The sequence below is a fragment of the Osmerus mordax genome, chromosome 6 (genome assembly GCF_038355195.1).
Source record: "Osmerus mordax isolate fOsmMor3 chromosome 6, fOsmMor3.pri, whole genome shotgun sequence".
Classification (NCBI taxonomy): domain Eukaryota; kingdom Metazoa; phylum Chordata; class Actinopteri; order Osmeriformes; family Osmeridae; genus Osmerus; species Osmerus mordax.
Window position 1 is genome coordinate 17,269,889 of NC_090055.1, and position 143,252 is coordinate 17,413,140.

Consider the following 143,252-nt stretch of genomic DNA (forward strand, 5'->3'; position numbering starts at 1 on the left):
GAGGCCATGCGATGCTTTACTGACCCGAGGAATCCCCTTTATTAGGGCCTCTTTGTGCTTCTCTCCCTCCGCTGCTCTGTCAGGCCCATTCAGAGCCTGTGGCAGCCACCTACATTATATCCTGGATGGGCAGGACATTCATGCCTTTTTAGCCCATTGTCCTTCCCCCCGGGGTGAGGGCCCAGAGAGGGATGTGAGAACCGCAGGCCGGGCATTGTGTCCCTACCGGGCTCTTCACACACCCGGCGGGGGACTTCCTTTCTGGTGTCACCGAAACCTGTGTGGTGTAATCCGCAGCTCCCCGCTGAGCAGGATGGGAAGGTTATTAAAAGTGCCCCTAATGTCTCGTTAATAAATCGCTTCCATTTTACGCTTCGTTTTTCAAAAGTAATCGCGTTGAGGGACCGGATAGGAGCGGAGGGGTGTGGGGGGGGGGGTGAATGTGTTACCGTTCCTGTATTCAGAGTTATCAAAGCAGGGAAAAACAGGAGCGTTATATTTTGTGCTGCACCCCCCCTTTCGGTCATCCACACGCATCACAAAGGTATAACTACAGATCCATTAGACATGTCAGTCGGTGACCCTCCTGTCACATATCTCGCTAGCATGTGGACTGCTGACCTACGCAGACGTCAGAGTGATATGGCGAGGTCAAGCTACAGGGTGTTGATGCAGGGGTGATTGCAGTAGGAGGGATTTTTAAACATATCGAGTCCAGACAGGGTTCGGGTTAATGGCTAGAGAACTATACGATGACCCACTGGGTGCTGTGTTTAGCTCTCCTCTGGGGCAGCGCTATAGTGCTCTCGGCAGAGGTCACTTCAGTTAAAGTGCTGCAGTTGGAGAGGTTAGAGAGCAGGGGTCCCTGCCGCGCGCTAACACAAGCACTCTCCAGGATGTGGTGGAGGTGGTGAGAGACTGGGCCTGATTGCCACAGTGGGACCTGGAGGGGAGGTTAGGGAAGGCCCAAGACTGCTAGGGTAATCCCATTAACTGTGACTCCTCTGGTCCCCTCTCTCCCTGTGTGTGTGTGTGGGAGTGTATGTGTGTGTGTTTGTGTGCGTGTGTGCTGACCCCAAAGACATTAGCCTGCCCCATAGGTCAAAGGGCTGGAGAGATTAAAACACACGTAAATCATTCATCAAATATGAGCGTCTCTCTCTCACAATGACCTGTTAGTATGAGTAATTACCTGTCACGACTTGAGGTCCAGTTTGGTCAGAGACGACAGCATACATGTCTGAGGTTCATTTAGAGGAGAAACTAGGTTGTTTCATTTGTTGAGCCTTCTTTCTACTTCTTTCTGCATTAAGAACGTTTTTAAAGAAAAGTCCAAAAGCGCAAGAAAAATTGGTTATATGTTTGGTAGATGGTATTATCTTTACAGCTTATTTCCTAATGACAATTTTTTGTTGTTTTTAGTATGAGCCAAGCATTCATGTTCAATGCTTGTTGTTTGACAGTTGGAAGTAAGTATGGCTGTGGCACAATTAGTGCGTAGGCAACTGATCCTGTTGACGAAATCAGGTTTGACAGGTTCATGAGTTGGTGCACAGCAAAGTCATTAGTTAAGAAACAAATGATCGCTGAGGATGCATAACACACTGAGTCCATCACCATCATACAAAATCTTGTTGTCAGCTGAGTGTTATTAATTATCATGTGTGTTTCATTTGGGTGTGAAAAAATTAGTTCAAATTGTCCTTTAAATTACACAAAATATGTATTGACATGTGCAAAGATTTCAGTGTGAGACTGATGCCGTAGTGTTAAATGTTCTCAGATTGTGCCTATTATGTGGGCATATGCCCTTGATCTATCTTTGCCGGTCTCAGTCAGTCAATCAATGCAGGACTGTATCTGCGGAGACATAAGTGGGGCAGTTATAGCAAACAAAAAGCTATCAGTGATTCTGAATAGAGAAAATAATACTGAGGGGGGTCAAACGTCAATGGCGCCGACTATCAGAGAAGCAGGGATTGTTATCAATAATGGGTCGTGTGATTGAGAGAGAGAGATTATGCTGCAGTGAAAGCTTTGGGCAGGAGATGAGGGTGGTGGTTCAGGGCTGAGGGATTTAAACTCATATGAATACAGCACACTTGTTTACATTTAAAGATTCACACGAGATTAAACGCAAAAGGATTTAACTAATTTAACCTGTGTCGCTGTTTACAAAATAAAATATTCATACAGCATCTATTGGGACACTATGATTTTTGTTGTACACACACACACATACATACAATATTGCCAAATCAAGTAATCTTGTGTGTTTCAATCAAGGGTCTCTACCCTGAATCAGCTGAAGGGTTTCCAAACCATGGTCCAATCATCCTTCCTCTAGCTCTCTCGGTAATTGACAATCCATACAGTTTCTTCAGGCTGCCTTCAGGGTGCTCTTGCAAACCTCCTTTACTAGTCTCACACGGAAAAAAAATTCACATTACAGAAACATTTACCAGGCTTTCATCCCAACGTGTCTGGAGACACAACAATCACAAGTAGGTAATTTTATTACACTGCTTCCAGTATTCATGCTGAGATGTGATACCATGACTACATGATGAGTCACACCACCGTTCCTGTTTCCCAGAACCTAATAAATTTGTTTTTTTCTGTCAATATCATGAGAACAAGTATGCTATATGTTGTGTGCGTATTGGCATGTAAGATTTACATATGCATGACGTACATTATACTGAATGTGAGGTCTCTGCGTGAATCAATGCCCCGTAAAAATGTGTACCCGTTCCACCAACTTCAGCAGAGGCTACCGCTGGGAGTTATTGGTATTTGAGACAATGTGGTCAGTGCGGTTATTGATCAGTCTGAGGTCTCCTCTTGTCTGTCAATAGCCGCGGATTCATCTAATTATGCTTCCTCTCGGTCTCCATGTTAACTGTCACCGCGGGAACCCTTAAGTTAACCACTTCCAATGGGAGCCGAGCAATCAAAACATTAAGACAGTCTGCTTAGACTCCCTCCTCCTGGTCAGCCTCCTGTCACACCCAGCCACCCATGGACATTCACCACAGTTTATGACAAAGTCAAATCACTGGGAGACACACGTGTGAAGTTGTATCTCAGCTGTCTGTCTGGGTTGTCAAACTCAGTCAGGCATGCAATTTCGTCTTTTTCACTGACATATTTTCCCATAATAATCCTCGACTATCTAATGGTGTCTCAAGTGTTTGATTCTCACCTTCCATCTGAAGCGCCCACGCAACGGCAATCCCTGTGATGATGTTATTCTCAATAATTCTCTGCTCTTCACTCTACCTACCTTTTTTTGGGGGGCTTTTTCAGCTTTATTCCTTGATAGGACAGGTTGGGAAAGACAGAAAAGCAGGGAGAGAGAGTGGGGAGGACGTGCAGGAAATGGAGAGGGATTCGAACCCAGGTCCCTGTGTTAGGCATTGACTTTAATGGTCTAGACCAGATCAGGCCCAGCTGGCTGCTGGGAGTCTCTCTGGGCCTCGCCTTGACAGGGCCCATTGAGTTGAACAAAGTGGGCCTGACACGGGAGAGCGAAGCGCGGAGGACAAATGGGTAACGTCCAAGCCGAGTTTTGAGGGGACTGACACGCCATCTAAACACTTGTGCCCCACGTTTTCAGCCGCCACCCCCCCCCCCCCCACACACACACACACAGTCAAGGGAGGAGTGAAAGCTGCTTGTTTGTTTAGCCTGTCAGTGTGCCCTGTAGTCTGTGACCGCTCAGGGACTCCCCCATCTCCTGGGAGAGGGGGACGGGGGGACGGGGGGGACGGGGGGTGGAGGGGTTCGTGGAAAGTCATTTGAGTTCGAAATCTTGCCTGGTGAGTGCAACACTTCATCAAGGTGAAGACTCCCGGGCTATCAGAGATGTATCAGTTGGTCTGATAAAGCCCTCACCCTGGTCCCCACACAGCAACACAGCCCATCATAAATAAAAAGAGGAGAAAAGAGGCCTTTGTCACGGTTTATCTGCTCTGCTTTTCTTTCCCAACCTTGATTTCCTCTTCAGAAAATGGATGCACCCTTAAATTGAAGCGGAGGGCTTGACAGGTAATGGTTAGTGTGATAACTGCTCAGATTTCATCAGCCGGGACTTTTTTTCTCTCCTCCATGTGCAATTGTTGGAACTTTCAGCTAGATTACCTGTCATCCAGTGCATCAGATAAAAATTCTGAGCTGTACAGATACAGCCGACACCAGAGCAGATAGTGAGAGGAAGGGGTCTGGTGTTAGACCTCTGGAAATGAAAGGAAGAGGGAAAGAGAGACAGATGTATGCAGCTTATCTGATAGCCGCGCACAAAAGAACAAATCAAGTCAATACCCATCACACATGTCGTTTTTTTTCTTTTCTGTATAGGGCAGTGATGATGTGATTTTATATGTTTAATGGGGCACATTTAGCCTGATAATAGCATGAGCTGGGAGGCCAAATGAGTGACTGGATGGTAGTAAAGGAGTCAAGGAGGCTGTTGCTGAAGTCTACCAGACTGAGAACGCAACAGGGTAGCAACTCATCTTACATAAGATTGTTACCTGTATTACGTGAAAAACCTCATCCCTCTCAAGAGTACAAAGGTTAGTCCAAGTAATTTTATTTCCAACAGAATTTTAACCATTTCTTTCGAATGTTTGTGGCGTGTATGTAAAACGGTGTCACGGACACTGTAGGCTATTGATAGAAATGTCACAGTTTCAGTGTCTTATTTTTTGTTTCAGACGGGAGGTTTTCTACTTTCTACTCTGAATGAAATTGCTCTGATTGTTTGTGTGAGACAACCTATGAAATTGTGTCTCAAACAAGCACAGCAAAAAAATCAGCATTCTGATCTATTACTCTGTCAATGTTAGGCTAACCGATAGAGCTGAAATCTTTGGCAGATGTGCAATAGCAATTTTTCTATGGCCATTAAAGCATTAGAAACACTTGGTTAGAGTTACATAAAACATGTATATTTTTGACTGGGAAATTTTCAGACGAGAGAAACAGCTGTGCTGGCCTTACAATGCATTAAGTATTTCATCCCTTTTAGATGGTTAAATTGTGCATGAAATGCTGCTGGCGCAGGGCTCTCCCGAGCTGGACTGATTAGGCAACATCTGTTAGATTGGGAGAAATCCGTGTCGTTTTCTAATTAGCTGTCAGGCTGCGGCTTCGTTGTGCCTGATGGCGTAGGGATCTGCCACAGGTTCCTCTCCTCGTCCTGTCACCTGCCTGTGCGCCCCCTCTTCCCCCCTCCCTCCCTCCCTCCTCCGTCTCCCCTCTCCTTCCCCGCACCTACCCCCCCCCCCCCCCTCTCTCTCTCTCTCTCTCACACACTCATCAGCTGTAATTAGAGAGCAGGGCCCACACAAAGGAGCATGCTGGGAGTCAGCCCCGAGCCCATCTGTGCAGCCCCGCCGTCAGCGAGCGCACGGCTCCTCCAACACTGGGGGCCGCTCCCGAGCTAGGCCCCCGCAGGCTGGGGCCGCGGCCAGACCGGACCACTCAAACTTTATCCCCTCCTCCCATCCCCTCCCCTCCCCCAACCCTCCTTCCCTCTCTCCCACCCTAAACCTCATTGCTCCCTTCCTCCCTCCCTCCCTACCTCTCTCTTCACCACTCCCTTCTCTCCCACCCTCAACTCTCCTTCCCTCTCTCCCACCCTCCACTCTCCCTCCGTCAACCCCTTTGCCCTCCCTCCCTCCCCCTCTTTTCCCCACTTCCCCCTCCACCCCCATTTGCGCAGAAAAGAGAATCCATCTAAACCGGCTGATTCATCTTGCCTTAATAAGGCCTGAACACTGCCACGTACTAAGTACACCGCAGACAGGAAGGATGGTCTCGAGGTAGCCTTAGGAGGTATTGACACAAGCAACATCAAGAGGAAATCTATAATTAGAACAGATTGTTTCCCAGAAACTTTTACTCATATACACGAATGCACTAAAGCTAACTACAGGCTGTTTGTATGATCTGACGCCCGGTCGTTGCCTTTTGCCAATGAGTTTCATCATTCAGTGTATTATCAACCACTGTACACACATCGTGTATCTTCCCTTAATAAACCATCCCGATATCTGTTATGGTCAATTGATTCATTTGAACAGTTCATCGATAGTTCTTGATTAAGGCTAACAAGGTCACAGACGTTGTTCTGACTGGTCGCTGGAACGTTCTGATTAGCCTGTCTCCATTTATTTCTAGAGCACAGCTGTGTTGTTGTCATAATGATGTGTGACAGTTGTTTTGCTGAAGCGCTTTGGTGTCTTTGGGAGGTAATGTATTCTCCAGTGTAAGACTGAAGACGCTACACCTTCAAAAGTTGAACGTTTTGAAGTTGCATCTGAGCCAAAGAGCGCCACAGCACAAACAAACTCGTCTTGCATTTTGTTCTTTAAATAAACCTTGTTTTTGTTCTGTCAATCTAGGAGAGTGTTGTAACGAACATTTTGCTCTTTGCTCTTTGTCTAAGTCTCCGTGCCGGAACATATCTCGGCGTGACACACAGGCTGACGCATCTTACACATCTGTCCCCTCGAGCCAGCTCCAGCAAGTTCAAATGAAGACCCAGAAGATGGAGTGGTACTGCCGGGTGAGGCCACAGGAAGTTCCGTTTCAGACAGGCCTTCAGGCCACAGATGAGACGAGTAGTTAAAGTAAGGAGAGGTAATCACCATGCAGGTAGTCTACTTGTTGAACTGTCCAGCCCAGGCTGGGGGGCCGGGGGAAGGCTTCTGTTAACGGTTGCTAGTTTGAATACCAAAACACGCAGGGTTAGATGTGAGGGGTGGATGACCGGCTTGTGAGGTCGCTAGCCTCAGTTTCCCCCAGGCACTAACCATCGTCTTCATGCCCTTGAGCAATTCACTTCTCACCGACACTGGGACCTGTGCATACGTCTCAAATCTATGGATTCGTGGATTTGTATTTGAGCTATGGCAAGCTGCCCTATCCAAAACGCAGTTGTATTGTGGCCAAAGAGTCATTCCATTCAATTGACTTTGTGGCACAAATTTATGAGAGCCTTTTCCTTAAAAAATAAATAAATAAAACCCCGAGGCGAAAGAAGAGGTGGTTGTAATATTGCCGAGGAGCAAATCAAGGCAGAGGGTAAAACAGTTTGTGACCAAGAATGACAGGCCTGGGAGAATGTCACAGCAATTGTAGGGCCATCACAGGCAAGGGATGATGGGTGATTGCTCGGCGTTCCAAGGCGAGTCCATCCACGGGCACACTGCTCACCCCGGCTCGTCTCTGGCCGAACCTTTGGCGCTGACATTTTAAAGTGTTGATTTTTGAGCACTTATGCTAATTGTTGTAATTTTCCTGATGAAGCGCCATTCTGATACCTTGATGTGGCCAAGATAGTTTTACATTTTCTATGCGGTACTCTTTGCCATTTGGTCGGTGTAGTGTCAGCTCAGAGTGCTACTGAAAGCAGACAAAATTGCAAGCAAATTGCATCAGATTGCCAACATTGTGAAAAGGTAAATTGCTTGCAAATCTATTTAAACCACTGGCCTATTTTCATCAGCTATGGTACTTGGTATTCATGATTGCTTAATTGGCGACCTTTTCTATTGTGTAGTGCTTTATGGGGCAATGGAAAGCGATCTTTACCAAACCAATTACCCTTTTTTCTCCACCTCACTACTACATTAGAGCTGTGATTGCGACAGCTAGTCCTTTTGTAAACGAACTTTCAGATTTCAATAATGTTTTGTTTTTTTACTGATAGAGAACAGCGTGTCATTTTTTTGGTATGATGTTGCGGAGCGAAGGTCTTTGTAGAGAATATTGCCGAAAGATAATGGACGCAGGAGTCAGGGTCTGCAACAGTTATTAGGCTAACTAATAGCCCTTTTCATCTAAGGAAGTCATTAAGGATGGCATGAAATATTTTGTCAGAATATTCAAAGCAAGCATGTAGGCCTACTACAAGTGTGTATGCTTGATATGAGACTTATGACCCTACTTACATTTTGAAGGCAATGTCACTACGGCACATTCATAACATATTCTTTAAAATGGCTGTCTTCTAAATTGTCAAGCAAGTTTTAATCACCAACAAAGTAACAAGATAACTCACATGTCTATTGTTAAGAAGTATTACTAATGCCAAACACCCTCAAAAAGGGTTCCCCAAAACATGTACTTGCTCCCTTTTCAACTTGTAAAAGTCTGCAGTAATTTATATTTCTTCACAGTCCTGTTCTTGTCAACTCTTGGATCATACAAATCCAACAGCCAAACGTCAACTTTTCTGAGGTAATGGATAGATTGTGAAGTGAAAACATGTGCCCCTAGGGTCTGATCTGTTTCCAAATACCATAAAAAACATTTAATAACTGTTCCCGATCTACATACATTCGATAAATTAAAACAGTCAACTACAAAATGTCAACTTCACCCCCTGCAGCTAAAATACATGAGGATGGCTGTTTTCCCCCTAGACATTCACACGCGCACACACACACACAGGATGTGAAACGTGCCGAGGTGCTGTCAGTCTGTTCCCGTCTCTCTCCAAGAGAGAGCCCAACAGAATTAACCCAGGGTTAACCCCACAGGCCCGGGTGCAAGGTAACGGCCTTGGCTAATGTAAATGTGTGCCCGCTGCCAGGTATTGCCAGCTCTCCCTGGCACAGTCAGTCCCATCTGAGGGGCAGCGTGACAGCATGACCATCTCTGGACAGCTGGAAGACACGTGCCGCTGCCAGGCAGGGTGTAATGGGCACCATGTCGTCTCTCCTGCCAGGCGGAGGGGTATAGCAGGCAGATATGTCATCCCTACTGGCTGGACCAGACTGCTTGGTTCTGTCCTTGTACAATACACAGAACCAGTCTCTGGGAACGTGAGGCCAGATGTTTCCTGCTGTACGGCTACAAGGAGAAACCAAGGTACTCAGAGGTGACATCGCACCACTTATAAGGTCATGGACGAGATAGTCATGGACAAAAGCATCTAATATCCGAAACGATGCGCAGGGTGCTAATGATTTCTGTGTGGAATAGCTGTCGGTTCCCTTATCACCACGTTTTATACAGATGGGTTCATTATGATGGAACTTACTAATCTGCTACTCAGTAACAGCTAAGAGCAGATAATCACCACTTACGAAAACCCTGACATGTTGTATTGTAGACTGTTGTCTTCTTATTGTTGATAGGCATGGCCCAGGGGGTAGGTGTGCTTCCCACAGACAGGCTCTCCGCCTCGGCCCTTGTGAGCTCATTAGCAGTGCCTGAGGCAGGGGATTGAAATGTGGGCTGGGGAGGTTGAGAGATGGGGCTAACCACAGTGTCAACAAGGAAGAGACTTCCCCCTCCCCTGGAGATTAGCTTATTTTGACTGCGGTCAGATGGCTCTGCAGAGAGAGGGGACGGGCCTGCTATGTTTTGTGTGTATGTGAGTGTGAGTCAGAGAGAGCAAGAGAGAGAGAGAGAGTCTGTGTGTGCGAGTGTGTATGAGTGGAGAAAGGCATGTGTGCGTGTGTGTGTGTGTGAGAAAGAGAGTCTGTTTGTGTGTATGACTGAAAAAGCATGTCTGTGTGTGTGCATGTGAGAGAAAGAGAGAGTGAGAGAAAGTATAAGTGTATGAGTGTGTATGAGTGAGAAAGGCGAGTGTGTGACTGTGTGTGTGTGAGAGAGAGAGAGCGAGAGAGATGAGGAGAGAGAGAGATGGGGAGAGAGAGAGAGAGAGAGAGAGAGAGAGAGAGAGAGAGAGAGAGAGAGAGAGAGAGAGAGAGAGAGAGAGAGAGAGATGGAGAGGGCATATATTACTTCCTCTAGGGCTCCACCAGCCTGGTACTCAGCGGCTGGGGCTGTGGCGGTCGGGGCGGACTGTAAATTTTCTCTGAGTCAGGGCAAAGCTGATTGATCTCTGAGTGTAAAATCGATAAGAAGACACTGTCATTTTTGTAAAGGATGAGCTGGAAAGGGAAAATAAATTAAGACTCCCCAGATCGGGGCAGACCGCGCGGCGGAGTAGAATCCCGAGGCCTCATTAATTCAGCGCAGTCTGTATTTTGGTAATATTGTGTCCACGGCTTCAATCTCACAGGTGCCTTGTCGTGGCAGAGTTTGCTGGCGACAGCAGGCGCTTTATTACGTTATGTATATTTCATCGCCGCCACAACGAGAAATCAGACACTTGCCCTTGCACCCGCTCTCTGTGTCTTGATTCCTGATTAATTTGTTTTATTATTTTCAGAAATACATCACGCCGGGGGGTTGATTAAATCAGAAATTGAAAGCCATTGTCTTTCTTGCATGTCCTTTATCAGAACTAATGCGCCGACTGTGGTCATTTGTCTTGAGTTGTTACAAGTAATAAAGATTGGTGCACTTTTCTCCTCTGCGAGATAGTGCAGGGAGATTAATTTACTGCTTTTCATCTCTTACCTCCTCCGTTTTGTGTCCGGCGAGTCTGCTTTGATATTTTTCATGCTTAGATATGCTGTTTTCTCGTATTCATTCCTATTTAACCTTGATCTTCTCATCTATTATATTGCACTTCTTCCGGGCACTGAGTGAATATAGTCTTCATGGCTCAGTTGGATTGATGGGTACAGAAACCATTGCATAATATCAACTTCCAGGACACCATTTTTCACCATGTGCCCTCCTGTGTTTCATTTGATCAGTGTTCACCATAGGTTCTCTTCTCAGCGGTGTGTATGTGTGCCTGTGTGTGTGTGTGTTATACCCTTGCATTGTGTCCACATGTAAGACATCATATATCTGAGGCACGCATGCATAAGCATGAGATTGGAGGTGTATGGATGAAAAAAGATTATACGTGTGCGTATGTCAGTGGGTGTGTGTGTATGTCAGCATGGATGTGTGTATATCAACGTGTGTGTGTGTTTGTCAGCTTGTGTGTGTGTGTGTATATGTCATTGTGGGTGTGTGTTTGTCTGTGTGTATGTATGTATGTATGCAAGTATGTGTGTGTGGGATTGTCAGCGAGAGTGTGTGTGCGTGTGTGTGATTCTCAGCATGTGTGTATGTGGGTGTGTGTGTGTGTGTATGTGCGTGTGTGTGTGTTTGTGGGTGTGTGTATATGTGTGTGTGTGCACCACTCTGCCGTCCTCATTTCCTCTCCCACCCAGCAGACTCTCACTGGTCTCCCCGTGTGTCCTGGGATGCTGAGGAGCCAGCCAGCCCAGTGGTGTCTGTCCTGCTACCTGGGCTCATCAGCCACCCAGCAGGCCCATCAGGGTGCAGTCTGCCTGGGTGGGAGCCCTGCCGGTCACCATACACATCCTGGAGGGTCGGTTCACACTGGGTGACTGGGGCTGCGAGAGGCTGTAGTCTACTGTTTAACTCCACGGGAAGTTCCAATGTTTCACTTCCTTATTATTACCCCTTTACTCAAAGATTTGCACTTCCATTACATTTGATTCCTTTAGGAGTCGCTTTTATCCAAAGCGACACACATAGTGCATGTCGAAAGCAGAATCTCAAGGATCAGAATAGATCCGACAGTGTTTTGCTGGTCAGAGTCCAGGGATGGTCAGTATTTATTTGCCACAGCACAAAGGATGGCTGTCTTCTTCCTATGTATTTGTTTTGAAGATGAGAGGGTACATTCATAACTCGTAGTGCAGTGGACTGTCTCCGCTCCACTACCAAATGGAGGCCTGCCTTCAAAAGATATAACAACTTTTCTTCTTCTTTTTTTTATTTGTACAGAGGATCACAGATTGTGTTTGGCAAAGCACTAGAGCCTTCTGCGGTAGTGCGAAGCAAAGAGATCATTTGTATGTGAAATACTCATTTAAATCCCATTCAATAAGCGGGTTATCAAATGAAATCAGGGCTCTGTCAGGCCTGCCACTCAGGCCTTTGGGCCAGACATCATGTGTAAAATTGGCCAACAAGAGATTTGGGGGAGCGCTCTGCACGCCCCTGTCACTTCATCCCTTAGGCCCCTTTTAGGAGGGGCCTGGCCCGGGGTCAGCACTCCTGGGGGGCTGCTTCTATGGACTGCCACAGGGCGACAGGGCCACAACATCACCTCCAGCTGGGAGACTTATTACAGCCCCTGGCCTCCCTATCTCTCTCTCTCTCTCTCTCTCTCTCTCTCCCTCTCTCTCTCTCCCTCTCTCTCTCTCTCTCTCTCTCCTCTCCTTTCCAATCCCCTCCCCCACCTCCCCCTCACCTGCCCCAGCCATTCACAACATCATCACGCCATCACATATTCATGAAGCTGCAGATCAGGAGACGGGGGGGTGGGGGTCCACAGTGGGGGTGGTGTGGTAGGAGGAGTGGGGGTTTGGAGGGGGTGGCGGTGGGGTGTAGTTGTTGGAGACGGTAGGGGGGTTCTTCTGCAGGTGGCTGTCACATCCGTAATTGCCCGATACTTCCCTCTGCAGCGTAAAATTGTTTTCATTATGTGTCATGCACACAGAGCCAGGCAAGGGGCCCTTGAGAGCGTTCCCAAGAGCCGGAGGGAGGAGGCGCACCACTTAAACAGCCGCTTAGCTCCAAACAAGAAAGGCGAAAAGGAGAGGAGAGAGAGGAGTTGGCGGACGAGGAGGAGGAAGACAGGAGAGAAAGGGGTGTGAGAAGAAGAAAGAAAAAACGTAGGAAGCTCATCATTAACTGTGTTCCAACAACAGCAGACAAGTGCGAGCTCATGCACACACACACACAAAAAAAAACCAGGCTGAGCTTCTCCTAAACATCTCAGTTACCGGAGGAGGGGGAAGGTGGGGGCGGGGGCGGGGGGGATGTAACCTCAGCCCCCCCTGTGAGCTCCTGGAGAGCTTCCGCGGTCAGAGGGGGGGAGAAGAACAGGGAGCGGGAAACAGAAAAGGGAAGAAAGTTTCCACCTGACTGGAGTTCCCATGGTTTGCCATGCAGGAGGGTAAGCAGGTCCCAGCAATAAACTCAGGCATTGTCAAGCGATAATGCCCGGTCAGGTCCCTCCTTTGGGATTCAAGGGTGTCTTTTTCTCTGCTCCCCGCGCTGCACTAATCACAGGCCTACTTTGTTTAATTGCGGCAAAAAGGGGGAAAATGTGTTCAAAAAGTCATCCTAATCCCTCCCTCTCACCCTCCAACTTTATCGCTCCCCTCCCGGATCCCCCTCCGCCGCCATAGTCTCTCTCTCTCCCGCTCTCCCTCTCTTTCACGTTCTTTCTGGGTTCCTCCATCTCCCCCTTTTTCCTATTTTAATGAATTGTGGAGCTATGCAGAGACAACAAACACTGCAGCTCTAATAAATAAGGGTCTTGTTTTCCAGAGAGGTTGGGAGGGAAGAGGTGTAGGTAAGGGCCCGAGGCGTTGGCTGGGTGTGTATAGAGAAACGTTTCCGCTGGGTTAAGGGGGGGCGGGGGGGGTGAGGCAACAAGTGAGATCACAGTGCCGTTTAGATGCTGCTGATACACTGGGAGGTGTGGTGGGGGGTGTGGTGGGGGGGGGATCAACTGGGGAATAAAAACCTCCATGCAGTTAGCTGCTGGTAGCCCGCTGAGCAGGCAGGCTCAGTATAATGACCCTAGCCGAGGAGCGTCAAAGCTCCCATAATGGACACAAATTCGCTCCTTCTATTTTTCAAACGGAGATTTAGAAACTTAAGGTGCAGCGCATTGTACTTGATGACTCCGGGGTCACAGGAGCCAAAGGGGGGGAGCAGGGGGGCTAGGGGGTTTATCAATCAGACCTCCTCGCCTTTCTTAAGCTGAATAAAAAGTGACCCATGAAGAGACAAACCAGTCTCCTTTTAACCAAGGCCTTTTCTTATTCATTAGATCTGGATTCTGGCTTCTCTCTTTGCTTCCCTTTGCTGGGGAATGAGGGAATCTTGGCCATAGAACCTTGGGGAAAGTGCACCACATTCAGACAGCTTCTCAGAAATCTAGTTTCAATTTATATGAAAAGTTCTCCTGTAATTAACTTATGGCCAAAAATAAGTTGGTTGATCAATTTACATAATACTTATGCAACATTGGATGTTGCAGTATAGGATTGTTTGAAATTCAAACTAAGAGAGTAAGATGATTATTTTAACCAAAATAATTTGTTGAATTTCATTTTTCAACATTTTTGCTTTATTTCATTATTTTGTTGCTCTCTTTGCTTATTTGACAGAATCTGCTTATTTGACAAACCGAGACAGACAAAAACATTCCGTGCCGATCCCTTTGCAGAAAAGATCAGAACATCTGTGTTTACTCTACTACAGTCAAGTGTCTAACACCAAATAACAAACATCTAATTCCAATCAGTCTGGCTCTTGATAAACACTTTACGACGCAATTCTAACAGCATGACTGCAAGTAGCATGAGCAGCAACAACGACAACACTGAATAAGAGCTGTCCTCTACTAAGAGTACAGGCCTGCTCCTATACTGAGAAGACAGTCTCACAGCGACCAAAACACCCCGATGCAGAGTGGATGGAAGTATGAGGGTTTAGGTGAGCAAATCCACCCCAAGTAAATGACTTCCCATGTGACCTGGGGCAAGTCACTTAACCCCTGTGTTCATGCCCACCACCCAAGTTTAAACAAGGGGCTCACTCACACCCATCCTCATACACTCCAGAGCTCCACTTGGAATCCTCTTGGACCAAATCATTTAGCTGAAAAGCCCTGATCTCCATGCCCCCTCTACAAATATTTACCATCTGTGCTTATTTGCAGGCCTCTTTAGTTCGGTGCCATCTGTATGTACAAAAACATGAATTGATCACACATACGGTTTGTGATTCACCAAACACACAAATGCATTGCTATGTCATGTGTCCATGTAAAAGGTTGGCTTTCTCAAAACAAGAGATGAATCAGTTGCAATTTCTTTTCGGGATATATATCTGAAATTGTCATTGTTCCACGGCAGGGTGTCCCTCCCCTAACTTCTGTGCGGCTCACTGGAGACTGTAGCAGGCCAATGAGGGCCACCATGGCCTGTGAATTGTAGTATTATGCTCCTCAATCTCTTTCTCACTCTCTGAAAGACTGTTTAAATGGTTTGGTTTATTATTGGCCAAGGGAGGCCAAAGGCTTCTGTCAGCGTTCGGGGCAAGGGGATCGCTGCCTCTTTACTGGACAGCTGTTCAGGACTTACTCCACTTTTCATATGGATATGTATGTTAATGACAGGCAATGGAGTGGAGATGAAGAGGCCTTAGCGCAGTGCCTTCTCTTCAGCGCACTTCTAAAGCCCCCACAAAAGGAGCAGTAAAAGAGGCCGCAATGGTGAAGCTCCCACTTTTGTGCCCCGAATTAGTTCTGCAAGCAATGAAAGTGATCTTTTCTGGGCGACAGGGGAAGTCTGCCGATGGCTGGACCAGCTCATTAGCACAAAAGTCTGTTGGGACAGATAATTGACTGATGCAGATCCCTCCCCTGTCTGTCAAAACACTGGCCAGACTGCAGAATGAAGAACACACACACCAAAAAATACTTTTCCTTAAAAACTTATCTCACATTTTCTTTGAGCATCACCTCCCCTTTTCTCGAGGTGTTGTGTTTATTCCTTGTATGGTAATGCTGCTTCCTGCACTTTGCTGACAGCTACGGAGCTGAGCTTCCTGTTTATGTTGTCACTCTTGATATCAGATCTGTTTACTTTAGTCCAGAGGAGGTATGAAAACAGACTTTATTCACCAGGAAGACTACAGTAGTGATGTACAGTGTGTGGCCATGCATAACATGTGGGTTTCAAATAAAGCCAAGATAAGTAAAAATCATTATCTCTTATTAAAGTGATTCTACAATCTAAGATGGAAAGAATGGCGAAAGTGGGAAACATGCCTGTAAAATATCATTCACTCTCCACTTTTGTCAAAGACGGTATACTGAATAGGACTGAAATTGGTATGTTGATGTGGCTCTTGGAGAAGGTCTGTATTTCAAAGCTTTTTTGTAGGGTTTTCAGATAAGGGAGTCTGTGTAGCAAATATGCTCAGCCCACCAGAAGTCCTTAATGGCTGCATCCTGGTTAAATTGACTGGAAAATGCTGTTTTAATTTTCATGTTAATTGAAATGGACTAATTGTTAATATATTCTGAGAGCAAAGGACCAAAAGGAAATGGGTTTCTCAAAATCAAAATCCATTTAGGATTTGGTGGTGATGAGAATTTGGGAAAATAAAGTGTATTGCTTTTAAAATGCCATGGACGACTTTAAGTCCTCAAATTCATAGCCTTGCTGGAATTCTAAAGTTATTTTGACACCTTGCATTTACCGAATCCCCAAAAAACGACAACATGTGAGTTGAAAAAAAGGACAGTGCAGAGAAGCGCTCCTGAAAACAATAGTTATCCATTTTATCGGCAAAAGAATTTTGTCAAGCAGCTAAACAGGGTATTCTTCTCAGTCCCCTTCTTCACGGGCAACTATAGAAATTAGCCCTACGTTTCTCGGCTCTCACACATGGATACACACGCTTGCATGGACACAAGAAAAATTTCTTTTCTTCTGTCAGCATTCCTGGCCAACAATGGCTAGATTAGTGGACGTGAGGGCCCCCTCGGGGGCACGTATTGTGGCACAGAATACCCTGGGCAGGAACAGCTGGTAGAGGTTAATGGCTACTGAACCTCTCAGCCGGAGCTCTTTCTCTATTGTGTGTTCTGCTCATGGGAAGGAAGGAGGCCGCTGACAGCTTCTGGGGTGTGGGGGACCCTCGGAACAGCACTCGGGTCACCCCCAAATGGGGCGCAGGGCAGAGGGGTGGGGGAAAGAGACGGGGGTTGGTGTTGAGGGTGGTAGGTTGGTGGCAATGGGGAATTCTCTGTGGACCGGCGAACCAAAATCTGTGCAGTGAGACAGCGGACAGCAGAATTAGCATCGGTGCATATTCAGCAGATAACAATGTAGGCCAGACAAAGGGAGGGGGCACACTGTACACTCGTGGAAGGGATAGCGTGAGGGAAGGGGGGATAGAGGGAGGTAGGGGGGATGGGGGGAGGTTTGGGGGCCAGGGGAGAGGGGTAGCAGAGGACAGAAAGGGAATCATGAGTTAGTGGGAGGAACGCTGTGACATCACTCCTGAAATGTGATCTCATGCAATGGAAATATTGATTCAAAGTGTCGAACAACAACAAATACTCTGCTTGTAAAATGTTTTACAGAAATATTTCCATAAAAACGCAAGTTCTTTTACAGAAATCTGTTTTTTTTTATTCAGTTTTAAAACCCAGAATCAAGTTTGTCATATATTTTTGACATGCCTCTGAATGAACTGTAAAAATAAGAATAATATTTGGACTTATTAAAGGTGTGAAAATGTGGAGTAAACAGAATGTAGAATAATCAGCTCTGCAGTCTCTGTATAAAGAGCCTATTGGCCATTACCGACATGGTGAATAATCCTTCACAAAGTATTGTCAGAGCCTCCCTTTCACACAAATGATGTCTCTCGCCCAGAATATCCCAGCGTCTTAATGATCCTGTTGCCTCATTTTAGCGATGGGGCCTGTTGTGATCCAGGACTGGGGTCATTCTAATGGGCCTCCTCTCCTGTAATGGCCCCCCGCATTAGTATTCAAAGCTGGTGACACACAGGAATACTCAGTCTTCAGATGTTGCTTCTTGGCTCTCCTTGTTTCAGCCACAAGGCCGGTTCCCCTGCTCGGCTCCCTCTCCGCGTGTGTGTGGCCCAGCCGGCTTCAGCTCACTCAGGCGTCGTAGGACCCCAGCAATGCCACCCAGAGGAGTCCCTTAGTCAGCGCTGCACCTCAGTCTTAATCCCCCCCCTCCCCCCCGGCCCCTTTCCCCCCACGCTAGCCGGCCACCCCCCGCTGGGAAGCGTGGAAAAGCCCCTCACCCTGATCCAGCACGCCGCTGGCCGCGCTCATTAGGCTGCTGATTATGATAGCGCTCCGGTGTGATGTTTAATCGAGTCTGACACCTGATTCGCCCTGTTGCAAATCCTGTCATGCAAATTGAGCCGTTTGTGTTGTTTGATATGGAGAGATGGGCTATGAAATGAAAGATCAGCCCAGGGATGAGGCGCTGGGGACATGTGCCCTCTGCTCCCGTCGCTGTGATTACAAAGATGAGAACACGCGTCTTCTTACGCACCAGTCTATCGTGTAGGGCCGGTGAAGATTAAATTAACATAGCGCTTTTCTCTCCGGTCGAGCCCCAGGAATCAGGAGAGAAGCCCATCTCTGAGTAAAGGTCTCATTTCCCCCCACAAACAAGGGCCAGGATAATAACACTCACTCCTCTGAAATCATACCAGCCTGTCACAAACAATGTAAATAATTCAAAAGGATAGATTGCTTTTTATCTGCTACATCGTGTGTCCTTACCCTTGCAGCTTTGGAGTCAATTTAGACTCCATCTTAAGTAAATACAAAATGTTTCTATTGAAAAACAAAGCCAACTTCATCCTCACGTATTTTTTCTAAACTACGCGTTTGGAAGTATGTATTTGGATGACATGGTGAAAAATATTCCATCCAACATAAATGCTGCAATGTATTAAAATAACAGTTGTAAAAAAAAACTGGGTAAATCAATTGGCCGAGGGCTCAGGGCTGTCCATTTTTCACTGCCTGGGGATGACACCTGTGTTGAGAATGACCACTTCTCATTTGTAACTTGTAGTGACAGTGAAGAGGAAGTCTCTCCTTTCGTCTTGTGTCCCCTCAGTTATCAATACCCCCTACTGTAAACATTTAATTTCCTCTCCCTGTCACCCCTTTCTTTGTTTAACACTTGCTGGTTAGCCCTTAATCTGAAACACAAACTCAGCCAGCCAGGCAGTCAGTCAGCTGCCTTGTTTTCCACATGCTATTCTCTTTCCTCTCCTTCTCTTGTGACAACATTTGCCTTCAGTGCCACGACACCCAACATTCAGGTATTTCTTCCTCTTAAATGTGATTACCTTTGAAGCACATTTCCTGTTAAGTGACTCCTTATTTGTTTTTGTCAATCTGAACATTGTCAGTGCTGATGTTTATCTACTATGCTACAATGGATTACCTCAAACATGGTCAGATACTGACAACTACATGGGACTTTTTATACCCTGCTATGCAAGGACATTTCCACACATCAAATTAAACGTGTTATGATTTCAGTCACTCTCCGGGCATAAGGCCAGGGCTATGTTCTGAGTTGTTACACCAGCAGGAACCTTTATATGAGTCAATCCCTGTCTGAGTGGAAATCTACCTGTTTTTACAAGTCATCCCTTCTCTGAAACACCTGTACTGAGCAACAGGCTCGTTGTTTCTCTCTTACCGGCATCGTAAAGCTTGAGAGACCTCTGAGACATCGTCAGCCGGCTTTGCTGAATCACTCACCCATCCTGGCGCCACTCGTCTGACTGAAGAGTTCCTGTCAGAAACATTAATGTCATGAGATTTGTTGGACCTGAGATACCAGATGCTAGTCGTTGCTACTAACATAACTTCTAGCTATTTTGCTAAAGGGCACACAATAGTTTATCTGAATGTGAAGTACCGTTCATCATTATATCAATACATGAATATACCATTTGATAAAACTGTTGTGTAGCACCATGGTACATCATATAGTAATTGGAATAGGGATCATTTATATTCATCAGTGGAATAGGGATGATTTATAATCTATCAAGATGATTATTTGGTTTAGTACAAAAAGTAAAGAACTTTAATTTGGTATTTTACACCAGGTTGTGTGATGTGCAACATTCTTCCAAAATGGTATTCTTTTTCAAGGCATTTGGATGACAAATTGACGTTGTCCGGCGAAAAATAGCACTGCGTGAGGGCAACAATTTCTCTTTTACAGACAGTACAAACATAATGTGACTGATTTTCATTCCAAGTTTCAGTCAGAATTCTTCAACCCATAATCCCTGGGACATCGAAGAGTGACTCACACCTTTCAGTTAAATATAAACGTTACTGTTTTCCTAAACTGCCCAGAATATTGTGAAGTTATTGATTACTTGTCATGTTTGGCGGTTCTTATTGATGGTGTGAGAATGTGAAAGTAGCTCGCGACCTGGATGTAAAGATCAGGATTTATTGCCCAGAATCTCTTGAACAATTTTATCAAAAGCCCATTCCACTGTAACATTTTTTTCTCCCATAAATCACAGAGGGGAGATCTATCAGTGGACAGTAGTGAGAGATAGATGAGCAGGGGGATGAAAGGGTCAGCAGAGATTTTTCACTGGCCCTTCCCGTCACTGCTGTGGATCCTACTTTTTCACCTTTATGAATTGGTCTTTTACCAACTGCCATGTGATTTTAATTTGTTTCACAAGTCTTCGAAGCAGGCCCTGAACATTTAGACTTTCCACGTAAGATAATGTATTGATTGTTAAAGCACTTGTGCATCGGCTTACTGGTTCATTTTCAGGCAAACTTTTGCGAAAAATAAATATTGGAAAATACATCCACCCCTCTACTAACTCAATATCGAAGACATTCTTCGATAGCAGCTAAAGGGGTCCTCGTGATTGACATGCACCGCGTTGTGTATTCAAGGGGCTTACTGGTAATAAAGACGAGTTTGTAAAATAAATTGTGTTATCTTGGGTCTATCCACATCCTTGTCCTCAGGCACATGCTACAAAGATAAATGGTCGTCCGGAAGAACACATCTTACACACAGGATCATTACTCTGAAAATAACTGTCAAATCATGGCCTTTACAGAGGGTAAGTCAGCTACTTGCATAAACACGTAGGATGCTGTATTTCTCCCTTGCAGGTTTTTTCTTTCTCCCTAAGAGAAATGCCAGGACTTGTCATCCCACATAAAGCCAGACACTAACACTACACAGAATGAGACAATATACTGCCTTGGTCGCATGTTTCAGTAATGTATGCATGTTGAAATTAGAGATGGAGACTCCACTGCTGTTTTCATTACTTTGTCAAATGAACTATGTAAAATAATCCTGATTTTGGGCACATGCACTGATATGTAGCCTCTCTCTTGAAACTCTCTCCCGAAACTGTATTGTTCTGACCATGAGACCAGCTTTATTTTCCTTACGTCTGATTGATTTATTTCTTTGTCATTACTCTCAGTGGTGTGTTGGTGTTCATACAGTCCAGCCACCCAATCCGGCTTGATTGAGGGCCTTCATTTCCTATGCGGCCATGTAAAGCAGAGGCTTGAAATAGCACAATGACCTTGGCGTTCCTCTCTGATTCATCTTTCCCCCGACATTTTCTCACAGATAGGATTTGTCACAGTTATACATCTGCTAGTAATACTTGGGATTACATCCTGGAAAATATCTATTTTGTTTCACAGATTTCCACACTTTGAAATGCACAGCTTTCACATCATTATCTTAAAACAAACTTTGATTTTGTTGGTGACAAAGATTTACATTTACATTTAGTCATTTAGCAGACGCTCTTATCCAGAGCGACTTACAGTAAGTACAGGGACATTCTCCCCGAGGCAAGTAGGGTGAAGTGCCTTGCCCAAGGACACAACGTCATTTGGCACGGCCGGGAATCGAACTGGCAACCTTCAGATTACTAGCCCGCTTCCCTCACCGCTCAGCCACCTGACCCCTGAAGATGTTGTCACAGGCCATTTTCACTCGTTTAAAATAATCGTAAGGGTACAATTTTCCTTGAGTGTATACACAAACAGACACACACAATCACACACCCTTCCAAACACACATCCTCACCCGTCCCGTAAAACGGTTAAGTGTTAAAAAGGCTCCACAGAGTTGTCAGGTGACATTTTTGGCATACCTGCTACCTGAGCCCAAGGGCCTAGAAGCGGTGCAGCTAAGGGATGAGACGCCTGGTGTCGTCTATCTGCCTGATTTACTGTCCCACCATGTTTGAAGTGGGACAGGCGGAATTCACTCCACTCCCGTCCCCTGTGATCAGTCCTCCCAGATTACAGCCCAGGTGAGGCCTGTTGCTGAGCGCCATCAACTACAGGATACACTACTAGGAAGTGACTGTCTGAGAAACCCTGACTCTCTCTCCATCTTTCTCTCTGTGCCCCCAGCTTGACCTGTGTACGGGTAAACAAAGCATTAGACCACAAAGGTCATGTCTTTTGAGATCGACAGTCAGAGAGCATACAGAATTGCACGATGGATATAGGACCTTTTTTTAATGTAAACGATTCTGATGAGAATGTTGCAGTGGTTCTTTCAGTTGAAACTGCAGTGGGAGAGAAGCCTGAGGCCGTAGTGGAGTTTTAACCTGTGTGGACCCAGACAGCATGGCGAGGACCTGGCGTCAGAGATATTTGTCTCTCAGACCTGCTCACCAATGTGAGACACATGCCAAAACTCGCAGCCAGAACTGTAGCTCTGTGCAACATTAGGATTTTTTAAGATTCTGTCACTAGAGCACATGCACAAAGCATCACTCAACATTGCAAGAGCACGGATGAATTTTTTGAAAAAGTAGGAAAATCTATTTATTTACTTAAATCTAGTGTACATTTAAAACAACGATTAGTGTTGCAAAGTATTTATGTTTGAAACCTGCCTCTATTAAAGTCACATCAAGTGTTGCATTTGATCACTGAGCATATTTTGCAGTGCTCAACACATCCAATCAAATCAATCAACAACAGACATTGGTTTCAGGACTGCCTGATAATGTACATTGGCATGGCTTGGTTGATTTCAGTCAATCATCCGTGGTCAAAGACTGTAATCTCCTCAGACTCACCCCTAAACAATCACAACAATCTCCCAAGATGTCCCCACAAAGGACATCAGCTAATGGCAAAGCCAAAAATGTTGTGGGCCTAGGCGAGGCCTGATTGCAGGAAGAGTTCTCATTTTTATTCCCAGCAGAGTTGGCATGCTGATTCAGTGCCATTAGAGTAGGTGCTGAGAGGGGAGGCAGAACCTAATCAACGGTGTAAAAACCTAGATAGAAAACAGATATCAAACAAACTGATTGGAGAGGATTTGTAACTGAGCCGAACTGTGATCAGCAGCATGCACTGTGTCCTTCTGGACTGCACAATCAAGAATGAATGGTAGGATCATTAGTATGTTTGCTTCTGAATGTCTAGAGTTTTTGCAGGTAGGAAGCCACTTCTTTGATGTGATAGCAGTCAGAGTTATTGAATTAATTGTATTCAGAGGACATCATTAATATGTTTTTTAATCTTTTTTTTATACCTATGGGAATGTGTAATATTGTATTTTTTACTCCACAAGATACCCCCTAAAGATGTACTAATACAAATAGCAAGGAGAGATGTTATCTGAGAACACAACATCAGTTGTGTCAGATGGAGGGTGTAGTAAGACAGAGTCAGAGTTGTTAGGAGATGACATTGCGAAAGGTAGAGGTAAAAAATGTGGGTTACAATGGTAGTTGGATTAATAAAGAAACCACTGACTCTTGTAAAGAATTACAAGGCAAGGTTGGTGGATTTTAGATAATACCTAGAGACCATGTTTTCAGAGATATGACTCTAGACAGTTGCCGGAAAGTATTTTCACCACAAGTGAAATATCTTGTTGCTAAGTAACCTATATCAAAAGGTTTTACATATTCTGTTCTACATACCTGCTATTACGATAATTAAAGTCAGACTCCTTTCAGAGTCTGAAAGGAATAGAGACTGTGATGTTATTGGTTGCTAGGCCCCAACACAGACTCCAACTCTACATCTTGTACAAGTCTGTCTGAAATGAGAAAATGAAGAGAAAAACCAGTTGTGTTCTATGTGTGTAACTTTGTTAAATTTGTGGAAGTTTATTCTTCCACACTGAATACTGTCCAGATGCACCAGAATTGGGATCTAAAACACGAACACAGGCTGGCAGGAGGACAACACCAAAGGGCACCAAAGGCACATTTCCTTTCTTCTTCTCTACTTTTTTTCATAGGGCAGTAAAGCAGATAACCGCTGTGAAATCAACAACACTACAGTGACTTGGCATTAACATGTGTCAGATAAGAGACTTTCAAGTGTCTTGTGAGAACTAAATAATTAGCTATTGCTGTTTTAGCATGTCAATGGCCACTTTAACTCTGAAAGCTCTCATTGTTTTGACTTGCGGCTCTGGCCCTATACCCTCCGTACTAGTTAAGTCTCCCATTGAAGAGGAAATCACAAGGCCAACATTTAAATTTAGGATAAGAGGCCCAGGGGCCTTTGTATGTCAAGGGGTAGAGGGACCTGTTTTGTTTCCCATCACTTTATTGTTATTTCAAATGATTACTTAAAGGGCAAACAGAGTAAGGCTGATAAGCACTCTCTGGTCATGAATAAGATCAAATGTCTGTCTATCTGTGCATGGGAGATCTTTACCCACCCAACATTCAGCTACTTATAATACCTCTAATATGTATCTAGTTTCAACGACACTCAAGCTAATGCTTAGCATGCTAACTAAATGATTAATGGATAGATTCCCTTGAAGGTACATTAGGTCAAATGTTTTCTCCCCTTTAAAGGGAGTCAGGTGGCTGAGCGGTTAGGGAATCGGGCTAGTAATCAGAAGGTCGCCGGTTCAATTCCCTGCCATACATAATTGCATTGTGTTCTTGGGCAAGGCATTTCACCCTACTTTCCTCGGGGGAATGTCCCTGTACTTACTGTAAGTCGCTCTGGATAAGAGCGTCTGCTAAATGTTAAACCAAATATGTAAGCTATTGACGTCCTCTGACTGTTGTTTAAGAACATGAACAGCTCAATGTCAGTGGAATTATTTTTTTTGGGAGCGGACCAGTACTTTCCAGCCAATTATGTTCCAGCAATCCTTTCCCAGGCGAGTCAGGCCTTCCACCTTGGCTTATTTTGTGAGACGACTGTCAATCAAACTTGAGCCGGAGGAACGCGCGGAAGTTCCGACACAAATTGAGTGCGTTTTTTCTCATCATTCGAATTCATTTTATAACGTTACCTGGCTTTAATTACACAATGCGTTCAGAGACAGACGTCTAAAGGGTGCCCTGAGAACTCCAAATGCCCGTCATGATAGCCAATCAAATCACACCGGCAGGGCAGCTTCAATGAACAGGTGGCCTGTTGATAACAAAGGAGGGTGGCCAGTGTGGTCCTGAGGAGAAGTATTAGGCTACAGTAAGTTGAACATAAGGCCCTCACAGCTCCAGCCGCTGTGACAGAAAGCTGTCAAATCTAGCATTCACTCTCAAGTAAAACACCCACATGGCTGACTGATCATATAACCTATAGTAGTGGAAAAAATACATGGTTCCATTTAGAAAATGATACCAGAATAGTGATTATACTAAGGTCACGTGTTTTCTCCTTCCATAAAGCATAACAAATGCAATTACCTTAAGTCTCATTCTTTAGGCCGTCTCAACCACTGTAAGTGTGCATGAACTTACATTGAATTGACAAATCTTCACTTGGGGTGTTTGGAACTCCAGGGAGCCCCAAATTGAATTACATGCACAAAGGGGAGCCATCACTAATTAAAACCATGTGATTGATGACACTGACGCGTCATGCCAGGAGAGAATAAATCACTCGATTCACGTTGTAGCCTTAGTTGCTATCTCCACAACCTGTGTGCTGCAAACCCCGTTTGGGAATGATTGAACTACACAATGATAGAACAGTGGATCTGTGTTGGAGAGAGATCATCTGTGTTAAGACGACCATTACGAAGCTCTGGTCACACCTCCTGACTGTGTGTGGAGGTGACTTGTTGATTGTTTTCCTCATCAGTACAATATCTCACATTTCATACATCGTGTTCAATTCCCGTGAATCGAATGAGGTGATTTGAGACGTCAACACAAACACTGAGACCAAATAAGATCTCACTTGAATTACATCATTAGAATGTGAATCTGTGGTCAGTGAATATAATTGTGACTTGGCTTATACATCCTTGCTCTTAATTATGTTAACCCTACAGGAACTCTGACCCATAAAAAAGGCTAGCTGTCAAGCCACCCATCAAGGGACAGCACTTAGTGGGTAATCACTGTCTAATGGCTTTTGAACTGTGCCAATGCAACACACAAATGCGCTTGTGTACGCGCATGCACACACATACACACACACACACGCTCACAAACACACACACACACACACACACACACAAAGGCTTCTGATTCTTTGTACCTGCAACTCTCTGATCAAAGCTTTGTTTTGGTTCAGTGTCCTTTATCTAACCTCACCAAAGCATGCTGGGAAATCTCTAATTGGGAACTGGAGACCTTAGTTGACAGAGAACAGTTAAAAGTGATTCACTATACCTAGTACATCAATAGATCCAATCTGATAGATAGTATCATCCGTAATTACAGTGCTACAACCTCTAGAACTTTTAGTTTTTGTATTATAACAATATGCGGAACCTGTGTGGCAGGTGAACTCATACAGTATCACAATAATCTTCAGGTTTGTGATGGACTTTTCAGTTCAATTATTCAAAACACTGTAAATTATACAAATTCTGACCGTCAATAATTTTTCACATGAATTGGGTCTTTATATTTTAAATTTGACTTTGCATAACAACAAAAGACCTCTATTAAGTCACCTTTCTACAATATTTTCATGTAGAGCGGAAGTTGTTTGGACCGATTTCTGAGGTGAAAAGACCAATGGTCCTACCCCACGTAGTGACCAGCCAGTAGGAGGTCCACTCCAACTCCCTCGCTCTCTCACTCTCTGGATGGACTATTACACTGGATGTCTCTGGCCCAGAACAATTTCACACTCTTTAAGCTGTGTGCAAGTCTTATCCTGTCAGTGGGTTAGTTTTGTTCCATGGACCAATTAGTGGGTCCTACCTTAGCCTGCAGCTAAAAGGCGTCTAATGGCGGGGACATCCACCTGAGGGGTACGGAGAACTCCCCGCTGAGCTTTAATTTGAGAGAAGGAGGGTGGCGGCTTCTGAGGCTTTTACCATTACACAGGACTTCATTGTGGCTGCTGCCCGTTTGATCTTAAAATAATTTACTTAATGATCTCACCGCGGGAGCAATTGGTCCTGCTCGATTAGTCTGCAAGGTCTAATGGACATGGGAAAAAATAGGGGGGGGGGGGGGGGAAGGAGCGAGGGAGGGAGGGAAGGAAGGAGGAAAAAGGACAGGAGAGGGATGGCACAGTAAGCTAAAAAGCTCCTGCTTTGTAACCTTGGGGAGCCACAGGTTCAAGCATAATGCCGACAAGGAGATTGACATGTTGTGGCCAGCAAGATTCCATACTATGTTTTAAAATTCATAATTTGAAACTGACTGAGGATCTCAAATATGTTAAAATACTTAAATGTTTTACATTAAAGGAACAGTTATGGGCCATGTTTATAGGAGTATTTTGGTTGCTCTGGGTTGATTTCTCCATCTTCCTGATCCTGGGTACGAACCCTAACCCTAACCCTAGGTACAGTCGTTAAAGGTTCCTGGTATGGGTTTGTCTAACTACAACTTGTGAGTCACTGTAAGGTGGGAGGGGGGGGGGGGGGGAACGGTACACCGGAGCCCCCGTTATTAAAATAATTACATTTATGATCAGAATTTCCCCAGACGCTTCCCCATTTTATGGAATTGAATGAGCAGCAATTAAGTTTAATGGGGAAGTTTAGAACTCATTTTAGTTCGCAGGGGCAAATTGAATTAAGGCAGGCACATAATTGCAATAACACTGATGCCTACTTAATTTAAATCACTGGTAAAGAAAATCTGGATGATTTAATAACAAATTGAAACACTGTAATTTTACCTCAGCCTATGTTGTACTATCTGTCTTACCTGTGCTGTTTTCAGTAGAAAAGCACAGAGCTGTGTCCTTAGAGCAACCTAGAGGACGTCAAGGGAGAGCAATACTATACCACACATTGGAACTTCGACATGCAGTGTGCTGGATAAGATATTACTGTGGAACGATTGAACATTTTGTGCAGATGAAGGCAAACATTTGTTGGAATTGAAAGAAAGAGAGAGAAACTCAGAGAGAGAGAGTGTGAGAGAGACAGATGGAGAGAGGGATGACCTATAGGGTGAGGCGTTTGGGGGCATGTTGTAAAAAGGAGTTGAGTTGGAAAGATTGTTTAGCTCAAACTAACCAATCAGGAGCCACAGAGCCAAACAGCCCAACTGCCCCCTCCTTTTCTAGTTGGACTCAGGTAAATTGGTGCAGTTTACGGTAATCCCTCTGGCAAAGAAAGAAAGAGAGGGTGGGGGAAAAAACGAACACAGATCACTGTTATTAAATCTCAGAGAAAGGTTGTGAGTGCACATGCAGTTGGTTGGGACACGTTATGACAAACACATTAAACACTTTTTACATGCTTCAGCTTTCAAGTAAAATTTCTGAATGAAATTTTGGAATATAGATAAAACCATGTGACATCACATTTGATACAAACAGCTGCCTGTTGACAGCTATTCAGAGTTACGAGGGACGGCTGAACTAGCTGTATTCTTTAAAAGCAGCAAATGCACTAAATACAATTTTATTTTATTTTAAACTTTATATTTGTAATGCTGTACATACAGTATACAATGTATTCATCAGGTAACAATGAATTGTCTTAGAACAATGTCTAAATTAATATTCCTTTTCAACATGTTTTTGAGAGTTTAGAGGGAGCATTCACATTCAAACTGCAATTGCAATTCTGCTTTTTTTTCGAGAGGAACTTCTTTCTTTTTACGTTTGTCAATAAAACGTACGCATGGTAAATAGTCGACAGTCTACTGCTGAAAAATCCATTCACAAAACCGTCGTAAATCTTAAAGCAGAGGTTGGGGGGGGGGGTTTCACTACAATGGGATCTTTATTTCTCAATGCAATTCTTAAGTTAAAACTCAGACTCCACTCTGCTTTGCATGAGAAAAAAGGATGAGCTCGTCAAGCTTCCATTGGGCTTTAAAAAGGCACTACTGGAGCACTGTAACACTGTTTGTGCTGGTGAGAGGGCAAACACCAGAGCGAGGGAAGAATACCTCTTCGTTTGCACTCTTGATTTTTATGTCACGAGTTTCAATACAACTTGGGCAAAGGTCAACCACTTTGCTTCGTATAGTGAGTGAGTAGGCCAGTGATTACGAACAACATTCAACTCACTCATAACAAAATACTCAAATAGGCTTTTATCTTGGAAACACTGCTGCTTTTATATTATGATTATCAATGAAGTGGTTACCATGCAAGACTATCAGAATAATCTTGACAGATATTGGTGCAACACATTTGCTCCTTTTCATTTTATGAAAAAATTCAAAATACATAAATACACATCATCACTGCCTTCTCTACAGTTTACCGTGTTTTTATCCCACTGTTGGCAAAAAACAACATACATACTGTTTGTATAATATCAATCCGACTGTAGGGTCTTACATGCATTTTAAAATGTTTATTGACCCGTCCCCTCGCCAGTCGTCCTACTGCCGGGCTCTGCCTCGGCCCATGAGGTGTGCATATTAAAACAAAAAAAAATTTTCTTCTTTTTTTTTACTGGAGCTCCACAACACCTGCGATCCCTACACCATTGAGCCCCCTTTGCACCGCAAGAACATAAATCACTGTTTGTGAGCGGAATATCTCATTGAGGGCCAGCATTCCACAGCTTGTGCCGGGATTAGAAAATCAAAAGGGCACACGCTCTGACAAATGTTACGCAAGGCCCCAAGGAAGCGGGAGTGTTGAGAGGCAGCCAAGGAGGCTCACTCAGCTCTGTCATTTATTACGGTGTGGGACTGACAGCAGCCCCAGGGACATCACCGCTACCATCCCCAAACCACCGGCTGCATGTGCCATCCAAACAAGTACAAATTATGGCCCAAACGCAGCGGAAGAGTCGCAGCTAATTGCAGGAAGCATTATCCGGTGTCTTCATTATCTTGTTGGTTTTGGAGATTAATGTTTTTTCTGTTTTATCGAGAAATTTAGGCAATGATATACCTTAGGAGCAATTTTTCTTTTACACTTCTTAGTTTAGGATGAATTCTCATTTGTAGAGTAAATATATCTGAGATTTCACATCATGAGGAGGATGAGGTTATGAAGAGTAATTTTCTTTCCTGGCAGTAATTGAAAATGATCTCATGGGATACTATTCTGTGCATTTGGCTTTACTGTGTATAAATATAAATAGCTATGAAGTAGGAACAACAATACTGTATACTGTAGCTGTGTCAATCCAGCAATCATGGTAATGCTAACGCATGCTTTTTCAAACACTTCTGGGGGTTTCCTGACATGTTAGTCAGAACATCGGAGGGATTCATTTGCATTTATGGAGTGAATAATTGCACAAGTACACTATATATGAGAAAATAAAGCAGCCAGCTCAAGTTAAGGCTGACTGACAGTGGCATTGTCTGCTAGGGTTTCACTTCATTTGGAGAAGCTCACAGTGACCCCAGGCATTATGACCACGGGGGCAGTGCCAGTCTCTCAGGATGCTGATTAAGTGGGATAAACCAGCCTCTCAGACACAAGTGGTCCGGCAGTCCTCAAGGGAGTCCCCACAGGTCTCCATGGTCTGCTCCCAGCCCCCTACCACACCCCTTAGTCTCTCCCTCTCTCTCACACACACACACAGACACATACATATGCACACACACCTATGCACACACACACACACACAGTCACTGTGCATGTTTGTCTCATATAGGCTAATCACTTAGGATTTTGAATGTACTACAAATACATTGATAAGTACAAGAGCCAAATAAGTAATGAGTGTGGTTTTAATAATTAATAATAATTTCATAATACTAATTGTTGAAACGTAGGCCTATAGGCTACAATATAAATTGTGATAAATATTTCTAAACAAAGCAGCCACCGAACACCAGGCAGCGACAATACATTTGGTTGAAATATGAGTTAAAAGCCAAATAAAATACAGGAAATTACATAACAATTGTAAAGTAATAGGTGTCCTTAAATCATTTGTGTTTCCACGCAGGAACACACAAAAAACAAGCCTTTCAAGATAAGCGCCTCGGAGGTTGTGCCGAGCTTACCGCGTCCCCCAGGACAACATATCCATCAACAGATGCCCTCGGGTGTGGGATAACAAATTTGTTCATTCTGGGGCTTACATAACTCCGCGGGAGCCTCACAAGAGACCTACATGGGGTCGGAGTTGGAATTCTGATATGCTGTACGAAATTCCAGTGGTCTCAACATGTTGTTTGTTTTCGCATGGAATATTGAGGTTCTTGCTAAACTATCCGACCTATGGTCATAATATTTTTGTAACCGATGCTTTTATTTGGTAAACTAGTAAAACAGGAATTGAATATAAATGCATAATAGGCAGGACTATCTTTAAAAAATGTCCTTATATTGTTAGGTAAAAATACACATAGGGATTACGTGTATTTAGGTGATTAACCCTAGCCCATATATGGCACCACTAGGCCTAGAGGCTAGAATAATTTTTTTTTATGGGAGAATAGTAGACTTTATTTACACGATGAACACACGTTTTAGGATACGATTTTGATACTCACCAACTTTATGTCTCAGCCAATGGAGTTGCCGATTTCATGTCCAGGTCCCAATTCAACCCTAGGGACGTCTTCTCGAGGCAAGCTTGATGCTAAGTCTTGTGATCTGGCTACAAAAGAGACAAGCCACTGCCCTCTGCAGGATGTCAGAGATAACCTTACCCGATGTCTATTTGTTTCTTGACAAGGCCAAAGCCAGTAGTCATTTCTGTGGTGTCTTCTTTTGAAAACTGTTGAAACGCTTCTATAAAAACACTCTTTAAGTCATTTTTGTCTCCCTATGTGAAACTTTTCACAGCTAAACAGTGAGGGATAGTTGTGGGAAAATAGTCTCTGTGATCAAGTAAGAAGTAGTCTAATGGGTTCCCAATAACCAATCCTGTAGAGGGCATCCTTGTAGCGCACACAGCCCCCCCCCCCCCCCCCCCCATTTAATTTCCCACTAACAGCACTGATTTTGATATCAGGCCTCCCTGTTCAGCCCTGATTAATTATCCTACTGTATCAGCAGGTCATGTATGCCATATGTGACATTTGGGCAGTTGCCAAGAATCGGCGACGTTATGACTGTAAACATGCATACAGAGTGGTTGGATGTCAAAATGGAATCGACTTTGTTTTGTCAAATTCGCTTTGGAATGCTCAAACTGACCACGCGACAGATAGTGCACCAAATCTCGAATCGGTCTGTGCACGCAAACAAAATATATCAGGACCATGTTCTTATAATGTAGTTAATTTACCTACACTTCTGTCTCCGAAGTTCAAGTTATATTTGAGCGTCGGATGGTTATCACCAAGGGAACGAACCGCAGTAACCGCCCACTAACATTTAGACACGAAGAAATCTTTTGAGCTTGTGCAGGGAAGTTTGGATATTTCTTAAAACACAAACGATTAATGTTACAAAATAATAACAGACGCTACGTTGATACTCAAAGTAACAGTCGGTAGTCGTGAAATAGCCTACCAAGATAGAATATGTCCAGAGAGGACATGTCCGACGAGGAAAATGAAACCTCTTTTTCTGAGGACGACAGAGTTAAGTTTGTGGGGGGTCAAGTTTGTCAAATATTACAAGTGAAACAGGAAATATGGGATAAATGTGTAGCAATTGAGAGAAACCAGAAAGTACTTGAAAGTTTTTTTGAAGTGCAAAATAATAATATAGTTTTTATAACAACATCGACTGGTGGTCTAATTGCTTCTAAGGAGGTAAGACTTGTAAATATTTCAATTTGCGTTATTATTTTTGAGTATTTAAATGTTCTTAAAAAACGCCTTAACATTTACAATTATTCTCTGTAGGTGTCCCAACCACCCAAAAATAATGCGTTCTACGTCCTCAAGAAGAAGCCTCTGCCAATTACTTCTGAAAACTGCAGGAAACAACTTATTTTTGGGCTGGTCTCTCAGTCACCTCTGCCACAGCTGTCAAACACGCTACAGCAGGTGATTTTTCCATGCATTGATTTTCTCAAACGGAAATACAATTTCATAGCCTACACAATATTAGAGCTTCATACCGAACATCACTTCAGCTGTGTATGAGCATTCTTTGCCGAATATTGTCTAGGTGTGTGTCCCACTTCTGTCAAATAAGAAGAACCATCATATGTGGCCTAATCTGATGTCTCAAGATATTAGTCGTCATGTCGAGCACATGAGGAACAAGACATCAGTGGTTCGGGGACACTTCCTGGGGAAAACTATCCTTCCCATTCCAACAGCAACAGCTGGGATAGAAGGTTCCCAGAGTAATGTCAAAATGTAAGAAACAACTTATTATAAACGCTTGCAACTACTGTTTTACAACACATGATGTCTCCATGGATACAATCTTAACATAGTACCCTTTCTAAGTCAACCTTTTTTAAATTAGGCCTGACAGCTTTGACAGGACAGTTGTCCATGCTATTGAGTCCATGGTCATCAGTTGGACACATCTGATCCAGAAGGTTCTGAAAGAGGATTCTTCAGAGCACCTTCTGCAGGGGTTGAACCCAGGCCCCAGTGCAGAGCTTAACTTCTGGATCACCAGGAATGCCAATATGCACAATATACATCAGCAGGTGTGTACTAGTACTGTACGTCGCATCATACAGCATTTCTCTCCCCAAAATATGAAGCCTATCTTTCTGAATAGAAGTTGTATTAAACCAGAATGTCTTCTGCCTCTTCAATCACAGCTTCAAAGTCCCATAGTCCAAAAGATGGTCAAGATTCTAGAAATGGCAGAGAGCAGCTATTACCCTTCAATCAAAACCCTGATTGGAGACGTGTTTGATGGTAAGAAACCTTCGAGTCAGACTGAAAGGTTTTTTAATGAACAAACGAAAGCTTTCCAGCCTGGCTACGAAAATAAAATGAATTGTTTGTGTTTTAACGGAACACTACCAGCCTTGCAAGAAGCCTGGAGCGTTGAGCTGCACCTGCGTCCACTGAGTGTCCACCTGTTTCAACTGGAAAAGGAAGAGTTTCCTCGTGTGGAGACTCTCCTCCCGCCGCTCTTCCACCTGCTGTTCCTCCTCTGGACCCGCTGTCCGTCGTACAGCTACCCCACACGCATGGTGGTGCTGCAGCAGGAGCTGTGCAATCTACTCATCCGGCAAGTGAGTGAAACGCCTGGGAAAGGCAGTCAAGTTTGCATATAGCCACTTAACACGGTTTTACCCAAAGCGACATACAAATACTGCATGTAGTAAGTGCAGCAGAAAATCAAAGGCTGAAAGTGCACAGTTCTTACAATGTTACAGTGGTTAGTGCTAAGTAACTTTATATGACACAGGGAAACAACCTAGTAATAATCCTGTAATATTAATCATCATATGGATGTATTACAGATTAATAATCAGCCTAGAAAGTCACAACAAAGGACAGCTGATGTTTTAATATGTCTAATCTCATCCAGGCCACAGATTATCTTGCACCTGAACAGTTGCTGAGAGAAGACACAGAGGAGGGTCTGGAGAAGGTACGGGCGGCGATGAAGGTCTTCAGATGTTTCCGGCACTGTTACCAGGCTCAGCGCGAGAAGCTGGCTTGCCAGGTCACTCATGCTCTCTGGGACTTCCCGTCTTCCATTGTTTTTGGACGCTTCGACCGTTTCTTGAACCGACTCCTTCAGTTAGAGGTGAAAGATCATACTTTGTGATTTCAGTCACCCCAGTATCTAGGGGAAGATTCTTCAGTGCATAGATGTCATTGTGACTCGTCTGATTCAAACCTTTGAAAACGGTTTGACCTTGAGTTAATGTGGTGTTTTTTCTCAGGACATGTTTGAGGTTATTCTGGACTTCCAGAGGTTGGAGAAGCTTGAGTTTGGTGGCCTGAAAGGGAATGGGTTGAGTGACCAGGCCTCTCAGATGCACAGGGAGTTCCTGGAGCACTGCCAGGTGTTTAAGGACAGTGACTACAATCCACTTGATTACAATGCTCAGGTAATATTTAGCTGTCTTCCCAAGTAATGAAATTAAAAATTAAACAATGTAATTTGACAGAGAAATTGTGATATTAACCATTGGTTTCTATCCCAATTCTTTGATATGGTATGCTGTTTAAGTCTCTATTATTTCATATATGCATAGTACGTGACTCTCTTTAAACGAGTATTCGCTTTAGATAAGATACTAACAAGAAATATGGTTTCTAACTGTGCAGTAATCAGGATGCAGGGCTGTAAAAGCTGAACTGACAATGTGTTTAGGCAGGCAAAACCTAGCAACGTTTGTTACTAGCAAACATCCACCTTTCAGTTGTGTGTTACACATCTATGAAGCACTGCACAGTATGCAGCAACACAGTGGCATTACGGGAGTCAGGTGGCTGAGTGGTTAGGGAGTCGGGCTAGTAATCTGAAGGTTGCCAGTTTGATTCCCAGCCGTGCCAAATGACGTTGTGTCCTTGGGCAAGGCACTTCACCCTACTTGCCTCGGGGGAATGTCCCTGTACTCACTGTAAGTCGCTCTGGATAAGAGCGCCTGCTAAATGTAAATTTTAGAAATTCAGAGAAATTCCTTGCCTGGAATGCACATAATGTAGAAATGTTTTTTTGTTACATAGGAATCATGGGAGTCAACCTATTTTATTATCATAACAATTATTTTGATTGACAGGATTTTCAGAAGGACTATGAAGCCTTCAAAGAGAGGGTTGTGGACTTTGATCGCCGTCTCGCCTCCATTCTTTGTTTGGCCTTCAAAGATTGCTCAGGATTAGAATCAGCATTCAAGGTGACACCATACAAGTCAATGTCGTAATTATAATTGACAGTAACATCTACAATCATCCGGACTCACAGTTGCTGTTGTTTTCCCATGATAATTAAAGCTGCTGGCCGTTTTTGGAACCTTTTTGGGGAGAGGACTTGTCAAGCAGATCTTTAGTCCCAACTTCCAAGTTTTACTTCAGCTCTTTATGGACGAATTGGAAGAGTGCAAACACCTATACAACTCACAGTTACAAGGTCTGACCCCTGTGCCAAAAAACATGCCACGCATGTCGGGAGCCCTGAAGTGGGCAAAAATGCTCAGAGAGCGAATCCAAACCCCATGGGAAAGTTTCAGATTTGTGTTGGACATGTGAGTGCAGTGGTCCTTTTTCTGTTTTGCCAATTATACTTAATTTTCCATGATCATAAATAAAGACCTTATTATTTGGCACCTGGACACTATTTGGCATGACAAAACCACCATGTTTGTTCCATAGGCCAATGGAGGGTGCAGAGATGGAGCTGGTGTACCACATGTACATGGAGATGTCTACTCTTCTGGATCAGTTCGAGGATGACGTCTACAATGACTGGTGTCGTGGTTTGGAGCAGATCTGTCAGTTCAACTTGGAACAACCTCTCATCAATAGACATCCTACATCTGGCTTGATCTCAGTCAACTTCAATCCCAAGGTATTCAAATAACATGAAGGATACAGTAAAATTTTTATTGAACTTGTTTTCCGAAAATACTATTATCTCCTCAAATTGACTTGTTCTTTACGTTTCTTTCCACTGTAGTTAGTTGCAGTCTTGAGAGATGTGAGGTACATTCTGGCTCTCGATCAGACCAACATCCCTGCTGCTGCTATGTCTGTGTATGAGAAAAGAGAAACATTCATAAAGGTTAGGAACATCGAGCTTCTCAAATCATTCATTCTCAAATCACCCTAAAAAAAAAACACCTCATGTTTATCAACTGGTTTTGTTTGGCAGTACATAGGCAGTCTACAGTTAATGGCCCAGTGGTACAACACGTTAAAGCAGACGGTTCTGGAAGTGGAGTTTCCTCTCATCAGAGCCGAGCTGGCGAACCTGGACCTGGAGCTAGGCCGGGCGGAGACGGTCCTCACCTGGCAGGACCCGGACAGCTGGAACTTCATCCAAGCCACCAAACATGTGGTTCAGAACCTGCAGGGGAGGGTCCAGAGGACCAAAGACAACTGCGACGCCATTCAGACCCTGATGAAAGGCTGGAGCAAGCAGGCTTTGTTCTGCAGGAAGGACAACAGGAGAGACGCGCTCCTACAGCTGGATGACAGGAGCGACCGTGTGAGCAAAAGATACAGCGCCACACAGAAGGATGGATGCACCATCCACAAACTTATACAGGTGAATACGTTTAAATGTCTACAGTACCACTGCGTGAGAGACATTTGTCTTCACCAATGAGTGGCCAGTCAGTTTTATGTTAATCAGTTTTAGTCTGGTGACAGGGGTCGCGACAAGACGACCCATAACAATTTGTTTACGATTTGTCAAAACTTCTCACTCCCTTAGGAGAACATGTCTTACTTTTGCGCGGACCCCGCTTCGGAGTTGTGGCAGTCCTACCTGGAGTACGTGGACGAGATGCTGGTGGAGGGCTTCTTCTGCGCTATCAGACACTCCCTGGAGTTCTTTGTGGAGAACATGGAGGCGGGGCCACGTCAGGTCCCTCTGCTGGAGGCCCGGATGGTTCTGGATGGTTCCGCGGTGTCCTTCCTGCCCTCCTTAGAGAGAGAGGCAGGGGACGGCCTCTATGAGCTGGTGGAGACCCTGGTCGGAGACGTTTTTAAGATGTCGGGCACGGTTAAGAGGGTGGCATCTTATCTGGAAATGGAGAGCTACCAGGTACCAGAAACGTGTTGTGAACGAGGCTTGTTTTGTTTGTTTGCCAATGCATCAATCTCACATTTATGATGTATATTTTTTTCATTTACAGGATGACATGGATGACTTGTTGGATCTCTTAGACATGAGGCAGCACGTCATGGAACGAGTGGATGATGTCCTCAGAAAAGCCATGGAATACCAGAGAACATTTGACTGCTACACGCACTTGTGGCTGGATGACAGGGCTGAAATACTAAGACACTTCCTCATCTATGGACAGGTGCCAAACACTGATGAGGTGGATAGTTATGGGGAATATGCATTTCCAGAGACCCCACCAACGATTGAGAAGTTCAAAGAACAGGTAAAGTTCGATGTTGACATTTCAATGGCACGTGGTGTCAGATTCAAACTTCAGGTTTTTAACAGGGATTTCATGTTAAACTTTTGGCTTTGTTTTTTCAGATTGACTATTACGAAGACCTGTATGCACAAATCAGCAAGTTTGAGGACTTCAGAGTGTTCGGGGGATGGTTTAGAGTGGACATCAGGTCATTCAAGAGCAGTCTTTTGAACATGATTAAAAAGTGGAGCTGGCTGTTTAAGGAACATCTCATGACATATGTCACAGACAGGTAAACCTCTGGGAAAAGGTACTGGCTTTTACTTAGTACCTTCTATAACAAACAAGTATAAGGTGAAGCAAGAATAAGCTGCATGTACTTGACACAATACAATCAGTTTGTATCGAATGCTATACAGTATCCTTTACATATGCATATATTGTACTGTATATAAACACACACACACTCACAGTATGCACTGTTTTGTTCCCAGTCTGAAAGAGCTGGAGGAGTTTGTCCAGGCCACCAGAGAGGGTTTGGGACAGCCTCTGATGAAAGGGGACCACCACGGCCTGGTGAAGGTGATGGGTCACCTGCTGGCTGTGAGGGACAGACAGGTGGCCACAGACAGGCTGTTTGAGCCTCTCAAGGACACCATCACCCTGCTGGAGGGATATGGAGAGGCCATGCCAGACCAGGTCTACTCACAGCTTGAGGTTAGGAGCTGGGAAACATGGCACTTTTTCCCTAGTTAGTCTATAGTTAATCTATAAAAAGCGTTTCAATTGGTAAACTTCTGTGGAAGTGTACTTCCTTTTGGCAATAATAGTCATCTAGCCACTCATTAACATGTGCTCCACATGCTCTTTAAAAACAACTGTTATTTCAGGAGCTGCCTGAGAAATGGAGTGGTGCCAAGAAGCTGGCTTTGTCAATCAGGCATGAAGTAGCGCCTCTGCAGAATGCAGAAGTGACCGTTATACGTCAATGGTGTTCGGCTTTCGAGGTGAGGGGGCAGTCTTCCTACTAATGAGATATTCTTCAGACTTATGCCCATGTATTCAGAATTGTAACCCGTTCTCTTCCGATTGTGAGGGATTAACCCATATTTTATGCATATCATTCCACAGACGAAGCAAAGCAAATTCAGGGAGAGGTTCAAAACAGAAGCACCTTTCAGTTACAATGCTGTGAACCCATATATCAGACTGGAAAATGTAAGTGTTCCATCATAAAAAAAACAAACACTTCATATGTAGTTATGTGTGAGAGTACATGTGTCGACAGTGATTTGTTGTCCAGTCCCACAGAGAGATCCAAGCCCTGGAGAGAGAAGTGGCAGAGCTTCAGGAATCCACCAACCTGTTCGAAGTCACCATCCCTGACTACCGAGACCTCAGGACCTGTGGACGGGAGACCACTGTCCTCAAAGAGCTCTGGGACATTGTTGTGTACGTTCAGGTGAGTACATCAGCCCGGTACCTGGATACGGGCCATGGCATGTCCTCACAACTGAGGATGAAATATAAACAGTGCAGCCTGGCCTGTTATTAGCATTAGACAACTCCCTCAGAGCCTGTCCGTGACAGCATGAAACACCTCTGAGGCCCGGAAGCATCCGAATGTCCTCATTAAGCACCCTCAGCCCATTCGCTTCTGCCTGTGCGTCTTTATCTATGCAGGGCAGCGTGGAGGACTGGACAATGACCAAATGGAGGGAGATAAACATCGACCAGATGGATGCAGAATTGAGGAGGTTTGCCAAGGTGAGGTCAGCGAGCACATCACCCCATCACTGTGGCCTCATATCAGCACACTGCCCTGCCCCCCGTATCAACCCGGACAGTGTTTGAAGCAGATGTCCAGATAGCTACAGTAATTGTGTTTGCCTACCTTCTGTCCGGGTAGGACATGAGGCAGCTGGACAAGGAGGCCCGCGTGTGGGATGTGTATTTGGGGTTGGACCTCTACGTGAAGAACCTGTTGACGTCTCTGAGAGCTGTGAATGAGCTCCAGAACCCGGCCATACGAGAGCGCCATTGGGCCCAGCTCATCCGAACCACCAAGGTGGTTGACTAAAGAAGCTGAACTTTCAGTCGGTGTTAAGATATGATGTTAAAACGAGTTCAGTTGAAATGAGAATAACCCCCAAAGCATCTGTCCGCTCGTAGGTTGACTTCACAATGACCAGTGGAACTACTCTTGGTGACCTATTGGCACTACAGCTTCATTTGTTTGAAGAGGAAGTTCGCAACATCGTGGACAAGGCAGTGAAAGAGATGGCTATCGAGAAGGTTAAAACTTATCAATTTTAATTCATTGCATCCAAAATAAGGTAAATGTATTTTACACTAAATGGTAAATATACTCTACATATTATTGTTTATTGTTGCAGGTTTTAACTGAGATCAGTCAGACATGGGCAAAGATGGAGTTTTCATACGAGAGTCACCATCGAACATCAGTCCCTCTACTGAAATGTGACGTAGAACTCATAGACACACTAGAGGACCATCAGGTGAATGATATCACAATAAAGTGTGCTGTTACGCTTTTAGACTGGAAACCCCAAAATTCAGAAGTGGAGATGTATTACATCAAATTACTTAAGCAATCTAAGCAATTCCTTTAAAAAGGTATATCATTTATACAATACAGTAATTGATTTTATTAATAGTCATTATATATTCACTTCAGAGCGAATTAGAATACTTAAATCGTTTGATGTTATCAGTTTTCACAAAAGTTTTGAGTAAACCCCTTATCGGGGTTTATAGTGAAGGTGTTCTTCAGTATCTTTAGTTTGCGGTGTGGATGTTGTGTTTTTAGTTGCTATGTCGTTACAGTGGTGGTGAGAATGCACAGGGGGGTGGTCTGCCTCCTACGAAGCTGGGAGAGTAGAGGTCCTTTTCATGCAGCCCTATTGAGTCCCTCCAGATTTATGACTGCTCTGGGAGAGGGGCCTTTGTTATCCCCAGAGGGTCTTTGTTAGCATGTACCACATGTGCAGGAGGTTACACACAGCAATTAGATATCCCCTCCCCCACCTCACTGTGTCCTTCTGTCTGTAAACAGACCAGCGCCCTCAACCACAATCTATCTAGGAAACTAGGCGTTTCCATAGCGATTCAGTACAATTAAATTCAATATCTAATTTATATTGCTCCATAGGGAAATGTATTGAGTAGTTAGTGTCAAACAGAACTGTAAACGGGGTGTTTGTGTATAAACATTCTGGTCTTAAGCTCTTTAAACTGATGTGTTACACATGACCCCTCATCCACAACTGTGTCCCAATGTCTGTGTCCCAATTAGGTGCAGCTCCAAGGCATCTCCCAGAGCAAGCATGTGGAGCACTTCCTGTCCCAGGTGTTGGGCCTTCAGGGCCAGCTGACGGTGGCGGACTCAGTGCTGCTGGTCTGGCTGGAGGTCCAGAGGACCTGGGCCCACCTGGAGAGCATCTTCATCGGCTCAGAGGACATCAGCCACCAGCTGCCTGACGATGCAAGAAGATTCCAGGCCATTGATCACGACTTCCAGGTATTCTGGTTGCCAACATTCAAATTCATCCAAATCATGAATTTAATGAAATGTTGTGAATTGATTTCTTGCTTGGTGTTTATCCTTTTAGAAATTGATGTTTGACAGTGCCAAAACCAAAAATGTAATTGAGGCCACAAACAAACCGTACTTGTTTGAGAAGATAGAGGATCTTCAGAAAAGGTGACTGTTTACTGGATCTATAACCTAGATATTCTACATTTATATGAAAGGTACATGATACATGAACTGTATGAGACGGGATTTCTGCATGTTCTTCTTCTATGCTTCTTCTCTTTTGCAGATTGGCACTGTGTGAAAAAGCTCTCGCCGAATACTTGGAGACGAAACGCCTCGCCTTTCCACGCTTTTACTTTGTGTCTTCAGCCGACCTTCTGGACATCCTCTCCAAAGGAAGCCAGCCCAAACAGGTGCTGTAGGATCCTCACTGCCATCATAGACACCTGCCTCTCATTTTACCGTTCCATTCATTTTCTTTTGCCATTTCTCATAGGTCACGTGTCACCTCTCAAAACTGTTTGATAACATGGCAGACCTAAACTTCACCGGGGATGATGGAGTTGAGACTGACAACGTTGCAGTAGGAATGTACAGCAAGGAGAAGGAATACGTTACTTTTCCGACTCGCTGTAGCTGTGTCGGTCCGGTAAGATGAGATAAGTTGTAATAGCATTTACATTTACATTTAGTCATTTAGCAGACGCTCTTATCCAGAGTGACTTACAGTAAGTACAGGGACATTCCCCCGAAGCAAGTAGGGTGAAGTGCCTTGCCCAAGGACACAACGTCATTTGGCACTGGCAACCTTCAGACTACTAGCCCGATTCCCTAACCGCTCACCCACCTGACTCCATCCAATAGCAAGGGATAGCATTAAACATGGTTGAACTTCAAAGTATGTTGCCAGTTAACAATGTGTGAGGGTGTAATAACGACATGGGGCGGTGTGTGTGAGGTGGAGGGCTGGCTGACACGGCTGGAGACCACCATGAGGGAGTGTGTGAGGGCCCACCTGGCGGAGGCCGTGTCCGTGTACGAGGACCGGCCCAGGGAGCAGTGGGTTCTTGCCTACCCGGCCCAGGTGGCTCTGACCAGCTCCCAGGTCTGGTGGAGCAACGACATGGAGCTGGTGTTCCAGAGACTGGAGGAGGGCTTCGAGTCTGCACTCAAAGACTACAATAAGAAACAGGTGACATGGCAAACCAAACACAAACAAAACACAAAACCATAACTGCCGTCAAACTCCAGATGTTGAAATTGCAGGGATCAATCATGTAAACTGGCACAAGGATTATGCGGTGCGCAGACCCAGCTATTATCAACTGAGCTAGCTGAGGTATTACCACATAGAGGGATTATCCCATGCACCTGTAGTGGAGGTGTGGACAGCTGTCAGAGTGTGGACACCTGTTCCATTATCTCACCCTGGACCCTGGGACCTGTGCAGAGGGTGGGTGCTGCAGTGCTGAGGGGCTGTGCTCACAGTTGGTGTATTATCAGGGTTGTCAGATTCATCAGCAGTACTTAAGGTTAGCATGTCCTTGGCTGCTGTTTGAATAATCTCCCTCGTTCCCTTCAACCTGCAGTACTGTACTGATTGGATCTCCTGTCATGCAGAGCTGGTGATAAATGCAAACTATCCCTCCGGGTTTTAGCCAAAACAGGAGACTGAGATTACTTCTCATTTGCTCTACAGTTATAAGGATGCGGAAGACTGTCTTCATATACATTACACACACAAACACACGCACAAACACACACACATGCATCACACACACACACTTACTTCAAAAGCACTTTGATGAATGAAGTACATCTGTCTTTTTTGCTTGTAGACCGCAATACACGACCTTGCTTTATAAAAGCAGTGTTCGCTTCAACTGCAAAGAGACACACAAAGAACAGTAAAGCTTGCAGAAAAGTCAACATAATTAACTGTTTAATAAGTATTACAGATACATCATGTAATTGTATCAGGAAACATCAATATTACAGGTATGTTAATTCAGATTCACCTACCTTGTTCCCCTTGTCCAGATTGCGCAGCTCAACTCTCTGATTAGCATGCTGTTGGGGGAGCTGAGCTCTGGAGACAGGCAGAAGATCATGACCATATGCACCATCGACGTCCATGCCAGGGACGTAGTGGCCAAGCTCATCGCTCAGAAGGTTAATACAACTCGAAATGTCCAAGTCGATAATCTACGGAATGCCAACATCTATTGATGGATATGACTTTCAACTGGTGCCAGTGATGTGACTGGGCACTGGTATCATGTCCAACTGTCATGTTTTGAAAGGTCACCAATGCGCTGGCCTTCCCATGGCTGTCCCAGCTCCGACACTGCTGGGACGAGACACAGAGGCAATGCTTCGCCAACATCTGTGACGCTCAGTTCCTCTACTCGTACGAGTATCTAGGCAACACGGCGCGCCTTGTCATCACCCCCCTCACAGACAGGTAGGTCGGGCCTAACCCTCTCCCATTCTACCCTGACCCCTCCCAGACCATCCCTCCATGTCCTCCATCCGGTTAATTGACCTCATCCAGTGGTGATGCAGGACCGATGGAACCGTCTATTGGTCGTTAGTTGTTGTTGTTCTGGGAATGTCCAGATGCTACATCACCCTGACCCAGTCGCTCCACCTGACCATGAGTGGTGCGCCAGCGGGCCCCGCCGGCACGGGGAAGACTGAGACCACCAAGGACCTGGGGAGGGCTCTGGGCGTCATGGTGTACGTCTTTAACTGCTCCGAACAGATGGACTACAAGGTTAGCATGTAGGGGAGCCACATGCAGCTGCTCTACTGTTAATATCCTCACGTCAGTGTTGGTGTAGGATTGTGGGTAATGTTGTCAAGTCGTGTTTTCACACTTCCTGTTTTGTGTGAATTTTTTTTCTCAGTCTATCGGCAATATCTATAAAGGCCTGGCCCAGGTGGGAGCTTGGGGCTGTTTTGATGAGTTCAACCGCATCGCGGTGGAGGTTCTGTCGGTTGTGGCTGTCCAAGTGAAAACCATACAGGACGCCATTCGCAACAAGAGGAAGAGGTGAGGAGATGGACAGGAGTTTGAAAATGTGTCATTTGTCATCACTTAAAAATACAGTATCTATGCATAGGTAGATATAAGTAACTTTGTTTAAATATTTTAAATAAAAAAATATTAACGTTTTTGGTGTATGCTACGTTTTTCTTTGACCTCCTCATTCCATCTCAGGTTCATGTTCCTTGAGGAGGACATCATTTTAAAACCATCTGTGGGGATCTTCATAACCATGAACCCTGGCTATGCCGGCCGGACAGAGCTTCCTGAGAACCTCAAGGCTCTCTTCAGGTGAGCCCACTTGAAGAGAGCTTGAATGTGGGACACATTCATTACTCTTTAAACATCCCATATGCAAATCTGTTCAGGTCTTAAAGAACTATCTAAAATACAAAATAATATATTATATTTGAACATTTCTGTCTTGAATCTTTGTCAGAAGTTTTTTCTCTTTAAAAACAGTAAGTCTTGTTCATTCTCTCTGGCCTCTTTTTAGACCTTGTGCCATGGTGGTCCCTGATATTGAGCTCATCTGTGAGATCATGCTGGTGGCAGAGGGCTTCCTCAGCGCCAAGCTCCTGGCCAGGAAGTTCATCACCCTCTACACACTCTGCAGAGAACTTCTCTCCAAACAGGTCAGAAAAAAAGATGCCAGATTAGGCTGTCTTAAATGTTAGAACCGGTGTTGATTTTCACGGCAATCTGAACCTGACATATCTTAGGACCACTATGATTGGGGTCTGCGTGCCGTGAAGTCCGTCCTGGTGGTTGCTGGTGCTCTGAAAAGAGGGGACAAGACCAGACTAGAGGATCAGGTGAGCAACTGAACCATTTCCTCACAAACTTAAAAGAACTTCCTGACCCTGGGAGGTTTTAACAGAAGCTCATTCCCAGGTGCTGATGCGAGCTCTGAGGGACTTCAACATGCCTAAGATCGTCACTGAGGACGTGGCCATCTTCATGGGGCTCCTGGGAGACTTGTTCCCAGGTCTGGTGGTGCAGAGGAAGAGGGACCCTGAGTTTGAACAGGCGGTCCGACAGACAACCCTCGAGCTGAGGCTGCAGCCAGAGGAGACCTTCATCTTAAAGGTTAGATGGAGCTCCACCATGAAGATCCAGGTGGATGGTTAGATATCAGCCAGGGATGAGGTCCACTCAATGTGATTCTAAGACTGTTTCGCTGGTCTTCTCAGGTTGTTCAACTGGAGGAGCTCATGGCTGTTCGTCATTCAGTCTTTGTGGTGGGAAACGCAGGGACTGGGAAGAGCCAGGTAACACAGAGGGAATGTTAACGACTCAACTCAACTGACGTGTGTCAAAGTCAATATCAAACTGATGCGGAGGGATTTGTGTTTGTATAGATCTTGAGGACGTTGAATAAAACCTATTCCAACCTGAAGAGGAAACCAGTCTGGAATGATTTGAATCCAAAGGCAGTGGACACGGATGAGCTTTTTGGCTTCATCCATCCTGCAACCAGAGAGTGGAAGGATGGTAACCATTTTCAGTGGAATTAGACAACAGATTGAAAAATGACAAAACAAATGTGAAAAAAAACCAAGGTTTTGATTTATGTATGGCCACAATAGTAACTATGTCCCACAAGTACCAATTCTCTTCACTGACTCTGACTAAACATGTCACCCTGTATCAGGTCTGCTGTCATCGCTGATGAGAGAGCAGTCTAACGCCTCACACCTCGGGCCCAAGTGGATTGTTTTGGACGGGGACATTGATCCCATGTGGATTGAATCTCTCAACACGGTGATGGACGACAACAAGGTATTCTCTTTCACGGTCATCTAAACGTTGAACATGCTGCGCTGACACAGTGCCGAACATGCCAGAACAGATCCGTCTTGTTTTGATATGTCATCTCAGAATCTCTCCCTTTACCACCTCAGCAATAAAGTAAATAAAGTAATTAAAATAAACCAATAAAGACAAAGAAAATTACTCAGCCTCTTGATATTCCATTTGTTATCTAGAAAACATGTTATCAGGTTTGAACAGTCTTTCTGTCAAAAAGTTTTGCTGATAGTCTTGACTGGTCTGGGGACATTCAGTCATTATTTCAGCGATCGTGTCATTTCACACGATTCCTCGTGTCGCAGGTCCTGACTCTAGCCAGTAATGAGCGCGTGCCTTTGACCCCGTCCATGAGGCTGGTGTTTGAGATCAGTCACCTGAGAACGGCCACGCCGGCCACCGTGTCCAGGGCAGGGATCCTCTACGTCAACCCCCAGGACCTGGGCTGGAACCCGTGAGTTTCACACAGCCTACCAGAAATAGCACACTGTGTAGATATACGTGTACTGTCAATACAAAATCATGATTTTCATTCCATCAGATTTTTCTTTTTTTTTTTCTTTTTTTTTTTTTACAAATTCAAGGTTAAAACAAATTTAACAGACCCACTTATCCAAAGCTTCATACAATACAGGTGGAATTTGAACCTAACTTCTTGATTTGCACTCAAATGCTCCACCACTAATCTACACCCTCCCCTAATAAAGAGTTATGTACAGTACTCTGATGTGACCACTGTGAAATATGACCTCTGAAAGGCGCTGTCATGTTTGAGAGGCTCTGCCTTCTGTCCAGGTTTGTCACCAGCTGGATTGACTCGAGGGCTCGTCAGACAGAGAGAGCGCACCTCACCATTCTGTTTGACAAGTACGTTCCTCGCTGCGTCGAACAGATGAGGAGCACTTTCAAGACCATCACGCCCATCCCAGAGAACACGATGATCCAGGTTCCCAATTGCCCCCTTTCTATCTGACTCCACATACGCGCATACTTCAAAACACACAGATTGGGAAATGTGATGGGATTGAGCAAACAGATTAAACTGCTTTGTGTCTGTTCTGCCTCTGCTAGACTCTCTGTACGTTGCTGGATTGCCTTCTGACACCGGAGAACATTCCCTGTGACTCTCCTCGAGAGCTCTACGACACCTACTTCACCTTCGCTTGCATCTGGGCCTTTGGAGGGGCGCTGTATCAAGATCAGGTATGGTACTGTCAGACTGTTTTCACGCTGGGATATCGGTTGTGTTGATTGTGCCGGTGCAGAGATGTCAAGCAGACAAACTGTCTCCTCAGCTGTGTGACTACCGGGCCGAGTTCAGCCAGTGGTGGGTCAAGGAGATGAAGGCCGTGAAGCTGCCTGCCCAGGGGACAGTGTTTGACTACTTCCTGGACCCAGTGACCAGGCGCTTCCTGTCCTGGAGCCACAGGGTCCCGGTCTTCCAAACTGAGCCCCATACTCCGCTACAGGTGACAGCTCTCTTACCCATACACACATTTACTGTGTCTCATTAAAAAACAACGCTCCCCTACCTCACACACAGTTACTGTGTCTCACCCCAAAAAAGTGTCTCGTAAAAATGATAAGAAAAACATGAAAACTTTTCAAACAAGCTCGAAAACACACGTCGCAGGAAGCATCGTTTTCTTTCTAAAACAATTGCACGTCACGAACAATCGTATTAAAAATTGGAGGGCTGCCTGAGTGAACATAATGAGAGAGGGCAAATCCACACATCAAGAAGGTCATTGCGGGGGTTCCAGGATTTAAGAAAGCCTTGCCACTGGGTCTGATTACTGTCTAGTGCACCACATACCAGAGTGTGTGGGGGTAAAGGCACAGGCACAGTCTCTCTGGATCTCACCCACTCTCTTTTGTCTTCCCTTAGGTACTTGTCTACAGCTGCTATTGTTCCAAAGACTTCTTGCTGAGCCATAATTAGTGGGGTTTTGTTCCAAGCTAATGATGCTATTATGACAGACTACTGGCGGTGAACAGAGGAAATATAAGAAATTAAACATTAGGAACATTTCACTGGGCACAAACGTCTGTCAATAAATCACAAGCCATAATAACGGTTCGCGTTTCTCCCCGCTGTTTCCGTGGCGGCAGGCAGTCCTGGTCCACACCTCGGAGACGGTGTGTCTGCGGTTCTTTATGGACCTGTTGCTGGACAGGGGCCAACCCTTGATGTTGGTGGGGAATGCTGGAGTGGGGAAGAGCGCCCTGGTCAGAGACAAGCTGGACGGCCTGCCAGACACCTTCATGACCACCAAAGTGCCCTTCAACTATTACACCACTTCCCTCATGCTGCAGAGTGAGTGTGTGTGCGTGCAGTTAGTGTGGGTGTGTGTGGGCGGGTAGAGATAAGGTTTGTAATCCATGGCGAATCATATCATTCACTGACTTGATCTAAACAGTAGCACCATCTACTGGTAATACTTAGAGAGCATTAGCTGTGTAGTTTGGTCAATCATATTTGATTTTCTCAGCGATCTTGGAGAGGCCGTTGGAGAAAAGGGCAGGCAGGAACTTTGCCCCTCCAGGAAACAGGAAGTTGATATACTTCCTGGATGACATGAACATGCCAGCTGTGGACAGTTACGGGACAGTGCAGCCTCACACACTTATACGCCAGCACCTGGACTACCAGCACTGGTGATGGCCATGACACACAACACACAGTACTGTAGACAGACAATAAATTAATCTGTTTTGACCTGTCATAATCTGGATGATTGGGTTCCATCTCACACACTCAGGTATGACAGACAGAGGTTGTCCCTGAAGGAGATCCGAAACACTCAATATGTCGCCTGTATGAATCCAACAGCAGGAAGCTTCAACATCAATCCCAGACTACAGGTGCTCAACAGTTCCACTTCCCCCAGTTTAAAGTGTTTAAATCTGTGTTGTAAAATACCAGGACGGTCCCCATATTGCGAAATCATGCTGAAGCTCTCTCTAATCTCCTTCCCTCAGAGACATTTCTCGGTGTTCGCCGTGAACTTCCCATCTGCTGATGCCCTGGAGTCCATCTACAGCCAGGTTCTGAGTGGCCACCTGCAGCAGCAGCCCTTCAGCCCCGCGGTTCTGAAGAACAGCCCGGCAGTGGTCAAGGCTGCCATCGCCCTCCACCGCAAGATGGCCCACAACTTCCTGCCCACGGCCATCAAGTTCCACTACATATTCAACCTCAGGGATCTGTCCAATGTCTTCCAGGTGGTTCAGATAGAGAGCTCTAGAAACAATGTATCTGCAGATACAGTATGTATGAGGGACAAAAGTCCACCCCCCCCACCCCACCCTGTGGGGTGGGGTGGGGGGTGGACTCTCTGTGACTCTCTGTCCCACCCTCATTTGAAAACAAACCTACGGCCTTGGTATGTACAGTACATTATATAAATATGGGTAACGTGTGTCCCAGGGCCTCCTATTCTCTGGAGCAGAGAACGTGAGACATGGTATGGACCTGGTTCTGCTCTGGCTCCACGAGTCCAGCAGGGTGTACTCCGACAGACTGGTGGAGCCCAAAGACCTGCAACTCTTCAACAAGCTCCAGCTGGACACCCTGCATGAGAACTTCGAGGTGCCGTAAACACGCTCCATCCTCTTAAGCATGTCCACGCCACACAGATACTCATCCTTCCCGCTCGCTCGCTGTGTGTTGCACCGTGCCATCAGCTTCTGACGGTCTGGTCCCTGTTTGAGCGACGTCCCTGTATGCTACCTGTGTGTTTTCCAGGAAGTGGAGGAGCAGGAAGTCGTGCGACAGCCTCTCGTGTTTTGCCACTTTGCCCTGGGGGCCGGAGAGACGCGCTACGCGGCCGTCAGAGACTGGGCCGTGCTCAGGAGCATCCTCAACGAGGCGCTGGACAGCTACAACGAGCTCAACGCCGCTATGGACCTTGTGTTGTTTGAGGACGCCATGCAGCATGTGTGAGTAAAGGGTAAAGGGGGTCAAGGATCCGTTATCGACCATTTAAACTCTTCAATGTTCCAGACCCCATTATCGGTCAAGACCGTTTCTTCTGTTGCTGCAGCAATGAAAGAGAAATTATCCTACTTCGATATTTAAATATATAAACACTCTGTCAAACGCTATGCGTAGTATATATGTCTTGTGCAGCATCAAACTTGACATTTCTCTATTGTACGTGGTCGGACGGTCAATAATGGAAACCCCATGGCTAAGTGCCAGAATGAAAGAATTTGTCTTCCCCAAACTATCACGATTGGATTTTTAAGTCAGAATGTTTTGATCTAGATCTGTAGCTACATATGAAAGTATGATGCTGCAACTAAACGTTTTTGGTTTGTATTATATAAAAAATACAATACAAATCTTGACGAGTGTCGAGAGCTTGCCGGTCAGTAATGGATCTCTTTACACTAAGGGTTGGGAGGGTTTAGTTAGTAGCAGCATATCCTGGATCAGTGGAGTGTAGCTCAAGTCCAGTGAGGTAGGACTAACCCTGGTTGTGCTGGTGGTGATGGCAGATGTCGGATCAGCCGTGTCCTGCAGTGTCCCCGCGGTCACGCGCTGCTTGTCGGGGTGGGGGGAAGCGGGAAGCAGAGCCTCACTCGCCTGGCTGCCTTCCTGTCCTCGGTGGACGTGTTCCAGATCACCCTGAGCAAGACCTACAGCATGCAGGACCTGAAGGTACAGCAAAGCCCTGCCTCCCTTAGAGAGAGAGAGAACCTGGCCGGGGCTTGGCTGGCTTGATTTGTTCCACGGGTCCTAATTGAGATCGTCTTTGACTATGGAAATCCCGAATGCATTATTGGTAATCGTGCGCATGATCATTTGTTCATCTGATTCAGATTACGTGTGAAATAGATTAACTATTCACATTGTGTTTTAGTGTAAATACATGTGTATATGTGTTACAGTAATAGGTAGATAACTTGCAGGTCCGTAATTTTAATAACAAGATTTACTAATTGGGTATTTTTGTAAATCCCCCATCCAATGTTGATCCTTTAGCTTGTGTCACTGGCTGCTCACTACCAAAAGAGTATAATTCAAAATGACTGTGATTAATTAACTAAGATCGAAGTTTCTTTTAGACAACATTTCCCAGATCAATATCTCTAATAGTCTCCTGCAGGATATTGATCTAATTTAGTGGTGTTCACCCTCTCCAGTGACTCATGAAGGAACAATTGTCAGGTGCTATTAAAGAGGCCGGGAAAATATTTCAATACCTCATTGATGAGGAAGGCCTTATCCATTTAATCATCTGCTTAAAGATCCCAGAGTTCTCAGTGAGTTTGCGCCATTCCATTGATCACACCTCAACTACTCCTGAATGGCCACTGTGTTGGACCAATGGTGCTCTACACAGTGCATGTGCCACATCTGGGTGTCTGTGTGCAGGTGGATCTGGCTGGTCTGTACTTGAGGACAGGTGTGAAGAACCAGCCCACAGCTTTGCTCCTGACCGATGCCCAGATACCCGACGAACACTTCCTGGTTGTCATTAACGACCTGCTGGCTTCAGGTATCACATAAGGGGGACGCCATGAACACACACACAGACACACGTGGGCCCACGCACACACAGACTGTTTGCTGTAGAATAACTACTGAGGTGTGAGACCCAATGGAGATTTTAAGGACCTTAATGAGTGTTGCCGTTGGGATGTTTTGATGCAGCAGCTCAGCTCTTGGGGGTTCACTGCTTGCCCCCTCTACCTCCCTCTTCCCCTCTCCACATCCTCTCATCCCTCCATCCCCCCATCCCCCATCCCCTCCATCCCTCCATCCCCCCATCCTCTAATCCCTCCATCCCCCCATCCTCTCATCCCCCCATCCCCTCCATCCCTCCCTTCTATCCTTCCATCCCCTCCATTCCTCCATCCTCTCCATTCCTCCTTCCCCTCCATCCCCCTCTCCCCATCCCTCTCCAGGAGAGATCCCGGAGCTCTTCAGTGAGGAGGAGATGGAGGGCATCGTTGCCGGGGTGAAGCCTGAGGTCCGGGGCCTGGGCCTGCAGGACAGCAGGGAGAACTGCTGGAGGTTCTTCATCAACCGTGTCCGGCTACAGCTCAAGGTCCAGCCTGTCAAAGAATTGACACAATTCGGCACTCTCTCCATTTTCTCCGTTTTAGACGTTTCAAATGTCGGTGCTGCATTGGAGAGACCGATCGACAGAGCCTGTTAACATGTGGCTTGTTGAGAACATGGTGGGTCTTGACAGGACCGGACAGACACTCGGGGAGGAAGGAGAGGGGGTGGGGTGGAGGTCTGGAGGGCGAAGAGGCCTTGTGTCAGTGCACATGTGCCTGGTCCATCTGATGCGTGGGTTAGACCTTCTGGTGCAGTCTCCGTCTGCTAGGTCCAACAGTGGGCCTCCGCATGCCAGACACCCACCATGATGGCAGTGGCGAGTGGGTGAATAGAAGAGACCTGCCAGTTGCTTTTGGATGCATCTGCTCCATTACTGGTCTAAAACTGTGTGTTTGGGTTTGCACGCGTACATTTGGCAGCGCTTCCCCACCCCCCTTCCTCGCACGTCTGTGTTTGTGTACGGGCACATATGTGTGTTGGGTGGGCGGGTGGGTGTCGCCAGCGCGGCCAGTCTGGCACGCTCGCCCTCCCCCCACCGTCTCCCAGAGCTGTGCGACGGCGTTGTGACTCTCTGCTTCCTGCTCCGTAGGTGGTTCTGTGTCTGTCTCCAGCGGGCTGTGGGCTGAGGGTCCGGGCGCGTCGCTTCCCCGCCCTGGTCCACTGCACCACCGTGGACTGGTTCCACCTATGGCCCGCGGAGGCCCTGCGCTCCGTCAGCCACAGGTTCCTCCAGGAGATTGAGGGCATCCAGGTGAGGGCTTCACAATCCGGTCTGGTTCTGAACCGTGTCATCTGACTTGTATTGCTTGGTACCAGTGGGCTTGTCTCACTAGTATTAATCAAATCCTTCACAACTGATGCGACCTGGCTCCCTCATCATCTCCTCTGGTATGAGATGGAGATTCATACAAGGAATATTTCCTGGATTGTAGTTATGTTATGGCCATGATAAAGAATATTCAAAAACATACCTACGAAATATACAAAAACAACATTTGACACCGTCTTATGTTTGGGCATGTCCTTCCTAATGAGACTCCAAGAGAGGAAGACATAGTTAGTTAGACTTTTAATGAACATCTTGTAATTACCACAGTGCAGCTGTATTACCTTCTCCATAGATCCCTCATCATTAGTTCTACTCTGAGGTGCTGATAAATCGCTGATCACATGCCCGGAGACTAGCGAACACTTCAGACTTATCGTTGTTGTCCCTTGCGGCAGTGGAACGATCACTACCCAGGATCATTTATGTTAATGAGAGTGGAGTGATTAATAAGCGTCATGACGACCCTCTCAGAAGGCACAGCTGTCACCTCCAGGAAGTGCCGTCACATGGTGCGGTGGCCGCGTGCCAGCAGAGCAAACTAGGACTTCCTCAATGCATGCGTGTGTGTTTATGTGTTGTGTGCGTGTGTTTGTTTTGGTGTGTGTTTGTCATATGTGCACTTTGATTTACTGTCGGTCCAGAGTATGTTACATGTGTTGCATGGTGTATCCATAACAAGACAAGATTGATTGTACTTTACCAGCTAACATAGATAGCACTAGCTTAAAATTACGTTTGGGTGTATTTATCAATAAAATATACTATATGGAAATGTGCCTTGTATCAGGGGTTGAAAACATAAAATCACTATTTGTGAAAAATTATGTCTAAAGCAATCAATACTCTACAAAAAATCCCAGATTGTTTATCTTATTAAAGTAGCGGGCTGCCAACAAATGAAATGGTCATCTATTTGAAGTTAGAAATGCACAACCGACAAATAGCTGATGCTCAAGGCGAATCAATGAGAACTTTGCTCGCATCTCAACTCCACACGCACGCTTTGTCAAAAAGCATAATGTCAGGTCTTAATTAATAATGATTTTATTTCTTTGCTGGATTCTTGATCGTTAACAATGGTTTTTATGTGAGTTATGTTCATGTTTGATCCCTGTTTTCTATGCTCGTTTGTTTCTGCATTAATTGATCCTTTAACAGTATGATTAATAAGACGCCATGTCATCGAGCACCTTATGATAAATACTAGAGCAGCGTCGCGGCACGGCTCTGACAGACAACAGAGAAAGTTGGAGAGCATGAGGGATAGCGTGAACCATGGTTCTGCTTTCCAAGCTGCATGTCAGCGGCCTAAACACATTATTTTAACAGTGGTTTCAAAGCCTAATCATTCCTGCCAGCTGCACCTAAAATTTCAGATTGAGTAAGTCGAAGCTAGCCAAGTAAAATGGCAAAACTTGTAGATGAATTCAGAATTTATGAAGATAATATTTCAGGCTCCATCAGCTTGCGATGTTAAACTCCACTCAATCCAGAGCGCCCTGTGCCCCCCCTCTTCCCCGCACCTCTGCTTATTTTTACAGCCCGCCGTCCAGGAATCCATCAGTCTTTTCATGGCCTACGTTCACACCAGTGTCAACCGGGCAAGTGAAAAATACCGGCGCAATGAGCAGAGGTACAATTACACCACCCCCAAGAGTTTTCTCCAGCAAATCACCCTGTACGCAAACCTGCTGGCCAAGAGTCAGACTCACCTCCAGAGCAAGATGAACCGGCTCGTCAGCGGCCTTCAGAAGCTGCAGACCACTGCCTCTCAGGTAGGGGAGGCATGGTGGGGCGTTGGGGAGAGAGAGAGAGAGAGAGAGAGAGAGAGAGAGAGAGAGAGAGAGAGAGAGAGAGAGAGAGAGAGAGAGAGGTTAATATCGAGAACCAGCCGAGCTCAAGGCTGAGGCACGAGATTAGCAATGCCTTCAGTCATAGACTACTGCATACTGTACATGTGAAATGTCCTCTCAGCCCATCTCTGATGGAACGCTCATGAATCTTGGATGTAAATCACGTTTTTTATCACTCCGCCACAGATAGCTATGACATGTAGTTCCCGTTAGGCCGTATACATATTTATACACCAATTCTCTGTTCATGTGGCGAATTGCATGCTGAACGCATGGACCGCATCATCTGTAGGACTGTGACCGTGTTCCTGACTTCAGGTTGAGGACCTGAAATCCAAACTGGCGTCTCAGGAAGCGGACCTCACCGTGAAGAACCACGACGCTGCGGCTTTGATCGCAAAGATAGGCCTTCAGACGGAGAGGGTCAGCCGCAAGAGAGAGGCCGCAGATGTGGAAGCACAGAAGGCGAGTCTCTGCACCAACCACAGCAGCATGGGTTACACAGATACGATACACGATACGATATGACGATATGATGATATTATTGCTGCCGACTGATTCCGTTGAGAGGATTGAGGCAGGATACTATGAGGATATGTCTGCTCTGTGTGGTATGCAGGTGGCGGTCATCCAGGCAGAGGTATCTCTGAAGCAGCAGGACTGTGAGACAGACCTGGCCAAGGCAGAGCCGGCTCTGGAAGCTGCAACAGCAGCCCTGGACACCCTCAACAAGGTCCTCTCTCCTGCTCCCCTTAGATCCCAGCCAGTCCTACCCCAGCCTGAGAGACTCACATAGCCTGCTCCCAGTCTGTAGAAACGGTCTTTTACTAAGGTCATTGGATTTGTTTACTGTTCCCGTCTCCAGGTGAACCTGACGGAGCTGAAGACGTTCCCCAACCCCCCTGCGGCGGTGATCAACGTGGCGGCGGCGGTGATGGTTCTGCTGGCGCCGCGCGGCCGGGTGCCCAAGGAGCGGAGCTGGAAGGCTGCGAGGGCCTTCATGGGCAAGGTTAGCCTGTCAGCGTGTCAACCACGTCTGATTAATGCCATTCTCATCTGGGCGGGCCTTGACCCCGTGACCCCGCCTGGCTCGTCTCCATACACTGTTACGAGCTGGAGGGCTGTATGAATATGCTCGCTGACGAGGGGTGCGTTGCTGTGCGCTGTACGGAAGCCACAGATCCCCAGTCTATACAGCAGGAAACTATAAAAAATATGAAGAAAAAATATATAGATACATAAAATGTTTTTTAGCATGTTTAGGTGAATAAGTCTGAAACTAAAGCTAACTTTGTCATTGCATGTCAATATGTCTGACTTCCTAGCATCTTTATTGAGCCACTCTGTCTTCTTCCTGTCGCCAGGTGGATGACTTCCTGCTGGCATTGGTGTCGTACGACAAGGAGCACATCCCCGAGTCCTGCCTCAGCGTGGCGAAGCAGGAGTACCTGAGGAACCCAGAGTTCCACCCCGACCTGGTCAGAACCAAGTCCACTGCCGCTGCTGGCCTCTGTGCCTGGGCCATAAACATCGTCAGATACTACGAGGTCTGACAGCACATTTATGGACTTTTTCGTTTGTTGTCATCCTGGACATAGATTGAGCTAAATGCGATGGTTATATTTTCGGCTGTTATTTGTCATTGTGCTCAAATTGTTTTTATCAATTAAGTGTACTTATGTATTACTTAAATGTTTTGGAAGTGTGTGTGTAGTGCACAAACACTTTAGAATGCATGCATAATTCCCCGCATGCTGCGTGAGTATGTTTTAGTTGCTCAGTGTATTGTGCCTACAGGTTTACTGTGACGTAGCACCCAAACGGCAAGCTTTGTCCCAAGCTAACACAGAGCTGGAGACTGCCACAGTAAAACTGCTGGCTGTGCAGAAGAAACTAGAAGTAAGTGTGAATGTGAACCGTGTTTGAAACGACAGCATTGGAAATGTCCTCCAAAGCGAGTCTCTGCAGTGTCTCCCTGTGTTGGTGTGGCGTTCGTCTGCAGGACTTGGATGAAAACCTCCAAAGCCTCACAGCACAGTTTGAGAAGGCCGCTGCTGAGAAGCTTCGCTGCCAGGAGGAAGTGACCCGCACCAACCAGACTATCGAGCTGGCCAACCGGCTGGTGAAGGGTCTAGAGGTATGGAGAGAGAGAGAGAGAGAGAGAGAGAGAGAGAGAGAGAGAGAGAGAGAGAGAGAGAGAGAGAGAGAGAGAGAGAGAGAGAGAGAGAGAGAGAGAGAGAGAGAGAGAGAGAGAGAGAGAGAGAGAGAGAGAGAGAGAGAGAGAGAGGAGAGATAACAAGAGAGACAGAAAGGGAGAAAACGAAATGGAGAAAGAGGGAGGAAGAGAGCCTTGGAGAGGGGAGGAGAAGGGGCGTTCAGAGTGGCGCCGACTTGGCGCCGGGTGTCCGGTGGATTCTGAGGCGTGCGTGGAGAGGTGGTGTTGACCGAGCTGCATCACTAACCAGGCCAGAGATCTGTGATCCCCTCAAGGCCTGGCCCTGGCTGTGTGTGGTGTGAGTTGTGCTGGAGTGAGTGGAGCTTCTCCCTGCTCTGGCTAGGCAGTGTGTCGGAGATGTAGGAGGCAGGTACGGAAGTATGTTGGAACGGCAAGCGCCACTGTCTGTCTGGCGCACGTCCAGGTGGAGAATGGAAGAGAGATGGCAGGATGGCCATGCACACAGAACACTCAAGCTGGGCAGCAGACTGGTCTGGGAAAGAGACTCTGTGAGCGTTCATGGTTGGGTGACTGTACTGTTCGGGTTCCACAGACAAAATAAGCACACTGAAATCCTTTTTTGTTCTCTGCCATTTTAATTGTATTCATCCTAATGGTCTGTCCAGTAGTTAAGCAAAATTGTGGGTGGATTAGAAAGATGTCAAATAGTTTATTTTGTCTTTTATCCCTTCAAATCTGGCGGAAGTGGAACTGTTTTTCTCTATGGTCTAAGATCTAAGTGGTTCTCTATGTTTTTTAATGCATGATTACATTAGAGTCATCGTTTTTTCATTACCCATTTTATACATTTGACTTTCTTATTCTGAGAAATAAATGTGGCTTGTATGAGACAGCTTGGCTTTTAAACACATCAAGATGAATGTTTTGTCTTTATGGCATTGACCTGGAAGCAATAGTGTTTAGTCTAATAAATCAGACCGTCTATATTTAATCATTAACTTACCTCAAAGCCTCAACAGCTGTTGGAAATTAAAAACACTTCACCCCAGACTGAGTGATATTACAGGCAATCCATAATGCATTAGGGTAAAATTATAGTGATTTTTAACTGTCTGGGAATTTAGTATGCGGCAAATTCTGGTACCACAGCCTCTTGTAAAGAAATGCCAAACATGATTTATTGTTGTTTGGCTGTCATAGTCATACTAGTGAGGGCTTAAAAAGATGCCAAATTGATACTGAGTAAATATGCAGCCCAAACTTTCAAAGCTACTTTAGAGAAATTGGAGAGATGTATACTCAACTACTTCCCATGTTTATAGTTTGTGTAGTAGATGTGAGGAAGACTGTTCTCATACATCAGTCCTGATTAAAGGGCTAATCTATTTTGAGGCTAAGGAAATACACAGTCACTGTACTCTGCAAATCACAAAGGGTGCTACACATGCCAAGAAGGGACTGTCCTTCCTTACACCCGGCCTGTGCAGTTTGACAGTTGTGGTGGAAATGTGTGTTTCCTAAAGGCTCATCCTTCACAACCAGCAGAGCATTCTTTGGGTTTTCCCAATACACAGTTTTAATGATGTGTTTACATTTCAGGTGAGGTACTGGTACTGCCGCTGACCCTCTGCTGTTGTGTGTGTCCCGCAGTCAGAGAAGGAGCGCTGGTCCCTGGCCGTGGTCCAGTACGAGGCGCAGCAGGAGACCCTCTGTGGAGACGTGCTCCTCACGGCGGCGTACGTCTCCTACGTGGGCTACTTCACCCTCTCTTACCGGCAGGAACTCCTCCGCGATCACTGGATCCCCTTCCTCCGCTCTCAGAAGGCAAGATTCCCCAGGGCCTACCCAGGGTCTACCTAGAGCTTACCCAGGGTCTATCCCGACACGACCCAGAGTCTTCCTAGGGTCGATCCAAGCCCCACCCAAGGCCTACCCAGGGACTATGCAGGGTCTACCCAGGGCCTCCCCAAGTTCTCCCCAGGGTCTATCCAGGGTCTCCCCAGGGCCTCCCCAGGGTCTATCCAGGGTCTCCCCAGGGCATTTCCAGGGGATGTAGACATGTACACCTGTTGATGAGTTTAGCTCCTCCTGCCATCCCTATATTAGATGGATACTGTGCAATGAACATAGATTCTGTACACTGAACATTAAACATAGATCCTTTCCACTGAACATATATACTATACAGTGACATCCCTCCCCCCTCTGTCTGTTCCAGACCCCCATCCCCTTGACAGAAGGCCTGGACCCCGTCCTCATGCTCACAGACGACGCCACCGTGGCTGCCTGGCACAACCAGGGCCTGCCGGGAGATAGGATGTCAACGGAGAACGCTGCCATCCTGACCACCAGCGAGCGCTGGCCACTCATGGTTGACCCCCAGCAGCAGGGCATCAAGTGGATCCGTAACCGGTGTGGGCCGGGCCTGAGGGTGGTGCAGCTGGGACAGAAGGGGTGAGAAACCCCCCCCCCCATTCTTCCTTTTTTCAAACCGATCATAGAACTGATGCTATGTAGAGGGAGACGTGGAGCGAATTAGGAAAACAGATGGTAACGTTTGTGTAATTCCTTTAGAAAGCTGTTGTTGAGCATGAATAATTAGCGGTAAGCATATGCTCCATGGATATGTTCCAGCAAAAACATCGGGGATATGGAATCACAGGAAATCACAAAATGTATTTGTCAGGGAGGTTCAGTTGTCAAAAGCCATTTGCTAATAGTTCGTCATGCTCAATCATCTTGTCTGAGGACTGTAAAGGAATAGTTATTATATGCTAAGAGAGTAATGTTAGTGTTATTGTAAGTTACAAAAGAGAGTTGGACTTGAGATGCCGACAGTCAGGCTCAGTATAATATACTATGATATACATATTATGATCCAGTCCTTTAAATATCTCTGTTATTCCCAGCTACCTGGAGGTGATTGAATATGCTTTGGCGTGTGGTGAGACTGTTCTGATTGAGAACCTGAAGGAAAAGGTGGACCCAGTCCTGGAGCCTCTTCTGTGCAGAAACACCACCAGGAGAGGGAGGTTTGTACGCAAGAGACCCATTCAATGAAACTGAAACGAAAACGATCAACTTTTTTGTAGTCTGCGAGTCAACAAGGGTAGGGTCTTGTATTCTTGCTATACCGTCCATACATACGGTGCTTACCACAAGCTGTTCTTCTCCGTGGTGTACTAATAACTGGTATTTTCTGTCAGAACATTCCGAATCGACCTGCGGTTTGCCGACTATATCCCTTTTGATACACATGTCAATGTGGCCCCAGCATGTCTAAATGCTAGCCTGATGTAGGAGACAATGGGAGAGGATTTGCCTGATGGTTGGGTCTTGCTGAGCACCGGAGCTCCAGAGACACATGACTGAATGCTGTATGATTGCCTGCTCTTTAGATTATAGATGGATTTGTTGTGCATGTTGAGAACCCCAGAGGCAGACATATTGATTGGCCTTTCAAAGCCCCGGTGATAGATGTATATTTGTGTGCAGATATGCTTTATGTGTGTTGAATTTTGAGCAGTTGATCCTAAAGCCAAGGATTGTGGGCAGCGGCTATGGTTTTTAAGGACTTTGTCTATTTCTCACTAAAGAGGAAAACAACACTTAAAGTACTTGCTCTTAATCATTTAATCATTACTTTGTATCAAACTCCAGCAGGCTCAAGTGGTGATTATTATATATGTAAATGGTGCTTCTCTGTTTCATTATATTTACAATCAGAAAAGCACTTAATGAAACTGGCCTTATTATGGAGTCCCATAAAGGGATGTTTTATGGACGGATATCTAAAACAATCTAAAACACTGATCTGCACCTCCTCAGAGAATGTCCTGTTGAATCAGTCCAGAAACAATATTAATTTATCAGCAACACAGTTGTTCGTGATTATCTTTGATGAATTACTTCTAACATTCCCCTTGAAAAACACATTACTTTCAACAAATTCCATAAAGTGGTTACTAACAGCTGAACAATTGGAAAATGAAAATACCATACTGTAAATCGACAATGCTCACAACCACATTGAACACTCCTTCCTTCGAATTCCTTCCTTGTTTTCTCTACCGGAGTGTGAATATTGAACATCTGAGGGGACGTTCTCTGAACTCCTCCTGGAGTCCTGTCTGTCGACCCGTGACACTTCATTGTGGTAAATCTGATTATAAGTTCATCCCTTGTACATGACCCACGCACATGCTTCTGCCTTTGATTAATACTGCCTGCTGCGGCCGCCATGATGGATCTGGTGAAGCTCCACAGCTGAAGTTCATTAATAATTGGAATGTTGTAGAGTGTGAAGTAATGAATACTAATTATTCCTTTCATGGCTGATGGAGGACTACCAGCCAATCCATCAGCAGGGACTTTAATTTGGTGGAGTAATGGTTCTATCAATAGTACATTAATTCCAGCTTGTGAAGATATAGAGTTGAACCAGACCCAGGCCATGAGGAACCTGTGCTGTGAAATTGGGGCCTTGCCTGACACCAGAGGGGTAATTAGAGAAAAATGAAAAGCCACCGGGTTTGTCAAACCACTGCTGATTTAATTGAAATGCAGGATCAGAGAACTATTGGCCTCTGTGCAGATAATCTTTCAGATGTTATTCAAGATTTTTTTGTTCTCAGTTAACATTTAGAGACAATGTTTTACCTCAAAGATGCAGTGTGCCAGGGCTTGGTAGATGTTGGTTGGTAGTACTACAGGACAACTAGGAACTGTAAATATTGGTTCTGTGTATACGGTAAGCAAACAGTACCATGTTTTCATTGTCCTTGTTTGTACTTGCATGCAGGTACATTCGGATTGGGGGTAAGGAGTGTGAATACAACAGCCATTTCCGGCTCCTCCTCCACACCAAGCTAGCCAATCCCCACTTCCCCCCGGAGCTGCAGGCTCAGATGACCCTCATCAACTTCACAGTGACCCCTGCAGGCCTGGAGGAGCAACTCCTGGGCCAGGTGGTCACCAGAGAGAGACCAGACCTGGAGAACCTGAAGGTAAACCTACAGCTTCACCATCTGGGACCATTTTTTTTTGGGATCAAATACCTTCACACAAGGAATTATACAGGCTTTAATGGGAAGTGAGTCATCGTTTTGGATGTGAGCGGGAGCTTCTGTGACATGTTCTCCACGGGTCCCCAGCTTGAGCTGACCACGCAGCAGAACCTCTTCAAGATCCAGCTGAAGAGCCTGGAGGACGAGCTCCTGAGCCGTCTCTCCGCAGCGCAGGGCAACTTCCTGGGAGACCTCGCCCTGGTGGAGCAGCTAGAGGGCACCAAGGCTACAGCGGCCCACATCCACTACAAGGTGAGGCCAACGGCCGCAGGGGCCTTCCTGCAACGGCCCACCTTCTGAACCAGTGTCGCTCGAACGGAAAGCGGTAAGGGGAATGAGTGCCGCGTTAAGCGCCGTCCAACAGGGTGAGTCCTCGGCTTGATTGTTGATTTCCATCAAGCGTTGGAGGGTCTCGTCAAGTAAAAGAAAAGAAAGAAGAGGAAGTAAAAAAAAGCGTCATTTTATTGGATGAACTGCAAACGATGTGTACTTAAGGACACGTGTAATGCGAGGGGGGCGGGGCGATCTGGAGCGTGACTGAAAGGCTCATAGCTCACGGCGTTTGCGGCACGCACAGGTGGTGGAGGCCAGGGAGAACGAGACAAAGATCAACGAGGCTCGAGAGCTCTACCGCCCAGCGGCTGAGAGAGCGTCTCTCCTCTACTTCATCATCAACGACCTCCACAAGATCAACCCCATGTACCAGTTCTCCCTCAAGGTGAGCCATTTGACCAGCACCTGAGATTCGCTAAGATGCTCCCAGTTCACCTTTGTGCTTGAGTGTTAAGATGTATATGTTACATGACATATATATACAGTATGTATGTTATGATGTAGCATGTTACATCTTATTGTTATATTATTACATTAATACTGTATATAGTATACGCAAACATCATAAGTTCAGTCTTTGTCAAATCTTTTGTCAATTTACTTTGGATTTAAGGTTTAGAAGCCATTTTCTCCTCACGTATCTGTTTAGGCCTTAGGGTGCCACCTGTATCAGTACTATACCAAACCACTTTTACGGTTTCTTATGTGTTTCTTCCTCCCGGTGTCTGTTGTAGACATTCAACACCGTGTTCCACAAAGCCATGGGCCGGGCGGAGTGGAGCGAGGAAGTGAGGGCAAGGGTTCTCTCCCTGACGGAGGCCATCACCTACTCAGTATTCCTACACACCAGCCTGGGCCTGTTTGAGAGAGACAAGTTAACCTTCTTGTCACACACCGCCTTCCAGGTACGTGGCCCCGGGGGGCCGCCCCCAAGGTGGGCCCCCCTGTCATCCTCATCAATCAAAGCATTTTTCTGCCCCACATTAACTTCAATTAAAACCAGTCAGCGGGACCACACGCTCCTATTGATTAGCTCTCCCACCTGGCCTCCTGACTGCAATTCAGCCTGTTGTCTCTGACAGGGGGGTGTGTTTTGATGGCATTATGCAAGTATCTGTCAGGGCACCAACTGTTTTCATCTCAGTTCTAGTTATCCTCCAGGGGCTGTCCTTCATCTGGCCCTGCCACACCTGCTTCAGAGAGCTTGCTAACTCAATGTGTGTTCTCACTGTAACACAGTACCTTTATAAACAATGGTAAATGGAATTGTTGCTGACTGACTGTGATCCGGGTTGTTTTCCCGCTGGCCAGATTCTCCTAACGAGGGGTCAGGTTGATGGGCAGGAGCTGGACTTCCTGTTGCGTCTCCCCGTGGAGCCCAGCAGATCCAGCCCAGTGTCCTTTCTCTCCCCTCAGGCCTGGGGGGCTGTCAGGGTAAGTCTTATTCACTCAGCCATGACCGGAGCTCTGTGTGTGTGTCTGTGTGTGTGTGTATGTGTCAGAGACAGAACAGATAACTACTTTCTCTGAGATGAGAGTGATAGTTTTCAACGACCTTGAAGGGGCTCCACAAGCTACTTATTCTCTCCGCGTGTGCCTGTTGATTTAGAGGCTATCGTAGCTCACAACACCGCATAAGTGACTAGTCAGTACCTTGTCGTTAGAGAGAATGACAGTGTGTGTGTTTGAGAGATAAATAGAGACATGAGGAGATCCGTTGACATTCTCAGACCATCTCGGCCCTGGAGGACTTCCGGGGGCTGGATCGAGACATCGAGGGCTCTGCCAAACGCTGGAGGAAGCTGGTGGAGTCTGAGTGTCCTGAGAGGGAGAGGTTTCCTCAGGAGTGGAAGAGCAAAAGCTCCCTGCAAAAACTCCTCATCCTGAGGGCTGTCCGACCCGACAGAATGACCTACGCCCTCAGGTCAGGGAAGATTTACATTTTTTATTCAAAAGTAGTAAGTTCTTCATTTAACAAACGCTTTCATCCAAAGCGACATACAAATAGTGCATATACTGTGTCGTCAGTACAGAAGCTCAGGATTAGTAGCATTACTAAAACAGCAATTAACAGTGTTGGCCTACAGCGGTTACATCACCAGAGGATGGACGTTAGACAGAAATATCAAACCCCCTGGGGAGCGTTATCCGGTAAGCCTGTGCTACGTCCACAGGAACTTTGTGGAGGAGAGTTTGGGTGTTAGGTACGTGGAAACGGCTCGGATGGAGTTTGAAAAGACGTTCGAGGAGAGCAGCCCCTCCACCCCTGTATTCTTCATTCTGTCTCCTGGAGTTGACCCTCTGCATGCCGTGGAGAAACTAGGTACGGCCTCGCAGAAATCGCCAAAAAATAAACATACAAAAAAAACGAAGTATTCAAATAAGCTGAGGTACGATATGCAGTAATATACAATTTTTGGGGGGATTTCTCTGGACATGCCAGTGGTACAGTATAGTGTACACAGTGTTCTCCAATGCCTTGGCTGTTTCAGGGTTGAGGCTGGGCTTCTCCATCGACCAGGGAACTGTGCACAACGTGTCTCTGGGCCAGGGCCAGGAGGAGGTGGCCCACAGGGCCCTAGAGAAGGCCTCACAGCTGGGCCACTGGGTCATTCTGCAGGTAGGACACCTGCCGGGGTAGAAGAGAGCTGGTTGAGGGAAGCCAGGAGGCTTAAGCAGAGAAACAGCCCGTCATTGTTGTAGTCAAGCACCTGATTCGACAATTACCTCACCTCCTGAGCTGGGGAAACAAAGTCAATTTGGTTCAATCAAATCCATGATGAGGTAAATCAACTGTGTTAGTGAGAGGCTGGAAATGAAGCCTGTAGCTATTCCTGTATCACAGAGACATATGGTACGGTAGGTGTTTGGTTCTTTTATATATGCTCTATGCAATGGTTCCCAAACGGTGTGCCGTGAGGCAAGGCCAGGTGTGCCGTGGGATTTTGTGACAGCCATACACATTTTGCAATAAAATATCAAAATGTATGGCTTAGCGCCAGTAAGATTTGTAACAAAATATCAGCCTTGGTGGTGGCACATACAGCGTACAAGTTAATGAACTTGGTGGCGCGTTCGAACCGCTCTCGCGCAAAGAGCGAGAGCCGCAACACAGACGCGCAAAGAATGTTACCTCAGAATGTCCTGTCAAACAACAGTAACGGCTTGCGGTTAGCTAGTTTTGCTCAAACGTCATTAAGAAAGAAAGAAAATGGATCGCTTTATTGTGAGGAACAAACCACAGATAGTCAGCGTAGAAGAACCACCTAAAGAGAAGAAAAGAAAAACTGTCAGCAGACAGTATCATGAAAGCTACCTGTCTTATGGCTTCACCTGGACCGGGGATGTCAACTGCCCCCATGCCGAGTGCGGGATGGGGGCACATCGGTGGAGTTAGGGTTGCGATGGTCTTTTGAAGTTCCTGTGTTTAAAAAAAGCCTTTTTACAAGCCATTACTTACCAAACAGTTTTTTTAATGTTGTTTTTATGTTTTTATAAAACAGTATTCTCCTGCATCACCATTGTGCTTGACTTTTAAATGTCTGTTTCGATTCGTCAGAAGTCTAACCTGTTGTTTGTGTTTGGTCAGAACGTGCACCTGGTGGCTCGCTGGCTGCCCACTCTGGAGGCCCTGCTGGAGAGCACAGCGCTGGACTGTCACCCAGACTACCGGGTGTTCATGAGCGGAGAGCCGGCGCCCAGCCCCGAGCAGCACGTCATCCCCCGAGGCATCCTGGAGAACGCCATCAAGATCACCAACGAACCGCCCACGGGTATGCACGCCAGCCTGCACGCTGCCCTGCATGGCTTCTCTCAGGTGAGGAGGAAGACGAGGGCCTGGTGGCTGGAAACCTGTGTTACGATTCCAATTTTTCTTTTTTACAAAATACAAATATTTTATTTTTACAATTTACAGTAAAAAAAATTGGGGGTATAATAATAATGTTTCTTAATTTTTTTATACCACTTTATTTGTACAGCCCATTTTACAAGCAGTGTCACAGAGGGCCTAATATTTATATTTATGAGTGGGTTTTCACCTTCAGTGCAGGTTACTGTGCTTTAGCTGGTATGTTGCTAATTAACTCATGAAAACGGTGTAACTAATGAAAGTATGAAGTGATTAAAGTTGGATCTCTCCTGCAGGACACTCTGGAAATGTGCTCCAGGGAGCAGGAGTTTAACGGCCTCTTCTTCTCCCTTTGCTACTTCCACGCCTGCGTCACGGAGAGGCGCAAGTTTGGGCCTCAGGGCTGGAACCGCAGCTACCCCTTCAACACCGGAGACCTTGCCATCTCTGTCAACGTGCTCTACAACTATCTGGAGGCCAACAACAAGGTAGGATTCTGCCCAGTTAGCAAAGTAGGACTGCTAGTCCTTTGCCCAGTTCCCAAACTAGGACTCTGCCCAGTTATCTCTGCCAAGCTACCAAAGTAGCAGTTATCTTCAAACCAAGAATAAAAAGGTTCTTATTAAACATGTTGTGTTCTAGTCAACCTCTATTTGAGTTGTGTACAATGAAAAACAGTTGTAGAATTTGGAGATTCGGACGGCGATAACGAATTATCCTACACTTTCTCCCATTATCTAGAAGTCTTTTGTTCTGCCGATAAGCGTGACAAATGTTTGATCCTTATCATATTTTCACATTTCCATGCGTACGGCCACCAACACCCAACCTATAATTTTACTTAATTTGAGAGAGACAAAGAATCCATTCTGATCCCGTTGCGCCCCTCAGAACTCCTAATGTGTTTCTTTTTTCACTCCTATTACTCTGGTCACAACCAATTATGTCTCCAGGGTATTCTACCCTCCAAAAACGAATGTCCTTCATTATGTTAACCAAACAGTAACCTGTATGTGCGTATACACTGAATTCATTAGGGGGGCAATGAAGCATTCTCCTAAATGTAATTATACGCAGCTGATGTGACAGTTCACAACATTGCATAAGTGATCACTGCAATTAGAGATGATGAAGGAAGCAATTTGCGAAACAATACAGGTACAAATGATTGCGCACCTCTGTCTTTTGTCGTCTTTTCCCCCGCGTTCTTCTTCTTCCTCCTTCACACTGGTCGGATCGCGACCTCCCGCAGAGAACGAGACGGTTCTTTCGGAAATGGCGTGAAGTGTGTCCCAAAACATCCCTTTAACTTAATCAGATTTGAGTCAGAACGACATGCTGTAGAGAACACTCCTGTCGTCATGAGAAACGACTGGAGAAACAGATGATCATAGGTGTTCACTGGGATGTGTGCGACGACAATTCATTGTAAAACTCTGTTCATAGATGTCTAACGTGCGCAATAATGATTACTTAGATATCAAATCAGCAACTACATCATGTGTAACTGGACCATAGCCTATGTTATATTTTGTGTGTTGTGTCTCAAGGTTCCCTGGGAGGATCTGTGCTACCTGTTTGGGGAGATCATGTATGGAGGACACATCACAGACGACTGGGACCGAAGATTGTGTCGCACCTTCCTACAAGAGTACATGCATCCTAACATGGTGAGGGAAAGCTTGCAATAGGCCTGTGAGTTTTCTGTAATCACAGACAGTACTTTACTGTCATTGCACACATTTTGTTTTTGAAGCAAACAATCACATTGTTACTTTTATGTAGTTACGGTACAGTATGTATATACACTATATTCATTTTTTATACTGTTTAGTTTTTATTGACCGATAATATAAAGCTAAATGAGAAGCCTATTGTATTGCTGTGTACTATAGTGAAAGGGTGCCCTCTTGAGATGTCGGTACAAAACTACAGTTTATCTTCCTTTTCACTATCCACTTAGTTAGGTTTCCATTCTTAGAGAAGAAGAGAATTACCCAGTAAACAATCGCTCATACAGAGCTTGGTTCAAAAATGTATCCTTTTCCCAATGTGAGACTTCCACCTTGGCAGAAACTCCCTCACCTGCCTGGTCCAGCTCCTCTCTGACTCCCAGAGTCCCACTTGACCCGGCACTAGCAGCCATCGCCCAATGTGTTTCTCTTCCTGCACATCCACGTTTGCCCACCGCTGTCTCTGATATTAAGTAAAAGCTCGGTGCCATTCTGTACCAAACAAAGCTTTGTATAATGCACCTAAGCCATACTTTTGGTTGAGGGCATTCTAGAACTGACTGTATAGTGAGCAAAACACTTCAAAAATGATTGGTCTCTCATAAACTCCTTTTCAGACATGTTTGTTGAGAAGCTTGTGCCCTGTTCTTCCTGTAGTTTGAAGGCGAGCTGTTTCTAAGCCCTGGCTTCCTGGCTCCTCCGTACATGGACTACAACGGTTACCACAGTTACGTGGACGACAAGCTTCCGCCGGAGAACCCGACCCTGTACGGCCTGCACCCCAACGCTGAGCTGGACTTCCTGACGGTCACCTCACACTGCCTCTTCAGGACGCTGCTGGAACTGCAGCCACAGAACTGCTCTGTTGGAGAGGGGGCTGCGCAAAGCTCAGAGGAGAAGGTATCAGAGAGAGATTACAGACACAGTCTTGAATATCCACACAATGCTAGCCGAGCGCCCAACAGTAGAACAAATCTAACCTCGCCAACCATCACCATCTTAACAGCGTGACCATTCAAAACCGGTGATATGGCACTTCTGTTCTGCAGGTGAAGCAGGTGCTGGACGAGATGTTGGAGAAGCTTCCGGAGGAGTACAACATGGCCGACGTAATGGCTAAGACGCCCGAGCGAAGCCCCTACATCCTGGTGTGCTTCCAGGAGTGCGACCGCATGAATGTACTGCTGGAGGAAGTACGACGCTCTCTGAAGGAGCTGGACCTTGGGCTGAAGGTGAGAGAACCCAGCCAGGTCATTCGAGCACTTCAACTCCAAACTCTTATTTATTTATTTTTTACTCATTTTTTTGTCTCATATTAAACCTTTATCAGATGCACAAGTCTCTGAGGCATGTGTTGCATTATGGGAGTTGTGTTTTGTGTGCAGGGAGAGCTGACCATTTCCTCCAACATGGAGACTCTCCAGTCAGCCCTGTTCTACGACACGGTCCCGGAATCCTGGACCCGGCTAGCCTACCCCTCCACCAACACACTTGCACAATGGTAACTAACGGAGCCCATGAACTATGCTGTGGTAGTAAAACACTTCAACAGGGGAGCTTCCTGTGTTTCAGAGGAATGTTTACGGTGTGCTGTTCATGTTTGGTGCAGGTTCAGTGACGTCCTCTGTCGCTGTCGTGAGCTCGACTCTTGGAGCCAGGATCTGGTTCTGCCTGCTGTGGTCTGGCTGTCTGGGTTCTTCAACCCCCAGTCCTTCCTCACCGGTGAGCATACACACACACATATACTCACACATACACACACACACTTGCAGCTGTGTTGTGGCTTTGTTGAGGCTGTGTAGAGGCTGTGTTTGGACTGTGTAGAGGCTGTGTGGAGGCTGTGTTTGGACTGTGTAGAGGCTGTGTGGAGGCTGTGTTTGGACTGTGTAGAGGCTGTGTGGAGGCTGTGTTTGGACTTAGTAGAGGCTGTGTAGAGGCTGTGTTTGGACTGTGTAGAGGCTGTGTGGAGGCTGTGTTTGGACTTAGTAGAGGCTGTGTAGAGGCTGTGTTTGGACTGTGTAGAGGCTGCGTGAAGGCTGTGTTTGGACTGTATAGAGGCTGTGTTGGGACTGTGTACAGGCAGTTTGGAGGCTGTGTGGAGGCTATGTTGGGACTGTTTAGAGGCTGTTATCAAGCATTGACCTGGAAACATGTGTTCAGCTGTTATGCAGAGCATCGCTCGTAAAAACCAGTGGCCACTGGACAAGATGGCGCTGACCGTGGATGTCACCAAGAAGAGCAGGGAGGACTACGGACACCCGCCCAGGGAAGGAGCCTATATCCATGGCCTCTACATGGAGGGTGAGGGCCTGGCTGGTCAAAACCTGACCGGCATCAATCCCTTTGCATCCTAATGTATTGATCTGTATGTCTGTGAAACCAGAGGAGATTTCTATTAAGTTTCTGCTCTATTAGGTAATGAAACCTTTACTAGTGTATTTAACACACAGCCTTATGACCTCCTCTCTCTCTCCCTCTCTCTCTCACCTCCCTCCCTCCTCTCTCCCTTCTTTCCTCTCCTTCCCCCTCCCCTCCTCTCCCCCCCAGGTGCCAGGTGGGACACCCAGGCGGGGGTGATCTCTGAGGCCGTGCTGAGGGAGCTGACCCCGGCCATGCCCGTGCTCTACGTCAGGGCAGTGCCCTCGGAGCAGCTGGAGCTGAGGAACACCTACGAGTGCCCTGTGTACCGCACCAAGCTCCGCGGACCCAGCTACGTGTGGACCCTCCACCTCAGGACCAAGCAGCCCCCTGCCAAGTGGGTCCTGGCTGGGGTGGCGCTGCTGTTGTCTGTGTGAGGGGGGCCGCAGTCAGCGAGCGCCCCCCCCCCTCCCGCCCTTCCTGGTCAGGAGGGTACTAGGGACTTATTCGGTCAAACGGCTGATGCTGATTGTGGTCTGTGTAATTTTTGTGTCAAATCACTTCTTTGTAATTCAGGGTGGATGTGTGACTGGTAGGGGCTGTTTGGCTGTCAAGATGTTTTTGAATAATTGTTGTTATATTTTGTATTACCAAATAATAGTGCAGTTTTGTGAAGATGGAAAAAAATCAGTGTTATCTGTTTGAAAAGTTTTATTCCCTATGGTGATGTAGGCTACTGCACGTTCCAGAGAATAAATTATGAACAAACTTTAATACGCGTGTGGCTATCAGTGTTGTGAGGGGAGGAAGGTACGCGTGTGGACAGAAACATGTGTATTTGTGCGTGTGTGTGTGTGTGAAACTGTGTCAAACCTTTCCCCTGAGACTATGCGTTTAGGGGAATGATTTGTGGAGCGCTTATGTCTCTATTTAGACCATGTAATTCTAGATGCGGAGCATATTTTATTGGAAGGTCAAGATTAAAAAAGCTCTCGGGCTGCCCCCTCCTAACTGAATGATACACAATACCGTCTGGAGGGGTCCCAGCCTAGAATTCCCAGGAGATGATGTGCTTGGCTGCTATTGACTTTTAAATGAGGTGCATTTGACATTGACCTTTTGTATGCCTGCGGCAGAATGCTAACAGACTAGTGTAATTCATTCTGCCCCATGAGAGAGCCATTGAAAGGCTCCTACTGATAGCCTTCCATGAGAGGCACACCATTAGATGATCCAATCCTTTATCTCTACGCTATGTTAGCCTCTGATTAACTTGATACGGACAGAATATAAAAACCACAGACCCGACGAGCCGATAGCAGCACAATCGGAGAGCCCTGATCCATAGTGCATAGAACTGTTGAGATGACCTCTGTGCTGTAGCAGATTCGTGTGATAACTGGGGGAGATGAGGGGGGGGGGGGTGGGGGGGTTAAAAAAAGACGTGATTAACCAAATATGCTAAACCTGGATAGTGTGGCTGCATAGAAGAGTGTGCTCCCAAGGTATGTCGCGTTGAAGAGTGATTGATGCTGTGGGAGCTTTGTGGTGTATGGCAAAGCAAGATGAAATATTACGAGGGGTCTAGAGTCAAGGTTCTGATCATATCCGACCCAGAGGAACTCCTTTTTGAACTTACAATAAAGAGCCCAGCTCCACCAAGATAAAAAAGGGTAAATCCAATAATTAGAATGAACGATTTAAATTTAAATTCTTGTTTTACGCTACTCAGTAGTAAATATATGCAAAATAGGAAAGTATGTTTCGTAATCGAGTTTGTACACATTGTAGCTCGCATCATTTTAATTCTAGGTTGAAATTGGGTTTATTTTATGTTTTCAGCGATGGCCCTGATGCCTTGGGTCATGTTCAGTAAAGCTGTAATCTCAATTGATTGGGTAGTTGCCTGCAGATTTCATGGACTATGACGCCCTCTGGTGCTTCCAGGTAGTGTAGGAGAAAAACACCTCTCCAAACAACCTGCTAACCTGTGAATCGTCGAAACAAGTGGGATTTCTCGCGGCACCCCGTCTATTTTAGCTCCCGTATGTGATTGTGTTTGTGAGCTTTCTGTTTCAAATGGCCAAGTTTACCCCGAAGCGACAACCTGAAACAGGAGCATGCGAACGTGTTTCCAGTTTGGAGGTAATCACCACTGTTATCCTCATTTCCTTCGCGAGCGAGAACGAGCCCCCTTTCTCACCCACAAATAACCTCTGTGTTGTTGTTCTTAATCTCTTCCTGGAGCCAAAGTGGCCTCCACATTGTCAGGGCCCCTCAGCAGAGAGAGTGGTACTGACTCAGTGTATTGTGTCTTCCAGAGGGAGACGAGGACTCCAGTGTGTCTTCCTTTGCCGGCTCTTCCTCTCATTATGCCGCCACGGCAGCCAGCCTGTCATTAGGTGACAGGGAAATGATACAGTGCTCCGAGTGTTTGGGAGGAAATGGCAGGGTGCAGGGCCAGGCACAGCAGGGGGTCAGGATGCTGATGGGCATGTTAAAGGCTAGGCAGGGCACCTGGTTAAATGTCCAAGAGAGCAGATGGAGACTCCACTGTTGGTTTGGAGATGAACGACTGAGATTGTAGTACTTCTGTGTGGAAATGTTGTAAGATTTGTTGTTTCATGCAATTGGCATGGCTTGAATTAATTGTGATAGAATGTCATGAACGTTTTCAGTTTTGTTGTTATGTAAATTTGATCAAACAAGCAATGTTAAACATCTGCAGTAAAACAGATGGCAAAGTTTCTGGATTGTACATTATTTATATTTGGATAATATTAAGGTTTGCATATTTTGTGAGCACAATGAAATGAACAAACGCCATGCACTACTTATGCCACTGGGTGGCAGTTGAGGTTTAATAAACCTGTACTGAAAGGTCTGAAGAAACATTAAGGTAATGATCAAGCATTGGACTCCAGATTGATTCAGAAAATAAATAAAATATAAACATTTGGTTAATCATAATGTATAAACTTTTCCCAAATTCATTAAAGGTGGAGCAGGCTGAGAAAAGCAAAGACTTACTTACTTGTATTGCTTTATTGCTAAACAAAGTCGAATTTCTGGCATAGTAGAGTCAAAAACAATCTGAGTTGTTTACAAAGAATGGTTTATTACATGCACATTTGGCTTGGTGGTCTATCCACGGCTTTGCCATGTCATGCAGACCTATGTAAACAGTGGCAGATAAAACAAACCTGAAACTGAAAAATAGGTCAGCCAACAGAACAAATAAATAAGTCTGGAATTAATAAATATTTCCAAGTCCAAGCAGCAAATGCACAGCATATGTACAGTATGGGGAATCCACCGGATGGTTCTTCACCACACACACTTCCACAGATCTGGGCCACGGGATGGGAAAACTGGTGCTTCAAAAGGACAGCTAAAACATCATAGTCTTTCTCCTTGAAAACCTGACCCACGCACACACAGAGGTCGAAAAGGATTCTGGGAATTAGATGCAATGAGTACAGAACACTTCATCAAACTTGAGGGCGGCCATTTTAATTTGTAGTCTGACGGTGAGAGTCAATACTGGACAACAATTTCTACACTTTAACCACAATCGTGTTCAACATAAAATGTTGTCCACAGTTCCAGTCCTGAACTTAATTTCTTTCTTTTTTTTATGGGTGCTGCTATTGCTTTTGCTATATAATGACAAATACAGAGAAGTCCTGGTTTAAAGGCTACTGTCGACTGTCTCAGTTCAACTCCTCCTGATTGTCCACAGCTAAAGGTAACATAGACTAACTCACCACGTCTAGCAGATCTAAAACAAAACACGTTTGGAATTATATTTGGCACTGCCATTTGGGTGACTGATTACAATCAAGGAAAACACGCTCTCACAAGCAAGAACCAACACAGGCACACACACAGGCACACCCACAGACACACACACAGGCACACACACAGACACACATGCGCACAGTATCCTGTCATAAGGGCATTTATAAATCATTGCACTCATTTAGTTTAGGCGGTAGTTATGCTCTTGTTTATGCTAAAAATAATGCACACATTTGCATTTGACAAAAACATCCTCTTATACAGGTGATTAATATAAAAATGTACGATGCACTGTAACTTAAAACAACCTTCTCAGTGTCTGTTTATCTTCAGTTCATTTCAGAGCCTCTACGGTTACAGTAAACACACTGTTGTGTATGAATTTTTCAGATTCCCACGAGTGCGAACTTCTCACTTCATCTGTACAAGTGTAATGGTCATAATTGTAGCAGGTGAATTGCTGAATTGTGAATGATTGAAGTCCTTTGGATATCTGTGGATGGATCTCCGCCATTGTCAGTTCTGCCATCTCACTCTCATATGAATTTACCTCTGGTCTACAAAGCATGTTGGCTTGACCGACTGCAGTTCTCTGACTCCCTCTAGTGTCTGCTTGGTGTCCTGCGGGTGCCCGGTTGATGTCCTTGGTTGCTGAGGAGAGATCTGGGTGGGAGGGCGGTGGTTGTTCCTTGGCAGTCTGACTGAGATGGAGGGTCTGGAGCAGGTGGGGTGGGGTGGGGGGGACTCCTGTCTACGCTCGGGGCTCCAGCCTATGGGACAGCTCGAACAGGGTCTGCTGATTGTCAATAACGTGAAGGTAGTCCACATAGTCCCTCACCTCTGGGCTGCTCTTCTGGGTAATACCGTTTCCTGGAATGACAGAGAGGGCATACGTCAGCAACTTTTTTTTTGCTCCAGGTAGTCAACATTTGTGAAAGGCGATCGCCGTTATTGCACTGCGCTCACTACTTGTCAGTGAATGGTCACCATAGGGACCTTTCCACACCTAAAGTGTCTATGTGCCGTAACATATAATTACTACATTGATCTGGAAACTGTTATACAGCACAGTACAGTCTATAGACACACAACATTGACTGCACTATCACCAGTCTGACTCTTATCGAGTCCGACCAAGGCCATCAACACAGTAAAAGACCTCTGGGCCTCCCAAAGCACAAGAAATGTCTGACATGAAAGACAGAGCTTCAATATTGATGCTCCAGCTTCGTGATGAAGTCGGCTGTTTACCCACCCAATGGATCCTCCTGGCAAAGGCGAATGAGTCGCACTGTGTCTGCTATCATGTGCTGTGTGAGGGAGACAAGAGGAACCCACAGGAAACTGTGTTAAGGGCTTCACGGTGAAACAAGAAGAAACAAAGATGTTGCTCGGTCGTTTTCATGGCGCTCACCAGCTTCTCAAAGTTGACCAGGTTGTCGTGAAAGGTTTTGTTGCCCTCGTGTATAAACGTTATATCTAGAGAAATAGAAGAGAACAATGTTTGTGTGTCGGGGGGGAGAAAAAACACCTTATCTCAGCGTTCTGGGGATTCGCTAGACGCGATGACAGGGAGTGATGCAAGCCGGGTTTATCTTCAGCATACCTTTCAGTAGCAGCGGAAGAAATGGGATCTTGGGCGCCTTCATCTTCTTAAACGCTTCCCTGTAGGCCTTGTGGTTGAGAGAGGGATCCTGTGAAGACATGTTGAGGCTGAGGGAGATTCGAGTCTTCGGGGAGCGACGTGTGAACTACAGATCACTTTACAAACACAGCAACATCTTTTGTCTGGGTCCCCCGATGCCAGTGCTAACCACGATCCTCACGCTTGCTGCTTTTATTAGCTTGCCCGTGATAACATGTTTAGAATGGCCCGATGATGTAATGGTCCGGGGCTACGGTATGCGATGGTTCATTAATGTTCAAGTGCAATCAGAGAAGGGAAACCTACTGTCAACGTCTCCAGCTCTGTAAACAGTTTTTTGAATTTTCCCGGAACTTTCTGATAGAGAAAAAAATAGAAAGGTTTGACAGTTAATGAGGAAACTGGAGGATTTTAAACCGCAGGGCTTCACACACACAAACACACACCTTGATCCTTGATTAATTCTTCCAGACGAAACAAATCATAAGAAGCCAGTCCTCACCTCCCATGTGTGACTGAGACGGCTAACCGCTGCAGCGTTCAGGCCCATGATGATGGCAAAGAAACAGTTGAGGTTCCTTTGTGCCTTGCAACTAGCGGATGGGAAACACAGAATGACCCATTCATTCAGTAAACAGCAGTATCCCACACTGTACCACCAATCACTGTTTAATCAAAATGTTACGTCATAGATTCACCACAGGAGGGGGCAAGCACGCCAAACACTACCAAAACGCTTGGAGGCCATTGCAAATAGTTGACCAACCACTAAGATGACAGTAAGGCTATCAAAGATAACGGTTTACAATGAGGCGTGAAGACGTATTGGTCCAGGACATAAAAAGAGGGTTCTCACTGGGCGGCAATCTTGATGAACTTCTTAATGAGCTGGACACGTTTGCAGAGCGTTGGACAAAGGAGCACTTCAGTTATCACCCATAGCTGAACCTCGTCGCAGCGCCGCAATAGCAGCTCCAGCGCCGTCGTGTGGCCACGGCTGGCATGGCGGCTGAATGTGAAGTACACCAACTCTTGCTGGAAGCCAAACAAGAAGAGGAGTCAGGTGGCTGAGCGGTTAGGGAATCGGGCTAGTAATCTGAAGGTTTCCAGTTTGATTCCTGGCTGTGGGGGGAATGCTGCCTCGGGGGGAATGTCCCTGTACTTACTGTAAGTCGCTCAGGATAAGAGCGACTGCTAAATGTAAGACATATCTGTTGGTTTCAGACAGTATACACTATGCTCCTATAGTACAGAACCATTTCAATGACATTCCCTCCCTTTTTCTCTGACGCAGGAGGGCAGAGATGGACTCACATCCCATAATAGCAAACATCAGGTGTTGCCTGGCAGAACTGACCTCGTGTATGGCGCTGAAGACGCTCCAGTCGAAGTTGGTGAGAGCCACGGTCACATCCCACGTGTTCATGCTCAACACGCGAGCCGAACGCAGCTGCAGTTCGGCATTATCTGTGAAGGGGTTCTGAAACCACACGCCAGTCACTGAGATGGTGCGTGTACGCACGGCTGGACACATCATTTATTTTGACAAGTCTGTGATCTGCTCCAAAAGTCCGGTTTGTTTCAAATGTATTTGCCAATGGTGACAAGTAGAGGTACATTGGAATGATTGGTTCTTCTCCTTTGGACAGTTCTAGCAGTCTAACCCATGTCCTACTGGCTGTTACACGGCAGGATGTGATGGGTGTAGTTGGTATTCCTACCATGATTTCACTCAGGTCCTTTCTGCACACGTGCAGCCTCCCCACAGCGGTCAGCGAATCAGAGTAGACCCTGTCCTGGGGCTGTAGGAGGAGCTTCCCTGCAGAGGAGGAATGTCACACACAGCGCCACACCGTTAGAAATGTGTATCCCAGCATGTTTACCTTCTATGTGCTGCAGATGAAACGCTGCCTTGTGTGTCACACTGCACTGATACAGTCGCTCACCAAGATGGCCAAAAACAGAATTTTACACCGTCTGTACTTAAGTCTCTATTTGTGCATTGCTTTGGTGAAAAGCTTCTGCTAAATGATTAAAATAGCAAAGGAAGTCAACATAAAGGATCTGTGTCTGCTCTGTCATCATATAATGTAGAATTTCACTGGTGTTTGGGTCACCCAGAATTTACATTTAGTCATTTAGCAGACGCTCTTATCCAGAGCAACTTACAGTAAGTACAGGGACATTCTCCCCGAGGCAAGTAGGGTGAAGTGCCTTGCCCAAGGACACAATGTCATTTGGCACTGCTGGGAAACAAACTGGCAACCCTCTGATTAATAGCCCGATTCCCTAACCGCTCAGCCATCTGACCCCTAATGGAGGTTCTAAAGCAGTGCTGTAGTTTGCGACTGAGTGAGGTGGCAGGGTGTACCTCCAGGGTAGGTGACTGCCACCAGGACCAGGTCTCCCAGAGGAACATCCAGCCTCTCAGCCAGGCTCTGCAGCAGCTCCCTGGCCACCACCCCAGCAGCGGTCCTCACACTCAGGTACGAGTCCATGGTCACGTACACATGACACAGCACTGGCCAGGGAGAGAGAGAGAGAGAGACACACTGTAGCACTGACGCGTGCCGTGGAGGTCGGCTGCGGTTAAAAGTATCTCAGAGGGAGAGGAAAGAGGGAAACGTCGAAGAATGGGCGAGATGTCCTGGTGAAACGACGGAGGTGAGTTATGTGAGGTGTTGGGGCGTTCATTGTTCCGAATCATTTCATTCTTCCCTCAAGGATTCCGATAGTTCCTGCAGCTGTAACCGATAGCGCATGGAATGTCGCGCGCAGTACGTCACCACGCTCAAACTCGGGGGTGGGGGTGGGGGGGGAACAAAAGCGAGCTGGGTGGAAGGCGTGAAGAAAGACGTGGTCTGACGACTCACCTTCCTTGGTCTCCTTTTGTGTCCCTCTCGTCTGTGCCCCGTTTTCTCGAAGGCTCAGCTGGTGGGAAAGTGGCTTGGTCTGCGTGGAAGAAAGCACACACATTCACATGAGCTGAGAGCATTCTCTCCTTCTCTCCAGGACTCTGAAGTGAGGACTATACCAGGAAATGCGAGGACAATAGTCCTGTTGTCCTAACGACATACACCACTAAAAACCAGGAGGCTTAACGTCTTTAAATGTCTTCCAGCTCATTTAGGCGTGTTGCTCTTACCTTTCTGTGTAGTGAATATTCATCCACTGTGCTGTAGAGAAAAATGAAAACAAAAATGATAATTACCCACCAGCTATAAGGGCTGAACAACACATGCTGTGGATTGAATGTGTTTGTTAGATACACCCCAAGGACAGTCCTCCTGGGCTACATAAGGTAACACACTGCTCTGCAAGGCAAACAACAACACCGTCCACATGACGTATAGGTCAAGGAGGACGCGAAACGAATAAAACATGCTCTCTTCCCCATAAGTCTTCTCCGTGATGAAAACCGCTGTGTCAAGCAGAGTTTAGAGTGATGCGCAGATATGAGACGTGCCCGCGGTGTCTCCTCGGCTAATCACCCTGCTCTCATCAGCCAGGGCTGTTCTGGGTGATGGATGGGAGCAAGTGCATTACCGTCCCACTGATCCCACTGATCTCCACATCACAATAGGCCCTCTGGCACTCAGCCTAACCTGAGGGTTCCCCTCCCCGGGCCAGAGGACCGCTCACTCACTAATGAAAAACCTGAGTTGCCGCCACCACCTTGACATGGTCTGATCTGTTTCTCCCCAGCCAAACGCAGGGCATGACCGGGTGGCTTCTGTGAGCACAGGGCTGGATGGCTGGAGGGAGGATGAGAGGGAGAGAGGAAGGAAGGAAGAAAGAGGAGGGATTGGCGGAAAAAAAGAGATGAGAAGGGACGTGTCTGACGGGGGATTCTGTGTCCCTGTTGGCGCCACCACAAGGTTTCAAAGACCTCACGCAGCCTCTGTGGTTCTATTCTCCCATCGTAGTCCTCTCGGGCCACATGTCCGATCGCCGGGAATCGACGGAGTTGGATGGGAGCAAGAGGGCTCCGAGGGGTTAATGACTCCTGAACGTCCTCTCAGTAAAGAGGATCCATTTAGCCCGGCCTGGCAGCAGTCTCCCCCCTCCCTCCCCCCTCCCCCCTCCCCACCCCCCCTGGCACACACACACACACACGCACACACACACTCCCCCCCCCCCCCCATCCTCCTAGCGCTCTGCCCTGGCCTGCCCGGGTCTGGCTGGGGAGTGGAGGTCGTAAATAGCGCGGCTGTCTGTTTGTTGACACCCACACGGCCTGCCACAGCTGAGGGGAGTGGGTGTCGTGGAAGTGTCGGCCACGGGGGGCTTAAGATGAATAAAGCGTCCCCAGACAATGACGCCGCTGTCGGGTGGAATTATCTGCTCGGCTCCTTAATGGGCATCGGGTCAGGGGACCCCCTGGGTGCATGCCCTGATTGGACGGTGGTAAGAGGAAGGGGAGGGGAGACAGGGGAGAGGCGGCGTGTGTTTGAGACGATTTGACAGAAGGTGGCGGGTTGTTTACACTTGCGGGGTCAAAGTTCAAGGCAGGGCTTATCTTTATTAAGCCTTTATTCAACTAGAAAGCACTGTTGACACGTTGTATCTCATCTATCATCACAGGGGCTGACTGGCTCAGAGGGGGGCAGAACAACAACTCCCAGCATGCAGCTCGGCATTTACAAAACCCCATCTGTGTGGGTGGTCACAATTTCAATGGTTTCTTGGTAAACAGGGAAGGGATTTTTCATGCCATTGACAAGAAAGGAGCGACTTTTCTCCTGCAGGACATCTTGTCACGTATCTCCCACTCCTGAAACACTTCGTATCCCCCAGACTCCCGACGCAGTGACAAGGGAACTTAGTGACAATGACCTTTATGTTCTACACAACACACCCCAACACAACCCAGCACATAGCCATCACTCTTCATATGTGAATGGATCCATTGACATAACAGAGCTCCTAAAAACAGCCCGTCTGCAGTACTGTATGTTTCCATCAGCAGCTGTCTTAGGGAGCAGGGGTCAGACAAGGCTGTCTTCTTTGTGCTCATACTGAAGGGCCATCTAATCAACATTCATCAGTGACTTCTGAGCCGCTGTATATTTAATCAGTGTTTTGATTCAAAAGTCACATTTCCTGTTTACAACATGGTAGCTTCTGAGAGACACTTCTGAGACATAAACAGGCCATATATTATTCATGTACCACATAAAACATTCTACGTCGCGTTCCCGATGACATAGATAGAGTCAATCTAGACATCAGGACCTTACTTACTGTCTGCGATGGAGGCGGAGGAGTTTCTGTAGATCTCTCAGATCCTTCTCCAGGCTTGGGTACTCATATAGGTCATCCAGCACGTAGCGATACAGGCTCTGAAAATCACACGTCAGCCCTCATTTAGAATCCCTCGCTCGCCCCAATCACGCCATCGCAACGGCGTCTATCGAGGTCATTTCCTGCCCCCCCCCCCCACACACACACACACACCTTCATGAAGAGCTTGACATGCTCGTCCTCTCGCAGGAAGTCCCTGTAGAGCGTGGTCCACTGTGACACCAGGTGCAAGACTCTGCGCTTCCTGGCCAGAGCCTCCTTCCCGTCCTCCTTGCTCCGGTATCTCTTACAACAATAGGTGGAGCGCAGGAGTTAAGGAGCCAACCGATAGGGCGGGTGTCTGTTTGTGGACCAGCCTCAGACTGCATGCTGTGGAGACAGCTCAAGGGTGTTTGTCTGAGGAAGGATGTGGCGTAAAGGGTGTTTGGATTCAAACTAGGTTCCAAACGTATTTGTGTTTCGAAAACTAGAGATTTGTAAGACGTGGGACTGTTTTAGGGTTGGCAGGGTGGTTATTGTGACGTCATCCATGCTGTGAAACTTCCCTTGTGTTATTAGGATCTGTGTAGACATGCTGTAGGTCATGTGTGCTGGGGGTAGTGGTGTGGGTCTGTGTGGGGTACATGGAAGGATATTGTCCCAGTAGAGCCTGACACAGGTCAGTAGTTGACATAAACACCAGGTAGGTCAACAGGAAGTCATCCAACAGGCTTCCTGAAAAACAAGACACTGATCATCATAGCAGTCCAAAAGGATAGCAACACTTTCATCCTTGACAGTAATACTGTAATATCAAACACTTGTGAAATAGTATCATCTACAGAAAGACTGTTCCAAAAGTCCTTGACCTTGGTTCTGTGTTTCAATCCCAGAAAATGTTATCAGTGATTTTCACCTTCCCTGGGTCAATGATATCCTTCTTCTTTTCATACATTAATCTGAGCCCTCCCACAGTATGCTAGCATTAGCAACTACCCCATCAATCACCCCTCCTACACATTCATACACACTGTAGCCGGTACCAGACAGGACACATAGCACCACCTCTTTATGGTCCTACATGACTCTGGAGAGCACAGATGCTAATTTATTTATTTTGACCTTGAAAAACACGATGGATGTTTTTTAATCTCTAGAATGTGAACGGATGTCCTAATGTCATCAGTAAATGTTCTCCGTCAAGACTGCTGCTGGCACCAACCTGGCAACCATGTGAACAGTGAAGAATAAGAATAAGAATCCTGTTGTTATAAAGTAAACTGCAGGGTCTACCGTACCAAGTTTTAATGAAGGATATGAGCTCTGAGACACCACGCTTGCAGCTTTCCAGTAAATCAATATGCAAAGTGTGTATGCCTCCAAAAAATGTCCTCAATGCAAAGTGATTTTTAATTAGATGAGGGAGACAGGCTTCACCCAGTAAAATATATTAGGCTCATCAATTACATTTACATTTACATTTAGTCATTTAGCAGACGCTCTTGTCCAGAGCGACTTACAGTAAGTACAGGGACATTCCCCCGAGGCAAGTAGGGTGAAGTGCCTTGCCCAAGGACACAACGTCAGTTGGCATGACCGGGAATCGAACTGGCAACCCTCGGATTACTAGCCCGATTCCCTCACCGCTCAGCCACCTGACTCAATTACCGAGATGTCCTGCTTACACGATAGAAAAAACAACTCCAAAACAGACACTTCATCACTGTTGAGCCCAGGAGGGAGGGTGTGCTGGGACAGTACCTAGATGACATTCTTCTATACCTTGATTCTTCTTTACACCCCTATGTAGAGGCAGCTTGTCTGTCACCAACCAGTATCACCAGGCATTCAGGCCACAGTAAAGAAACAGCAGAAACTTCAGGTCAAATATAATGATTGAAATCCCCGAGATGAGAACTGTGAGGGTTCTTGCTCTACAGAGGACTGTCACTGACCACTGGAGCATTAAAGGAATGAGAGACGGTCAGTTGGGGGCCGATTGACCTTTTGAGCCCCGGCCCTGACCCCCGGGTCGGCTCATCATCATCCTGGGTCTCTCAGGTAATGATTCTCATGGTACCAATGATGATCGTTCTCCTTTAATATCCTCCCTGGGCACTTCACCTTCACTGTGGTCTTCTGTACGGCCATCTGCAACCTCTGTGATAGATTCTCGAATGCTCTCCTTTGCCAGGTGTATCGGCGGAGATAAGCCAATAACACTGTCAACATGCCGTTTGGCTCACACTGACTTCAGATGCAGAGAATGCTTCCTATCGAATTATCTTTTATAAGCTCAGTGGCGGTCCGATGTTTGCCTAGCATGGTATTAATGTGTTTATCATCATGGCTGGTCAGTATGACCTTGCATGGAACATTTCCAAGGGTACAGGAAATCGCATCCTTGATATGTTTTGATTCTATTATCTCTTTCATATTGCTTTGAAGCTGATCTAATAAAGTAAACTGTCAATGTGTAAATTCAATTTCTTTAGCTTTGGCTGTTTGACGCTGTGAAGGCAAGCCTCGGGCTATGAACATCCCAGTTCCAGTAAAGGAACATGAAAACTTTTTGGGGAAGATTTGTCCGCTACTTTTTGTCAATGACATTACTGTAAGAAGTTAGGAGTTCATATAACTTTCCTTACTCGTCAGTACTCCTTGGATGGTGATTGCTCATAATATTGCTCAGAAAACATTTGTACATGAGTGCTTTGGGCGAGTTGACGTTCTCTGTGGTCTCTCCAGTGCTCCTCTTACTATATGCAAGTCATGGACAGAGAGAGTGAGGAAGTGTGCGAGAGAGAGGAAGTGATGTAAAGGGGGAGAGTGATAGAGAGAAAAATAAAAAAGAAAGATGAAGATAGTGAGGTAGAGGTGGAGAAAGGAGAGAGTACTAAAGAGAAAGAGAGAGAAGGGGAGGGAAAGAGAGAGGGAGATAAATAAAGATAGAGAGAGAGAGGACATGATGGAGAGACGGAAAGCAATAGAGAGAGAGAGAGAGAGAGAGAGAGAGAGAGAGAGAGAGAGAGAGAGAGAGAGAGAGAAAGAAGAAGTGATGGAGAGACAGAGAGCAATAAAGAGAGAGGGAGAGTGAAAAGGAGATGCCTGGCCAAAGCTCTACAAATCCTATTAGGGACAACCTCTTCCCCAGCTCTCTGGAAGCGTGTCTCACATCCAGTATTGTAAATTTCCCCCTTTAATTTCACACTTACTTCCCAAGGCTTTGTATGCGTTCTGCTTCGCCGACCTCCCTCTCATCATTATGTTAATCCACAGTGTGCAGCTGTAGACACATCACTGGCTGCCTCATAGACACCAACACACACTCACACATTCAACACACACTACTGTACAGTACACACTAGCAAAGCACAAAACCCATTAACACATGAACAAGAACTTTAAAAAATGCACCTAAGAACACGGGCATGCACACATACACGCAACCAATGCACACCCACACACACACACACACACACACACATACACCCTTACACTCATACACACACTCCATAAACAGCATTAAGAAGATCTTTTTGTGCCACGTTTTAATAATGTCTGATGTCTGTTCTATCCAGATAACCCTGACCCAAACCAGCCTTAGGATGGACCAGGAACACACACTCCTTAAGCTGCAAGCTACCAAGTAAAAAAAAACTCAATGAATATTTCATCATCACAAAGTCCTAGAGGATTTGTAGATTTATTTTTCCAGTACACCAAGAAAAACTCATCAACACCACCACACACTCAATCCAAAACTGCAAAATAAAATTGCACCATGTTTTTTTGAGCTTCAGCTCAAATCAAAACACCAAATACAAATGAAATGGAAATAAAAAATATTCAACTTCTCTGGAGTACCATTAACAGTTTCCTCCGAGCAGCTGTGCTGAGTTAGCCTGAATGGTCTGTTGGGTGTTTGAGGAGACTAAAAGTCCTGTATATGTACACGCTGAGCTGTGTAGTGTTCTATGATCCCTTCCTGCCCTGCCTAACAAAGACCCTCCCCTGCCCTCAAGCTGCCGTACACTTATACAGCCCTGTGTCTGAGAGTACAGTCTGTGGCTGAGCTTCTATTATAATGAGTCTCATTAACGAGCGAGACTCTGCTTTCTAAGTCTCTTTGTCGTGGGTCGTCCGCACCCCCACCATCCCCCCCCCTCCCCCCGCCTGCAGCTCCTGACCCCCTGCGGTTACTGGAGAGACTAGACTGGGAGGATGAGCTGACGACAGCATTCATGTCTTTATTTGAATATAAAAGGTAATTTTCTTACTCTCCTCAACAGTTGAAAGTATTTGAAATACCTAAATAATACATCTAAAATGATTTCCTTGGGCATGTAATAGAATTGAGTAGTACTCCTATTTTTATTGTGTCTCACAAAGCATGTCTTATGCTGTTTCATACTTCAAACCAAATTTACTTCACCACTACAAGGAGTCCAGAATGGGATTAATTGATCCTGTCCATTAATTGATTGGGCTAGGCATCAACTCATCAGTCAAACTAACCCCTCTTGCATTTCAATCAGCAATCTTCCAATTGATTGGCCTAGAAACCAAACAAGTACTTCTCTTTTGTATGCTGCGGTCCAGTAAATTACATAAAAATATTCAGCAACACACATGATGTAATGTCCTGTAAAGTATTACATCATCTTCTACCAACATGGAAACACCAGCTCTTTGAACAACTGCTTATAAAACACAACAAAAACATTTAGCACCAAAAAAACAGTTTGGCTCAGAACTCAAGTGAAAGTGAAAATCCAATCTTCTTTTGCTGTTAAAATCCCCCCTCACCCCCCCCCCCCCCCAACCCCCTGAAGCATATTTTCCTCTAGGAGTGTGTGTGGTGCTGTGCGTAGTGGGGTAGTGCTCTAGTTTAGATGTGCACAGTGTGCTCTGCCTGGGAGTGCATCCCAGCAGAGGAGGGATCGATCGCATCATGCAGGACCACCGCTTCATAACGCCCAGCTCCCAGAGACCCTCCGTACAGAGGAAGACACAGACTTTGTGGAATGCATACAGAGAGATGGTCTGTACTGTATACTGTAAGCTGAGTGGAGCTCTTACACTCCCTTCTATAAACACCAGCCTGTGGTGTGTTTTTGAAAGTGCCTTCTGGCAGAAATGTCTCCTGCATTCTTTATGTGGTGGCTATAGGGAAACAAAATCCACACAGCTTGCATGGATGTACCGTAGACGATAGAAGAGTATTCATTGATATACAATGAAGCTTAGAGGGATATATTATGCATAAAGTATGTGGAAATGGATGGTACGTGGACTAAGATCCATATCTTAGTCCAAAAAATAAATAAATGACTAAATGTAAATCTTGGACGTCTGCATTGTGGAGGGTTTCACTCACACCGTAAGCAGGTTACAACAAGTTCAGCATACCACTAGGAGGTTTGTTATGGAGATCTTTAAGCCTAACCTCCCAGGTTACTGTCACACTTAGAATTGAGAGAGGTGCAGTTTCAACACTTCGGGATGAACCACAGAGAGAGTGGGAGGGAGGGAAAAAAGAGAGAGAGAGATAGAGACAGAGAGAGAAAGAGAGAGAGGGAGAGACAGGGAGTGGTAGAGGAAGAGGGAGGGAGAGACAGGGAGTGGTAGAGGAAGAGGGCGGGAGAGAGGGAGGGCAAGAAAGATGGAGTGAGAGAGAGAGAGAGAGAGAGGGGGGGGGGAGAAACAGTGACAGAGACAGCCAGGGAGAGAGAGTGATTCAGTTTGGCTCCAGAGTATCTTTGAGTACAGTCAATGCCTCATTGAGACAAAGCTGATTTCCCATCCAAAGCTCCAGCTCCCTGACCCCTGAACATCACTCACTCACCTCTCAGGTTGGCCTATAGCCTGGCCAGGCCTGGCCTGCCCTGCCCTTCCCTGCTACTGTTGTTCCCAGTGGAGGCCTCTGATTCACTGTTTGAATGTTGAGCTAATCCGGAATGATCTATCAAACAGACACTGAGCACCCCTCTGGGAAATAAGTGTGATATTTACGGCATTGGCTATCCCATCAATCAACCAATCAAAAGAATGAAACTGAGAAACTCGTATTTATTGACAGCCTCATTGCTTAAAATTAATTAATCAATTGTGTTTTGCGATATGTTATTTTATTACCAGATGATGGCTGCATACGCATGTGAATTACATTTCTCTCCAATGAAATATTGAAATGGTCAGGTTTCATGTAGGGATTTTCTGATGTGTAAACAGGACATCTGTTGGGATCAAATCTTTACCTCTAGAGACGGTGTTTGGTTCTGCTCACAGTCCCCCCCCCGTCCCCCCGCCCCTCTCAGAAGGAGCAGTGATCTTTGGTCTGGTGGTCTGGGGGTGGGGAGAGGGGGGAGCAGGCAGCATGATGGGAGATCATCTGTGACCACTTCTATCCATCTTACCCCAGGAGACTGATCTCTCTCTCCTCACTCTTTCTCTTTCTTCGCTCTCTCTCTTTCTCTGGTGTCTCTCTCTCTCTGTCACCACCCTTCCTCCCTCTCTCTGTGTCTTTGTCACCCTCCACCCCCCCACCTTTCCCCAATATCTTTCTCTCTCGCACAGTAGCACGGATCCTCATCTATCCATCTTCAGTAAGAGACACCCTCCGCTCTGCCTTGGCAACAGTGGGCTAATGTATTCATCCACCTCCAGGGTGGAGAGGAAATGTGTTGATGTGTCGTGGCAGCGATGGAACTGAGGAAGTGGTCACAGGTGATCTCCCCCCCCCCCTCCCCCACTCCGCCCCCAACACAGGAACAAGGTCTGTCACTCTCATCTGGTAAACGAGCAGGATAGAGCTACCAGGGGTCTCCAGGGACGACTGCAAGTCATTAGCCCCGTCCCCCTGTCCTCGGGGAACCACTGCACTGTACAATTTACTCTGACTGGGAGAGAGGGGCGGGGGGGGGATTGAGGCAACAAGACAACACACACGTACACAGACACTCACACGCTGATTAATGAGGATGTATCGCTGCACCTCCTCCACATCAACAAACAAACACATCCCTGCTCCCAGAGTCCTCTGTCTCTCTCTCACTCTATCTTACTCTGACTTCCTGACACAGCTGACAAACCATGCAGCCAAACACAAAACAGCCCGTTCAAAGGTTCTGCTATGTTGCATGTGACAGGCGTACTGACCCGTCTCCTTGCGCTGTGTGCTGCTGTGGTCTCGGTCCCGGTCCTGGTCCCGGTCCTGGTCCTGGTCCAGCCTCAGCTCGCTCAGCAGGTGTTCCAGAATCTTCTCAGGGGTCCCAGACACCACCACGTACCTGTCGGACACAGCAGAGTCACTGGACGAGTCCTCCTCCATGGAGGACAGCGAGCGGCTGCTGCTCCACTCCTCCTCCTCCTCCGTCCCCTCCTCGTCGATGTAGCGGAAGTACGGGACGTCGAAAGTGGGCACCGGAGCCACCTCGGCGCGGCCGGGGCCGTCGCTGCAGCTGCAGCTGTCCTCGGAGGCGTCCTCGTCCTCCTCGTCTTCCTCCTGCTGCACCAGGGCGGCGTGCGGCAGCCGGCCCTCGTCGCCGCGCAGGTCCAGGGGCTGCGCCCGAGCGCCCATCCCAGCGCCGTCCCAGCGCCCCCCTCGCTCGCGCCCCGAACTGTCGCCGCGGTTACTGCTGCATCCCCCTCCCTCCCCGCCCCTCTAGCACCCAGCCATCCGTCCACCTGCAGCTGCCGTAGCCCAGGGTCCACTACAGCATATCCTGGTAGCAGACCCAGACTCCTGTGTCCCCCAGCCCCAGAAAGTGCTCCCCAAACCTGGGCTGAGAAGGTGGAAATCTCCCCTCTGTGTGCAGCCAAGCTGCGGTGCTCCGGCTTACAGTTCAGTCACACACACACACGCTCTCTCTCACGATCCATGTAGGTGCGAGAGGATCTGTGTTCTGACGCTGCCACGCGTGTGTGCACGGGAGAAACAGAAGTGGAGAATGACGAGAGATAGTGAGAGAGAGAGAGAGAGAGAGAGAGAGAGAGGGAGGGGAAGTGGAGAGAGAGAGCTTACCTCCTGTCCCTTTCCACTGTTCTCCCTCCTCCCCTCGCTGTTGCAGAGGGGGCTGGCCTCTCTGACGACACTCTCTGAAGAACCAGCACATCCTGGCCACTCTCCCTCAGACTCACGCGGGCAGCCTCGTCACTCTGGGGCTGGAGAGGGAGGGAGGGAGGGAGGGAGAGAGGGAGGGAGAGAGGGAGGGATGTGTGTTATCACCAAGGAGATTCCCTGTCTTTTCCACCACGCACACAAATCACCATTGATTTCCATCACAATGGCTTGTCAAATCCAAACCCACCGCTCCAAAGACCATTTCCATACATCATTATTCCGTTTTTTATTTATCAGGAGACGCCATTCCCAAATTAGTATAAAAAAGCTCATACATATTTTAATTAAGGATTGTACTTTAGAGAGTATTAATTAATCTGTGCTGTCTGACGATGATTTATGTATTTTCAAACGGAAACTTTTGGTTGGCTTGCCTTGATCTCAGAGTGCTGATATAGCAATAAAAAGCCCTGATTTGTAATGACTTGGTGTTGGATTCCCATGAGTAGGTTTTCTGCTTTTGTTAATGGCACCTCTGGGTACTGTTTTTGGGACAATTTCCTAACAAAAGGATAGGCATTGGTGGTGTACAACCACACACACACACACACACACAAACACACACAAACACACACTCACATCAAGTCACACTGTGCTGCAGCCATGTCGCTAAATCACTAGAGTGTTATCAATCTTTCCCAGGCCTCCGGCAGAAGGGAAAAACACTAAACTGGTCATCTCCCTCCCTCCTTTTTTCTTTCTGTAGCTCCCTCACTCTGTCCCTCTCTCTTTCTCCCTCCCTCCCTCCCTCTCTGCCCCCCTTTCTCCCACCCTCTCTCTCTCTTTACCTCTCTCACGTCCTGCCTCCCTCCCTCTGCCTCACTCCCTTCCTCTCTTTCCTCTCCCCTTTTTATCTCTCTCCGGGAGCCAAAGTGCTGCATGCCTCATGCCTCTCCTAATCATTGCTGCACCAGATCATGGGTCAATGACAGCAATTAAAGGCAACATCAGTCCAAACAATTACCACCACAACAACATCACCACGTAATAGCTACTCCCTCTTGACAATGCACACACATAGGTTTGAATGTATTTTAGATAGTGGAACACTGGAATCATTATGGAGTAGACACTCATATCCTAGCTATTGAGCTGAAGGGCAATGAAGATAAATATTCTGTACTCTTTCCCCACACAATCTCAGCTCACAGACAGGCATGCAGGCAGGCAGAAAGATAGACAGACAGACAGACAGACAGACTGACAGACACATAGAGACACAGACCGACAGGATTGCAGAATGATGCCATGCATTCCAAAGTGGGATAATTCACTGTAGGTCTACTGAGGCTATACCTGCGGATATCTATCTCTGGTCCAGTCCATTATGACCTGGTATGGATTCCAAAGAATATCAATATGGTGTCAGTTGAGAGTACAGTAGAGTTTGCATAATATCCCAATTAGTAGTAAACAGAGCAATTGAAATTCAGTTAACCAGTCAATACTGTATGTCTGCATGCAGTTGATTTCATGTTGAACCTCTATTGGTCCTGAAGTGACTAAGAGAACATATAATCCTATATGTTATTGGAGGCAATGATGCAATGCTTGACATGCATGTAGGCTCTGGTGCTGAGTGTCTTTTAATGAAAAGTGCAGCGCGCACACACACACACACACACACACAAACACACAGGTCCTGCCCCTGCCCTCCCTTCAGCCGTAAACACTCTACAGCCATCAGTCAACTCTGGCTTCTGTGCATGCAATTAGGCAAGCAGACAGGCTGGAAGTAGCTGCAGTTTTCTGGTCTAATTGCCTGCTGCACTGAGGCACCCAGGGACCTTCACCACAGCAGGGTTCCTGGCTCACTTCACAACGGATCTGTGATCCGCAACGCACGCTCACACACACACACACACACGAGCACAGACACGTGCTCACGCCCAGAAACACGCGCGCGATCACAAAACACACCCGTGCGCACTTCCTTCCACAGGGCGAAATTGCATGCGCAATCGCGCACACGTATAAGAACGCATACGCAAGCCATGCACATACACACACACACACACAGGAAATGATGGAAGCTGCCCATCGCGCAGCAGACCGCCCCTCCAGTACAGACATTACACAATCACACAGGCCGATCAGGAGCAAGGGATAGCTCAGTGCCCACAGAGAGAACACCATTACTGGGTCCGTGCCTCAGACAGCTGCTCCCAGACTACAGAGACTCAGAACGGGAGACTGGAAGTCTGGATATGCCTTTTCAAATACAACCAAGTATGAAATGCATCATGACGTTACAGTCATCTACATATTCATGATACTACACACACACACACAGGAATGCACGTAGGCACACATGCCAACATGCACACGCACACACACAAAGACACACGCAATGTTTTCTCCTGTCACACAATCTATGACTCCAGGTCAGGGGAGTGGAGGAAGGTAAAGAACAGGATTGTTTCCCAGAATCAGACAACTGCATTTGTCAGCATCCTGTTAGACACATACACACACCCATAAACCTAGAGAACAATCGTTTCGCTAGTGACGACGCTAAAGTGAAAGTTCGCGAGGTGAAAGTGTGTTGACGCTTTGCTCAGATTCTTTGCGGTTGTGGCAGCAACCCCGGCACTGCTGAGAACCAGCCAATGGCTCCTTTCAAGACAACCCTGTTCTGTTATTTGTCCATGTGTCCTACAATCAACAGAGCCGATGTCACGAAGCATGAGCACACCTTCCCAGACTGTCTCTCTACCTCTGGGCTGGTCCGACCCAGGCCAGGCCTCTCCCCACAATGAGTTATTGATCCTGCCTGGACAGCTGCTGGTTGGAGGTTGGAGTTCTCAGTGGTCATTGGAGCCCAGCTAAAACACCTCCTCCTGAAGAGGGGGCTCTAATGAGAGAGGATGTCGGAGATGTTGTGTTTTTCTTCCAGGCTGGGGGTGACCTCCCCACCACACGCAGCCTGGAGAAAACCACCGTTCATCAGCCTCCAGCTCGCCCCTCATCCAGCCAGACAAAACGCTTGACCCTGTGGGCTCTGCTGTCCCTGCTGCCTTCCAGAGGCTCCACGTGGGCTTACGAGATGGCGGTGGTCTGCGTGTTTGTGTGTGAAACAGCTCAAACATGTGAGGTATGGAACACTTGGAGGGGTCTGGAAGATATCAGCTTTCAAAGGCACAGAGAGGAGGAGCAGAAGCAGGTCTGGGTCAGCACCCAGAGAGAGAGAGAGAGAGAGAGAGAGAGAGAGAGAGAGAGAGAGAGTGAGAGTGAGAGTGAGAGTGAGAGTGAGAGAGAGAGAGAGAGAGAGAGAGAGAGAGAGAGAGAGAGAGAGAGAGAGAGAGAGAGAGAGAGAGAGAGAGAGAGAGAGGGAGTGAGAGAGAGAGAGGTATGGATGGGTGGAGAGGGAGGGAGGGAGGGAGAAAGAAGGAGGCAGCCTGGAACAGTGGGGTGAAGAACAACAGAAGCGCAGAAGAAGAGGCCTTGTGACGCAGAAGGGGCTCCGTTGTTATCCCGAGCACATTCATCTAGCATATACACACACACACATTCATCTAGCATATACACACACATACATCTAGCATATATATACACCCACACACAGACACACGCACTCATCTAGCATACACACACACACACGAGCACTTCCAACTTCCAAGTAAGTACATCCCGCAACTCTAGTCTGCAGTGACGTCACAGAAACGGAGACGTCTCCGTGTTGCTGAGTCTGCTAGCTCTTAACCAGAACAGTTAGCAGATTGATAACGCGTGAGAACGCCCCCGACTGCCACTGGCAAGAGCGCTCTTGGAACAAACCTCCGCTACCTCTATCTAACACGAGGAAACAGAGAGCCAGGGGATGTTTATCCGCCAGCAGTGATAACACGCCCTACCTTCTAGAACAACACTGCCTTCTCAGAAAGCAACGCCATATATCATGCTGTGTGCATCACTTGAGCAAGCAGGTCTCAGAACCGTAAACCGTTCAGTTTGATCCAGAAATGCGACTCGGAAGAAAATGGAAAGGCTTTGACCTGCAGGAGCTGTCAGAGATACATGGACACCAGAACCAGGACGACCAATACATAGATACAAACCTATTGAAAATGTATAGAATATTTGTGCATGGAATAACTGTAACTGTTATAGTCGGATGGAAACTACTTTGCAATTCTACAACAATGCCAAATGTAATCTTACAAAGGAATACTTTATAGCTGTTTCTCTTCTCTTCACATTGAGTAGACTTTTCCAGTATGCAGAACCTTCCGAGAAAGCGTATCATATCAAGCCCACTGTTATGCTAGGAGTCAAAACATGGCTTGAGATAACAAGGGCTGTGTAATCCAGCCATACATCTTGGGCCATAGCTGCTCTGACTTCCTTCCTATAGACTCCAGCACCAAACATCAGTACTAGCTGATGTGCTGAGCTGCCATGAGTTTCCAGGGAATGAATGACTTTCCAGGTTCTTGTTTTTGTGTGTAACTCAATGCCTTTGGCTTGTGGGAGGTTCTCTTATCTTGGAGTTGGAGAACGTAGCGAGGGAAAATTCTTGCATTCACACTGAATAAAGGAACCAGTTGTCTAGGACATGTTTTTCAGTTGTTGACAAGGACAGTAACAAAGGCATCAAAGTTCAAAACATAAAACTGCAGCAAATCAGCATTGTACCCATACGAAACTATGTATGGAATGATAATAATAATATGTGACATTCACTAAAAGAGCTCGCTCCATTATTTCTGATGTAAGATATTATCAGGCCTAATGTTGTGGTGGTCAGCAGTAAAGTTCAGTAAAGTTCAGAGCTGCTTCAGTGTTCAGTGGAAAGGTCAGAGACCTAAAGTACTGTAACCCACCCTAGAACCACACAATGTCCTGGCATGAAGGAGAGGGTTCAGGGTCTGGGTTGTGCCTGTGGTAATTGCGTCAGTTCTTCCTGTCATTGTTGATGTACCGTTGAACACAGTCACACAGCTGTCAGGAAGGGAAAACCAAGCCCACAATGAGGTCAGAGAGCCAATCAGAACACCGTTCAACAGCTATTGGCGGGCTTGTTTCAAGAAACAAAATCATTACCTTTCCATTAATGCTAATAAAGCAGTAATTGTAAGTTAATAGTATTGGACTTTTATCAATGACAGGTTAAGGTTGTACAAAGCTTACCTTGATTAAAACCTGATCAGACTGGTCTAAACCAGAAGAATCCCAATGAAAATGAGTCACTTGTTTCTTGGTGCTGCCCAACAGCCTCCCAAACATTGAACAATTATCTTTGTGCTCTGCCCAGTATTACCAGTACCACACTGTCAGACAGTGACAGTACAACCAAGTTAGTCAAGTCTACATGTTCAGATCATTGCCATCCCATGCTGGGGTTTCCACTGTACACAGAATACAATCGACCGAATTAATCTTCAGCCGTGACCGTGGCATCAAACTGCAAGCCGACGATTCCAGACAACAAATTAGCCTGAGTTTGATGAATGGGAGGTTCCAGGGGAAAGAGTGCTGAAAGGCACCATGAATCAACACACAGATGCAGAATCATACGCCCCATGGTTCCTGAAGCTGTACATATACCCTCAGGGACTGTAAATGTGTTGTGACTGAATGAAAGGGAGAAGCAGCCAACGGTGTTAAACGCAGATACCTGACAGAAGGTCTTGACATATCCATAGAGAGTACTGGCTAAAGAGCGGTTTGAACAGCATCCTGAAGGACGTTAACACATGTTACACTGTTACCTTTGAATCCCATACGACACAAGCATTGCTGCTTCGCTCTGAGAACGTGTGGAGTATCTCTCTCTTACCTGGAGTGTCCTTTCAGGGGTCTTGCTGTTGTGACCCTGGAGGAAGCGACAGCCGTCCTTGGCCAGTCTCTGGACCACCTCAAGCCGGGACAGCTCCTCCTTGTCACGGGGGGCACACCCGCCCCCCCCCTGCAGCTCCGGGGACACGGAGAACACGTACCTCAGGCCGCAGTCCCACGACATGGCCACAAATACCTCACCAGCTCAGCCCCAGGGAAGGTGTGCGAAGGAGGCGGGCGGCGCTGGTGTGTGCGTGCGAGCGAGCGAGTGCAGGTGAGTTACGGCCTCCTCTTAGCGAGCCGAAGCGAGATGCTGCAGAAGCGCACCTCCGTGTGGCTGTGTGGCTGTGGTCGGGACGCACGGACGAAAGGCAGAGCACGCTCCAGGTCGTCGCTCCCAGGTTGCGCCGGAGAGAGAGAGTGAGAGCCTTCTTCCCCCTGTGTCCCCTTCCCTTTCACTGTGGGGGGGGGGGTGCAGGGGGTGGGGTGCAGGGGGGTGGGGTGGAGGAGGCTGGATGGGAGGCTGGGAACGCGGACAGGAGCAGGAAACATCTGGCAGGCCCCGCCAGTCCTGCTGAGGAAGTTTCACAATCTCCTGAGCAGGAGAGAGCCGGTTCAGGCTGGTTGGAGTGGGTCTGGGCACCACATACACACACGCACTCGTTGGGAGGTCAAGCAGCCCGGAGGGGGCCAGCGGGAAGGGTGGAGGTCGGGGGGGAGGGGGGGGGAGGGAGGGCGATTTTGGACAGGCGTGGGAATCCCGTGAGAGAACACACAGAGACAAACTGTGAGGTGAGGGGAACGCGCAGGGCTCTGGTCCTGGGGCCCCGCTGTGCGTAGCTTTCTTCCTGTCCTCTCTCTCCGCTGCACTCTTCAGTCCGTTCTGTACTTTCTCTTACCTTACAGGTGCGGTGGAATGTCTGTTGGAACTCCCGGTTCAGAGCGGAGACAGTGATGTCATTCACGACAATGATGTTATGTGCTAACGTCGTTAAAATGAAAAGGTTGAGGAAGTCTTAGATGTGTTCTGGGTTGCCGGCCCCCTCGCCGCCATCATCATTGCGTCTGTATTCTAAACCAATGAACATATAATTCTTCCCTGTGCACTGGAGACATGCCATATGGAATATGTATGGTAAGATAATCACATTTAAATCAATCTTATTTCTCCAGCAACGTTTCCTCTCTAATGCATTCTGTGCAATTTGATGGGAATTGTCTTGTGCCCTTTGTGACCTCATTCATTACGCCACAAGCTCAAATCCGATTCCCTCAGAAGGCTGGTAATGGTGTTGGGTATTTAATGCTAAAGTTCATGACTGCTCTATAAAAAATTCAGTGCAGGTTCACCTAATCATTGAAAGCAGCGTATTCCTTCTCTCAAGCGACTTGCAAAACAAATGCTCAATGACGAATACTGAACGCAAACATGCCCTACCTCTCCACTCATATTTGTTGACGGTCAACGTATGGAAGTTATGGATTGCTTTATTGAGCTGTAGATGTTTTCACAACACTTAGCAATATTGATAAGATTGATGTTTTTGTCTCACGCAACATTGATTCTGTATGTTCAATGTTTCAGCAAAACATCTCGATAGCAATCAGCATCATGTATAATGGTCAATTACAATCCCCAAGAGAGTGAACTAACCTTTTCACAGAGCTGCCATAAGCCTGTTTTCAAACCGTGTAAAATCAACAGTGGCTCAAGCCAACCCAAAATCTTATTAAACAATTTTCTTTCTGCCTCTGGAAAATGGTATCCATTAAATGGCATTGATGTCATTAACAGGCCCTGGATTCTTGGATGCAGACTTCATGTCAGACATTAGCTGCTTCATGAGGCTTGTCTAGAACCCAAGTAATCCCATGCAGACTGACATTCACATAATGTCTATGTAAGACCCGACTACAGCCGGACCATTAGTTCTTAGCATGAACACTTTCTCCATCACTCTCATATCTCGTTTCACCCTGTCAGCAAAGTGCTGCTTGACTGGGTCTTTGGGAAGCCCTTCACCAAAACAGCTGATGCAGACAGAAGCCAAATGAGAAACGTCGTCTTCTCTGGGTCCGGGCATGGTTCTGCCCGCCCCTCGTCCTTGTGAGGCTGAGTGCGGTCTGAGCACGCTCTTTTGTTCCTCTGGACAGAGCCACGGCGCTGGCAGGTGCTCTCCCATCGAGTATGTGTCTCCGCTAAGCCCATAACAGGACATTTCATTACACTGCAGGTACATCAATCTGTCAGCTCGTTCTTGGTGGAGTCAAAACAATGCTTGTCCACGGGAGCCTGAGTTTACGAGACTCGGCTGTGAGATTTGCCTGTAAGTCTGTGCTGAGTCTTTACCCTGTGCCTCTCCTATGAGCCTCGAGAGTGAGTCTCTGGTATGACTCTCTCCGAATCCCGCCCATGAGTCTCTCCCGTGAGTCTCTCCTATGAGTCTTTACTGAGACTTTGCTATGAGTATGTACCGTGAGTCTTTACAATGAGTCCCATGAATATCTGGAGTGAGTCTCTAGAGGTGTGAGTCTCTCCCATGAGTCTCTACCGTGAGTCTCTCCTATGAGTCTTTACTGAGACTTTGCTATGAGTATGTACCGTGAGTCTTTACAATGAGTCCCATGAATATCTGGAGTGAGTCTCTGGTGGTGTGAGTCTCTCCCATGTGTCTCTACCGTGAGTTTCCTCCATGCGTCCATGCTGATCCCAGCCCCTGATGTGGGCCGTCCTTCATCCGCCAGCAGCCTCAGATCCCCATCTCCTCCACGCCGCCAACACAGAAGTGGCCCATGCATCAAATCCGTGAAGTCGGGGTGACAGGCCAATCTGCTGTCGCTGGAGCCAGGATAGTGAACCCACAGGGAGGAGAGGTGGGCTCTGGCACCTGTCCGGACTCCATATCCCAGAGGCCTTTGAAAACCACTTTCTTTGACCAAGGTCGACTTAGTGTCCTGAATCAGCTATTGTTCGCAGTAATGGGTCGTGCTAAATTGTATTAGAGAGCTTCTCACAGAGCAAAAGCACCACCTTCAAGGTTTCAGTTTACCTAATTACAAAATGCTATGCGCTGGTGAAACGCGAAGGGGAAGTCAACACATGGCGTTACTGCTGCCATGTCGATGTCTGTGAAGTTACCGATTCCAAGCAAACAAAAGTGCTTCTCTTGCTTCCTACTGTTTCCCAGTGAGTGGTTTCCACTGTGGTACAAATAGCTGGCCCGCACTGTGCTCATGTGTTAACATTGACCTACTTTCAAAGGCAGAGGAAGTCACAGAGAGAGTGCCTAAAGTCAGGATCTCTGCCTTGCAACTGTTTCTTAATTAAGCACTGTAGCTGGCTCTCCTTCAGATAACTTGGGTTTCCGGGTGAAAATATATATTTTTTTTTAAGATTGTAATTCACATGATGCATTTATATTTAAACATGGACTTGTTCCTATAGTAAGTTACAACACCAAAGGGACTGCTCACCAGCTTGGAGCGTTCCAAAACTGAACTAGACAACTCAGAGTGACATTGACCCCTGCTGTCCACAACATTCATTACAGCTGAAAATACCAAGATTGCCAATTTCTAAATCCAATCTCAAATCCCACTCCATACCTGCCTGCCTGCCTGCCTGCCTGCCTGCCTGCCTGCCTGCCTCCCTCCCTCCCTCCCTCCCTCCCTCCCTCCCTCCCTCCCTCCCTCCCTCCCTCCCTCCCTCCCTCCCTCCCTCCCTCCCTCCCTCCCTCCCTCCCTCCCTCCCTCCCTCCCTCCCTCCCTCCCTCCCTCTTTCATCCATTATTTCTCTTCCTCTACCCCCCCCCCCCAATTTGCTTTAAGCACCGAGCAGGAAGGAGGAAGCAGGAGGTGGCACCAGCCTGTGATTAATCAGGGCCCAACATCACCTGTGTGCCTATTTCTGAACATCCAGTATTCTCTTCAGCAGCGGGAGTGCAGACTCAGGACTCTCCAGGAGCACGTCAGCAGAATCTGGGATGTCTCTTTAGGAGCCAGGGAAACGTTCAGTGTTAAATATGCAAGGTTCACCAGGGACAGGTATGATCAAGCCACAAGGAAGTCAGTGTCTCTGGGACTCGATCCAACTGGAACATTTACTTAAGAAGGTTGAAACGGCGACTTTATTTGTAGAATGATAAGTTGTGACTAGGTGCAGTCAGACCAAACTGGGGTTGATGGGGCGTTTGTGTGGAGATTTCCTTGCGCACCTTGTAGCTGACTAGGATGTTGTCAATTGAACCCAGTCTGAATTATTTGGGTATAAATGAGAACAGAAAATGTAACGAAGGCAATGTATTAGCGACACAAAAAATGTACATAAAACAATTCAAATACGTCCCGATGCATATTTATTGTTTGATCATAAATAACAGTCTGAAACAAATACGAGTCCACAGTGAACAAGACTTTAAGTCAAAGGTACATCACAGGAAAATATGCTAGAAAAACAAATATATTGTAATGTGGTTCTGGTTGAATGACAACGATGTCAACTGAACATGAAGTAGATAATGCATACATACGGTAGCTGAGAGCAAAGTCCAGGTCAGTTTTCCAACACAGTTGTCTTGTAATGAGGTAAGGTCATGGTCATTTCATGTAGAACTTTAACAACACACAATAGATTATTCTACTAAGTTTATTATAATACAAAACTATCTGGATAATTTTTTATATAGACCTATAAGCATGGAAAACAATCACTGGTTTCAAACATGTCACAAAAGGAAAGAGTATCAATCTGGTAGCTATAAATGCGTGAAACTGCATCAACACCACTCTGTTTCTATGTGAAGGAAAAGCAGTGTCACAATTTAGAATCTATGTTCAGTTATCTAAGTACACAAGCAATTATTATTATTTGGATTAAAATATGTGTTGAGAAATGATCGGATGTCATCGCATGGCCGTTTTGGGTCATCTTGATGGTTTGTCGTGAACCAGAGGACTAAACCGCCACATCGATTGCTTTTGTGTTCAAATGCGTCTCTATAGTAATTGGATTTGAAAGCTTGGCACATGTTTGCCTGATTCATCCACAGAGAAACAGACCAGGAGAAGACCTACCTATCCTTCCTCTGTTGTCCATCAAGGGGGAGGTTCACTTTCTCTTGTTCTGCATCTAACAATCTGACACCACGTTCCCTTTAATCTCCTGTATGGACATCCTGGATTATTCCCAAGTGGACGGATCAGTAACATGTATGCCACTTGTTAAAAGTACTGTAAATATCGTATCTGTTATTGTTGTTTTTACCTACAGGTAACATTACTTTTCACTAGTACTTTACAGTATGAAGGTTAGAAAACATCCATGTGTCCTCCCATCCCCAGATCTGCCTGTGGTGGGAACTCCCGCAGTGTTCCGGAGGAGGTGTCCAGTAGAATCTGACGGTCACAGTCACGTGGTCACGTGGTGGGGCCCGCACTGCACTGACCACATCGTCGGACACACAGGGTGGCTCTTACTCTAGTTCACCTGAGTTTCGGTGTGCTGACGTGGGGAGGCCACGTGCCACTCGGAGAGGCAAGCCTGCAGGGTGGGAGGCAGACTTGCTGTGTTGTGCTGAAATGAATGACTGGATGGGGAGTGCGGTTTTTATTGCGTTGTTGCTCAGCAATGAGACTGCCAAGGGAACTGGGGAGACATTCATTTCACAGGTGCAGAGTGGTGTCCGCGCGCGGGGGGGCGGGGGGGGGGGGGAGGCCGATGTAAGGCCTCCTTACGTGTCGCGGCTCTGTTTTCTCTTGGCTTTGCGCGCGTACAGGAAGTACATGACGTGTCCGGTGGTGATGAACAAGACGGAGATGAGGACCAGGATGCCGAAGTGCTGCGGCTGCGGGGCCGAGATCACCATGATGAAGTGGAGGAGGTCCATGAGGTAGTTCATGGAGCTCTGCACCCCGTTCACCACACCCCTCTCCGACACACAGATGTTTTCCTGCAGGAGCTGGGTCACGGTCAGGTCGAAGGACCACAGACCTGGAACACACACACACACACGGCACCCATGAAACCAAACTCATCGGACACACAGAAACCCAGTGCTACCACAGAACACACAGGGTGAAAGGCAGCTTCAATCTCCAAACCGCAACTGTCTCATGTCTATTCACTCGCCAAAACACCCCCCCCCCCCCCCCCCCCCCTCCCTTCTCACCGATGCGAGCCGTGATGACACCCAGGAAGAGCAGGATGATGGAGACGTAGGAGTCCGGCGCCGTTCCCGAGGGCATGTTCTCGAACAGCACCGTGTTGTTGGTCCAGTGGATGGACGAGCGATCGGGCAGGAGCGGCATGTTGCTGCTCCTCCGCAGGGGGTAGGCCCGCTCGGGGCTCGGGCCCGACATGCCCCCGGCCTCCGAGGACGAGTTGGAGTCGGCGAGGGGCACGAGCAGGCTGAGGTCCATGGGGCTCCCGGGGGCGAAGACGGAGAAAACGCAGAGCAGCAGGCAGCCCAGGTGGAGGCAGCTGGAGATGATGCCGGTGTTCACCAGACCGTACGCCTTCCTCAGCTTGGTGAACATCACCGTCCCCATGAGGCCCGTGATGGCCGAGACCCCCATCAGCACGCTCAGCAGTGACCCGCTGATGCCCTGGGTGTAGGCGTAGCCGGTGGTGATGCAGTCGAAGCCCAGCACGGTGGTGTAGAGGAAGGCCAGGCCCATGCCGGCCAGGAAGACGGGCTGGCGGTAGTAGGCCCTCCAGCCTTCCTTGCAGGTGCTCAGGAGGCAGCGGATCCTCCGGACGCACAGAGGCAGGTCGGGGATCTTCTTCAGGTGGAAGCTCATGCTGCAGTTGTCCTGGCTCGTTACGACCGGGGCCTCTCTCTCTTCGGCCTCAACTGACGCGGGAAGGTCACAATGATCAGGGAAAGTCGAAAAAGGCAAACCATTCACTCCCGTCGTTGTTCTCGCGCTTAATACTGTATGGATATCGTCCCATGTTCTACAATACTATGACCTGCGTTTGTGGTGCACGTCTCGCTTCAAAATACCCCCCAAAATATTTCTTTCACACGAGGATGTGCCATTTGGATCTGTGCCTACCTTGTGACTTCCTTCCCCTGTTCCTGTGCTGGCAGGCTTCGTTCTCCTCCTCCACGGGCGGTTTGACGGACAGCTCAGGGACGATGCGGTACACGCGCGACAGGAAGATGAACTCCACTATGAGGGACACCAGGTTCCAGCCCAGGATGAAGCCACAGCCAACCACATTCGAGGCCAGGGTCATGACCTGTCCCACTGCCAGGGGTGCCAGGATGTTGGTCACCTGATCAATGCGACGCATGGTTGCGTTCATCCCTTCATCAGAATCAGAGAATGCCGGAGGTTGATTTGGTTTTGGTGGTGACCTCATGCAGTGACCGTTCATCCACGATCAAAACACTTCATTATAAACTTTATATTTAACTACCACATCACAATTTGCAAAACAACGCAGAAACCAGACAGAAGCTTTGCAGTTACCTTTCTTTTTTACAGAAAAAACTGAAACAAAACAATGCCAAACACCACAGAAACCAGACAAAGGGTTGACAGTTGCAGATTGTGTGGGACTCTCACCAGCAAGATGACCGCGGTTATAGCCAGTGATAACCACTATCCAGTCCCTCTGAATGGCGATGGTCAGCGCCGTGCTCGCAAGGTTAGCCACATCTGCCAGGACGATCACCACCGTATAACAAACCACCTTGTGTAAGTTTTGTGATGCAACATGTTACTATACGTGACAGCACAGAGCGCTAGGAGGCTTAGCAGTAGCAACAGACAAGGCATGGGGACCCGACGCAGGGGAAACAATAGCAGGAGTCACGGCACGGGAGACTCTCCGGTCGTATCGAATCAAGGCGGGGAAACATAGTGGAGGTGAATCAACATGTAGTGAGATCGCTACGGTTGCTAAGGGTGAAAGGTACTCACAGTCAACCATCCATCCCAAATCTGCTCAATCCATTGTTTATATGAGAACACCAACATGAGCACAATGCTACAGACCGTCACTGAAATGTTCTGAATGAACAGTGACGCGTGAGCCACTAAAAACAGAAAGGGGGAGAAAAGACAGTTCAAGCTTCCACAACCGAACGGTCAGCTGACTGGGTTCAGAAAGGTAGATGGAAGTAGACAACGTCAAATCCCTCATATGGAGATGAACTTGGTCGAGCTCTACCTTTGTTTCTGGGGTTGCGATCAACCCAGTCTCCAATCAGAGCCCCGAGGAGAAGCACTGACCCGGCCACCACCAGGCCGAAAATCGCGGTCAACAGCAGATTCCGACCATAAAGCTCGATCAGGAACACAGAGATTGCAAAGTGCCACATGCGGTCACCCTGTCAAACAGACAAATCTATCTTAGCAGAACCACATTAGAAGGTTACACTTTATTTTGAGAGTCCACTGTAGATCATCTGTAGATGCTCATACCATCAATACATTATTAACAGAATGCCAAAACAAACAGCTCTGCTGATATTCAACAACTGGTTAGGGTTAGATTTATTTATTGATCTTCTTCAGATTGACTTTGCAAATATAGGGCTTCTGAACCAAAGCTAACTTTCTAACCAAAGATAAACTTGGGTGAATTCCTTACTTTAGCTTTTAGAAAAGACTTACAGTGTCACTGCATTCTGTCATCTACAGTGGTGTTCAGTAAAAAGGCTTCTTACCCACATTGACAGTGCTCCGCTTACATAGATCAGGAACTTAGGACCCCTGAGGTAGATGAGAGCTGTAGCTGTAAAACGAGGCAGAGACAGAGACTGCCTTGAAAACACTGCACATCTTCCATCGAGTACTGGGCAAGACTTCTTCTGAGGAATAAGTATTGTATTCAGTTCCTAACTTCTACAGAAATTCCAAAGCACTTCTGCTGTCTTATCTTGGTGTGGAGTGTGTTCAGCGGATCCCAGCTCACCTGGTTTAGTCCTGGCCTTCCTGGTCCTGGCCTCCCTACTGTCGTCAGACTCAAACTCCACCACCACCCCTCCACACTGGGGAGCGTCTGCTCGCAGGGACATGGCCTGTGGAAGGTCAAAGGTCACTGGCTAGGTCAGGTTGCTTGGCAACCACCAGTCTTTTTGGTCTTACCTTCCAAACAACAACAGGTAGTAAGGAGCCACATTTGAAATGTAGACAGTTCTCACAGTAGTGGTTCACTTTTGCAAACAGATTTCTTCCATTAGACAACATAGTTTTTCCTCACAGACACATTCATAACTGTATGGATGATGGATGCAGCTAAATAGGAGAAGTATCGTCTCTCGTTCTGAATCTTCACCTTGTGGCCTCTGGTATTTATCGGGGAACTATTGACCTGCAACTGGCTCTGTCCTCATTTACATACCAGGAGGCCTTTCTGGAAAATAACGTCACCAAACAGAGGGCTTTGTAGCTTAAAGAGTTTACTCTGCCATTGTCTCAAAAGCAGACTTTTGAGATAACTTGAGATAAGTAAAAACAGACTTCTCTGCCATGATAAAGGCAGCTTCTGTGTTGTTATCATTAGGGTATAGTTGGTTTTTAAATAGTTCATTCTGGTATTCTAAAGAGCATCTTATTTAATGCACCCCCATATACCCCCCAGTTATATTACAGTAATGGGAGGTCTAGAGTTGGTCTTTCAACAACCTGCACCTTCAGCACCACAAATGCTCGGGGGCCATTTTGAATTTCTGTTTCAAGACTAAACACAATTTTACAATACATGGTATGCTTTCATCAATAACTGTATTTTACTGTGGAACATTTACAGCCGAAAGCGTTTATCAACATTTCTTACAAATAAACTAACGAGGCCTACATTTAAAATGGCTTCCACTTCTCTCTAGGCCTGACTATCTGCACACACACTCTTCACAATCTCAAAGGATAAAACAAGACACTTTCACACCACTGTAGGGCCCACATTTCACTTTTCACATCACTTTAAATCCAAAGAAGAATCGTTTGTCTGTAAAAGATAATACTTTGCGATTGTCAAGAAGCCTCAGTCTAAAATCTAGCATCAAAAGGATTCCTATCATAGCTGCTCAAGCCAGGCCAAACAACTCACTTCACCTTTGTTCTGATGTTACAGGGATTCCTCACTGATGATCCTTGACGATGTGTCTTTTGCCATGTATCCTACATTGGGATGCTACTCTTTCCTGAGAGCTGGAGTTCAAGCTGTAGTACTCTGAAAGGCTTGATAACATCAGTGTGTGTAAAAGTGCACCATTGTATGAAAGTGCCAGAAAAGCAGAACAGGCCGAGGGACAACAAAGGGAGCCAGCATATTCCAGAGCACGTGACAGAGAGAGGACAATATCACCGTCCACCCACCCTACAAAAAAGGACAACTGTGTTACTCGTATGACTCAAACACACACATGCGCAGAAACATACATTTGCATACTTATATCTCTCTCTCTTCTTTTTCTCTGTCACACTCTCTCTTTCTTTCTCTGTCTCTCTCTGTCTGTCTCTCTCTCTTTTCTTACTGTGCGCATAGTGGGAAGCACTTGATTCCATTTATGTAGATTTCCTTTTTTCAAACAACAGAAAGGCAAACAACATGATGTCATGATCATGGTTACATGAATATGTAATATTTTTGTGATGATTTGAAATGGTCTCAAACACAGTTTAAGCTTTACTTTATACAAATGTTTTACTAGAGCAGTTATGTCATGTACAGTGTGCTTTATCAGTTAATGCTGAATGACATCTAAAGATTATCAGGGAAAGGGAAAACAGATTGCACTGAGTTTGTTTTTCATCTAAAGCAACAGTTGTGAAAAGCAGTAGCTATATCTTTAATTGTACAAATATTGACACCACATGCACAATCTAAAAGGAGACATCTGTTTTTGTAACAGTCTCTGGATGTCTGTTATGTGGAACAAGCTGTTCTACTAGACATCATTCTACACTGATTATGTTGCCAATGATTCAGCATCTGTCACAAATCAGTGATTCATATCACCAGTGATTTATATGCCAAGTGCTTCATATTGCCAGTGGTTCAGATGCCCAGTGGTTGATATTGCCAGTAGTTCACGCAAAACCAGACGTTAGATTTGGACATTAACGTTTTGAGACTGTCACTTTAAAAGGCTGTGATTAAATGCCAATCAAACAACGTTATAACAAATCCATGCCGTCTATCTGCTGCTTGAGCTTTCTGTCAAAAGATAAATATTGTTCTCCCAAGGAATACTTCAATCAACATTTCTCAGATCGGATTTGCTGTAGCAAACATGGACCCTGGGGCCTACAGTGTAATCAGTGTAGAACATGCATAAAGAACGACCCTTTCGAAAATGAGACCTTTATGTGTCTTCATGTCTACAGTAAATGCCACAGTAGCTTGGCACCCTCAATCTACACATCCGAGACGTATCATTCATCCTGCTTATGGGTTCGGGTCACGTCTCTCCGCCAGTCGCTTCCTCAGCAGCCCTGCGAGTCTGTCGAGGGCGACGAGGGGGGATGGACACGCAGGGGAGGGAGGACAGAAGGACGCAGAGAGCAAACACCTAGCCTGGATAGGCCCGCACATCAGCCAGGGGAAAGTACACCTGCAGAGAGAAAAGGCCCGGGAGAGGAGCAAGGAACCAGTCAACCAGGGACATTCTGCTTCCCTCGAGTTCCGCGTGCCTACGGTGTCGATCTCCCTTCGTACACAACCAGGGTCTTTGGGGTTTTGCCACTTAAATGGGTGGACTAAAGGGACAATGTACAGGCTGTCTTACGTAGTCGGGGTTCCAGGCGGCGTAGGTGGGATGTGTTCCGGCCTGGACCACCACGTAGGCCAGGAAGACCAGCAGCAGCATGAGGGGTCTGATCACCCTCCAGGTGGCCTGCCAGTACGTGTTCGGCCTGTGCCCGGTCATCCACTCAATGTCATCGCTGAACCTGCGCACAGGAAAACGCTTTCCAAGTTTGCGCCCAGCTACTGTATGGGGCTGCACTAGCTACACTGTAAGACTTTGCTTTGCTGGTGCCAAACATGGAGGACAAGCCCAGGCTGAAGAGCATGATGAAGAAGAGCACAGCCCACACCTGAGAGCCTGGCATCTGTAAATCACAGCCTCTGTAAAAGCCACGATGAAAGCCAGTCCTGTTCCAGAGGCACTCTGGGTAAAGGGGAGGCAGGGAATATGGTCATGTGCGGGAATGTGCAAATTCCAGGAGGGTTTATATACCTGGTCAAGGAAGGTTTGAAGGCTGCATGTTTGCAATTTGAGGCTTGCAACTTCAGAAGGGTCAGTTCCATTCAGGTGTGTCAGCCAGTCGTTATAGTTTTCAAGAGTTATATTCTGGTCTCCAATACTGAATGCATTTGTCAGGGCCATTATATTTCTTAAATAGAACAGAAAAAAAATAATATTGTTTCAAATGTTAATGTGATCCTCGTGGATTTATATCGAGAAACATACTTATTCCGACAATTATCAAAGTTTTCGTTTGCCTTGAATCTAAGAATAGCGAAAATAGGAATTGCAGCATGCATGGATGTAGCACTGTTCACACAACCCACTATGAGAGCATCTCGTTCACAATTATTCCTAGAGATAAAGAAGACAAATCAGTTTTTTGCCGTCACAAATATCATGCTTTCTATTTGTATTCCTTATTGAAGTGCGTCATATATTTGTATAAGCTACTCTGATTCAACAAGTCTAATGAATGAATGATCCTGTATTTTGTCCCCTTACTTCTGAGGATTGTAACTGGAAAATGCAATAAGTCCTCCGAAGGCTAGTGACAATGAGAAGAAGATTTGAGTGGCTGCATCCAACCACACCTGGGGTTTCTTCAGTGTATCCCACTGCAGTGAGAACACACACAAATGGGCTGCACAGTCTTTCAATCTTACCAAGTGCTCGGACCAATATGGCCCATAGGTATTTCGGTGTAGAGTGTGTCTTACATTAGGAGTGAAGAGGTACACCAAGCCGTCAGTGGCCCCAGGAAGAGTCATGGCTCTTATCAGGAAGATTGTCAGTACGAGGTATGGGAATGTAGCGGTCACATACACGGCCTTATATATATATATATATATATATATACAATACACACAGAACACTCTTTTTTGGGGAAGCACTTGGAAATGTTTCTAGATGTGTCAGTCACTTTAGGTGGGAAGTCATGTGGAGTTTGCACAGTACAACATCTCCAAACCGTAATCTCAGCCCCCAGAAGTCCCTTTTCTCTCTGATTTGTGAGACTGCTGAAACGGTCACGCACCTTTCCAATAGTTTCAATCCCTCGTATGAAGCAAATGTATACGATACACCAAGCTGTCGCCAGGCAAAGTACCAGCCAACACTGCAAGGACCCACTGGTCTCAATGTTGGGGGTTATGTTGAGTGTTTTGCGATACCAGAAGTAGTTTACTGCAGTGCTCTTCTCACATTTAATCACATAACCTGCATCAATTCAATTCACTTCATTAAAGGAATTTCAAGACTAAACTAAAAAGATAACATTGATGGAAATATGTGAGCAAGGTGTTTACCAGTGAGGTTGTGATGCAGTGGACAATATCTCCAGGGAAGGGGGTCTTGAAATGAATGGAATAAGTACCACAGAACCCAGGCCAGGATGGTGTTGTAGAACAATCCCACAAGGAAATATACGATCATGGATGCCACAGCTGTGCACCCAGAAATACTGGTTTGTATTTATACATCTGGCTTGCAGTATTATCACGATGAATAGATCTGTAAGTCAGCAAGTCATGTTTCAAAGGGGGTAAACTGCATTTGGTGTGTGCGCAAATACAGAGCAGGGTGATGTCATTCCAGGGCCCGCTCACCTACACCTCCTAGAAATGGTGAGATGGAGTTACAAACGCTGATGCTTCCCATACGGAGACGCTGTCCTATTGCCAGCTCCATGTGCAACAAACGAAGGCCCTCAAACACCAGGGCAACGAGGTAAGGGAGTCAGGTGGCTGAGCGGTGAGGGAATCGGGCTAGTAATCCGAAGGTTGCCAGTTCGATTCCAGGTCATGCCAACTGACGTTGTGTCCTTGGGCAAGGCACTTCACCCTACTTGCCTCGGGGGAATGTCCCTGTACTTACTGTGAGTCGCTTTGGATAAGAGCGTCTGCTAAATGACGTAAATGTAAAATGTAAGGGATCAGGAAAGCCCCTTTGAAGAAATAGAAAATACAACACTAATATTTTTTTATATCACAGCTACATTATTTATTTTATTTTTAAAAGGAAATTAACTTTTCTTTATTGTTTGAGCAAGAACATTTGATTGTTTACTCAACCTCTTCTCTCAGAGAGACTTTGCAGAGGTTAGGAGAGCAAGCCAACAAGGACCAGTACACTGTTATCGTTCCCGAGGCGTTCAAGTTCAGACCACTTCTCAAACATACACATTGACAGATATATCTAACAGGTTATTTAGAATAATAACATTGTGTTATAACCTCTCACCCAAAATACTACAGTCATCTGGCTACAACATTGATTGCTTAAAAAGTGACGTGATCTTGAACCATATTGTTGGTATTTCAAAAGTGTATGTAAAGGGGAAATACCTGAACACACAGATAAGAATTAAGTGTTGTAAAGCCTTACTGAAGCAGTACCAACATACATCAATTACATAGCCATAAACACACTGTCAGAGTTTGAATTACTCTACTACATGAGAATATTTGAAACTCTTTTAATTTGACTGTACTTGACATACCACAGGCTAAGAGGGCAAGTGTGGATAAAGGTTTCTTACCCCCTCCATAGATCTGACACAAGTAAGGAAACTTCCAGATGTTACCCAGGCCCACAGCAAAACCTATACAGGTCAGCAGATACTGGCCTTTGTTGTCCCACTTCGGGCGCTCAGTGGCGGTCTTAATTCCCTCCATCGCGGCTGCAGACCCGTCGCTGCCCTCCATCATTTGCACCTCGCTTTGCTCCTTTTTTGCCTGGTTTTTAAATGATCGCGTGAGGCTTTAGGATTTCGTTTTCTGCACTTCTGCCAATAAGGGAAGGGCCTTGTTGCTGTACCTGCGTGAGGTACTTAGTGAGAACCCTTTGTGGAGGGGTTCATTTTCAGCACAGAAGTATGGTTGGAGAACAATCAGTCACGTTGTGTTGTTTGATCATGAGCACCTGTGTGCGACTTTTAGATACTGTTGTATCGTTTGTTGATAAGGGTGGCAGGAATTTACAGTAGTAAGACTGACTTTACAAAGGGAAATATTGTCATAATTTTTGCAGAGAACTTCAGTAAATGTCTTTTTTGTATAACCATATTCTCTATATGTCTCACTCAATGTTAGATTTTCAATAAATAAAAGTTCAAGTATGTAGTTCAAGTATGTAGTCTTCAATGTATTATCAGTTTGCCAGACACAGCATGTTACTGAGAAAAGTATGCAAACTAATTATGATACATTTTCAATTCCCCTTCAGTAAAACAGAAAGGTTTCTTTACCAAAAAAGAGTAACGTAACTTTATCACCTCCAGTTACAGTGACATCAGTTGTAAAAGACAATGACAACAGTGCACTGACAAAGCATATGGTAGGTTACCTTGTTCGTGAATTACCCAACTCTGCCCTCTGGTGTCTAGTGAGAAAACAGCACTTCACATCAACAGATCCTAGTTTACAGCCCTTTTTCATTCATTCAATTTACATGTGGGAGGATTACTGTATCTTCACGATCATTTTCTATTTTAAGTTATTTATTATCAATTACTTAAGTGAAGTCAAGGTACTTGTATTGCATTTACATTACAAGTTTTGCCTCAGCCAATAGCAGGATCAGCGAAGGAACCATAAAAAAACAGAATTAGAGGGCAGCAGTATTAAGTAGTATCTAAACTACAATTAAGGAAATAAAATAAATTTTCTTTCCAGCTCTCAGTGGTTCTGTCAGAAGTGTTGTTAGACTTAAAACTCCTATTCATATCCCTTTTTTTTCAAGCTTGCTGCGCACAATCATGGGCGGAAATCCCGGTGGGGACACGACCCCCCCAATCCTGGGAAAATATGATTTGTCCCCCCCAATAAATCACTGTAAACATAACTATGTAATTTCAATTACATTGATAATATGCATTGAAAGCGCTTTGCTGATTATGGACACAATGGCGCTTTTTTAAGTTTAAAAAGATTGCGAACCCCGCCCTTGGTCCCACATGGTTTGATCCACAGCCCCAGCCCACAGCAGTGATGCAGGTGCGTGTGTGAAAATCGGACAGTATCTGTTTCAGTGTGATAGTGGCTGATGTCCAGTAAGTAGTTGTAAAAAAGGATTGGTTTGACAATTTATTTCTACCACCCAATACAATAAAACATTCATAACTGTCACAATTTCCCCTGCATTGGTCACTATGTTAGGTAGCTTGCTAAGTAACATCACCAGCTGTTTGAATTAGAGTCAGTGAATGAGAGAAGCTAGCAATGCAGTAGTTGTGTTCCTTATCTGACAAGGTGACTTGAGTGTCTACCATCTGAAATGCACGTAGCTAACGTGAAATTAATCCAGTTAATCGCACCATAGGGATTTCACTATGTTGGCAGGGTTCACACACACTAAGCTAGATGCATTTGCATAGCTAGCAAACAAACCGATGGACCAAACATTAGCTAGCACCTCTTCCATTTGGCGTCGTCAAAAGATGGACACTTTCAATTTCGCTATCGTCAATTTAATCCAAGATCAGCACGGATATTGTAGTTCTTCGAAATCCATTTGCCATGGTTAGCGATACTGAACAGAACTATACTATATTCTACCATTGTCATAATTATCTTAAATGGTGTCGTTGCAAAAGCTAATCGTCTCTAGGGACTTTGAAGCACGTGCAGATCTGGAGTAAACTGGCGATAGCAAAGATGATGGCAAATACCACACAAACGTAATTGGGGCTCGCTAGTTCTGCAAATTCAGCAATTCTGGGAAGCCAGACAATATAAAACCAAAACATGAATTATATTAAAATGACAAAAGGTTGCAGTTTGCGTTGTGTAAAGGGTGAACTCATACAGCTGTCAATCCTTCCAGGGCCGTGTGGGGTCACTTATCAGCCCGGGAGTTTCAGGCCCAAGACCGGCCCTTTTTTTCTATACCAAACAGTTCCGGATAGTGATGGGCATTCCGGCTCTTTTTCGTGAGCCGGCTCGTATGGCTCAGCTCACCAAAAAGAGCCGGCTCTTTTGGCTCCCGAACGGCTCTTTAAAAAATACATGTTTTAACTATAAATTTGACTATGATGGGTGTGAAAACAATTTGAATTAAATTATGAAATGAAATCATACTCGACCGTAACCACATATCTTTAAAAATGCATTGATTTGTCATGGCTATCCTCCGAGTTTTGACTACTCTCTGACTGTGAGTTGGCTCGGCCCTCCCTCATGCAGGATTGACAGGAACAGAATGTGAGGATGATCGTGTGCGCCTTTAAGCTTACAATCATTTTTTTGTTGTTCTTTGAATTAGTCAATTATTTTAAATACAATTAAAATTAGTTATTTCATAATCATTTAGTTTTTATAGGCTGTATTAATCTATTAAAAATAGAGTCGGCTCTTCAGATATGCGAGCCAGCTCCCGACGTTCACCTTCAAGAGCCGGCTCTTAGAGCCGGATCGTTCACGAACGACCCATCACTTGTTCCGGATGCAGCCTGCTTTGACTGAGGGTGCAGTGAACCTTTCTGGGGGGTATCATGATTACAGAAAGGGATCATATTATTTTTTATATTGATACAATTTTTGAGACTGCTTAACGATCGGAGTGTTAATCAGGCACGGAGCCAGACGTTGTAAACATTCTGAGCTTTGCCCCAACCTAGGACTATGGTTCGATGTGATGCAAGATAGGGACTTCTACACTTAATGCGAGCGCGCACTCCGCGCGAGCGAACATTTTTGGCCATTATTTGAGCGCTAAATAGTTTTTTGAGCTTTATGTAAAATAAACAGACATTTTTCAATTGGTAAAACCTTGTCTAGTGATGCCATCACTCCGGCCCTGCTCCCATCCATCCTCCCTGACGCGTATCGTTACGGTAGCGCTGCCCGTCCCAGCTATCGGTAGCCGATCTGAGAACTTTTTGGAAAATGGCTATGGACCCAACCAACTCTATTTGGAAGGGGAGAACTCGCATGGTACAACCCACGCAGAGGCTGAGGTGTCAGAATGAAGAACGTGTGTAGCCTACTTTAAGAGAAGATAGACTAACGTGACAAATGTCAACAACTAAAAAATCCTCGACCGGCCCAAAAGTGAAGCGGCCCACCGGGAACTCTCCCGATTCTCCCTATTACCCACCCCGGCCCTGAATCCTTCTCAATGCAATCCGTTTCACCTTTCCTAACTGACTGTATCACCTGGTAGATCGAAGCCTATTCTAGAAAAATGGTAATAAATGATAGAAGCCCACCTCCTACTGTAAATAACCTGCACATTGTGTGTGCAGCCAGCATGGTCGAAAGATTGCAGAAAAAAGAAAGACGGATATCAGAGCATTTCAGGACACCAAAACGCAAAGAAAGAACCCTAGTGGCCTAATCTCATAGACTAGTTGATAAAATGTTCATAAAAATTATGTGAAATGTGCTAAAATAAGTTTGTTGAGTCTCTTGTTTGGCAACATGACGGGTTCTCTTCTTTAGACTTGTAAAATAGGGACATAATTGGACAATGCCATGGATACCCCCACTCTCTAGTTAAACTGGTGACTGAACCAAGATTAGTTTGAGGCAATGTTATTGTTGTTGTGATTAATTGTGTAGTATTGGGTACTGGTAGTTAGGAGGATGGGAAACACCTTATTTCTTTTCTAGGAGACAGACTGTGAGTTAGTGAGGGTGTTGAAAGGGAAAGAGCCAGGGAGAGACTTCAGATGACAGTGTCACAGCCATGGCAGGACCGGGGGTCAACCTTTTTGCCAGCAGCACCAGTATAGGCGACAAACACTGGCACAGCACTGTCTAGTCACCTCAGTGGTGGCACAGAACTATATCAGCCACACCCACAATTTATAGAACCGCAGACTCTTGCCAACAAAGTGTTGACATTTCAAGAGAAATGGTTTCGCAAGTTCCCCCGACTTTTTATGATGGTTCAATTGAGATTATTTTAGATGAGACTGCACCATACCCATTGTAATAACATAAACTGCACACCTGCATTCATACAGTTAGGTCCATAAGTATTTGGACATTGACACAATTTTCATCATTTTGGCTCTGTATACCACCACAATGGATTTGAAATGAAACAATCAAGATGTGCTTTAAGTGCAGACTTTCAGCTTTAATTTCAGGGTATTTACATCCAAATCAGGTGAACGGTGTAGGAATTACAAGACATTTTATATGTGCCCCCCCCCCCCCCCCCCTTTTTAAGGGACCAAAAGTAATTGGACAATTGGCTGCTCAGCTGTTCCATGGCCAGGTGTATGTTATTCCCTCATAAAGGGAGTTCGTTATTTAATTGACAAGGAGTAGATAAAAGGTCTAGAGTTCATTTCAAGTATGGTATTTGTGTTTGGAATCTGTTGCTGTCAACTCTCAATATGAAGTCCAAAGAGCTGTCACCATCAGTGAAGCAAGCCATCGTTAGGCTGAAAAATCAAAACAAACCTATCAGAGAGATAGCAAAAACATTAGTTGTGGCCAAATCAACTGTTTGGTACATTCTTAAAAAGAAAGAACGCACTGGTGAGCTCAGCAACACCAAAAGACCCGGAAGACCACGGAAAACAACTGTGGTGGATGACAGAAGAATCCTTTCCCTGGTGAAGAAAAACCCCTTCACAACAGTTGACCAGATCAAGAACACTCTCCAGGAGGTAGGCGTATCTGTGTCAAAGTCAACAATTAAGAGAAGACTTCACCAGAGTAAATACAGAGTGTTCACCACAAGATGTAAACCATTGGTGAGTCTCAAAAACAGGAAGACCAGATTAGAGTTTGCCAAAAAACATCTAAAAGAGAAGGGAAGGAACTGCTCATGATCCAAAGCATACCACCTCATCAGTGAAGCATGGTGGAGGTAATGTTTTGGCGTGGACATGTATGGCTGCCAATGGAACTGGTTCCCTTGTATTTATCGATGATGTGACTGCTGACAAAAGCAGTAGGATGAATTCTGAAGTGTTTCGGGCAATATTATCTGCTCAGATTCAGCCAAATGCTTCAGAACTCATAGGACGGCGCTTCACAGTGCAGATGGACAATGACCCGAAGCATACTGCGAAAGCAACCAAAGAGTTTTTTAAGGCAAAGAAGTGGAATGTTCTGCAATGGCCAAGTCAAATCACCTGACCTAAATCCAATTGAGCATGCATTTCACTTGCTAAAGACAAAACTGAGGGAAAATGCCCCAAGAACAAGCAGGAACTGAAGACTGTTGCAGTAGAGGCCTGGCAGAGCATCACCAGGGACGAAACCCAGCGTCTGGTGATGTCTATGGGTTCCAGACTTCAGGCTGTCATTGACTGCAAAGGATTTGCAACCAAGTATTAAAAGTGACAATTAGATTTATGATTGTTAGTTTTTCCAATTTTTGGTCCCTTAAAAAGGGGGGGGCCACATATAAAATGTGTTGTAATTCCTACACCGTTCACATGATTTGGATGTAAATACCCTGAAATTAAAGCTGAAAGTCTGCACTTAAAGCACATCTTGATTGTTTAATTTCAAATCCATTGTGGTGGTATACAGAGCCAAAATGATGAAAATTGTGTCAATGTCCAAATACTTAAGGACCTAACTGTACTTGACTGATAAGAAACACTACTATAACTACATTTGAACAAGTTGAGACAACCCTTCAGTTAGTAACTATAAATTATCCAGGAGTATTAATTATGGTTCCTCAATATACATTTAACATATTACAATGTAGGCTGTGTTACAGCAGTCATTTTGGTGTCCCCCTCAGAAATTGCTCTTGAGAAAATGTCATATAATTGTCCCCCCCAAAGTTGATAGCAGATTTTCGCCACTGCGCACAGTGCACTACTAGGCTATAGAAACTCCCCTGGCTTACCCCACTATACAACAGTTCAGGGACGCAAGTTTGATATCAGCTTTGGCAGGGACATCAATAGTTATTGTGTGCGATAATGCAGCCTTAATGCGTGCACGCAAATCTTTTTGCTATCATTTGAGCGCAAATAACAAATTTTGAGCTTCATGTAATATTGGTTTTATGTTTTAGTCAAAATACGATGATCTGTACGCCTATCATTTAGAAACCCTTTTTACTGGGGCACGTGCCCCAGTAAAAAGGGTCTAACGACGCCTCTGGGTTCTGTGTTCCTGAATGTGTTATCTTCACCAGTATTGGACTTCCTAGGAATATCCTTCATACCTTTGGCCCTTCAGAACAGAGCCTGACAAAAAATAGTTTATCATCAAATTCATATAAAAACTGTCGTAATACTCAAATGACTTCCCAGAAGGATGCAGGGCCAAAGGTTTCAATTTGAAGTGTGAGGGTGCGTAATTTTTTTATTGAGTGACTTCTAATTGTTTATATTTTCTTGCCTTGTGTGCCTCGTCTTAATACAGATTTTGGGATTTATTATTTCTTAAACAATTATGAATGTGTCATAATCCTTTAGTAAATCATTTAACATTTCAATAAAAAACTAAACAAATTATGGCGCTGTGCTGGAATCTACACTATCTTTAAATGGGTTACTAGATTGGTCCAAGTTGCAGAATACAAAGCAGGTACTCATGAAATTGTAGTTTTATTGTCCTTCAGAGACACCTGTGATCTAAATACCATTTATATACTTGCTGACTCAAAATGTGTATCTTAAATATTGTAGTGGTACTTAATTTAATCTGCATGAAATCGACATCATATCAAAAGAAAGAGACACAGGATGATAAAAGATTGATTTGAGTGGATAAGGCCAGAGTGATAAGAGAATGATCGACTGATAATACTTTTACATAGTATTGCAAAACACAATTTGAAACGTAAATGGCATCTGAAGAAAGAGTAGGATAGATATCTAAATGGATAGAAAGAAACAGAGAGGGGGATGAACGGAAGGATGGAAACAAGTTGAAAAACTGTACTGGGCTGTGCGTTCACACAACATCAAAGCTGCACTGACTTGAACTTGAAAAATTACATAATTCAACTCCACTGGCTCCTGAAATCGGAGTTGAGTTGAATGCCAACAACGTCCTATAGAATGAAGCTGGGTTTTGTAAACATTGAATTACACTGTGTAAAGAGTAGGAGGAGAGCAGTACAATTTGGAATGGCATTGAATGTTGGACCCTACTGTTGTTAAAAAGTGGTATTTACAAAAGTTGTAAACCTCGTTATCAGCGTTCATGTAGGGTGGCTTCCTTGTATAAAAGAGTCTACGAGCATGACATTAATTATTGTCAGAACTGTTTGGGTTGTGTCACGCCTGAGAAGACTTCTGCACGCCTCTCCAGCTGATAGGACATACCTCCGACCCGGTCAATCTATCACAGGGCTCCACCAGAGGGGCTATCTGCTCTGTTGTTGACAGCCACCTTTTCATTGAGCCTCAGTGCACTTCACACCCGTCCTGCCTTACCGTGTTCCACTGTGACACGTCGTGTCCGAGGGACCATGAAGCTACAGCTGCCCAACCCAGGTCTGGAAGACAGGATCCTGTCCCACGAAGCGCTGGAGAAACTGGAGCATGAGGAGGCTGGAGACCGCCCCAAATGGGACAACAAGGCCCAGTACATGCTCACCTGTGTGGGCTTCTGCGTGGGGCTGGGGAACGTGTGGAGGTTCCCGTACCTGTGCCAGAGCCATGGAGGAGGTAGGAGAGATGGAGGCTGGTTGGGTCGGATGTTTCCCATTAGATATCCGAGACAACTTTTGTTTTTGGGATTTGCGTTTACACTGTTATAAATTGAGTCTTCAGATGGATGTATTTTCATTATAGGCCACATTTCTATGGTTTCCAGTAGTATTTGGTATATTTGGAGCTATTAATTTAAATGAAATATATAATTCAACATGTGCATTACATTACTTTAAATGTATTTCTGATGCGTAACAATTATAAATGTGGTAATATGGAAATAATAATAATGGCAATAGGGAGTCAGGTGGCTGAGCGGTTAGGGAAGCGGGCTAGTAATCAGAAGGTTGCCAGTTTGATTCCCGGTTGTGCAAAATGACGTTGTGTCCTTGGGCAAGGCACTTCACCCTACTTGCCTTGGGGAGAATGTCCCTGTACTTACTGTAAGTCGCTCTGGATAAGAGAGTCTGCTAAATGACTAAATGTGAATGTAATATTTAACCTCCTACTGTGCTGTCTACAGGTAGAAAGTTTTACAATGCTCCTGGTGAACGTGCGTTCCCTCATATGGAGCACAATGTTAACATCTTTATTCATCTAAATACTTTTGTAGAGCTAAAACAATGATTCTATTTCAAATGAGTGATATCAGAGGAAAATGCCAATGTTTGGAGACAGATAAAGATACAGATTACAGATAATTAAATGGATGGTCATGGAAGTCATGTCCATATAATAAATATTAACACCACAGTAAGCCTAGTTGTCTAGTTAATATGTCTCCAGTTTAGCTATGATGTTTTCCCAACAAATTCTCCATCACTGCTGATCGGAAGATAACTCAGAACTTCAAGGAAATGCTGTAATGACCTCGGATGATGAACAGTTACAAGATAGGCCATTATCACCTTTTGTACATGGCTTTAGATGTTAATGACTGATTAACTGCCATTTCGATTGATGCATAGAAAGATAAATTCGTAACTTACTTAACAGACAGTGAGTCAGTAACACTGAAAAATATTTGTTAGAGGAATTAACTTGCACTTTGGAATCATCTCCAATATGACTTGTAATAAAGCTTGAACAGTAAGCTTGACCGTCTTATTCAGCATTCAGCATCAACAGACCTCTGAGCACTCTCATCGTAATTATTCATGGTCTAACAATGCTTTCAATGTGCACTCAAATTCAATGTGATTAAGATCAAGAGGCTACTATTTGTCAGAGAATGAGTTTTGTTTATTTTAAAAATCATCAATACTGTAAAAGAAGCAGATGAAGAAGTAGTAAAAGAAGTAGATAAAGAAGAAACAAAAGAAGCAGAAAAATAATTAGATGAAGAAGAAAAAGAAGAAGCAAATGCAGCAAAAGCAGATGAAGAAGAAGTAAACAAAGGAGATGCAGAAGAAGTAGCAGAAGAAGGAGCAGGAGCAGAAGAAGAAGAAAGAAGAAGAAGAAGAAGAAGAAGAAAAAGCAGAAGCAGCAAATGAAGCAGATGAAGAAGTAGGAGAAGAAGAAGCAGAAGCAAATGATGAAGAAGAAGACAAAGGAGATGCAGACGAAGGAACAGAAGAAGAAGAAGCAGAAGAAGAAGGAGCAGAAGAAGAAGAAAATGAAGTTGAAGCAGATAAAGTAGATTAGCAGTTGTAGTGTGAGGAGAGGAGACTGACCTATACTTTGAATCACAGCCACCCCAGTCTTGGGTTCAATATCAAGTCCATACAGTATGTATGCAAAACCTGTGTTAGTCTGCATTGGGATAACTAAATGTAGTCATGTTCTCATGTTGCCAGCTTGTCTCCCTGCATGTAAATAGCTGTATGAGAGGTTTAATGAGATGCATTTCAGGGACACAGAAGCTAATCATTATACAGGTTAATATACTCATGTTTCATGGCTTTGGTTAAATGAATGACTCCTCTTTTCTCAGGAGCCTTCATGATTCCTTTCCTCATCCTCCTGGTTCTTGAAGGAATCCCGCTTCTCCATTTAGAGTTTGCCATTGGTCAGCGTTTGAGGAAAGGCAGTTTGGGGGTGTGGTCAACCATCCACCCTTGTTTGGCAGGAGTGGGTAAGCAACGTTCCCCACAGAGCTGAACGCATGGCATCATCACGACACTTGAGGCTAGTGACGCTGTTCCTCCACAGGGATTGCTTCCATGTGTGTGTCTCTGATGATCAGCCTCTACTACAACACCATCATCGCTTGGGTCATGTGGTACTTCTATAACTCCTTCCAGAACCCTCTTCCTTGGAGCCAGTGCCCAATAAACAGCAACATGACAGGTAGAGTGCAAGGCTTTCCCATTCAGGACCATGATATGTTATGATGTCTGAAAAGCATGGCATCATATTTACCATGAGTGCCACTGTCTCCCCAGGCCTGGTGGAGGAGTGTGTGAGGAGCTCCTCTGTGGACTACTTCTGGTACAGGGAGACTCTGAACACGTCCCCCAATATAGTGGAGGATGGTGGGCTTCAGTGGTGGATGGTCATATGCTTGGTGGGAGCCTGGTCTGTCCTCTACATCTGCATCATCCGTGGCATTGAGACCACGGGAAAGGTGACATTCTCAGACCGATTAGATCTCTAAACTATGACAAAAAAGAAATAATATTGAAAAAGAAATAATACACTAATAATACAATGATTATAATTTGATTTCCCGCCATGTCTGTGGCAGGCTGTGTACGTGACCTCCACACTTCCCTATGTAGTGCTGACCATTTTCTTGATCCGAGGACTGACCCTGAAAGGTTCTCTAAGTGGAGTGAAGTTCCTTTTCACGCCTGACGTAAGTTCTCTCTTAGATTTTTTTTAAAGAAAATTCCTGACATCAGCAATTACATTTTAATACTGTCACGTGTTCCCCTTTAAGAATACTGTATACTACAGATAGATATCAAAATCTAAAATGGATAAAACAAGCAACATGATAACTCATGTTGTGCCCTGCCAGTTGGCAGAACTAGCCAATCCATCCACCTGGTTAGATGCAGGGGCCCAAGTCTTCTACTCCTTCTCCTTGGCGTTCGGGGGCCTCATCTCCTTCTCCAGCTACAACTCAGTCCAGTGAGTCCCTCTTGCATTACCAAACTACTGACATCGGATGTAGACCAACAAACGGAATAAAGAATCGAGGGTCGTGAAAGAGATTGATCTTGTGTCTGTGTTGTCCCCAGCAACAACTGTGAACAGGATGCTGTTATCATCTCTATCATCAACGGCCTTACTTCGGTCTACGCCGCGACAGTCATCTACACCATCATTGGCTTCAGAGCCACAGAGAGATTTGACAACTGTATAGCCGGGTACGCTTTTATGGATCTCCAATGACATTTGGCTCTCATGTAACGTCCTATTTCAGTCATAAGTACACATGGTAGATAGTGAACGTATTTGGCACAATATCTTCTCTCTAGAAATATCCTTGGGCTGCTGAATGCGTTTGATCTCCCTGAAGGAAGCATCACCGAGAGCAACTATGCTGAGGCCATCCAGAATCTTAATGGGACAGACCCAGATGTCCTTCAAGGGTTAAACTTAAAGACTTGTGACCTGAACACTTTCCTCAGCGAGGTTTTATATTTTCTACAAATTCCACAAATGATCTCATATCCATTATTATTATTGGAATCATTGTTGGAAAACACACTTGATTTGGTTGCACTGTACCTGACCTTGAATGACCAATTGTTTTTGTACAGTACATGTCATGATGACACATCTGTTGATATAGGGAGTGGAAGGAACTGGTCTGGCCTTCATCGTGTTCACAGAGGCTATCACCAAGATGCCCGTCTCTCAACTCTGGTCAATCCTGTTCTTCATCATGCTCTTCTGCCTGGGCCTCTCATCCATGTTCGGCAACATCGAAGGAGTTCTGGTTCCCCTGCAGGATCTCAAGGTGTTCCCCAAAAGTTGGCCCAAAGAGGCTGTCACTGGCGAGTCCCCACCTCCCTACTCACAAGTCAAGATATTGAGGTTTGTTTGTTCTTGAGGATGAAGTCTCCTTATCGTTCATTTTGTTCTGTAACAGGGGTGACGTGTGTTGTCTGCTGCCTGGTGGGCCTGATTTTTGTTCAGGGGTCAGGGAACTACTGGCTGTCCCTCTTTGATGGGTATGGTGGTTCCATTCCTCTGCTGGTTGTTGCATTCTGTGAGATGATGGCGGTTGTGTACGTATATGGTATTGACAGGTGAGCATGACAAGATACAATAGCATCACTAGGAGAATATGTGTCACTGTGTGGAGATGCTACATGTACTTACTTGTTTCCCAAACTCCCTTCAAGGTTCAATGATGACATCGAGTTCATGATTGGTCACAAACCCAACCTCTTCTGGCAGATAACATGGAGGGTGGTTAGTCCTCTCATAATGTTCGTCATCTTCATCTTCTACTTCGTCACGAAAGTCAGTGAGAAGCTCCTCTACAAAACTTGGGATCCTGAATCGGTAATATTTATCTCCTACATATGCAAAGGAGGAGAGGAAATCAAAATTTGAAACGTTCCAAAAGCTAGAAGTCACATTTCCCGTTGTGGCACCAACACTGTATCTCACAAGAAATGTCATGACAGTACAACTGTATTAGGAATAAATTACTGAACAACTAAGGCTGTATTTTCAGGAGAACTTCCCCACACTGGATGAGAAGCTATACCCAGTCTGGGTCAATGTGATCATCTTCATTCTGGCAGGAATCCCCAGTCTTGCGGTGCCTGCAATCGCTATTTACCACTGTCTACGGAGGAAGAAGAGTGGAAGACCTCAGTCAGAGGATCCATACACTATCTCCAAACAAATTCATATGAATGATGAGCCTGAAATGGATAGCAAATCCTTCACCTGATCACTTTAATGACTTCTGGGGAGTCAGGTGGCTGAGCGGTGAGGGAATCGGGCTAGTAATCCGAAGGTTGCCAGTTCGATTTCCGGTCATGCAAACTGACGTTGTGTCCTTGGGCAAAGCACTTCACCCTACTTGCCTCGGGGGAATGTCCCTGTACTTACTGTAAGTCGCTCTGGATAAGAGCGTCTGCTAAATGACTAAATGTAAATTTGAATGTTCTGTGTTGGACCTCTCATCCAATGGCTGACGTTCCCTCACTAACATAACATACAACACACAACAGCTTTCCAGTCAGTTATTGTATATTTTCTCATTGCTCCGTGTTTGATAACGTGTTTAAGGCATGATCAAGGGTAGACTAAAGATAAATTAAACTGTAAACAATTCATCGAGTAAACTAGAGAAAGACTCTTCTCTTGTCAACCTCTTGCCTTCTTACTCCTCTGGCACTCAAGAAATTAGGTAACAGGATGTACAGCAACATATTTGGAAGATACTATTTGTTTTTAAATCATTAATGTTACAGTATGATATACATGTAAATGTTCTTAGTTTTATCAATGAATAAACTGCCCCTCAAACATAGGCTAATTCTAATCTCCAGTGTTTGTATTTGTCAATAACAAATAACGGACCAATGAACACTTGGACAATACTGCACAGCCTACTAGCCTACTTTTGATAAGAACTCATGCTCATTTGGTTTAGGAAACCCATGCAAAAATATGGTAGCACTCAATGTTATATTTTAGGCATCACTGAGCAAAAAGACTATGTCGATCAAATCTACATACATTTTTAATCTTCATAATCTTTCCATCTGGGCTTTTATTCAAACCGTGTTGCGGCTTGGGTGTTTTCTGAGTTCAGTCTCCCACAAACTAGAGATCATCAAATGGGCACTCTTATTTAACATAAACTATGTCAAGTCATGGAGTGCAGAATATTTCTTGCGAAAACTCGAACTTGTGCTTTTCACATCAAGCCACAGGAGGCCGCCAATACGGTTATGTTTTGAGTGCGCCCCCTTGACTGTACGCTCCCGCTGGCAGAGTTTGCGCTAGAGGAGGGAGTCCCATGCTCTCTACTCTACAGACGCCAAGTCCAGCAGTCCCGTCCGCAGTCTGCCTCAGCACCTTGCCTGCCCGCAATGCCCTTCGACACTGCCGCTCCGCTCATCTCAAGAGAACATCAGAAACTCGGCAAGAGAGGATAGAGACAATAGGCTACATTAGAACGAGCAGTATTGGAATAACTATAACGATTTTCCAGTGTATTTAAACCTCTGCGGCTTTATGAAGCGAATGGAAAGAGTCCAAGGATAACAAGAGAAGCAGGGCTCGCTACTGCAGAGACAACCTGCCGGTGGATCGCTGTCCCCCGGCTGTCGCGGGGCTGCGCGTCATATCAAAGGGTTTCGAGGAGCAGCCACTTTTAGACCGACTTCTAATAACCGTCTTGCATGGATGCATCATGGCTACGTTACTATGCAGGGTGCAGTTCTTAGATGATACTGATCCATTCAACAGCACCAATTTTCCAGAGCCAACAAGACCTCCTCAATACACTTTCAGAGAGGATATCCCGCTCATAAATCAGATTGCTGGAGTCCACAGGCTTCTCAAAGCCCCACACAAGGTATGTAGGCTCACCAACTGTCTCTTGATATTGGCAACTCTTTCGCTAGTTGATATAGATTTTCTTGCAATATGATCATATCAAGTGTAGTGCTATCCCAATTAATGCTTTGTTTGAAGGTTGAATTGTCAAGGAGCATCTGATATTTACTTTGTCCAAAAATAATTGATCCCAGATGATGTGCCATGTATCGTGATTGTGACAGCTACCATGATGAACTTCTAGAGCATCATCCTCATGACAGAAACTGGGATTGTGCCACATTGATGAACCCCATACCCATGTTCAAAATGTAAACAAACGATAAATACAGGGCCAGTTTTAGTACTGGCGTTAGTGAGGTATTCAGGAATGCTCAACAGCTGAGGGAATGGGACAGTCAGGCAGCTCCGGCCACAGAGGGCTGAACCTACCCAAGCAAAGGAAAAAAGGCAGCTGCTCCTATGAACTGTGACTACAACAGTAGAACTGTTTAATCCCTTGAGAGGTTGACAAGGGATAGGTTCCTGGTCCCAAAGCTTTTCTGCTCCAAATGATGCAAAACATACTATTACTTAATGTGCATATTGTTCCAAACAGATCTGGTATTGTTTAGTGTGGTTTGGTGTAAAAACAAACAAACAAACAAACAATGTGTGCAAACAAGCCACAACATTAATCTCTGGGATAAGTTTGATTCTTGTCATCTGGTGGATTTCTGGTGGAAGTTCTTTCCTACAAGGAATTTTCTTGACTTCAATTATGGACTTTCTACCTTCTCTTCATCTGGTCACTGCTATTCCATCATGCGAATGAAGCATTTGCTGTAACTTGAAAATCCCAGTAACTCTTCCAGTGCCAATTTTCCTTTGTGACTGATGGCCATTATAGCTCTTAAACTTACATTAACAGCTGTATCAAGTTCAGTGTTTAGAATCAATGCCCTTTTATTTGAAATAGCGGGCAATGTCACTTACGTTCATCATCCACAATTTCCAAATATTCAAACTCTAAAATCGGCTACTGTTTGACATATGATTGCCATTTCACATCTTGCCTCTCCCCTCTCTTCCTCCGCTCTTTTATGCTTTTCCCAAACCCTCCACTTTCACTGTGGACTTTTCTGCACCTCAGCATTCCTGTGTTTGGCCACTCATGCCTCATGCCTGTCTCCATTTATCTCCAGCCATTTGAGGAGGCCATACACCCATAGGCCTTTATTGTTTTGACTGTAATAGTTGGCCTACACCCATACCATTGAATGACCCGTTCCAAGCACATCAAAGGAAGTACGCTTTTCTGTTCAATACCCTGTGGTAAAAATGTTTAAGCTTTCCTTTACATATCCCAACAATGACAAATGATGTCGACCAGATCCCCGTCCTGTAAGCGCGGAGGCGTCGGACAAATCCCAACGTTCCCAACCCCTCGATCACGTGCATCTAAACACATTTTCCGACGGCCTCGCCTCCAAACCAGGACGTCTAAGCAGAGTGAAGGGCCCGTTTAGTCGTTGCTTCGTTCGGTTAAGAAAGTCACGCAGGTCCTAATGGGCCGTTCACTGGTCCTCTTCCTTCATCCTGTCAGATCAATGGCGTCTCCGAGCTCTTGGAGTGGAGCTTGGGTAGATAAGTCACGGAAGCCTCAGCATACTGTGGATCACCGCAAGCCTGGCTCTCCTTCCCCTCTCCCATCCTGTCCAGCAGGATGGGAACAGGGTGGCAGGCCCTGCTTCAGCTAAAGAGAAAGAGAGAGAGAGAGAGAGAGAGAGAGAGAAGGAGAGAGAGAGAGAGAGAGAGAGAGAGAGAGAAAGAGAGAGAGAGGGAGAGGGAGAGAAAAAGAGAGAGAGGGAGAGCAAGAGAGAGGGAGGCTGACTGAAAGAACAACACAAACAGCCTTCATGCACTCTGCACACTCCATTGGTTCTCCAGCCAAGCTGGGTATAGCTGTAGGCCCATGGGACAACAAACTAGAGGTGCCAGTGAGGCCTGGGAGTGCCAGTCACAGGATCAGCAGTACCCTGACAGTGAACTAACATCACATGTGCGGTTAGCATTAGCTTGAGCGAGCAGCTGCTGTGATTGTCTCTTTAACAGGTTATTAGGTAGGTTTTTAAGAATGTTTTCAGGAAAACCTTGAGATATAAATGATTAAGGTACCAGGACACACTGAGTTCCTGTCTTCCAGTGCAGCCTCCCCTCTACATCTGTAGGGGGGTGAGGATGTGCTGGTCAGTTTGGTATAAATAGCACCGTGCTAACATATGGTGCCCTGGGAACCAGCACAGCTAGCATGTGCTGTCCTAGTGCTGTTGCTGTCAATTACAGGCTACAGCCCCCAGAGGGTAGGTGGATGATGGAGGGGAGAGATGCAGGTGGAGGGTAGAGGTGGAGGTGCAATTAGAGGTGGAGTGTGAGGGAGGGAGGAAAGTTGGGGGGGATGTAGAGGTGAAGGGAAACTAGAGGCAGAGAGAGAGTTTGAGAGGTGGTGTAAAGGTTGAGGGGATGGTAGAGGGGAGAGGGGGGGCGAGAGCTTAGGGGGTTTGGGAATGGTGTCAATGAGAACCTGGTCTAACTCACTGTTGAAATTGACAGGTTACTCCATTGAGACCCCTCCAATGAAACCCGACTCCAAACACTTGCAAATTTACACATTATTTTGCTATTTCAGCTTTGCCTCTTCAACATCCAACTTCCAACTGAAGCCATATAAAAGTGAGCAATGTAAAAGCTCAGAAAGAATTCAGCATCTTCTCTGTACCTTGATACTTAAATGTTGTTACTGTAAATGGAAAGTGCCAGAAATGGCCTGACTCAGGTGTTCATCTCACAGCTCTGTCATGAATAATTCATAGTAGCTTCTGGAAGACTAAGCATGCTGTGAATAGGCAACACAGCTCACAGCTCAGCACAGTTCACCTGAAATGTGCTGCCCCACTGGAACCTTTCACAAAAGTGCAGAATAGCAGCTATTGCCATTGATTTTCAATTTTTCATTCTTATTTTCTATGCTCTCTACACCACCTTTCTCCAGTTTGGGTCAATGACCTCAAAAGTATTTTCAAAGCCAGAAATCCTTCCATCAGACTTGATGAGACTGACTGTGCAGAGCTTCGGCAAGGACAGATGTGGGGAGAAAAAGTTGGAGTATGGACAGTCGTTTTGACAGTTCATCTTTTTTTTGGAAGCTTGTTTTCCTGTAAATTATTCCACAGAAATTACAGAGGGCCAGAATGAGAAGTTATGCTAAATGCTGTAAAATATAGGTTCTTTCAGTGACTGTTGCTGCTCTCTGGCTGTGTTTTACACATTGTTATGTAGAGTTGAGGTTTTTGCAGGTCTCTGTATTTTTTGAGCCTCGTTTACACAGCTCTATTCAGGAGAACTCTCTCCTTACAAACTCTTTCCTTGCATGCTTGACAGAAGCTAAAGATTACTGTGGTCTCTCTCTTACGTTCACTAGTGCGTTTTAATGAGCTAATTCTACGTTCTTGAGACAGAGACCACAGATCACATAAACAATTCGCAATAGACAGAAACAAAAGCAAGGAACTGTTACAGGCTGTGCTACTTGTCTGTTGTTAGGATACAGTCGTTTTAAGAGGTTTTGTCTGCAACAACCTAAAGGAGCTCACATCCTTTAGAGCAAAAATATTCCAGGGTTTTCAATTTCCTTCCGTCAATAAATAGCTCGTATTATACACATCACGAGACACATCATAAAAAAAAAAAATTGATACTAACCTACAGAAAGAGAGGTATTTTTCCACTATCAACCCATGAAGAAGCAGCAAGAAATTGAGGGTGAGATTTTGTTTTGAATTGGGAAATTGTATGGTGTTTATTTTAGGCTGCGTCTGCCTCACTGCCTCTCTGGCCAGTGGACCACAATGTGGTTGAAGGGAGAGGCCAGACCTCAGTGTGTGAATGCTAGTTACTTCTTTGGACCTGGGACCATAAGGCCAGGGTTCAAGACCTATGTGGAAGACAACACATCCACTGTCACTGTTAATCTGGCAGCGCCGGGCCGGGATTATAGGCCATTTATGACCTGGACACTGGCCAGTAATCCAGCTTCATTATATAATGAGAATGGCAGGAACAACTCATGGTTTTATGGGATGTGTTTGTTGGGTCTACCATGGCTGGACTGCTTGATGGAGACTGGCTGTGGTCTAGAATCAGAACCTTATGTGAAGACATGAAGTTCTTGGATTGAAAGTGAACTCATAAGCTAGTTCCAGCTACATCATCACCCCCAGTATCCCCCAGTGTCAATATCAGTTTCTGATCGAGAAAGTACTAGGTTGGAGTTCCACATCAGTGTAGATGCATTTATTTTGTATTCATTGTACATACTCTGGAATAAAAACGTTTTATGAAAGAAAATGGAGTACTTTGATAGGCTCCTAGGTTGGAGTAAAACCTTCTGGTCTTCTCCTTCATGCTTAGTTTCACGTCACACCCATTCCATACTACCGCTTTTCTCTGACTGACCCGTTCATGGGGCCTATATATAGTGGGCCCAACTTGGGCCACTATGTCTGGATATCCTGTCAGCTGGGAATCTCTCTCGTAATCTGGTGAAACACTCTCTCTCTCTCTCTCTCTCTCTCTCTCTCTCTCTCTCTCTCATGCTCTCTCCTGTCTGTCTCCTCTCTCTCTCTGCCTCCCCGACCTCGCTCTCTCTCTCTCTCTCTCTCTCTCTCTCTCTCTCTCTCTCTCTCTCTCTCTCTCTCTCTCTCTCTCTCTCTCATGCTCTCTCCTGTCTGTCTCCTCTCTCTCTCTGCCTCCCCGACCTCGCTCTCTGTCTTTCATTCTCTCTCTTTCTCTCTCTCTCTCTCTCTCTCTCTCTCTCTCTCTCTCTCTCTCTCTCTCTCTCTCTCTCTCTCTCTCTCTCTCTCTCTCTCTCTCTCTCTCTCTCTCTCTCTCTCTCTCTCTCTCTCTCTCTCTGACTTCAGCCATCTTAAAAGCCATCTTGAGCCATCTTAAATAAGACCTGTCACGGGTCTTGAAGCTGTCCATGTGCCCTGGGGGGGAGCTCTTCACTTTGTCCGTGCGCCCCTGATCACATCGGCCTTGTGGGCTGGGATGTCTCAGGTGTGCTTGGGGAATACGGATGTAAAACCCTTTGGGTCTGCGGGACTATCATATTTCCAATAAGCTTTTGTTTTACAACGCAGAGGAAAGAGACAAGACAGTTCCAAGAGAGAGAGAGAGCGAACGATCGAGAGCTCTCCCAGTCATCCCAGCAACCACATGTTTTGTTTCAGTCCTCCAACATGACACAGGCCTCAGACGGCGTATTAGATCCAAAGACAAACGTCGTTGCCGAACAGATCAAAGCTGTCGGACCCCTAATGTCTTTCCCAGTTAGCAACTTCCCTTTCCGCTCCACTTTTAATGAAGTTACTGTCATTTGTGGGAGGACATCAAACCACATCACAGTAGGCACAAATCAAAGTTCTAATTTCAAAAGCAGTCCTGTGTTTTTTTATGTTTTTATACAAGAAATGAAATGTTTTGTTGTTCTTCAATAACTATCCGCCCTTGATGCCATATCCTTTGGTGTTTATTTGAGGAAAAACAGACAAACAATCGTCTCCCATTACCATGTATTGTCTATCTGGGCATCCCACTGAAACCCCGGGTCAATGATAGGAAGCAGCACCTTAATTTGTTCTCCTGGGGTTTATTAGTTCTGTGCAGCAGTGTGAGGCCCCCCTGCGTGGAGATGAAAGAGAGTGGTCATGAGTTTGCGCAGCCACCCCCTTGTTTGTTTTCCTCTCCTCTCCTCCAGCCGGTGGGAGCTCCTGTCCTGTGGAGCAGACCCTGATGAGCTCACAGCGTAAACAAGCTAATCTGCCCCCGTCTTAGGTCAGCCACACAGGACAGTCAACCGCCGACTGACAGCCTCGCTTGGGGCCTCTGAGGAAATGCTGTCGAATCGGCGGTAGCTTTACTGTACCTTTTACAGGTACAGGGATTTAAATGATGGTGAAATCACCCCCTTGCTTTGTCAGATTTTGGTTGGTTACCATGAGAGAGATACTGGAATGGTTTCCAGGGCTCAAGCTGCTGACCTCTACTTCCACCCCCCCCCCCTTGTCATGGCTTGGTGCTGACAGAGGTAGATACAGTTTCTCTCAGACACTGGAGGTTAGAGAAACAACCAAAAAACACCTTTAGGCTATCTGTCATCCTTAAGGGACAGGTGGAGAACACACATAATATTTCTCATGGAACAAGGATATTCAGGTATTTCCGCTGATGTAATAGATAATAGAGTTAGTGGCGGTGTAATCAGAGAGGCAGGGAGACGTCGCTCAATTACATAATTATACCGTAATTCTGTAAAAAGAAGCCATGGATATCTCCAGCCAGTTTGGACTGAATTCAGGCATTCCTGGGAATGTTTAGAGGGAAATGGTTACGGTTTTGGTGAGCAAGGTGGGGCTAAGAAACGCCAGTATGTCTTAAATGACGATAAATGTATTTGACTAACTAATGATTAATTATGGGAGTGTGAAGGACAGAGTCTACAAGGTTGTTCCAGGCTTGATGGAACCCCAGCCCCGCTCAGCTTCGGCCTTGTCCCAGGCTAGAGAAAGTTCTGGTCTCAAGGTTGGACTGTCAGCAGCAAATGTACCATATCCATCTGTCTGCTGATTGGCTGGGAACCATCCGCATCAACACAAACAACAATGACAACAATAAACGGATTATATTGCACTGCCAATTTGCCTGTGGGAAAAGCTGGAGGGAAGCGACAGTTTAATTGCATTGAATTATTCATCTAGTGATCTTTCTTTCTCTCTTTCCTTCCTCTCAGCTCGATGACTGTGCCCTTCAGCTGTCCCACAATGGAAGCTACCTGGACTTGGAGTCCACTCTGGCGGAGCAGCGCGATGAGTTGGAGGGCTTTCAGGAGGAAGGAGGGTGAGATAAAAGCTCTTTCTCCCTTTGTCCACCTCTCAGTTTCTCATTCTACTGGAGAACCGTAGACGTGAAGCTGTCAAAGCGCCGTGAGTAGAAATGTAGGGGACAGTTTTGCTGTGTTTTTTTCTCTCCTCCATTGTACCGAGGTATACAGAGAATCCAATCATAAAACTAGGTAGGTTATTCATTTTCTACACTTCAAAAGATGTAACTGGGAATTAGGCCAGAGTCGTTCTTATTGAAAACACAAGAGCCACTGGCACAACCTCGCAGGTGTAGGCTTCACAAGCCAAGCCACGGTGGTCAGAGAGAACATTTTCTTGTTCTGGCGGTTGAAAAAGCTGTATTGAACTATAAATAAAACCGTATTTTGAACCATTTATTATTCCAGAGCAACTTGAAATATGTTTTACAGTGCAATCATACCAGTCAGATTAAACATGCACCCTCTCCGAGGCTCCAAGGTATCCCCCTGCTGTAACAGGGGTCGATACAATGTGATCATTGTTTTTAGAGAGCGGAGAGAGAGAAAAAGAAAGGTATTTCAATCCCTTTGCCTTGGGGAAATGTATTAATTTCCTGCCCCCTATTTTCCCCTGCCTAATTTGATTCTATTACAGTGATCAGGATCACAATGATACCCATTCTGGTTCACGGTTGAATGACAGTAATAATCCCTTTTCCTGGCCTCCGCCGTCCCAGCTGATTGAGCTGTCCCACGGACGCCCCCAAGTTGGCTCTCCCTCTCAGCAGGCCCAGGGGAAGGGAGGGCCGGAGGGTGGCAGAGAAGGGGCGGGGATGGGCGTGGAGCAGAGATCCCAGCTTTACCTTGGCCGCTGCACGCCACTCCCCATGAAACCATGTCAATCCAGCTGAGAGGGATTCCAACGCTGAAACCAAGCTAGTCGTTTCAGTCCAGTCGATATGGTGCCGCTCTCTGCCATGCATTTGGTCTCCAGTTCTCACACGTCTTATCGACTCACGTGTCACATATCACCAGAGGATCGACAGACGCTGATACAGAAAATGGAATTTGTCATTCTCAGGGATATCCCAGACTGGCGAGATACATTTATCTATACATGGTGCTTGACATGCTTGCCAGCATTATCAAAGTGCCAAAGCCATTGTGGCCTTGTTTGTTTTTTTTCACCTCTTAAATGTCACCAAGTTTCCACGGTGGCTTTCCACCCTTGTTTCTTAAAATACCTGGTCGTGCCAGCAGAGCGAGAGAGTGATGTCATCTGAACTACTTAAGAACAGCCAGGGAGGCTCATGGGTAATCACCTTCATCAGGATTGAATGTCCCCCAGTGATCTCAATAAAGACGCCCTCTCTACAATCCTCTAACTATTTGTTAAGAGCAGCAGAGTTGGCCTCAAATCATTTCTCCTCCTCCATTTAGACGCTATTTGTACTGAACAGTTTTGCAGTATTGCTCGATGACAATGGTTGGCTTCGAAAATCAGAAGGCCCAGAGATGTGAAACTTCCATGTCTTGTTTGTTTCCAGTGCAGTCTTTCTATGATGGTGGCCGTTTATTGGGTCCATATGCTTTTACATGCTTTGCCCCGCCATGTTGATATGACATCCGTGTTCCGCCTTCTTCCGCTGATGTCAAACCAGAGGCTGGCATGGGAGTTCCTGGTCGGCTGGACCACAAAAATCTATGGATTTATTTGTCTAACTCAGAATTCATATGCTGTTCGCCTGGTGTTTCCATTGGACGATGAGAGTGGTCTCATTTCCCAGTTCCATCAAAAATCATTGGGGAGCTTATGGAAGTCTAGTGAGGTCGAAGTGGTCCACTTCTTCTCTCCTCAAAGAAACAGGCTGCCAGGGTGGGCAGTGCCAACTGGCACAGCCGATGCTGGATGTGTGTCATTAAACCCATACAGTGAGTCTGAGGAGTCGGGTGGGGGGTGGAGGGGGCTAGGAGGCTAGGCATTATTTGTAATAGCAGGCTAATTCCGCCCACTGGTTTTTTATGACATGGATGTGCCCAAGTTCACAACCCCCACTGTTCACTGTTGTTATTTTTATGATTATTGAGCTAATAAAAGGCATGATGAGGTATTTCACCTTAACTTGTTCCATTTTGTTTTATTTTCTTTCTACCAAGATCTTTCAATAGCAGCAATTCTCCACTGCAGGATCTTTAGTCTTTACTCAGAGAGGAATCTGTGTTCGGTTCCTCTCTGCTTTACAACTTCCAGCTGCTCTCAAAGTAATATAAGTTCGGAACAGTACATTTCCAAACAGATTTACTATCTAAAAAAATACAAATTTTGCCTGATGTATAAACCCAGCTGATGTTCTACAGAACTAGAAGTTCATCTGAAAACAGTCTGGTTTCCTGATGGCTGCAGCTGGTCATTGATCAATGAGTTCACATGATATATTTTGATGTTAACATACATGGATACTAATGCCAGGTTACATTCCGGAGGCGCCTGTGTCATACCGAGTGTCTTTACAATCAGATTAAAGTATGATCCTCCCACAGGCCATTTCAGAGAGCTGAGATATCCATGTCAAGGGAGCTTAAAGGCCATAATCACTTCCACACCATGTTATGAAGCTCCACTCGGTGAGATTGTGAGTCAGAATCTCCCATCGCAGTCTCTGCTGTAATCCAAGTGGATGATTCCAAATGTCCATGGCTCTGCCACATGGACAGCACATTTCTCCCAGACAGCCTAGCCCTTATGCCACTTATCGCTTTTCTATCGTCACGTTCTGTATTTGGATTTCCGATCTTTCTCTGATCGACCTTTCAGCGATATTTAAAAGACCAGGCAGACCTTAGTTCCGTGGGTTTCTGGTACTGCTTTAGAGGTGCATTATGGGGGATGTAGTGAGGATCAGATGGCCTGACTGGGATCTGTGCTCAGAGAGACACTCGGATCCACTGAATATTTGGATGGATTACTTGGATAGGAGAGTGAGGGTCTGCCTTAACCTTCCAGGGGAAGGGCTCAGTGAGGCAGGCAAGGGGAGGTATGGAACACACGTGTGGAATCCCAGGAACATTTAGTTGTTGGGGCTGGTGTTGTTCTTTCATAGACATGTGACAGTGATTGACAGATGATTAGTAAATGTGTAAATCCTCAAGGACTTATTCACTGGTGAGGCTTCAAAAGATAACATAAGGTGCTGTTATTGACTGCATAATTGCTTCAGCATGTGACACGTGTTAGCTGAAATACAGCATAGGTGAAGTTCACCCCTTTTTTTTGCATTCCAATTTTTTAAGACACACACTGTTCATAAAGACTCTGAAACATTGCTCGGTTCTGAATATAACCGTGTTGTATTTATTGTGTGTTTATAGTGTTTTTGACAGCCAGTTAGCTTGGAGTTCTCGGAGTTCTAGAATCCAACTGTTCTGTTGCTGTGAGACCTCAAAAGCTCCCCACCTCCCATCGCATCCCACCAGCTCTCTGAGGATGGATCCATTTCATTATTTAGATTTTTTTCTGACCTACTTGGACATAGAAACTCACAGCTTTAAGGATCCTGTTGAGGAAGAATAAAAAAAGTCATGTAAAAAAAGTTTGAAATTCACCAGTGGAATTGTCAAACATTTAAAAATGAAAAAGTAGAATAGCGAGGAGGAGAATAAAAATGAAACGTCCCCCAGGCATTTCTGGAGTAGTAGTGATATCGTATTATTCCGAACCTCAGGCTTTAACGTGTTATTACGTTACAGTGCATATGTTACATGTGTGTGCGTGATTGTGTGTGAGCGTGTGAGAATGTATGTGTGAACCGGCCTATGGTTAGCCAAACACCCACTGCCGAGGGCATAACTTCAGGACGTGAACCCTGTGAATAATCTTGGCCTAATCCCTCGGTGTCCTCTCTCCTTGGCAACTCTGGCCGCCGTATTTGACCTGTGGGCCGGAGCAGAGTGAAATACAGGAGCTCCGAGCCCCCAAACTGCAGGGCTAGCCCAGAACTGCTGAGTCAGCGGTCCTGCATGGGGTCCTCTTGTCTGCCTTTAATTGGTCTTCGAGGGCGGAGTGCTGGTTTGACTGTTCTCCAAGTCTGCATGCTGCAGAGGTTGAGGCGCCCCCCGCCTGCTCTCCCCTTGCCCCCTTGCTGTGGGCACACACTCTGTGGGATGTTTTATAAACAGAACCAGTAATGCTCAGGCAAATAAAGCCAGAGAGAGCCCAGATCTGGAACACTTCCACCAACGCAGGGCTTGCTCTACTCGAATCTGCTCTGCTTTGGTGTACTATACTCAGCTCTACTCTACTCTGCTCTACTCTGGTGTACTATACTCAGCTCTACTCTGCTCTGCTCTGGTGTACTATACCCAGCTCTACTCTACTCTCCTCTGCTCTGGTGTACTATACTCAGCTCTACTCTACTCTGCTCTACTCTGTTCTGCTCTGGTGTACTATACTCAGCTCTACTCTGCTCTGCTCTGGTGTACTATACTCAGCTCTACTCTGCTCTGCTTTACTCTGCTCTGCTCTGGTGTACTATACTCAGCTCTACTCTACTCTACTCTGCTCTACTCTGCTCTGCTCTGGTGTACTATACTCAACTCTACGCTGCTCTACTCTGCTCTGCTCTGGTGTACTATACTCAGCTCTACTCTACTCTGCTCTGCTCTGGTGTACTATACTCAGCTCTACTCTGCTCTGCTCTGGTGTACTATACTCAGCTCTACTCTGCTCTGCTCTGGTGTACTATACTCAGCTCTACTCTGCTCTGCTCTGGTGCACTATACTCAACTATACTCTGCTCTGCTCTGGTGTACTATATTCAGCTCTACTCTACTCTGTTCTGCTCTGGTGTACTATACTCAGCTCTACTCTACTCTGCTCTACTCTGCTCTGCTCTGGTGTACTATACTCAACTCTACTCTGCTCTACTCTACTCTGCTATACTCTGCTCTGCTCTGGTGTACTATACTCAGCTCTACTCTGCTCTACTCTGCTCTGGTGTACTATACTCAACTCTACTCTGCTCTACTCTGCTCTGCTCTGGTGTACTATACTCAACTCTACTCTACTCTGCTCTGCTCTGGTGTACTATACTCAGCTCTACTCTACTCTGCTCTGCTCTGCTCTGGTGCACTATACTTAGCTATACTCTGCTCTGCTCTGGTGTACTATACTCAGCTCTACTCTACTCTACTCTGCCCTGGTGTACTATACTCAGCTCTACTCTACTCTGTTCTGGTGTACTATACTCAGCTCTACTCTACTCTGCTCTACTCTGCTCTGGTGTACTATACTCAACTCTACTCTGCTCTACTCTGCTCTGCTCAGCTCTACTCTTCTCTAATCTAATCTACTCTGCTCTGCTCTGCTCTGCTCTGCTCTACTCTACTCTACTATGCTCTACTCTCCTCTTCTCAGCTGTACTCTACTCTACTCTAATCTGCTCTGTTTTACTTTGCTCTACTCTGCTCTGTTCTACTATATTCTGCTCTGCTCTAAACTATTATTGTAATTGCAGAAGGATTTGTGTGGAGAATGAGGGAAGTAGCAGGATGAAGAGAGGGGTTTTAGGAGTGAGGAGGTGGTCGGAGGCTCCGCCCCTCATGAGATACTAAGGTCACTGTCGAGAACGATACAATAAGCTGAATCCCAGCAGTGCGCTCTCCAGTTATCTGACATGAGAATGACATGGAGCTTCCTCTGATAGAGACAAAGCTACCTTTTAGATGTGAGCAGTCTCACGGCTAGATGACATCTTTCTTTCTCGTTATACACGATCCCCATGCGCTGTTGCCTGAGGGAGAGGGTGGTGGTAAAACACAAGCTCGAAACTCCTGCCCCCAAGTTGGAGAATGAATAGAACACGTATAATGTTACGGATTTATGTAACAGCAACAGTTTTTCCCCTAATTGCTGTAAATGCAGACGAGGCAGGTTAGCTCCTGCATGGTTTTCCGGTGTTCAAAGATTCTGTGGTGCGTGCATAAATAACATCAACCAAAGTCTGACTTGAGCCTGCTGCTCCACAACACAAACCAGAATCTGATTTCAGCATGAAGAGATAAACATTCTGTTGCATAGAATGCATGTTTGTTTTAATTGGTAATCTAACTCACTTGCCATCTGCATAAGAACTCTGGGGCTGACCATGTCCTTTGGCATGGATGTTCAGGAAAAGGATCTCTCTATCCGTACAATCCAAGCAAACTGGTAATGTTTCTGTCAATATTAAACAGCATACCTGTTGACTCTGCAGTGCTTGCATGTCTCTCATATTCCATCCGTCTAATTTGATAATGAGCGTGTTGGCCTGTGTAGGATCAGGTCATGGTTAGGAGAGGGGATACGGTTGGAGAGAGAGAGAGAGAGAGAGAGAGAGAGAGAGAGAGAGAGAGAGAGAGAGAGAGTGAGAGAGAGAGAGAGAAATCAAACGTTCACTACAAAATGGCTCTGGTTACCCATCCACCTCAACAGCATCATGGAGGATTAGGTTCCCCTCTGCTATCTCCACAGCGGGGGCCGTGTTGACAGATGTTGCTTCTGTGTCGCCTCATCTCTGCCTGTTCCTGAATATTAGATTTGATAAACAGAGAGCTTAGGCAGCCCTGTCTGCTATGTGACCTGAGCTGCTGAGAGCGTGTCTGACACGGCCTCCAAGAGAGCTGCCTGTCTGGCTGTCTGACTGCCTGTCTGCCTCTCTATCTGTCTGTCTGCCCATCTATTCTGTATGGCTGTCTGACTGCCTGTCCGTCTCTCTATCTGTCCGTCTGTCTGCCTGTTTGTGTCTGTCTGTTTGTCTGTCTGTTTGTCTGCCTCTCTATCTGTCTGTCTGCCCATCTCTGTCTGTCTGTCTGTCTGCCTGTTTGTGTCTGTCTGTCTGTCTGTCTGTGCTGGTCTGTCTGTTACGTTACGTAGCCATGCCGTGTGTGTGTGTGTGTAAGTGTGAGGTCCTGGTCCTGTGGCTGTTTGTTGATTGAGGGCCCACAGGGCTGATCTGTGCACGCTTCCCAACCCGGCCCGCTGGCTGCCTGTCAGATCCACTGCTGTTTCACTGTCTCTAATGGTGACACTCCAGTCCTGGCTCGGAGCCACTCTCCAGCATCGCACACCCATTGTGCCGGCCAGACAAAAGCCTGTTTGTCCCGGGGGCTGAATTGGGGCGGGGGGGTGGTGGGGGGTAGCAAAAGGGGGGTATTGGGCAACCCTACCTGCTGTGCCTAGCAGGCCTGTGCTGTATTTAGTCTGTTGACATGATGAATGCACAGCGCTGGGTCTTATCTGCGGTTCTCTGGTGTCTGGTGTTGTGTCTGCTGGCTCTGCCTGCACACTTCCTCTGGGCTGGAGGAATGCTGGTCTCCACCCGCAGGATGGGGGTCCGGCCTCCTCTCTCCACAGATTTGGTGCCATCATCCTGTCAGAGATGGTCCCGTCGTGTTATCTTTGTTTTGGATTGTCAGTGGGGCACTGGGTGTTGTTGACGAGGGTATTATGGGGTGTTGACATGTCTCCATGGACACAGGGGCCGGAGTCGACCTCTGTGTTGCTCCACGCCCTCGCAGTCACCTCTCGGGACGAGCGACGCCCCCGTCTGTTCTCTTCACTTTTGTTTCCCACAACGCTTTGTCAAACAGAAGTGACAGGGAGATGGGGTCATTAGAACGTCTTTTCAGAAGAAATCCTCAGGGAAAACGATCTTTCAAGCTTTCTCACAGTTGCTTTGTTGCAAGGCTTATCTGTCTCACCTGCCGTCATAGTCTGATGAAGGTTCACTCGTGCTTTTGGCTGTTGTCATATCTCGGCATCAGGCCTTAGACACAGGCTCCCTGACTCTGCTACTCTTTCTAAACCAGCCACTGTTTGACCCTGACTTTCTCCTCTCCCCTTGTGTTTGTTTCTCCTCAGGAGAGGCAAGAAGCACAGCATCATCCTGCGAACACAGCTGTCTGTCAGAGTTCACGCTTGCATCGGTAAGTTACTTTAAAGTTTGTACATTTAGGACTTTTTAAGGGTTCAACACGTCACATAAACAAACCAACAAAGAATCTCATTTCATGCAGCAACTTCCTGTCTAAACGAGTCCCAAACAAGCTAACCGTTGGTTGTACAACGTGTCATTCTCGTAACATAGGTACTCAAAATCAACTTCTCAGGAGTGCAACTCTGTGTTTCTCTGTTCTGTGCATTCTGGTGTGCCTGTTCTGCCCCGTGTGCTGCAGGCTAGCAGCGAGCACTGCATGCTGGGATGCATAGATAGTGGCAGAGGGTAGTGAAACACTCATGGACTCCTCTTCATCCTCTTCCTCCCCTTCATCCCGTCCTTCTTCACCTCCTTCTAAGGCTTCTCTCCTCCTTCCTCTCCAGCTTCCCCTCCTCCTCTTCCTCTTCTTCCTTCACCTCCTCCGAAGGCTTCTCTTCTCCTTCACCTCCTCCTAATCCTTGTCGTATCCTCCTCGTTCTCCTCTTTCCTTCTCCCTCGTTCTCCTCTTCTTCCTCTCTTCCTCTCCCTCTTCTACCTCCTCCTTCTGCCCTTCTTCATCCTGCTGCTGCTGAGGCAGAAATAACCCTGCCCAACCTGGAAAAGCTATCAGGCCCCGAGCTGTCAGATTTTAATTTGTCCTTTTCTAAAATGTGTTATTGAAGATTACCACATTGGGTGACAGACTTCGGCTGTGTGACATCACTGTTGTTGGAGGATGATCTCTTGGACTGGCCAGTCCCTACATTGTGTTATATGCGTAATGGAAAGGTTTGGAAACTCCACTGGATTTTTCTTCTTTTTCTGCTCTGGAAAACACTTTCAGCTATTGGCAAGACATGAGAAACAAGAGAGAAAGGGCTTTTCTGCTGAACCTGTGGAGGCCTTGTTGGCACTTGTTGATTTCAATGAGGATTTATGTCACTGAACTCTATCTCTTTCAAATTTGTCTTTGACTTTGTAATTCAATATGGGATAATATATTATTATGATTACAGTTTATCCTCGAGCTTAACAGAATGCTAACATATCTGCATGTTGTAAAACAAAACCTGTTGTCCTGAAAGATGGCTTCAAGCTGGGGTATTTTATTGTCTGTAATTTTCAAGAAGAGAGAGTGAAAAGTCCCCATCTCACTGAGATACTTTTAATGTTTTCTTCCTTCCTTCCTTCCTTTTTTCCTTTCTTCCTGAATTATTTTATTCCTTCCTTTCTTTCTTCCTTTCTTTCTTTCTTTCTTTCTTTCTTTCTTTCTTCATTACCTCTTGCTTTTCAATCCTCCCATCTCTCTCTAAAAAGGCAAAACGCCACAGACCCGACCTGGTGAAGCAGTGTACATGGCTCTCTTACAATCAACAGCTACCCCTATTAGCTTGTTTGTTTATATCAACGCTACCCTTAGTCTGAACAAGGAAGTAGAGTCAAAGGACAAAGTCACAGACTGCTCTTCCACTCTACTCTATTCTGGCCCTCTCTCTTGTAGCAGGGTAGCGGAGGGGGAGGAGGGGGCAGATTGCGCGCCTGGCTCTAAGTGGATGATGACCCACCTCTCTCTAAGTTGACAACCACCTGTTGTCCCTCACAAAGTGGCTGTCGGTGACAGTCGGCATTGGCTGATTCAACTGCTCCAGGTTGAGGTGTTCCCCGTTACTGAACCGTGTCCAGACGCTTGAGCCTAATTCCTCCTGACTGAAGGGCTTACCCCATATCCCCCATGTGTAGAATTACTGCATGTGTGACTGAAGTCAGCTGGAGGCTGAGCTGGTCTCCTTACAGTCCCCCTCCCCCCCCCCCTCCCCCCTACTCATTCAAGACGAATGCCATCTTGCTCGCCAGTCCCAGCCCGGGCGTCGCCTCGAACACCTCATCCGTCCGTCGCTACCTCCACCCTCGCTGCTCTCTGGTGACACCAACCCTGCTCCTGCCCAGAGTCCCCCTTTTCATTGTCAAGGTTTGCTGCTGTTGTCAGGGCTTTGGAGACAGACTGGGGCTCCATGGTTTGTTTTCCCTCTAATGAGTTATGTAAGGAGACAAGGCTTCCCCTGTTCTGCCTCCCCCCCACTACCTCCCCCCGCCACCCCCACCCCCACCTCACCCTGGGACAAGCCTCAGGAAAAGATGTACGGAGAAGCTCGACGCGACGACGATGAGTTGAACACTCCTGTCCACAAGGCCTCTGGGGAGCCCAGAAGTCACGACCCTCCTGGTGCGACAGGCCCAGAAGGAGCTTGCGCCGGTGGGGGGAGATAGGAGGATGGAGCTGAGTAGATGGATCTGCCTGGAGGGGAATTAGGGCGATGGAAGTTGTGACCATTAACGTCCTGAAGATGGGCTGTGCCGCGGCTGACGATCGGTCACCTCCCTACACTCCACTCCACCCCTCCCCCCCCCCCCCCCCCCTAACACACACACACCTCCCCACGTTCACCTTTCAACTCATCCTCATCTCCTTCTAAATGAGCCATGCAAACAGAAATCTGGGGCTTAGTGTGTGTTCAGGCGAGCCTGAGCTGTTTATATACATTTTGTTTATGCCAGTGTCCCCTCCTAAACAAGACCGATGTGTTGGTTAAAGCCCTGTGCGTAATCTCTGTCATTTAGCCCTGTTTAGTGGGAAAGCCCCTTGGTATATTTCAGGAAGATTTAGATGAGTGGTAATGTACACAACTTTGCTTATGGTTTCTTTACCGCGGGGGAAAAACACCAATCTTCATCAGATGGCAAATTTTCAGAGCTGAGAGGTCATGTCTGAGTGTGTGTGTGTGTGTGTGTGTACGTATGCGTGTGTGTGTCTTGTAAACCACAGGGTTTTTGACAAGACCTAATCCAGGCTTGGTAATCATAGTCATTAGCACACACAAACACATGGCCCTGCGGAGCCAGGGGAACCTATGCAGCAGAGCCTGGGGACTAAGGAAAAGTGTTATCCCAATGAGCTAATGCTTTATTAAACTGTTCTTTACTGATCCAACTCTGACACAGCGATTCGTTCTAATCAGGGAGTTGGGCCGCCTGGGTTCTCTGGGCCCTTAAACGTCCTAACAAGTCTGTTCTGGCTATTAGTCTGTGAGTGCTGTCTGCTCAAAGTGTGGTCCCAGTCTACTGACCCGGTTTGTCACTGTTCTCCACAGCTACAAATGGACTTCTAATGACTTTTACAACCGTCCGTATCACCTAGGAATGAAGGGATGGCTTACTCGAACCGTGCCAGTGTCCCCAAACGCGACCAGACTCTAAACAAACGGGTTGTAGCTCCATGCCGAGTCTCTCAACCCCATCTGCAGTCTTACTGTACTTTGCCCTGGTCCTCGGCGCCTCTTTTAATGTATTTGTTTAGGTTCTTTATAATTGTATGGTATGCCTGTTTAATACTGAAAGTGACCATTGTGTTGGTTTGGTCTCTGTTTAACCAACTTGGCTTGTTTGACCAACAAAATCGAATGCCATTGTCTAAATAAACTTTGGTCTGAAAGCATCCTCTTCATCCCCCGTTGAGTACCAATAATGAACACAGAAAGGGCAAACAAACGTTGGCAGGCTGTTTTTGTTTTCAGTTAGAGATGTGTCATATGTTAGGAAAAGCTCAACTCGCTAGCTCTGGTGAAGGCTATGATTTACAGCTATATTCTGTGAACCTCATCCCCACAGACTGTTAGGTTGTGCTGCTGGTTAGGGATATTTCCAGTCCCTTTGTACTGTACTGTAGCTTGTCTAGCACTGTTTCGGGACTGTAACCTCCACAACAGTGGAGAGAGCTCTGTGGTGGTGATTACTCCCAAAATGCAGCAGCAGCCCAGGCTAAAGCCTACTGCAGCATGTGTTGGAGAAGCCTTGTCTATCAACACAGTAATCCCAGTTGAAGAATAGCAGATTTAATTATAGGTGACAGTTTTGTGGAGGATTTTGTCTCTTTTGACGGTAATGAGCTGTTACTGAATGGATAGAGATCAGGTCACGACTCCATTGAACCTGATGCGATACTATGTGTTGCGTCTCTTTTTTTGAGCGTGTA

The 143,252-nt window shown here is 46.0% G+C and overlaps 5 protein-coding genes and 1 pseudogene across 6 annotated transcripts in view; 3 read left to right on the forward strand and 3 right to left on the reverse strand.

Moving 5' to 3' along the window:
• Nucleotides 1-32,349: 32,349 nt before the first annotated feature.
• Nucleotides 32,350-70,906, forward strand: si:dkey-233k19.3 (dynein axonemal heavy chain 11). The gene is made up of 81 exons (XM_067237287.1): nt 32,350-32,568; nt 32,662-32,805; nt 32,930-33,123; nt 33,236-33,425; nt 33,543-33,642; nt 33,754-33,965; nt 34,265-34,486; nt 34,626-34,793; nt 35,469-35,585; nt 35,683-35,933; nt 36,061-36,256; nt 36,365-36,469; nt 36,560-36,955; nt 37,124-37,456; nt 37,548-37,802; nt 37,904-38,073; nt 38,276-38,498; nt 38,672-38,788; nt 38,913-38,999; nt 39,085-39,243; nt 39,465-39,548; nt 39,691-39,849; nt 39,954-40,076; nt 40,178-40,300; nt 41,098-41,322; nt 41,414-41,505; nt 41,627-41,753; nt 41,837-41,989; nt 42,299-42,532; nt 43,381-43,512; nt 43,644-43,804; nt 43,960-44,116; nt 44,250-44,395; nt 44,564-44,680; nt 44,886-45,024; nt 45,112-45,204; nt 45,284-45,478; nt 45,583-45,660; nt 45,751-45,883; nt 46,044-46,171; nt 46,504-46,652; nt 46,994-47,144; nt 47,270-47,401; nt 47,494-47,667; nt 48,311-48,515; nt 48,691-48,856; nt 48,961-49,063; nt 49,181-49,420; nt 49,626-49,787; nt 49,944-50,137; nt 50,699-50,861; nt 51,579-51,702; nt 52,112-52,254; nt 52,861-53,022; nt 54,642-54,875; nt 55,272-55,418; nt 55,573-55,686; nt 55,819-55,962; nt 56,318-56,500; nt 56,751-56,852; nt 56,956-57,090; nt 58,780-58,953; nt 59,348-59,583; nt 60,039-60,161; nt 61,931-62,135; nt 62,283-62,447; nt 62,773-62,913; nt 63,263-63,433; nt 63,840-63,962; nt 64,259-64,452; nt 64,703-64,851; nt 65,021-65,148; nt 66,118-66,345; nt 66,675-66,866; nt 67,929-68,048; nt 68,769-69,011; nt 69,161-69,343; nt 69,497-69,612; nt 69,721-69,833; nt 70,272-70,412; nt 70,659-70,906. Exons 1-81 carry the CDS (start codon nt 32,350-32,352, stop codon nt 70,904-70,906), a joined length of 13,377 nt encoding a protein of 4,458 aa, XP_067093388.1.
• Nucleotides 70,907-73,495: 2,589 nt separating this feature from the next.
• On the reverse strand, nt 73,496-95,402 carry LOC136944688 (rap guanine nucleotide exchange factor 5-like). 2 transcript variants are annotated; one of them, XM_067238545.1, is made up of 18 exons: nt 95,103-95,402; nt 89,225-89,364; nt 88,360-88,490; nt 81,855-81,933; nt 81,373-81,517; nt 81,160-81,257; nt 79,061-79,091; nt 78,789-78,867; nt 78,287-78,436; nt 77,637-77,734; nt 77,273-77,395; nt 76,772-76,950; nt 76,418-76,508; nt 76,222-76,272; nt 75,877-75,964; nt 75,685-75,749; nt 75,526-75,580; nt 73,496-75,140 (listed from the first exon to the last, which is right to left on the reverse strand). In XM_067238545.1, exons 1-18 carry the CDS (start codon nt 95,283-95,285, stop codon nt 75,022-75,024), a joined length of 1,905 nt encoding a protein of 634 aa, XP_067094646.1. In that variant the 5' UTR covers nt 95,286-95,402; the 3' UTR covers nt 73,496-75,021. The 2 variants fall into 2 exon arrangements, with proteins under 2 accessions (XP_067094646.1, XP_067094647.1); XM_067238546.1 differs by lacking the exons at nt 89,225-89,364; nt 95,103-95,402 and having other exon boundaries at nt 88,360-88,798.
• A 5,428-nt stretch (nt 95,403-100,830) lies between these two features.
• Nucleotides 100,831-104,130, reverse strand: si:ch211-254p10.2 (ferroportin). Its single transcript, XM_067238442.1, has 8 exons — nt 104,028-104,130; nt 103,780-103,847; nt 103,281-103,440; nt 103,031-103,146; nt 102,674-102,800; nt 102,127-102,412; nt 101,269-101,915; nt 100,831-101,090 (listed from the first exon to the last, which is right to left on the reverse strand). The coding sequence occupies exons 1-8, from the start codon at nt 104,128-104,130 to the stop codon at nt 100,831-100,833; spliced, it is 1,767 nt and encodes a 588-aa protein (XP_067094543.1).
• A 2,388-nt stretch (nt 104,131-106,518) lies between these two features.
• On the reverse strand, nt 106,519-109,982 carry LOC136944367 (sodium-dependent neutral amino acid transporter B(0)AT3-like; annotated as a pseudogene).
• A 7,673-nt stretch (nt 109,983-117,655) lies between these two features.
• slc6a19b (solute carrier family 6 member 19b) lies at nt 117,656-123,347 on the forward strand. Its single transcript, XM_067238953.1, has 12 exons — nt 117,656-117,907; nt 119,826-119,966; nt 120,044-120,181; nt 120,277-120,458; nt 120,579-120,689; nt 120,855-120,967; nt 121,078-121,206; nt 121,318-121,474; nt 121,635-121,839; nt 121,935-122,094; nt 122,191-122,353; nt 122,529-123,347. Exons 1-12 carry the CDS (start codon nt 117,709-117,711, stop codon nt 122,748-122,750), a joined length of 1,920 nt encoding a protein of 639 aa, XP_067095054.1. The 5' UTR covers nt 117,656-117,708; the 3' UTR covers nt 122,751-123,347.
• Nucleotides 123,348-141,537: 18,190 nt separating this feature from the next.
• The window catches only part of fhod3b (formin homology 2 domain containing 3b), a 39,947-nt gene continuing 38,232 nt past the window's right edge, over nt 141,538-143,252 (forward strand). Inside the window, exon 1 of the mRNA XM_067238114.1 lies at nt 141,538-141,593. Coding sequence (XP_067094215.1) covers nt 141,538-141,593 — 56 coding nt within the window. The remainder of the gene's footprint in view (nt 141,594-143,252) is intronic.

Coding starts and splice junctions, on each gene's coding strand:
- slc6a19b (XM_067238953.1), top strand. CDS start 117,709: ATGAAGCTACAGCTGCCCAACCCAGGTCTGGAAGACAGGATCCTGTCC. Junction 119,967..120,043: donor CCCTTGTTTGGCAGGAGTGG/GTAAGCAACGTT, acceptor GTTCCTCCACAG/GGATTGCTTCCATGTGTGTG. Junction 120,690..120,854: donor AGTTCCTTTTCACGCCTGAC/GTAAGTTCTCTC, acceptor GTGCCCTGCCAG/TTGGCAGAACTAGCCAATCC.
- si:ch211-254p10.2 (XM_067238442.1), bottom strand. CDS start 104,130: ATGTCCCTGCGAGCAGACGCTCCCCAGTGTGGAGGGGTGGTGGTGGAG. Junction 103,848..104,027: donor GAAGGCCAGGACTAAACCAG/GTGAGCTGGGAT, acceptor CTCGTTTTACAG/CTACAGCTCTCATCTACCTC. Junction 103,147..103,280: donor TCGCAACCCCAGAAACAAAG/GTAGAGCTCGAC, acceptor TTCTGTTTTTAG/TGGCTCACGCGTCACTGTTC.
- LOC136944688 (XM_067238545.1), bottom strand. CDS start 95,285: ATGTCGTGGGACTGCGGCCTGAGGTACGTGTTCTCCGTGTCCCCGGAG. Junction 78,868..79,060: donor AATATTCACTACACAGAAAG/GTAAGAGCAACA, acceptor TCTTCCACGCAG/ACCAAGCCACTTTCCCACCA. Junction 76,509..76,771: donor TTCATCAAGATTGCCGCCCA/GTGAGAACCCTC, acceptor CCCATCCGCTAG/TTGCAAGGCACAAAGGAACC.
- si:dkey-233k19.3 (XM_067237287.1), top strand. CDS start 32,350: ATGTCCGACGAGGAAAATGAAACCTCTTTTTCTGAGGACGACAGAGTT. Junction 43,805..43,959: donor ATCACCCCCCTCACAGACAG/GTAGGTCGGGCC, acceptor GGGAATGTCCAG/ATGCTACATCACCCTGACCC. Junction 55,687..55,818: donor CCCTGGACACCCTCAACAAG/GTCCTCTCTCCT, acceptor TCCCGTCTCCAG/GTGAACCTGACGGAGCTGAA.